Genomic DNA, 144179 nt, shown 5'->3' with positions numbered 1-144179 from the left:
GATATGATGAATGCCCAAAAGGAGATGTTTGCTAAGTTTGCGGGTATGTTGGAAGGAAGAAATCCAGAACATGGGAAAAGCCCTATGCCAGAAGGTGTAACTGAGGACCCACTTCATCATCCAGGGTTAACCCCAGAACAATCTCAGAACATTCAAGTGACCCCTGTTCATTTCGGGAAGGTGCACATTAATCCAGTCGGTGCTTCTGTTAACGTACAGCCTGGATCTAGTTCATATCAGGAAGAACATCAATATCATCAAGTTCCGGACCTTGATGAAGAAGCCAAGAAGGATCAAAACAATCCATGGGAAGAGAAATGGAAGCAGTTAGAAAGAGAGGTCAGAGCCATGAAGGAAGATACCAATGTCTATGGATTTGACGCAAAGGACTTAAGTCTAGTTCCTGATCTGGTCTTGCCTCCAAAGTTTAAAGTTCCTGACTTTGAGAAGTTTGATGGTACCATGTGTCCCTCTGCGCATATCACGATGTTTTGTAGGAAGATGACCGGATACATAGGGAACGATCAATTGTTGATACACTGCTTTCAGGAAAGCTTAACTGGCTCGACAATCCGATGGTATAACCAGCTGAGTAGAGCTAATATTAAATCGTGGAAAGACTTGGCTAAGTCCTTTCTTGAGCAATACAAACATGTGAAAGATGTTAGGCCCAACAGGATGATGTTGCAAGGAATGGAAAAGAATTCTAACGAGAGTTTTAGACAATATGCTCAAAGATGGAGAGATGTAGTAGTGCAAGTCCACCCGCCATTGGAAGAGGAGGAAACAAATATGCTTTTTATCAACACCTTAAAGGTTCCTTTTTTCTCGCATCTTATCGGTAATCCTTATCGAAGTTTTGCTGATGTGGTTACAGCAGGAGAAATGATTGAAATGGCGATTAAGAGTGGAAAGCTTGAAGGAGGAGAGTCTAGTAAGAGGCCACCAACGAGGAAAAAGGAAAGCGAAGTCAGTAATGTGAGGCAGTACGATTCTAATAACATCACTGTTTCCCGTCCTCAAGGAGCAGGGTCGTCAACACAAAATGATAATAGACAAGGGGCAAGGGACCAGATGAGATAGAGGCCTCAATTTGACCCCACCCCGATGACTTATAAGGAATTGTTTCAGATTTTGTATGATCGGCATGTGGTTTCGCCGTATCACGTGACACCAATACAACCTTTTTCCCAAATGGTATGATGCTAGTGCTCAGTGTGAGTACCATGCAGGGAATCCCGGGCATTCCATTGAGAATTGTACTACTTTTAAGAAGGTTGTCCAAGCTTTGAGAATGAGGAATGTCATCAATTTTGGTGACAGTGAGCAGCCAAATATAGCTCAGAATCCGTTGCCAAGCCATGCAGGGGCAGGAGTTAACGCGATTACTGAAGAGAAAGGAAAGCGAATTGTAAGGAATGTTAGTAAGGTGGTATCACCCATGAGTTGGGTGTGGTGCCAGATGGTCAAGGTAGGATTGTTGAAGCCCAGTTTGACGGGTGAACAATTTAACATTGGAGAGTATGTCAGTATCATAACAGTGAAGGACACAGTATTCAGCAATGTCCTGACTTCCTATCTTTGGTACAAGACATGATGGACAGTAAAGAAATTGAGTTCTTTAGAGAGATTGCTGAAGAAGAGGAAGCGGAAGTTTGTGCTTCAGAAGGATCGTATAAAGGGGTGTACAATGCCAGTTGTCCCCTAATTATTACTCCCAAAAATCGAGTTGCTGAGAAGGTAGCCCCGAAAGTGGTTATTACACCTCCATCTCCATTCCCATATCAGGATAATAAACAAGTGCCTTGGAAATATGATTGCCAGATGGGAGGTGTAACAAAAGAGAATGAGGAAGTAGATGAGGTGGGACGCTTTACTAGAAGCGGTAGGTGTTATTCTCTTAATCCACCTAAAGAGTCTGAGAAGAAGGTTGCAGTTGATAAGGGGAAAAAGGTTGATGTGCAGATAGAAGAAGATAAGCATGTTATCAATGAACCAGTAACCGAGAGTGAAGCGGTAGAATTTTTGAAGTTTCTGAAACACAGTGAGTACAATGTTGTGGAACGGTTACACAAGTTGCCTGCCCGTATTTCTGTTTTATCATTACTTTTGAGTTCAGAGGCCCATAGGAATGCTCTGTTAAAGGTTTTGAACCAGATTTTTGTTCCGAAAGAGTTGCCCATTGAAAAGTTGGATCGGTTAGTTTCCAATGTACAAGCTGATAATTTCTTATCTTTTTCTGAGGATGAAATCCCTTATGGGATGATGGGTAGTCAGAAGGCTTTGCACATTACAGTTAAATGTAAAGGGCATGTGTTGTCCCGGGTCTTGGTTGATAATCGTTCAGCTTTAAATGTGATGCCCTTAGTGACTCTAAAGAAGCTTCCATTAGATAGTACACTTATGAGAACCTGTCAAAGTGTGGTTCGAGCTTTCGATGGGACTAAAAGAGAAGTGTTGGGCAAGATTGATGTTCCTCTGAATATTGGTCCAGCAACTTATGAAGTGGAATTTCTCGTAATGGACATTATGCCAACGTACAATTGTTTGTTGGGAAGGCCTTGGATTCATCAGGCCGGTGCAGTTCCGTCCACATTGCACCAGAGACTGAAATTTGTGATTGATGGAAGGTTGGTATGTATTCATGCTGAAGAGGACATTATTGCTTCTGTTTCTACTATTGCTCCGTACATTGAAGTGGATGAGCAAGCGGTCGAGTGTTCTTTCAGATCGTTGGAGTTTGTCAATGCTACCTTTTGGCTGAAGGCAGGAAGATACCAAAGCCTAGACTGTCAAATTGTACCAAAATGGGACTCAAGCTGACCCTTGGAAGAGGAGCAAAAGTTGGAAAGGGGTTAGGAAGTCAGTTACAAGGACCAGTGAATCCAATATGCCATGTTACTAAAAGAGATCGATTTGGTTTGGGGTATTAGCCAACTCCGAGGGATAAGCTGAGGGGAATTAAAAAGGGTCAGGAAATGAGAAAGGCCAGATTGGCTGGTGAAGACCTTAGCTGGGAACCCATGACCTTCCCGCCGTTGAGTAGCATTTTCATATCTGGAGGGTATATGTTTCAAGGGAATTCAAGGAACACTGAGGTGATGGTTGAGGATGCCTTGGGAGATTTAGGCATTAATGTTATAACTGATGGTGAGTTTGAGGAAATGAGAGCTATGGGCATTTATCCTGCACCGCCGGGCTTCGTGTTGAACAATTGGACTGCTGAAGAACTGCATGTAGTTTACAAATCTTTTACAGAGTAATGCACTGGAACTTTCTCCCTGTTGTTCATACCCTGGGGCAATAGGTGATTTTATGTAAAGGGTTAAGCTGTTTGTTTTTTCTTGCTTTCGATAAAAGATGCATTCTGTTAGTTCCAAATAGCAAACATTTTCCCATGCATTTCATTCATTCATTCTTTGTTGTATATATATATGTATTTATTTCTTTATATTTATTTATATGGGAAAAGATCCTCCCATATGTATATATGTATATATATCTTCTTTTTCATTATTTTTTCAGGAGCTCAGATATCAATAATATGAATGCCAATGACTCTGACCCGGAGATTGGTTTCGAGAAGCCTATATGTCAAGGAGAAATCGAGGATTGTGATGATGATGAGGGATGTGAACTACCTTCTGAATTACTGAAAATGGTGGAGAATGAAGATAAGCAGATTTTGCCTCATAAAGAGTCTACTGAGATTTTGAATTTGGAGACAGATGAGGATAAGAGAGAAATAAAGATTGGTACCACTCTGTCAGTTGGAGGTCGACATGATTTGATAGAATTGCTTCAAGAATACAAAGATGTGTTTGCTTGGTCATACGAGATATGTCAGGTTTAGATACAGAGTTGGTTGTTCACAAACTGCCAATAAAGCCTGAATGTAAACCGGTACAGCAAAAACTGAGAAGAATGAGACATGAGATGCTGCTCAAGATTAAAGAGGAAGTGAAGAAACAATTTGATGCTGGGTTTCTTAAAGTGGCCAAATATCCTGAATGGGTGGCTAATATTGTCCCAGTACCGAAGAAGGGTGGGAAAGTTTGAATGTGTGTTGACTACAGAGATCTCAACCGAGCTAGTCCAAAAGATAATTTTCCTTTGCCACATATAGACACGCTAGTGGATAATACTGCTGGAAATTCTTTGTTCTCTTTTATGGATGGTTTCTCTGGCTACAATCAAATTAAGATGAACCCTGAAGATATGGAAAAAATGACGTTCGTTACCATGTGGGGAACGTTTTGTTATAAAGTAATGCCGTTTGGATTGAAGAACGCCGGGGCAACATATCAAAGGGCCATGGTGACGTTATTTCATGACATGATGCATAAAGAAATAGAAGTTTATGTCGATGATATGATTGTCAAAGCTAAGACAGAGGAAGAACATATCGGGAATTTGAGAAAGCTCTTTAAAAGACTAAAAAGATGCCAGCTAAAACTCAACCCAAATAAATGTACTTTTGGGGTGACATCTGGGAAGCTATTGGGATTTGTAGTGAGCCGAAAAGGAATTGAAATAGACCCAGATAAAGTAAAAGCTATTCAAGACTTGCCAACCCCACGAACACAAAAAGAAGTCAGAGGATTTTTGGGGAGATTAAATTATATAGCTCGGTTTATTTCACAACTGACAGAAAAGTGTGATCCCATATTTCGCCTTCTTCGCAAGAATAACTCAAGAGAATGGAGTGAGGACTGTCAAAGAGCTTTTGAAGCAGTGAAGAGATATTTGTCAAGCACTCCAATCTTAGCACCACCCATCTCAGGCAAACCATTGATTTTGTATTTGTCGGTTTATGAAAATTCAATGGGATGTGTGCTCGGGCAACGTGACCAAACTGAGAAGAAAGAAAGGGATGTCTATTATCTCAGTAAGAAATTTACTGATTGTGAAACTAGATACTCACCCATTGAAAAATTGTGCTGCGCTTTGGTATGGGCTACCCGAAGGCTTAGACAATATATGTTGTATCATACTACTTGGCTTATATCCAAGCTTGATCCCTTGAAGTATCTTATAGGTGTGCCTGCATTATCTGGAAGATTAGCTCGTTGGCAGATCTTATTGTCCGAGTTTGACATCCAGTATGTAAACCAGACGACAATTAAAGGAAGTGCTATAGCGGAATTCATTGCAAGCAGGGCTTCGGAAGAATATGAGTCATTGAGCTTTGATTTCCCAGATGAAGATTTAATGGCTATTTCGGTAGAAGAAGCAGTTGCATCCACTAGCAAATATTGGAAGTTGAACTTCGATGGTGCTTCAAATTCCATGGGACATGGAATCGGGGCAATTTTGGTCTCACCAGAAGGAGAGCATTATCCTTTTACCAGTTGGCTTAATTTTGATTGTACAAACAATATGGCCGAGTATGAAGCTTGTGTTCTGGGTCTTAGAGCTGTATTGATCGCAAAATAAAAATGCTCAAAGTGTATGGGGATTCAGCTTTGGTAATTTACCAACTCAGGGGAAAATGGGAGACGAAAGATCCTAAGCTTGTAGAATACCGTAAGTTGGTTATGGAACTTATTGAAGAATTTGAAGAAGTAACTTTCAATTATCTCCCCAGAGAAGAGAATCAAATGGCAGATGCCTTAGCATACTGGCAGCAGCGTTTAAGATGAACGAGCATTCGAATATGATGCCCATTGAAATGAAAGCTTATGAATATCCAGCCCATTGTTTTAATATTGAAGAGGAAGAAGATGGAAACCCCTGGTATTATGATATCTTGCAAAATATAAGGTATCAGAGTTATCCAGAACAGGCTACTGAGAATGATAAGAGGACCATTAGAAGAATGGCATCAGGGTATGTGCTTTATGGTGAGACTCTATACAAGAAAAGTCTGGATCAGGTCTTGTTAAGATGTGTGGACGCGAAAGAAGCCAAATTGATTCTTGAAGAAGTGCATGAGGGAATATGTGGTACCCATGCTAATGGGCATGCTATGGCTAGGCAGATTATGAGATTTGGGTATTATTGGTCAACTATGGAAACAGACTGTATCAATTATGCCCGAAAATGTCACAAATGTCAGATTTATAGAGATAGGATACATACTCCTCCTCATCCGTTGCACGTAATGACAGCGCCATGGCCATTCTCAATATGGGGCATGGATGTTATTGGACAAATTTCACCCAAAGCTTCAAATGGTCATCGCTTCATTCTGGTAGCCATAGATTATTTCACCAAGTGGGTAGAAGCGGCTTCTTACGCAAATGTTACCCAGTCTACAATATGCAAATTTTTGAAGAATGAGATCATTTGTAGATATGGTTTGCCCGAAAGGATTATCTCTGATAATGCGTTGAATTTAAACAATAAGATGATGGACTCGGTCTGTAAACAGTTCAAAATAAAGCATCATAATTCCACCACTTATCTCCCGAAGATGAATGGGGCAGTAGAGGCGGCTAATAAGAACATCAAAAGGCTCATAGAGAAGATGACTGAGACCTATCAAGATTGGCATGAGAAGTTGCCATTTGCTCTGTTTGCCTATCGAACTTCGGTACAAACGTCAACTGGGGCAACTCCATTTTCTCTGGTATATGGGATGAAAGCTGTTTTACCTATTGAGGTGGAAATTCCCTCACTTCGGATTTTGTCAGAGGTAAAGCTCAATGAGGCAGAATGGGTCCAAGCTAGGTATGATCAGTTGAATCTGATTGAAGAAAAGAGATTGAAAGCTATTTGTCATGGTCAGATGTACCAAAAACGTATGATACGGGCACATGGTAAGAAAGTTCACCTTCGAGAATTCCTTGAGGGAGATTTGGTGCTTAAAAGGATTTTGCCTATTCAGAGGATTTCAGAGGAAAATGGATGCCCAATTGGGAAGGACCTTATGTTGTCAAAAAAGCATTTTCTGGGGGAGCTCTAGTCTTACTGAAATGGATGGATCAGAATTACCCTATCCAGTGAATTCTGACGCCGTTAAAAGATATTTCACTTGAAGAAAAAATGGAAAAAAGAATGAAAAATGAAAAAATGAAAAAAATTAGAAAAATGGTGAAAGAAAAAAAGAAAAAAATAAAAAGAGAAAATAAAAATGAAAAAGAAGAAAAAAGAAAAAGAAATAAAAGGAGAGTTCAAGATGAAAACCTGAAAATGGCGTCTTGGAACAAAAGGAGGTCTCAAGTTGAAAACCCGTAAAGGGCAACTTGAGTTTTGTTTAAATTCTGAATCAATTTTGGAAGTGGAAAGAGCTCCTGATATGGATAGTAACAATGACAGTTGGTGATCAGGGATGAGACTAAAGATTAATGAGTCTCGATTGAAATAACCAAGAGAAATTGAATGCACATGAGATTCAATACTGGTTTAGGGCATCCAATGATAGAGATTTGGGAGTTTAGAAGTAGCTTCATACTCTTAATCATCACAATTTTGAAGATCTTTTTGACAGAAGCTACGCTCGAGACATTCTAACGGCGTGCCAGTTCAAAAGCATTTGCATTATTGATATTTGAAGACGCCTACTTTTTTGTTCTTTTGCTTTTTCCAGTTACAAGTTTGCCATTTAGTTGCCAAAAGTTCTCTGTATTTATATAAATAAAGAGATGTATTTTCTTGTTAATTTCCCTTTTGCGAGCATCTTATCTTGAAAGGTTAAAACATATAGCTTAACTTGAAGTACATGAGATCATTTTGTATTATTGTGCAAAAGATTTTGGAAAATACAGGTATTCTGAAGCTGGCGATGGTTTATACATGTAAGCTTGTGTGGCTACGGGAAACTAAAACCTTGGAGTTCATAAAAATCTCAGCCATTAAAAGATGACCTAAGGAGATTGTCATTAATTAAGAAGTTGGTTTGGGTACCGATGGGTTTTCAGGAAAGAAAGAAGTCAAGGCCCTGTTAAGCTGAGAAATATGGAATTGAGATTATTAGCTGGGGTGAACTGGTCAAACGTTCTGTGCCCAAGATGAAGCCGAGTTCCATCAAGATTAAAAGGAGATAGAGTTCCTTCGAAGAGGAAAATGCATTAAATTGCATAATTGCATACATTTTAGGCATGAATAGGATCATGGCATTCATAATTGCATGATGACTTAAATATTTACAGGTTTCACAGGGATAGTTGAAGATTGAAGATATTGAAGCATCGAGATGAACATAACTGGTTTTGAGATTTTGAAAAGAATGATGTTTATACGAAAACTGAGCGCCAAAGCAGATTTACGTATCCAATGGTTGGATCTTTGAAACAAATCAATCTTAAGCCTTCACGGAAGAGTAGTGAAGCAAATCATCTATAAGCCTTCACGGAAGAATAGTAAAGCAAACCCATTTTATGAAGATTGTTCGAGTTCTATACTCTCTAAAGGAATAGAGAGCGGACCCGTTTTATGAAGATTGTTCGAGTTCTATACTCTCTGAAGGAATAGAGAGCGGACCCGTTTGCTGAAGATCGAGTTCTATACTCTCTGAAGGAATAGAGAGCGGACCCGTTTCATGAAGATTGTTCGAGTTCTATACTCTCTGAAGGAATAGAGAGCGGACCCGTTTGCTGAAGATCGAGTCCTATACTCTCTGAAGGAATAGAGAGCGGACCCGTTTTATGAAGATTATTCGAGTTCTATACTCCCTGAACGAATAGGGAGCGGACCCGTTTGTTGAAGATTGTTCGAGTCCTATACTCTCTGAAAGAATAGGGAGCGGAAACGTTTATTGAAGATCGAGTCTTATACTCTCTGAAGGAATAGGGAGCGGACCCGTTTGTTGAAGATTGTTCGAGTCTTATACTCCTTAAAAGAATAGGGAGCAGACCCGTTATTTGAAAATTTTCAAGTCTCGCTTATCCTGAAGTAGCAGAGAAGCGGATTAATCTTTTGAAGTTCTCATGACTAGACAAATTCGATCATCTTTTGATCTTTGCCCTATTCTCGTTACACGACAATGAGCAAAGAGGGGCAGCTGTAGATGCTCGATTTATCCGGGGCTAAGTCGGAAAAACCCAAACCATTTAGAAGCCCAAATCCAGCAGACCAGTTTCTATCACATGAAGATTTCCTGGAAAACTAAAAACCGGTTATGGGGAGTTAATAAGAAGTTATCAGGAGTTACCCAAGGAATCAGGCTCCATGATCAGGTACACAAACAAAAAGGGAGGACCAGATACAGAAAGAAAGAAGGGGGGAGAAAAAAAAAGAACCAGTGAAAAGAAAACCAACGAAAAACAAAAAGAAAGGAGGAAAACGACCAGAAACGAGGGGGAAGCAGAAAATTGGATTAACTATCAGCGATTTTGCAGTATTGAGAGAATAGGAAAGGAAATCACAGTGTAATCATACAATTCAAAAATAGATAAAGCAATAAAGGTACATTTTTCCTAGGGGTTCTTCTCCAATTTTCTTAATTTTTCCAGTTCGTTCTTTTGTTTTATGCATGTGTGATTGTTTTTAAAATTAAAATTTGAAAGGGACTGGGACTTACTTATACTGCTCGGGCATAAAAAAAAGAGGAAATCTCGTCGGCTTCATTTGTTCTCTGTATGGGTTCATTAGTCAATAAAGAAGTGTGAGATTTAGTTTAATAATACCAAAATAAAGAAAATAAAGAAAGGAAGCAAGGCAGTATACCTTAGGGTCGAGCACCAGATATCAGAGTGTAAGGGTCTCGAGGTTGGGAGTTTAGGTTTGTTTGAGGTTTGCCTAACTGTCGAGATTAGTGACTAGGGTAGATTTAATCTTCATCGGAGCATGCGATGGCCTTGTGTGGTCGTGGGTTCGTAGGAAAGGGTGAGAGGCTCGGTGGAGTTCATGGATCGAAGGTAAGTCTAAGGATTTTAGGTCTCGACTGGAGCTGTGTGTTGCCAAACCCTCGTCGGGTTTAGATGGTGTTCTCACCGGAGTCGAGCGAGTTGAGAATGATAGAGATAACGACGAGGAATTTGTTGGGTTTAGATATTAGGGTTTTGTCTTTCGGTTAGATTTTATTTTAGAATTAGCTAAAACGACGTCGTTTCAGCCGATACTTTCCTAGTTTTTATTTCTGACCCAGTATTCTGCGCGCATTCCATTTTGGTCCCCAAAATCAGACATTTTCAAGCTTTATTGTTATTTTAATATTGTCTCTTAATTTTAAGCGTCTTACATTTTGGTCCAGTTACATATTAGGGCCATTTTTGCACTATTTTTATATTGGTTGTGTAATTTATGGAATTTTCATTTTGGTCCTTGAACGAATCTTTTGCACCTTTTTAATTTGGTCTTCATATTTATGAGCACTTTTCATTTTAGTCCTGAAATGTTTTTTTGTTTTATTTCTGAAATGTAATTTGTAATTTTGGTTGTTTGACAATTTAGGCACTTAGCATGTATTTTTTTTTAAAAATGATTAATTCCTACTTTGCATGCTTAGTTTAATTTTATTTTATTATGATCCTTCATGGTAATTTTGAATATGAAATCGAATTTCTAATAGTATGCTTTATTGTATATATTGTTTTATTTTAATGTATGCTAATGTCGTTGTATACATGTATATACCATATCACCATACTTTATTTTAGACTTAGGTGTTCATTTGAATAAAGGATATTATTTAATTAATTTTTACATGACATTATTTTGCATAATTTGCATGATAGCCTCATGCGCATAACTCGACCTATTACATAATCGGACTAAGGGTAATACTCTTTTAATTTAAAATTGTTGAAGTGGGCAGTCATAACTGATTTGAGGTCCGCTTTTAATGATTTTAAAATAAAAGTGTATCCTGAAAGTGAAACAAAAAAATTGATTCGTCACCTAAAATTTGGGAACGAGAGAAAAAGAAATGTTTGTTTATTTAAATATATCGAGAAAAGGTTGTTATATCTTTAAGATCTGGTCTCGATATTTGTAAATAATCGAACATTCTTTATCTTTCTAAAACGACTTGGTAATTTTAATTTAATTATTTTGAGTATTTTTGAATATTATAAAATTCACTTTTTTGTTGTTTTACGGGATCAAAAATTAAATTAAATTTGAATTTATAAAGTTCATTGCAAAGATGTTAATTAATCGATTATGTACCGATTTAGGGCGTTGTGGGGGTGCTAATCCTTCCCCACACGTAATCGACTCCCGAACTCAATTTTTGGTAACGCATACCTTAATTTGTTGTTTTAATTAAAATTAATTTTTATTTAAAATAACAAGCATTTTTTTGTGCCCAATCACACCCTAATCAAAGATTGGTGGCGACTCTTTGAACTGTATTTTTTCGATCATAAAGGAAATCCGAATTTTTTCGAAACGAAAGGTTTTTAAATCGCATTTGTTTTTAAATTAAAAATCAATTGAAAGAGATAAATTAAAAATTAATGTGGTTTTTAAATCTCACCTTTTTTCACCTTTTAGAAAAAATCGTTTCGACAAGGTTCTATTTATAAAAGAAGGGATAATGCGAGTGCATTAGATCTCTATGATCGTTTCCTTCATCTAATGATCTCTTGGTGGTTTCGACCATCCGGAGGCAGATACTCTACTCTTCGAGGTTTGGATATTTGGTGGCTACATTGTGTCTAAAATAATCTTTAAATAAACCTACCTTGGATTATCTTTACCAAAATTGTTGAAACCATAAACCTAGTTCCTAATAAGAAACTCTGTTCATCTCTAGTTTACGGTTGTATTCTGAGTAATCTGTTCTCTAAAGTTGAGCTTAGGGTTGGTCTTGATACCGCTTTTTCACTCAAAAATCAAATCAATCTCTTTTCATTAACAAAATCGGGATGGAAGATAAATGATGAAACTAGTCTATGGGTTCGTACCAGTGAGCAAACTCCGAAAGCTGACGCAGCCGACGATGAGCCAGAGCAGCATGAGGATCAAGAATAACAAGGAGATCCTATGCCTCCATATTTTTCAATCTTTTATAGAGACATTCGATTTCTGATATGCATCCATGGATTCACGACTTACTTCCATAGAATCCAGTTTATCCACTATGGGAGCTCAACAATTGGAAATTCTCTGGGAGATACGCGCGAACAACGCAACAATGTATGAACGTTAATTCGCTCGCACATGATATGGGCGCAATGCGAGCTCATTTTCCTCCTCCCAATCCTCTTACGGATGCTTGATTCTTGCCGTGCTTTAGGTTCTCTTAGATGGGACTTAGAACTTTTTGTTTTAACATTTTGAATGTTTTGGATGTTTGAATTTTATATGAATGTTGGATTTTTATGTTTTGATGATTTGAACTTATCTATATATGTGGATTTGCTTAAATTTTTCTCTTGTGCATCATTTACATCATGTTAGATATATGACCAATTTTACCTTTTCACATTCGTTTATGAATATTGATTATGAAACTAATGCTAATATCTCTTTTGATTGTGATCTTAGTAGCTTAAAGCTTTAATTTTTCTAATTCAATTGGCTAAAGTTTTCAAAACTTGTTTAAAAATGTTTTAGAGTCCTTTTGATTTAACAAAAAGGGGAGAAGTATTAAAGTAAGGGGGAGTAATTTCAAAACTTGATTTCAAAATTTATTATCAATCTTAAAATTACTAAAATGTTTTGTTATATCAAAAATGGGGAGATTGTTGAAAACATTTTGATGTTTCGATATAACAAATTAAGTTAAATGAATTTTAAGATTTTACAAAAGATTTTCTAAGTATATTCGATATAATTATTCGAATATCAAAATATTACTCCAAGTCTTTCAAAGTTCATTTTAATCTTTACTAAAGTGAAAAATATGTTTTAATCTTTTAAACAAATTTACAAAGTATTTTGAGCCTTAATCGAGTTAAAAAGCATTTCTTAATAAATCTCAAACCAAAATGGGCATATTGCCCAGAGGGAACCGATTCCCCCTTGTATAACAGTCAAAATTTTTGAATTTTTACACTGCATGAACCGATTCCCTATGAGGGGGTACCGATTCCCCCAGCTCCAAGCAGTTTTATTAATTGTTTTCACACTTAAACGGCTCTATTGACTCCACTAATCATCCTCAACGTTCAGAATCAATTAAAGGAGTATTTAAACAAGCTTAGAAGCCATTGATCAACAACAAGAAACAAGAATCAAGAGAGAATCAAAGAGAAAGCATCATACCTCAAGTTTGAGCATTTTCAAGCCTATTTCATTCAATATTCATTTTTGCTTTCAATAACACTTATTGTGCTCAATTGTATTATTCTTGAGTGTTCTTTCTTTGTTCTAGAATTGTGCAAACATCTTTCCTTGTGAGGATTTTCTTGTAAGTTTGCAAAATTTGTATTGTTCTCTTTGGGAGAGAGTGTTCTCAAGAATTTGGGGTATAATTCTTGAGGGATTTGTAAGATTACTCTTTGTCCTCAAAAGAAAGACAAGTTAGTGAATTTGTGGAAAATCCTTAGTGTGGATAGCTAAGGTATTGGACGTAGACTTGGTTGAGAAAGTCGAACCACTCTAAATCGATGTGCAAATATTTTCAATTTTCTGTAAAAGTTTCCACCGAAATTTTTATTGCCAATTTACCCCCTCTTGGCCTATTCCGTCGATCGGTTAACCCAACAATGTTTTATATATTCAAATGTGTGTATACAAATGAACCAAAAGGTGCCTATTTATAGTATTTCTAAGCAGCATATGAAAAGACTCAAAAGATGAAAATATTTTCATCAATTTAGTAATAAAATGCACTTGAATGCTTTGTCTTCTTATCTTCAAGGTTGGCTGAATATTTTAGATCATTTTGGGGATGAATCTAGACAATTTGAAGCTGAATTTGGCCTTAATTTCGTCCAAGGGGTGGAATACTTTTTCTATTCCGTTATGAAAATTGTCTTAACAAGTGAATTAAATCACTCTTCATTGCATGCTTCCTTGAAGAATATGAACAACCCTTGAATTTAGATGATAACAATCAGCTTTGAATGACATGAATGGGTGAATTAAGAGTCCTTCAATGACTTATTACTTGGATGAAGTTGAAAAGACTCTCCCTTGGCTCAAACTCATCCAAATCATCCATGCATAAAATTCTCGTAACAAAATTCCAACCTGCACTGTCTTCAATAAATCGATCATATCTCAAGCTCCCGATATCGGATTAAGGTGATTCAAAAGGCGTTGGAAAGATAAGATATAGAGGAATAATTTCTAGAACCAAACACATCTGTATCACATCCAGAATGGAAGATATTCTGACTGACATTCTTACATATGATGAAACCGTTCAACTTCTCTAATGCACCTAGACACAAAGGTGAACTTTATTCAATATTTAATTGAAAACATGCATGAAACAATTAAGAGTTAATTTAATAAACAAAATAGTTTGATGAATCAACTAGTTTAATTAATGAACTACTTCCCTAAATGAACTATATTATTTAAATGCAATGCATGCTTGAATGAACAACACACATATTAAATGCAATGAATATTATGAAAACTTTAAATTCTCAAGAAAATTCATGCATAAGCAATGTAGAGTGTTCCTACCTTATTATTCCTCCTTCATCACGTTCCAAACTTGATGTAAACGTACTCTCCATGGCTTCTTGAAACTCCTTAGCCCTCGCCCGTGTAATGGGGCCACTTGGGTACTTCTCTGGGTCCTTGCTATTGGTGATCATATCAGTCCCTCCCTATTTAAGGTGATTTGTCCCCAAATCATCACCTATATCATAAGGAGACAAGTCAGTAACATTGAAGGTTGCACTAACATTAAATTCAGCTGGAAGATCTAATTGATAGACATTGTCATTGATCTTCTTGACTATTTGGAATGGTCCATCTACCCGAGGTATTAATTTGGAATTTCGTTGAGCCGTAAACCTTTCTTTCCTCATGTATAGCCACCCCAATCCCCTGGCTCAAAAGTAATTTACTTACGACCCTTATTTACTTGTTGCTCATATTGCTTAGTTCGCTTTTCAATGTTATCCCTCACTTGTTGATGGAGCTTCTTAACAAACTCAGCTTTGTTAAGTCCATCTTTATTCATAATTTAATCAGCGGGTAATGGTAACAAGTCTATCAATGTTAATGGATTGAACCATACACTACTTCGAAAGGCATACGCCCCGTAGTAGTATGGATTGAACGGTTGTATACAAACTTAACATGTGGTAAACTCTCCTCCTATGTTCTCAAATTCTTCCAATTGATGGATCGAAGTAACATGGAAAGTACTCGATTCAACACTTCAGTTTGACCATCCGTTTGAGGGTGGAAAGTGGTGGAGAATAGTAACTTAGTACCAATCTTACTCTTTAGGGCTCTCCAAAAGTGGCTTAAGAACTTCACATCCCGATTAGACACAATAGTTCTGGGTATGCCATGTAGCCTTAAAATTTCCCTGAAAAACAAAGTAGCAATATGTGATACATCATTAGTTTTGTCACAGGGAATGAAATGAGCCATTTTGGAAAATCTATCAACAACTACAGGATGGAGTCTTTGTTGTTCTTTGTGCGTAGAAGCCCTATTAAAAAATCCATTGAAATATCTATCCATGGTGCTTCATGTAATGCTCCGATTATTGAATTAAGGACTTTATTGAAAAAAATTAGAAATGGAGGATTTAAGTGATTAAATGGTAAAAGATGGGTAAATAATTGGAATAGTGTTTTAGACTAGATTGCAACTATAGATGAATAGAGAGGACAGTTTAATCCTTTAAAGCGGAAATAAATTTAATAATTATTTTATTAAGGTATTTAATTAAAGAAAAGAAGTAAAATAAGGGGAAAAAGCTATACGTCTATCTTCTTCTTCTTTCACGTAGTTAAGCTCTTCTCCATAGCTCCAAAGGTAAGTTTCAATTAATCAGTTTTTCTTTTTTATTGTGGGTTATTTTTACAACCTTAAGTGATATAGAAGCTTAAAGAAGGATTAATTGAGATTAAAACCATGAAATGGAGAAAATATTAGAGATTTTAAAAAAAGGTTTTGAAATGATATGTTAGTATATTGGTGTTTATTGAGGTTTACTGGTAGATTTGACTTGCCAAAGAGGTAAATGATAGACTAGAAGTATTAGATAGGATTAAGAATACATTAGAAAAGTGGTTTGATTCTTAAAATTGAATGTTCTTGAAAGATTTTAGATGTTCTAAGAGGCTAAATGAAGGAATGCTGGTATGGATAGTTAAGGAAGAGTTTAATAGTATGGTATGGGGTAAATATAACAAAAATTGTCTTAACAAATGAATTAATTCACCCTTCATTGCATGCCCCCTTGAAGAATATGAATAGCCCTTGAATTTAGATGATAACAATCAGTTTTGAATGCCTTGAATGGGTGAATTAAGAGTCATTCAATGGTTTGTCACTTGGCTGAAGTTGAAAAGACTCTCCCTTGGCTCAAACTCATCCAAATCATCCATGCATAAAATTCCCGTAACAAAATTCCAGTCTGCACTGTCTTAAATCAATCGATCATATCTCAAGCTCCCGATATCATATTAAGGTGATTCAAAAGGCGTTGGAAAGCTAAGAGATAGAGGAATAATGTCCAATTGATTTCTAGAAACTAAACACATTTGTATTGCATCCAGAATTAAAAGAAATTCTGACTGACATTCTTGCATATGATGAAACCGTTCAACTTCTCTCATGCACCTAGACACAAAGTGAACTCTATTCAATATTTAATTGAAAAACATGCATGAAATAATTAAGAGTTAATTTAATAAATGAACTAGTTTGATGAATCAACTAATTTAATTAATGAACTACTTCCCTAAATGAACTAGATGATTTAAATGCAATGCATGCTAGAATGAACAATACACTTTTTAAATGCAATGAATATTATGCAAACTTCAAATTCTCATGCAAATTCATGCATAAGGAACGTAAAGTGTTCCCCCTTATTATTTCTCCTTTATCACTTTACAGACTTGATGTAAACATACTCTCCATGGCTGCTTGAAACTCCTTAGCCCTTGCTCGTGTGATGGGGCCACTTGGGTACTTCTCCGTGTCTTTGCTATCGACGATCATATCACTTAGTCAGGCATATAATACATAAATGAAACATTAAAACATACAATCATGTAATTAACATTTATAATTATCATGTAATGCAAGTAAAATCATATATTACACCAATCAAAACATATAACATCTGTCATGGTTTATTTATGTTATTTCTTTAATAGCCCATGGAACATTTTTTAGAACTAAAGATATATGAGTACATTAAGGTTATGCACAAATGTGTCACCGCAGCTCGTATAAATTGTACCAAAGTGCTGCGTAGAAAATGCACAGAAGTGCCACATAGAATGTCCTTCAGGACCACATATATGTCCCGAATGACCGTGTAGAAATGTCTCGAATGACCACGTAGAATTGTCCTGAAGGACCACGTAGAACCCTCGACTCTTGGCATGCCAATAATACCCTCCGTTCTCATATCACATACTATGGGCTTTACCATTTATCACAATTCACATAACTTATATCACATAAGCATGTAATCTCATAGCTTATTATCACATAGCTCATGTAACATTCTCATATGGTCACATAGATCATTTCCATATAACACATATCACATATGTTCATATCACATAACATGTAATACAACAAGGCATGTTCACATAGTACAAAATCATAATCATACTTCTACTCATGCAATTATATATTAAAAATATCAGAAATAGACTTGTCACAAGTCTAATTTCCATATAGAAATACATATATTCTAATAGTATGGACTCACCTTGGCATCACTAGTCCAATCAAGCACCTATGACTCTTGAAAACTCTTATAGCTTTGAATCGTCTTGGACTTTCCTTCGATCGATATCTACACAAACACTACCTGATTTTGAATTACTAATAATCAATCACTCAAACTTAATCTTAAAGAGACATTTGATTCATAAATTTAATATGAATAGTATCGGCACCCATGGTACAGTATCGATACTTCCCAACTGTGGTATCGATACCACTCCTCAGTATCGATACCCTTATTACATACTGGAATCCATCTTCGAGAACACTGATTTGTAGAACAGACGTGGAAAACACTGTTTGATCGAAGTAGTGTGATCTAATACAACGTTCGAACGAAATGTGAACTCTAAATAAATCGAATTTATTTATTTTAATGATAATCAATTTGTTTTTATTCAAATGAGGTAATGTGTGTTTTTTTAAATAGTAATTTATTTCGTTTTATGTAAATATCGATTTTCAATTTATATTCGATTCGCATTTTTATCGAGGGAATATTCTTTTTAGACAAGAAGTATGCAAAATAGCTTTTCCGATGGAGGATTGCTAATATCGAGATTTCTTTTCAAATTAAAGAATTTTTCCTAATAAATAATTCGAAACAAATTAATTAATTTTAATAAATTGATCATATTTTATCTTTATATTCGATTTATATTTTCCATCATTTACGACGATGTGTAAGCAATATAGTACCAATTTTTGGTGTTGTGGGGGTGCTAATTCTTCCCCACACGTAATCGACTCCCGGACCCACTAAATCGATTTTTTGGTAAAACAAACCAATTTTTGCATTAAAAAATGATTTTTCCTTTAAATTGGTTTAAAAGACATTTTTTAGGTATTCGACCTACTTAACCCAAAGGTCGATGACGTCTCCCTTTTAATTTATTTCAAATCAATTCAAAACCGTCAATTTTCCTAATAAAAGTCATAATTGTTTTAAAAAAATATTTAATTATTTTTTTCAAAAAAATGGTTATGACAGCTTGGCGACTCCACTAGGGACTTTTTTTTAGAGACAAATTGTAAGTCACTTACACATTTTCGTTGTGCTGGAAATTATGAGTTTGAATCTTTAGTTAAATTATGATCAATTTATTGAGGTTTTTAATTTCTTCATTTCTTTGAATTATCATACTAAAGTTTTAATGTATTTCAGCTTTGTCAAAATTATATCAAGTTTTTTTCCTTGTTTCATTTTCCTTTTGAGTCAAAGGTTTGAATGTTTCTCCTCACACATATCACATGCATTTACATAACATAAGTTTTAGACCCAAGCTTCGATCCAAATAAGTAGGGGTGAATACTTTACTCTCGTAAGAATTTATTCTTCATATAAGTTTTAGCAAATAACTCATGGGATAGACACCTTATACGTTCGTAGGGATTTATTCCTCGTATGGGTATAAGGCAGTAAATCCCCTCGAATTGAACTTGTTCCATTCGAAACTTGTAATGGGTTAGGATCGAGGGTTTGGCAGCCCATGGGGTCACTGACATCAAGGACAATTTGGGTACCCTTTCCCGTTAGAGCCGAAACCATGCATATAGTGAATATATTTGGTTTCTAAACCCTTACCTTTAGCTTTAAGATTCGTTGAATATATTTATTCTTTTCGAATAAAAACATGCAAATTAGATACCACGAGGTTAGGATTATTTTCTTAAAATAAATCATTTTTGGGTAGAAAGCATGATGGGGTAGGATTACTATCTAATAAAAGCATGCTCGGGTAGGGTAATGTTATATTTATCTTTAAATAACATATTTAACTCTATTGATTATCTTACCGACACTAACTCGTTTGTTCTTTTTGTTTCACTTTCACATTTTTTGCATTGCATTTCATTAACATGACATAATGTGAAAGTGTTGATCCATAAGGGGATATTCAAGAGAAATTTTTCACAAGGTGAGGTAAAAGTTTTCAATCAAGTAGTCGCGTACACAGACATGCACTGAGGGCTAAAAGAAGTTCACAGAATAAAAGAATGAGACTTTCACGAAGATCATGCAACATTCGAATTGAAAAGATGATCCTTTGATCCAATGAGTAATCCAGTAGTAGAGTCTTATCTACGATCGTTCCATCGCTAACATCAAAGAGTGATGTACTGACTTCAGCACCGTAGGGGCATTAACTGAGTTAGGTTACAGAGTATCCGAGGGCATCATTTTCAAGGATGAAGATCCGAGATAGAGTATCTACCCTTTCAGACTCAATATATAAGAAAAAAACTTGTCTGTAAAATGGGCTATAATGTAATGTGAAGGCTTTTATCTATGGTGAAAAATTGTTCTACGATATTCATCATTGGGTTAAGTCTTTTTGTATCTGTATTTGCATCTTTGCATTTGCGTTTGCGTTTCATTTTTAAGCATTTTTACATGCATTATTCATAAAAACATGAAATTAATTCGTGAAAGATTATATGAAGTGATCCTAATCACATCACACCACATTGAGAATAGAAGCAAGATTCAAATAATTAAAGGAAGAAGCTAAAATCAGTACGGTGAGAGCCAATTTAGCTGGTTGTAAGGCTGAACTTTTCGGGATGATCTGAGAAAAGAGTCCCCGTATCCTGAGGTCTATGTTGTTGATCCCGTATGCAATTATCACATAGAAGATCCGGACATTCCATTGAGAATTGTGGGACATTTAAGAAAGGTCCAGAATCTGATTGATTCAAGGCATAGACAGTAGAAGAATGATGGGGCATTCTAATGATAATCAAGAAGAGATCATTGCATCTACCTTTTGCATTAAGATCATTGTTTTGTTTGAACTCGTTTTTGTTCTTTCTTTAATATTTGCTTAAATATTTTTAACTTTTAATGATTGAATTTATGTTACGTTCTAAGGTTAAATAACTGAATGAGTTTTTATCTTGTAGTTATTTGAATATCAAATGAATTACAAATTCTTTTAGTTCTTCAAGAATTATAGATTTTTGACATATGACAAGATTAGACCTTTTTATCCTATCTAAAACCAAAAATAAAACCTTCCGATTCTTTACCCAATAATTCATTGTCACTACCAAAAGACCAAATTTTGACATTATCCCTCTTTGAGATTTTGAAATATTACATTTATCTTTTTTTGAGACACAAAAGTCATACCTTTACCTTTATTTGAACCAATAAAGTCATATCATCATCTTCTTAGACGCAAAATCGACATTTTTTTACCAATAAAACCTGAAGACATTGAGTACAAGATGTTCACTTGAACATGAACCTTCCTACAAGAAGACACAACGTGGGGCATCTCGTATCAATTTTCTAAAGATTAGCCTGAATAATTGAGACATGCTGGGAGCAAGAAAAAAAGGAAATTAATTCAAAACAATTCTATCATGCATTAAATATATTATTTTCATGTGAATAAAATTAATCCTGAAAATCTATCCCTCTGGGGATACCTCTTTTGCAAGGACTTTTGTGTATGAAATGATGAGCGAATTTCTTTCATTATCCTTTTACAAAAGGAGAAAATATATATCTATTGTGTCCCCATTTGAGCCTGAATTATATTTTCTTCTGATTCAACCATAACCAAGGATCACCCTCCACACTGGGGGCATGGTGAAGGAAATCTGCTTGCATGAGTGAAGACTATCAATCTAGATAAGATACCGAAAGGTGAACCAAATGCAAAGTGCAAAGATCAAATCAAAGAGAAAAAGCAATGAAGAAAAAAAACAAAGAAAACAACAACAAAAAAGAACAAAAAAAAAAGAAAATAATATAAGAAGCACATGCAAAGAGTCCCTCGAGTCAAATAACGCATTAAGCTTCAAACCATAAGATTGATCAAGCACAATTATTCCAGAATTAGTTCACCAGAAGATCATAGAACATCAAGAGAAAATAAAAGATACATACAAGCAGATCTAAATTGAGCAAGACAAGATTGAAGGCATCAGAATGAATTGATCATTGATTCAATAACCCTTAAACACTTATTTGGGCCTTTTATCCATTTCTTTCATAACCATGAACTATAACCTACATTACGTGCCTAAAAAGTCCCTTCTAACCATACATGGATTTCTAAACAGAAGAGACTATCTTCATATTTCATCTCGCCCATCAGGATTAATCTTTTATTTATAAAATGTTTTCTAAAATCTTTAATGCATGATAGAAGAAAAAATAAAAATAATAACAAAGGGGTTCAAGATGTAAATTTTGAATAACATCTTAAAACCAAAATGAAGATTCGAGTTGAAAATCTGAAAAGACAGCTCGAATATAAAGACTGTGCAGCTGTTATATAGAAGATGATATCATAAATCTCTTGATAAAGCATCGAACAACCCGAGTGTGATCATGAGAGCTGGGAGTTGGAGAACACTTCCAGAAGATGAGCATAGAAGCTACCCTATCATATCAGTGAACATCAAAGAAACGAGAATACCAAACCTTTGACTAAAGGTAACAACCTGAGACATTTTATCATCTCCCTACTTAACCATACCTCAAAGATAGCATTAATCTTGACACTTATCAAATATGTATAATTTATTTTGAATGATTAAAAGTGTAATTAATTCTTTGATATCCAATGAACTATTCTTTTATGATTTACCTCAATTGTAAAACCTAGAAAGGGGCAATATTTTCAAATTGTGATTAAACATTTTTCAACAGTCTTTTAATTGATATTTTCAGACTTTTGAAAATAAAATAAGAAGAAAAACGTTTTCCAAACAAGACAATCTCTCTAGAGTGGATCTTGGTAGTTGACATTTGACTCTCAAACACAAAGCTCATGCTTAGAATCAGTGATGAAGCAAGAAATGATGAATGTTGGGGCATCTTTGGAGATTCAACATCTTGAAGTGAACGATCAGATATTCTGAAGGCATTTCCTCAACATGCAGGAACAAGCAGACTGTCGCCTTTGAGATTGTTTCTCTCGAAACAAAGTGTTGTCTCGCTAGAGACAATTTTTCTTAAAAAAAACAAATTATGTCTCGCTTGAGACAATTTTTTCTAAAACCAAATCTTGTCTCGCTTGAGACAATTTCTCTTAAAAATAAATTTCGTCTCAGTTGAGACAGTTTCCTTCGGGACACAAATTTCAAAGTTGTTTCATTTAAAACAAAGTTAATCTCACTTGAGATTGTTTCTTTCAAAACAGATTCGTCTCGCTTGAAACAATTTTCCCTCAAAATACAAAATTTGGAAGTTGTTTCACTTGAAACATAATCTTTGATATCGTTTCCCTTGAAATAAATTTTGTCTCTCTTGAAACAGTTTCTCTTGAAACATCATCTTTGAGATCGTTTCTCTTGAAACGAATTTTGTCTCTCTTGAGACAATTTCTCTTGAAAAAAAAAATCTTTGAGTATGTTTCCCTTAAAACAAAGCTTTATCTCTCTTGAGACAGTTTCTTTTGAAATAAAAATCTATAAGCATGTTTCTCTTGAAACAAAGTTTTTTCTCTCTTGAGACAATTTCTTTTGAAATAAAAATCTTTGAGTGTTTCTCTTAAAACAAGTTTTGTCTCTCTTGAGACATTTCTCTTGAAACAAAAGTCTTTGAGTGTGTTTCTCTTGAAACAAAGTTTTGTCTCTCTTGAGACAGTTTTTATTGGGGAAAAAATCTTTGAGATTGTTTCCCTTGAAACAAGTTTTGTCTCCCTTGAGACAATTTCTCTTGAAATACAAATCTTTGAGTCTTTTTTCCTTGAAATAAGTTTTTTCTCTCTTAAGATAGTTTCCCTTGAAACCCAAACATTGAGGTTGTTTCCCTTGAAACAAAATTTTATCTCTCTTGAGACAATTTCTCTTGAAATAAATCCCTAAAGATGGCCAGCCGTCCTCATCGCGTAGGAACCGTGTCATCCACTGACCATATCTCCTCATCATGTAGGAGCTGTGTCACCCTTAGATAGCCAGTCGTCCTCATCACGTAAGAACCGTGTTATCATCCCTAAAGATGGCCCACCGTTCTCATCACGTAGGAACCGTGTCATCCAGGGGCTGGACCTCCTCACCATGTAGAGTAATGTCACCCCTAGATAACCAAATGTCCTCATCGTGTAGGAACCGTGTCATCCACCGACCAGATCTCCTCATCATGTAGGAGCCGTATCACCCTTAGACGACCAGAACTCTTCGTCACATATAAGCAGTGTCATCCTCAACAATAAACATGTAAAATCTTAAAACCAAAAAGAGAACCGGACAAAAACTTGTTGTCTTGTCGTCTTAGCCCTATTATTATTAACACAATAACGTGCAAAGAGGGGCAGCTGTAGACACCCCTTTTTGTTCAGGTCTTAAATTATTTTAATTATTATTATTATATTAATAAATGTTATTTATATTTTAAAAGCCCTCAACCTAGACAATCAAACAACAATTGCCCCAACCCATCCCACTACAAGAGAATTCAACAGCCCAATATGAAATTAGCCGACCCGAACCAGCCCAGCACTAGACCCAGACCCATTAGGGTTCCATTTTTATCTGCCAGCCACCCTTTATCTCCACCGTTGGATCTATACCCATTAAACGGTTCAGATCGCTCAAGGATTAGGGTTTTAACCTAAAGTCTATCTAGCCGCCGCCACCGATTGATCTGGACCATTCGATCATGCGTGTGATCCATGCGCCCGACATTTGATTTCTATATCGCATGGGCTATCACCGACCACTACTGATACTGTCGTTTCACCTACAGTGAAAAGATATCCATGTCAACAGTAAAAATTAGTAGAAAGATCAGAACAAATCAAAACAAATCCCGAAGAAATCGGGACTGTCAATCTAGGGCACTTATACCCTATGTTTCAGGAACCAAAGCCATCATCAATCCATCCTACCAGTAAATTAAAAGGAATAAAGATATCAAGGAAAAACTAGAGTGATTCGGGGAGAAAACCGAGGGAGAAAAACACAAGAGAGAAGGGATAAGAGGGAAAGACATTTGGTGAGAATAACAAAAAACGAAAAGAGAGAAAACAAAAAAAAACCCAACCACATTCAAACCCAGAAAAAAACCCATTTGAAAGAAAGAAGAAAACTGACTTATTGAAAATGCTCGACCGCCGCTTGCTTCATCGCAGTAAAGAGTTTACTCTAGCACCCAAGGTAAACCTTTAACCCTTTAGGTTTCGGGTTTTGTTGTGGGTTTGAGGACATTTGAGTGTTTAGAAAGGGGTTAAAGCTGGAGAAGGTATGTTTTTGGGTTTTGAAGTGTAAAGAGAAGGAAAGGATAAATTTTTTTGTTTATCTATCATCGGAGCCATAGATTGGACGATCGGAGGGAGGTGGGTTATGGCTCTCGATGGAGGAAAAGATTGGAGAGAGGGTAAGAGGATAATGCAGCTAAAATGAGAAATGAGTTAGGGTTTTAAAGTAACCCATAAAATGGATTATATCCCAGCCCTTGTATGACGCCGTTAAAGGGGTCAGGACATGCGTGTTTCAGAGTATGGGATATTTACAAGTTAGGTCCCATGGATTCTATAATTTTTCATGTACCATTAATTTAAATTTGATAATATTTTGTTATGGGTATTTTAAGAATTTTTTATTTTGGCCACTATTTTTTATGGATACATTTTGGTGAATCTTACAATTATCCCTCCATGTTTATGGTATATTTCATTTTAGTCCCAAATGCCATTTATGGGTTTATTGTGTTTCTGATGCTCATAATGTATAAGATTTGCATTCGGCACCATGATTTATGCTAGTGAGATTGTTGTTCTTATGAATTAGTCCTAAAATGGTTCTATTTCGTTATTGTTGGTATTTTCGATTTGAGTAGCTAACTTTTGGATTGTTCATTTAAACCATTGTGTAGGTTATTTTTATCAATCATTCTATATTTTTTTAATACTCTATCCGATCCTCATTTTGATTCTGTTTACTTCGCATATATGTCACCATATTTATTTTGCACTTCATTTAGTCCTTTGTGATTAATACAAAAAAATATGTTTTATTTGTGCTCTTAATCCTTTAATTACCATTTCGTATACATTAGTCATCGTTCTAATTTACATACATACATACATATATATATATATATATATATTATATATTAATGTCTCTAGCAAGTATTTGTAATTTTTGCAATTTTACTTTTCTTTATTATATCTATATGTTGTTGTTTTTATACTTCATGGATGTATATTATTTTGTGTTATATGTATGTATATACATTTATATATGTTCCTTAACCATGACTTGCTTTTGTGTATTGTATTTTTATTTTATTTATTTTAATTTATAAAATGTTCATTTATCATTTTTTCTTAACAATAATGTATTTTGAATATTTTATCCAAATATCTTCGAGAACACTGATTTGTAGAACGGGCGTGAAAAGCACTGCTTGATCGAAATAGTATGATCTAATACGACGTTCGAACGAAATGTGAACTCTAAATAAATCAAATTGCCCTACTGCTTCTATCAGACCTATAAGTACCTATCCTTTCTTTCTCGTCCACTCAGGGGGCCTTTGTATTCATACTTCTTGACCAAATAGAATTTTTCCCTAAAAATAATTCAAAACAAATTAATTAATTTTAAAAAATAGATCATATTCTAACTTTATATTTGATTTATATTTTTCACCATTTACGACGATGTGTAAGTTATAAAGTACCAATTTTGGACGTTGTGAGGGTGCTAATCCTTCCCACATGTAATCGACTTTCGGACCCATTAAATCGAACTTTTGGTAAACACGTACCAATTTTTGTCTTAAGAAACGATTTTTCCTTTAAATTGTTTTAAAACACGTTTTTTTAGGTATTCGACCTACCTAACTCAATAGTCGATGGCGACTCCCTTTTTATTTATTTCAAATTAATTCAAAACCGTCAATTTTCCTAATAAAAATCATAATTATTTTTTAAAATAATATTTAATTATTTTTTCAAAAAAATGGTTATGAATCAAATAATCTCATTACACACAAACATCATTATGATGATAGTGTGCACTAAATTGGAACAAAAATTTGTCAAGCATGTGTGCATTGTCGATAAAAACATTCTATATATATTTAATATTTTCAATTATTAATTTCTATTAAGCAGTTGAATTTATTAATTAATCATTTTTAATCAAATTAATTGATAATAAAAATTTATAAAATCATTTAATAGTCTCTATCTGAATTAATTTATATAGTTGAGCAATTAATCTTATTATTTTTGTTCAGTTAGTTAAATTATTTTATTATTTTTCTAAATTTTTATTGGATTATTTTTTAGCTGGTGATTTAATCCAGTTAACCGAAAATCATTATCTAATTTGTTCCATCGTCGGTTTGATTTCAATAACATTAATTATAAAATTATTTGAGTTTGGTGACAAAGTAAAATTTGATTGAATTATTCTTAAATCGAAATCAATTTATAAAACAAATCAAATTCAAATAGCTTGTGAACCTGATCAAATTTAGTATTTATTTAGAAGAAGAAGAAGAAAAAAAACTTGTGTATGAACTGCACGAGCTCCGTTGCAAGTTGGAGTTCAAGTATATAAATTGTATAAAACAGCGAATGTTCATGAAGAGAAGTCAATATGACATCCAAAGTGTTGTGGGTTCTAATCTTTAAGGCATAGCCAATTTTCTAGGATATAATTCCTAGTAATCTTCCGTTTGTGTTTTAGGGTGTCATACAATGGACTGTGCAGTCCACAATAGAGATTCGAACTCGAAATTTCCGAGATCAACCTCACAGAAATTTCGATACTCCTTATATACAGGGAAACAAACCGAAAAGGAACGCTTACACCATTGCAATTTCTTCTAAAAACTTGCAAAATTGCCATAGGAGGTATGTTTGAATGCAATCAGTTGGACGTGTATGTGTGTGTATACATACATGTATAATAGAAGCTGCAATTAGAGAGAAGATGCAAAATTTATGTTCTTCAGCCTACAACTAAACTTTTTGCTACTAGAAAGAGTGGGTCTAACTACTTCAACTCTATAAGTTTGTCCCAACTACATAATAACTCGTTCTCTAAGCCACTATTTTATTGCACATCTTGAACAAATATGAACCCACCGTTGTTTTTTATGTTCTCCCATGTATTATTATCAGACTCTACCCGTCGAGCATATTTTCTGTTACAAGGTATGCCAGGTTGCTAACCGTGCATGCATTTTCCGAACCCACTTCAGGGGATGGATTTACTTGAAATTACCTTCGAGTTTTGGTTAAATGGCTTGGTCTGCACATTTTCCCTTGCCATTTGTCGTTGTGTTAGCCGAGTGCTGCAATAAAGAAGCAGTGACACAGGTTCAATCTTGGACGGTCCGATGCCCGAGTGGAAGAAGAATTTTGGGCTTGCAATTTGTTTCAAAAATCCGGTATGCCAATTGATCTATAGGAATACTCGGTTAAACATTGATGATGTATCTTCCAAGAGACGTGCCGGAGTATCAAACTCTGCAACTCGAACTGCAAATAAGTTCCCGATTTATTCGAAAAACGTCGAGACTTTCAGTAAAAATAATACCGAAGCATCCTTAACAATGAAAATTTAAAGACATAGTTGTACATACCATCACTCAACACCAAAACAAGATCACTGTCGATTACAGTCGGAATATGTGCAATAGTGCAAATGGTGCAGTTTATGAACTTTGTTATGATGATCTTCTGTATGAGGTTGTTGGTGGCAGTATCAACTGTATTGTTGCTTCATTTTGAAAATTAACCAAAATTCCTTGATCCCACACTTTTAACTCCTTTCAATCCTTAAACTCAACTACACTTATTAAAATAACTTATACCACTTTAAACACCTAAACATCCAAAATCCCACATAATCACTTAGAACCAAAATCATATCAATTTATCAACATATCCCAAATCCATTTCCAACACCTTAGATTTTTTATTCCAGTTTATGACAAGTCAAATATGATTTCAAAATCCATTTAATAACCCTTTCTCATTAATTCACTCAAAACCCCCCTTTACTTAATCACCCATAATTTATCCATCTTTTAGTTTCTACTTCTCTTTAAGCTTTCTCAAGCTTTCCTAACACTCCAGGAATCAAAATCAAAAAAAAATTACAAGAAATAACTAACTAAAAAATTTTTACCTTAGCCCAGAGACTCACGGTGGAGAGGAGGAAGAAGATGAAGATAATTCTAGATTTCTTTTTTCTCCTCCTTTGCTTTTCACGTGTATATAATACACCACTTATAAATTTTAAATTCATTTCCTTGTCTAATGACCATTATGCCCTTTCGCCTTTCCATATTTGCTAATCAACCTTACATAAAGATATTCCAAATAAATCCCTGAGCTTTTTAAAATTTTCAAAATTGACCACAAAGTTTTAAAATCTAACACTTTAGTCACTAGCTCAGTTTTTGGGATGTTACAAATCTCCTCCATAAGAAAATTTGTCCTCGAATTTTCACTGCACAAAGAGATGGGGAAATTGTCTAAACATATCATCTTCAAGTTCCCATGTTGCTTCCTCTACTTTGTGATTCTTCCACAAAACTTTGACTAATTGAATCATCTTATTCCTTAACTGTTTAACTTCATATACAAAATCTGCACCGGTTTTTCCTCATAAGTTAGGTCAGGTTGAACTTCTATCTCTTCCAACGCAATGATATGAGATGGATCGAATCGATATCTTTTAAGCATGGAAACAAGGAAAACATCATGAATCTTCTCCATTTCCGGTGGAAAGCTAACTTATATGCCATTGGTACCATTCTCTTAACAATCTCGTACGGGCCAATAAATCTGGGACTAAGTTTTCCTTTTCGGCCAAAACGTAAACTTTCTTCCAGGAGAAACTTTCAGGAATACTTTATCTCCAACATCAAACTCAATCTCTTTTCTCTTTAAATCAATGTATGATTTCTGTCTATAGGCTTCCACTTTGAGATTATGTAACAACCCGGAAAAAAAATGAGAAGAAAAAATAATAATAATAATATTATATAGGTGTATGGTGTAATTTGGTGACTAAATTAAAAGTTTTGAAAATTGTAAGCCATTTCAGAAGTTGAAGGAATTCGGGACCAAGCCTGAATTCCTCCAAGGAGTGTCGGCAGAACATGTTCTTAAATAATTGCATTCGTTTCTGATTTCAAAACAAGAAACCCATTTACTAAAATATACCTCCTCCCGCACCCCTACTTTCAAGCTCGATTATGACGCCGTTCGATCTAATCGTAAATTGAAACCACCGTCGTGTTCATCTTCGACTCGGGAACAAACCCAGTAAATCAATTATAGTGAAACGCTGCCAAACGACATGAATTTCGAGTCAAAGTCTCGACGTTTTTTTAACACTACCGCCAAGAAAATCTTAAATTCATCTCCGATCGTTGATCGGTGGTTTCGACACCTCACCGCCCGCACCGCTCTCCGCCGTTCAAAAATTTGAACCGATCGTTGTAAGTATCTCGAAATCGCTCAAAATTTTTGGAAATTTTTCCGTAATTTTTAGACCCCCGGAGGAGGTCTCACGCGCCACACGCGCCGCCGTAGGGAGAGTGAGCAGCTGAAACCGGTTTGACCGGTTTCGACCGGTCTGACCCGACCACCAACCCCCGTTGACCCGACCGACCTGACCGTTGACCGTGACTGTTGACCTCTTTTGACCAAAACTTAAAATGGCTTTGACTGACCATTAAACAACCATTAATCTTTTCCGAGTATACCTATTCTGATTTTCGACGTCCCGAATCCGTTTCTGAAGTCCGTTTCGTCAAATTCGAACCCGAAGGCCTCCAAATCGATGGTCAAAGTGGTTGACTTTGACTTTCACCAAGAATTTAAATTTTCGAAAAGTCATACTTTATGTTTTTCGACGTCCTGATTCCGATTCCGCAATCGTTTGACCAAATTCAGACTCGAAATCCTCCAAATTGATAGTCAAACCCTGAAAATACTTATATACTTAAGAATTTTAGCTTTGAACAATTAAGTAAGATTTGGGGCTGATAAATTATTATTGTTTGAAGTACAAGAGATTCTCGGATCGTTCGACAGCTCGACCCAGCTCTTCTAGATTAGTTAAACCACGTGTCAGTATTCACCCGTAAGACCCGTAAATTTTATGATTTTAGAGATTTATTTATGTTACCCATAAGTAATATAGGGTTATTAAAAAAGGTTCGAAAACTGTAGCAGATCGTGGTGAAACCAACAATCAGTAGATCTACTATTTGAACCTATTATCGAGGTGTGTTCCCTAATTATTACTGAACTATTTTATTGGTTTTAATATGAGGTACACTGAGTTCTTTGGTTATTGTTTTATTGATGCACCAATTTAATGTGATGATTTATGGAATTTATGACACGATGCAATTGAACTTTTGGATTGAATTACAATAGTATAGCTCTGATCAAGCTAATAAACAGAATGGGCCTAATGACACTTGAGGCCCCAAGATACATTAAGTTGGCTTCCCTTGCTGTGTGCTTAGGGTAAGCTATATGGACTTGGACTTACGGGCCTAAGGATACAAGCTCTAAAGCTTATCCTTAGGTTGGCTTTCTTTTTCTGTGTGCTTAAAGTAAGCTATGGAAAATAGTTTTGGGAACTACTGATGGGTGTACAAGAAAAGGGTTTAAACTATGATTTTCAAAAGTTAAACTCTTTTATGAATTTATGAGATTTACTGGACTATGATTTTTTTAATGTACCTATTGTGATTTTAAGGTAATACTGGGACACACTGAGCCTAGCTCACCTTTTGAAAATGTTTTCCCCTTTCAGATACTGTTGGTTAGATATCTCGGTTCGAGCACTTGGAGGATCAACATATCTCTTGAAGTATATCTGATTGTAATGTTTTATCTTGCTAGTTGACTTTATTTTGGTGACATGGACCTTATTTTAAAGTACCGTATTTTAGGATGATGACACTTTCACTATTACTGTTCGGTTTATTGTGATTTTGAAGACCTGATTGAGATTTTTTGTAGTATTGTTTTGATAGTATAATATCATGTCATTTATAATGTGATTTTACAATGATTGAATAACGGTTTCAGAAAATCTTTAAGAATCATGTATGTGATCCACTAGACTTAGTCGAAACGCATAGGTCGAGTCTAGGGGTTACATTTATTGGTATCAGAGCTTTTGGTTTTTAAACCGCGAACTGTGTATGAGTCCACATTGAAAATACGGTTTTAGAAATATTTTACAAAACAAGTTACTAAGGCCAAGTCACAAGTTATTAAGATTTTAACTGTGTTCGAGACTCCAAGTGCTTGTCTAACCCTAAGTTTTATCTCCTGTAGTAAACTCGAGATCCACAAAAAAAATGAGTGCTAGACGGTCATCGAACTAGCCGTGGACGAGGTCGAGTGGCTAGATTTACAGACCCGATCGATGAGATACGAGTAGATCCCCCACCTCCGATAGGTATCCTGCTCCTACGACCCCAACGAATCTACCTCCTGCCGCTGGTATTGGCATGACTACACCGATCATAGGAGCACCGATATTGAGTCAGAGTCTACCGGAGTTTTTTTGGATGAGAATTTTGGTAGACAATTTCTGCAGTTGATACAGGGAGCAGTCAGAGCTACTGGTGTTGTATCAAGGTTCCTATTTCACAGACTTTGATTGCCAATGGAGTTAGAACTTTTGGGGGACAGATTGGTGGCTCCTACTGAAGCTGGGGATTGGCTCCAGGATACAGAGAGACCATGGATCAGTTTGGGTTTAGACTCAACTAAGAGATACATGGTGTTGTGACGAAGTTAGATGGCAATGCCTACACTTGGTGGGAGTCAGTGACCAGTAGTGTTCCTACTGATCGTTTGACCTGGAATTTCTTTAAGGATCGCTTTCGGAGTCGTTTGCTGGGAGAGCACTACTTAGCTCAGAGACGTCAGCAGTTTTCAAGACCTGGTTCAGGGAGACATGACTGTTTCTGAGAATGAGATCGAGTTCTTGAAGTTGAAGTATGGATTTAGTATGGTACCTATTGATAGAGATCGATGTCGTAAATTTGTCCTTGGACTCAGATACGAGCTACGTAGGCAAGTTGTAACCCATCAGGATGAGATATTTGATGTGCTGGTGGGCAGAGCCAAAGATGCTGAAGAGGTGGAGGTTTTAGCTTCTGGTAGAGAGCGTGTTGAACAGGAACGATCTAAGAAATTTTCAGGCCCGATGGAGTCATCAGCACAGTCCGGAAAAGGACTCGTACTTCAGTCCCTCAGAGAAGCAATACATGTTTCAGGCCTGCAGCATCCTCACCGTTAGTTGGCAGTCGAGGCGGTTCCTCTCGTATTATCATGGGTCCTCTGTGTTTTTTGTGGTAAACAACACAGTAGAGTGTCGTAAGAAGATGGGTTTTTGCTATCAGTGTGGATCTAGTGGTCATTTTCGGAGGGATTGACCTCAGCTAGCTTCGTTTGAGCAGACCGCTACTCAGACTCCTGTGCGTTCTCAAACTACAGTACAGACCCCAATTAGAGATCGTAGTCAAGGAAAGACTCGAGGATCAGCGCCCAGGACTGACAGTAGAGCCCGACCTCAGCAAAATAGATGCCAACAGTTTCTGAGAGACAGCCAGCTTTGGTTATACCACTAAACGTCGGGATGACAGAGATGAGCCTGAGGTTATTGCAGGTATATTTACTATTTATTCTATCCCATACTTTGCATTACTGGACAATGGCTCCACTCATTCATATCGAGTTCGGTATCTCAAACCTTCAGATACGATCGAGAACACTGAAAATACTGTTACAGTTACAAGTCCAGGACAAGCATATTAGTGAATAAAGTATTTCGGCGTTGTCCTCTCGAGGTTCAGGGAGAAATTTTTCTCGCTGATCTTATGAAACTTCCTTTAGAGGAGTTCGATCTAATTCTTGGGATGGATTGGTTGAATAAACACAATAAAATGGATTCCGAATAAAAGCGGGCTACTCTAAATACTTCAGATGGTCGGACTGTTGTGTTAATTGGTGAACGACGTGGCTATCTCTCCAATATAGTTTCAGCGATGGAAATTGATCATATGATCCGGAAGGGGTATGACTTTCATTGCTTGTATTTTGAACACTAAAGGTTCATTGTCCACGATCGAAGAGATCCGTAGTTAGCGAGTTTCCTGATGTCTTTCTAGAGGAGTTGCCTGGTTTACCTCCTGATAGAGAGGTGAGTTCGAGATAGAGAGACTTATCTGGGATGTGCACCTATTTCTATGGCACCTTATCGCATGGCTCCAAAAGAACTTAAGGAATTGAAGGTCCAATTGCAAGAATTATTCGATCGAGGATTTATTCGGCATAGTACTTCACCATGGGGAGCTCCAGTTCTGTTCGTGAAAAAGAATGATGGGTCGCTAAGATTATGTATTGACTATCGAAAGTTGAATCAGATGACGGTCAAATAAATATCCACTACCCAGGATTGACTTATTTGATCAGTTGCGAGGAGTTACTGTATTCTCTAAGATTGATCTTCGTTCGGGGTATTATCAATTAAAGTTAAAGGATCTGATGTTGCAAAGACGGTCCATTCACACTAGATATGGTCATTATGAATTCTTAGTGATGCCTTTTGGTTTGATAAATGCTCCTGCAGCTTTCATGGATTTGATGAATCGGGTGTTCCGACCATATTTGGATCAATTTGTGGTGGTCTTTATTGATGATATTCTGATCTATTCTCGTACTGAGGCAGAGCATGACGAGCATTTGAAGATCATTTTGCGGACTTTGAGAGGGCATCGTCTATATGCCAAACTAAGAAAGTGTGAATTTTGGCTTTAAGAAGTCCGTTTATGGGGCATATTATTTCTGCGCGAGGTATTCAGGTCGATCCAAGCAAGGTCGAGGCTATTGTGAATTGGAAACGACCCAAGAATATCTCTGAAATTCGCAGTTTCTTGGGCTTGGCTGGTTATTATCGACGTTTTGTTGAGGGCTTCCCGATCATGCTTCTCCTTTGACAAAGTTGTTAAGAAGAATGTGTCGTTTGACTGGGGTGAGGCACACAAGAGAGCTTTGAGAAATTAAAGGCCGTATTGACTCAAGCACCAGTGTTGATTCAACCAGTCCGGGAAGGATTTTACAGTCTATAGTGATGCGTCACACTCAGGACTCGGCTGTGTTCTAATGCAGGAAGGTAAGGTAGTGCTTATGCATCCCGTCAGCTGCGACCGTATGAGTGTAATTATCCTACTCATGATTTAGTAGCAGTGATTTTTTCCTTGAAGATTTGGAGACACTATCTTTATGGAGATAAGTGTTACATTTCGCGGATCATAAGAGTTTAAAGTATCTTCTGACTCAGAAGGAGCTTATTTGAGACAGCGACGCTAGCTAGAGCTTCTAAAGGATTATGATTGCATGATTGATTATCACACTGGTAAAGCTAATATTGTAGCGGATGCTTTGAGTCGAAAGGCGGTAACAGAGTTGATATATCTTTAATGGCCAGGATGAATTTATATGACGATGGCACTCTGTTAGCAGAATTGCAAGTTAAGCCGACCTTGGTTGATGAGATCAAAGCTAAGCAGCCCCTTGATAGCTCCTTGCTTTCCATCTTTGAGCAAGTAGCAAGGGACAAGCTCAGATTACGCCCTTGATCAGGATGAAGTTTTATGCTTCAAAGGTCAGTATTGTGTGCCGGATGATGCTGAGTTGAGGTAGACTATCCTTACGGAGGCTCATGGTAGTCCATATGCTATGCACCACGGTGGAGATAAGATGTATAGGAATTTGAGAGAGAGGTATCATTGGGTCGGCATGAAGAAGGACATCTCGAATTTGTGTGAGGTGTTTGACTTGTCAGCAAGTTAAGGTGGAACATCAACATCCATCAGGTTTGTTACAACCTATCAAGATTCCTGAATGGAAATAGGAGCGTATTACTATGGATTTTGTTACTGGTTTACCTATGACTCCTTCGAAAAAGGACTCAATTTGGGTGATTGTTGACAGACTTACAAAGTCAGCTCACTTCATTCATGTGCGGGTAATTATACTTTGGACAAGCTGGCGAGATTGTATATTTCGGAGATTGTCAGATTGCATGGTGTTCCATTGTCTATTATTTCTGTCGAGATCCAGATTTACTTCGAGATTTGGAAGGCGCTACATATGGCTTTTGGAACAAGATTGGATTAAAGTACATCCTTTCACCCACAAACTGATGGTCAATCTGAGAGAGTGATTCAGATTCTGGAGGATATGTTGTGGGGTTGCGTAATTGATTTTCATGGTAGTGGGAGAACTTTTTGCCGGCTGAATTTGCTTACAATAACAGTTATCAGACTAGCATTCGTATGGCACCCTATAAAGCACTCTATGGGCGAAGATGTCGCACCCCGATTTGTTGGACTGAGTTGCGTGAAAGGAAGACTTTGGGACCTGAGTTAGTACGCGACAGAGAACACAGTCAAATTGATCTGTGACCGTCTGAAAAGGCATTTGATAGACATAAGTCTTATGCAGATCAAAGGAGGAAAGATTCAGTTTGAAGTTGGAGATCAGGTCTTTTTAAAAGTATCACCCTGGAAGAAAGTATTGAGATTTGGGCGTAAGGGTAAATTAAGTCCAAGATTTATTGGACCTTTTCGTATATTGAAGAGGATAGGAACTATCGCATATCAGCTTGAGTTGCCTCCCCAGCTCAGTCGTATTCATGATGTCTTTCATGTATCAATGTTGAGGCGATATCGTCCAGATCCAGGTCACGTCATTCAGGTTGAAGAGGTAAGTTGAGACTTGATTTGTCATATGAGGAGGAGCCCATTCAGATCTTGGAAAGTGATGAGCGAGTTCTTCGGAATAGACATATCCCGATGGTAAAAGTTCAATGGAGTAACCGAAGCCCCTCTGAAGCTACTTGGGAGACATTGGAGTCAATGGAGGCTCAGTTTCCTCAACTATTCTCATAAGGTAATTTCGAGGACGAAATTTCTTGTAGAGGGGAAGAATTGTAACAACCCGGAAAAAATGAGAAAAAAAATAATATATTAAATAGGTGTATTGGTGTAATTTGGTGACTAAATTAAAAGTTTTGAAAACTGTAAGCCATTTCAGAAGTTGAAGGAAATTCAGGACCAAGCCCTGAATTCCTCCAAGAAGTGTCAGCAGAACATGTTCTTAAATAATTGCATTTCGTTTCTGATTTCAAAACAAGAAAACCCATTTGCTAAAATATACCTCCTCTCGCACCCCTACTTTCAAGCTCGATTATGACGCGTTCGATCTCCAATCGTAAAATTGAAACCACCGTCGTGTTCATCTTCGACTCATGAACAAAACCCAGTAAATCAATTATAGCGAAACGCTGCCAACGACGTGAATTTCGAGTCAAAGTCTCGACGTTTTTTTAGCACTACCACCGAAAATCTTAAATTCATCTCCGATCGTTGATCGGTTTTCGACACCTCCCGCACCATCGTGTTCCTTGTGCCGTTTCGAGTCCGTCAGTGTCAACCTTGGTCTTCGTCAACGGCAGCGCGTGAGGAGGTGGAGTAGTCAAAGATTCGACCGAGTTGAATTCGAGCTCTCCGCCGTTCAAAAATTTGAACCGATCGTTGTAAGTATCTCGAAATCATCAAAATAATTTTTGGAAATTTTTCCGTAATTTTTAGACCCCCGGAAGAAGTCTCACGCCACACGCGCCGCCGTAGGGAGAGTGAGCAGCTGGAAAACCGGTTTGACCGGTTTTGACCGATTTCGACCAGTTCAAACCAGTCTGACTGGTCTGAATCAGTTTGACCAGTCTGAATCGGTTTGACCGGTTTGACCGGTCTGACCCGACCCGACCGTTAACTGTTGACCGTGACCGTTGACCTCCTTTGACCAAAACTTAAAATGGCTTTGACTGACCATTAAACGACCGTTAATCTTTTCCGAGTATACCTATTTTGATAGTTTTCGACGTCTTGAATCCGTTTCCGAAGTCCGTTTCATCAAATTCAAACCCAAAGGCCTCCAAATCGACGGTCAAAGTGGTTGACTTTGACTTTGACCAAGAATTTAAATTTTTGAAAAGTCATACTTTATGTTTTTCGACATCCTGATTCCGATTCCGCAATCCGTTTGACCAAATTCAGACTCGAAATCCTCCAAATTGATAGTCAAACCCTAAAAATACTTATATACTTAAGAATTTTAGCTTTAAACAATTAAGTAAGATTTGGGGCTGATAAATTATTATTGTTTGAAGGTACAAGAGATTCTCCGGATCGTTCGACAGCTCGACCCAGCTCTTCTAGATCAGTTAAACCACGTGTGTCAGTATTCACCCGTAAGACCCGTAAATTTTATGATTTTAAAGATTTATTTATGTTACCCATAAGAAATATAGGGTTATTATAACTGTAGCAGAGCGTGGTGAAACCAGCAATCAGTAGATCTACTATTTGAACCTATTATCGAGGTGTGTTCCCTAATTATTAATGAACTGTTTTATTGGTTTTAATATGAGGTACACTGAGTTCTTTGGTTACTGTTTTATTGATGCACCAATTTAATATGATGATTTATGGAATTTGTGACACGGTGCAATTGAACTTTTGGATTGAATTACAATAGTATAGCTCTGATCAAGTTAATAAACAGAATGAGCTAATGTGACTCTTGGGGCCCAAGATACATTAGGTTGGCTTCCCTTGTTGTGTGCTTAGGGTAAGCTATATGGACTTGGACTTACGGGCCTAAGGATACAAGCTCTAAAGCTTATCTTTAGGTTGGCTTTCTTTTTGATGTGTGCTTAAAGTAAGCTATATGGAAAATAGTTTTGGAAACTACTGATGGTGTACAAGAAAAGGGTTTAAACTATGATTTTCAAAAGTTTAACTCTTTTATGAATTTATGAGATTTACTGGACTATGATTTGTTTAATGTACCTATTGTGATTTTAAGGTAATATTGGGACACACTGAGCCTATCTCACCTTTCGAAAATGTTTTTCCCCTTTCAGATATGTTGGTTAGATATCTCGGTTCGAGCACTTGGAGGATCAACATATCTCTTGAAGTATATCTGATTGTAATGTTTTATCTTGCTAGTTGACTTATTTTGGGGACATGGACCTTATTTTAAAGTACCGTATTTTAGGATGATGACACTTTTACTATTACTGTTCGGTTTATTGTGATTTTGATTTTGAAGACCTGTTTTAAATTAATTTATTACTTATTGGTATATATTTACAAGTTGGGTTTTGATAGTATATCATGTCATTTATAATGTGATTTTACAATGATTGAATAACAGTTTCAAAAAATGTCTTTAAGAATCATGTATGTGATCCACTAAACTTAGTCGAAACGCATAGGCCGGGTCTAGGGGGTTACAGATTATGTTGAATTACCTAAGCTTTCTCTTCTACCTCTTTGATCAAATCAGGACCAAGAACATCCCGATCCATAATCTCATATCAATTCAGTGGTGTACGACACTTTCTCCCGTATAAAGCTTTATAGGCAGACATCTTAATACTTGACTGATAACTGTTGTTATAAGCAAATTCAGCAAGAGGTAAATACTTTTCCCAGTATCCTTTGAATTCGATAACACATACTCTTAACATGTCTTATAGAATTTGGATCGTCTGCTCAGACTGTTCATACGTCTAAGGGTGAAAAGTTGTACTAAAGCTCAATCGAATCCTTAAGGCTCCTTACTAAGCTTTCCAAAATCTTGAAGTAAATCATGGATCTCTGTCAGAAACTATCGAAACCGGTACACCATGAAGTCGAACAATCTCTCTAATGTATAATTCAGTATACTTGTCCATAGAGAAATCAGTTCGAACGGGAATGAAATGTGCTGACTTAGTCAATCGATCAACTATCACCCAAATTGGATCTCTTTTATTCGGAGTCAAAGGTAACCCTGCTACAAAATCCATCGTAATATTCTCCCATTTCCACTGAGGAATAGAGATTGGTTACAGCAATCCTGAAGGAACCTGATACTCATCTTTTACTTGTTGACACATCAAACACTTAGACACAAATTCAGTGATACTTTTTTTCATTCCTGACCACTAATATCGACTTTTAAGATCCATATACATCTTGTTTCCACCTGGGTGCATAGTCAACGGACTACAATGAGCTTCTGATAGCAATTCATTCTTCAACTCATCATCGTCTAGAATCAGAAGCCTTCCATGATAATACAGATTACCATCAGACTTAACTTTAAAATCCTTACTCCCTTCGTTTTTCACTTGCTCCATTCTTTTCAAACACTTATCATCTTTACTTTGCAAATCTTTAATTCGATCCAATAATTTCGGATTAAGCTTTAACTCCGCAAATAATGCACCATTTTCATTAGAGCTATAAAATCATATAATCGGACAGGTTTAAGTCGATCTTGGCAGGTCGGGTAAAATCGGGTACAGGTCAATTTAGGTTGATTTGACACTAGATCCAGATCAGGTTCAGGTCAGGTCAAATCAGTTCGGTTATTTTCAGGTTGATTTGACACCAGATCCAGATCGGGTTCAGGTCGAGTCATTTTCAGTTCATCGATGTCAGTTCAGGTAAAAACAATTCAAGTCCGAAGCATATAAAGACCAGGTTAATTCAGGTTCGGGTTGACTTCAGTCGGATCTCGTTTAGATCGGGTCACATCATTGACAGATAAAATTCAGGTCGGATGTTTATCGGATACGGATTGAGTTCAGGTCGTTTTTATTTTTTTGGATTAATTATTTTGTCATATTTCGTGACTATTGAATTAGAAGTTGTAATTATATATGATTTCGAGTAAAATAAGAAAAATAAATATTCATGGATCAATTTTGCAAAAAAAAAAAATTTAATGACAAAATTGAAGAAATGTAAAATTACAAATAAAATCTTAAAATGTAAATTAAACAACACACATAGGTAAGGGACTAAATCGAAATAAATTTAAAATGTGAGGTTTAAATTAAAATAAAAAAGGACTAAATTAAACACATTTAAAAAATTATGGGCCAGTTACAAATATAAATAAATAACAACTAACAATGGAATATGCAAATAAATTTAATGACTAAATTGAATACATATAAAAGTTAAAGACTTAAAATTATAATAAATTAAAAAACACAAAAGGATTAAATCAAATAAATGCAAAATGTGAAGAAATAATGAAAAATATACTAACTTGCATTCATTAAAAATTGAAAAAATAATATATATATATATATATATATAAAATTATATATAAACTATTTATATTAAAACTATATAATTATTATAAACTATATATAACTATAAAAAGTAATAAATTATATAGTTTATAAAAATCCTAAATCCTATACCCTAAAACATAAACCCTAAATCCTAACTTTATAAACTATATGTATAGATACATTTGATAATTCATATATAGTTTATATAAACAATAGATTATATAAATTATATATGTAACATTAATTTATAGTCTATAAACAATTAATATATGTAACTTATAGTATGTGTATACATGTAATGTAAACTATATATGTAACTTATAATATATGTACATGTATGTAACTATATATAACTTATATACATGTATGTATATATATATATTATATATATATATATATATATATATAATCATATAAAGTAAATTACTTATATAGTTTATAGAAACAATATGCATAAACTATATAAATTAATAAAATATATATTATATAAAAACCCTAAACCTAAACTCTAAACTTTAAATCCTAAACCTTAACCCTTACATCATAAACCCTAAACCCTAAACATAAACAATAGTTAATATATATAATGTAACCTATAATATATGTATACATGTAAATTATATATGTAACTTATAGTACATGCATCATGTATGTATAAACATGTATCATGTATCTATATACCAGAGAGCACCAGCATTACATACCCCAAACCATAACAAAACTCACACAAACATCCATACATACCAAACAACCAAAAGAAATAAGATAAGAGGAATTAAGATTAGATTTTAGCACATTGAATCTCTTCAACGCTCGAATACTAACCAAAGAAGACTTGGGATGCCGAAGATCTTCAACTCTATTTGGAACCGTGCGCCCAATACTAACCTCCATGGACTTGTTCAACAGCCCAACAATAGGATCAAACGACACTTCTAACACCTTGCCATACCAGTTAGAATATGACTTCAAGCATATTTAAAACATGTTGATCAACTTTTAAATACGTGACTAGCTATTACACGGGTATATGTGTTTGAAATTTTATCCAAGTGTTTTATATATACTATTGTTGGATCGAGTTAATTTGACAGAATGATTTAATTTATATGATATTGATATTTTAAGAATTTAGTTATAGTATTTTGAAAATTTAATAATCAATTTAAAATTTAAATCATAATTTTAGGATGTATGATAAAATTAACTTTTTCTTTGTTTTTTTCAATATTAAAAAAATAAGTTATTATTATTACTACATAAATTAAAATACGTTAATGATAACGTCCAGGTTCTGCAAATTACAAACGACAAATCCATTTGCGTAATCCCTGAATTTCATTTTTAAAAAGGAAGAAATCTTGAACGCTATATCTCCATATTTGGCACAAGCTGGTCAATTGTCCAAGTACTCCTTGCAGGCCAAGTATCAGCCAATCCATTAAGCAAGACCTGAAATGTCAATCAGTAAGAACTACTTTAAGTGACTGTAACGGTTATAGACTTTTACTGCATATTTGAATTTCACTTATTAGAAAAATTCAGTTGCACCATATCTGTATATTTTCCGCTCTTCATCAACTACTGAAATGGCTTGCTTTTTTGCACAAACGACAAATCCATTTGCGCCGCAACTCATTCTTCCACCACGATAATGCTTGCTGGTTTATTAATTAACATAATTACTATAATAATTAATATAATTATTAATGTGTATGTCCTCGTCAATGCTATTAATTTATATGATTCTCTGTGTTAATCTACATGTTTTTAAGGTGACAAACAAAAACAACAGGCCAACAATGCCATCAAAAGAAACACACAATTCAAACTTAGAAACCACGTGCGCCCTATTATACTTCTCCAAAGCATTAAAAAAACCGCACCATAGACAAAGAAGAACGTGTGTCGCTGTCCCATACGACCTTGTCTGGGAATTAAAAAGCCCCATGCTGTCGATAATGCTCCTTTTCGAGAGCCCATCATTAGATACAAGCGACACTACATGCACATTATCTTCTTGAGCTGCACACAAATCCACCTCTGAGACACTATTCTGACAACATAAACCAGGCGCAACAACCCCATAACGCACTGGCTTAGAAATTAAATCATGATTCCATAACTTCCGATTCATTTCTCTCATTTTGCTCTCTCTCTCTCTAGCTCTTCATTTCTCTCAAATTCTCTGTTTTTGGTTGATATTCGAATTCTTTTTTTTTCAAGGGTTTCATGGACAGCTTATCTTACGAGTTGAATGGTCCATGTATGTTTACTGTTTAGTAATGTATTTTTGGTTTTGATTTTAATATTGTTTATTAATTTATTATTCATTTCTTTTGTAGGAGAAAACCCAACAAATCAGAATGAAGGGCATTCTAAAAGGTAACTAAATTGTTTAATTTGTAGCTACTGTGATTTGTTTGTGTTGTTGGTTGTTCATTCAGATTGCTTTTATAAGGTTGTTAGCTACTTTATTTACAGTTTAAATAAAATGTTTAATTTATAGCTACTGTTGATTTGTTTGTGTTGGTTTTTCATTCGGATTACTTCTATAAGGTTGTTAGCTGCCTTTATTTACAATTTAAATAAACTGTTCAATTTATTGCTACTATTGATTTGTTTTGTTTGTTGTTCATTCGGATTGCTTTTATAAGGTTGTTAGCTGCCTTTATTTACAGTTTTAAATAAACTGTTTAATTTGTTGCTACTGTTGGTTGTTCATTCAAATTGCTTTTATAAGTTGGTTGTTAATCCTAATTTTTTTTGCAAGGGAATATAAATGATGTGCTTTCCGAAGCAGTTGATTTAAATAAATCCTCTAAGAGGAGGGCCACTGGTTCATTCAAATTTGAGAGAGAAACCTCTGTTGTTTGGGACCACTACACATTCACCAAAGTTGATGATGGTTCTGTTTATGCCGAGTGTAAGTATTGCAAATTGAAAATGTATAAAGCTAATTCTCATATTGGTACATCTAACCCTAAAAGGCATACTGAGAAATGCCAAGCATATAAGAATTTTCTTTCTGAAAATCCAGATAGTGTAGCTTCTTTTGATCAAACAAATACTGTGAATTGTTTACTGAGGTTATTTTGTGTCATGGTTATGCATATATAGTTGAGCATGACAAACTTAGGGATTTACATCATTACCTTAATTCTTCTGTTAAGGAAATATCTAGATATATGTTACTAAGTATTGCATGTTGCAACATGAAAAGCAAAAAAAATTACTACTTGATTCAATGCATTCTGTCTCAAGTCGTGTTTGTTTTACATGTGATGCTTGGTCTGCCTGCACTTCACGTTCTTATTTTGCCCTTACTGCTCATTATGTTGATAATAATTGGAAACTTCAGCTAAAATACTTAATTTTCGTCGTTTTCCTCCTCCTCATGATGTAGTCTATCTTTAAGTTTGTGAAAAGATGATATGTGAATGGGATCTTGAAAAAAAAAGCATTTACCATTACACTTGATAATGCTTCTGCAAATGATAAAATGGTTAAGAGACTGAAAGATGATTTGAATGTCATTTCTCATATCCTTGCAATGGTAAGTATTATATAAGGTGAGTTGCCCACATTTTGAACTTGATAGTTAAAAAAGGTTTGAAGGTAATTGATTCTTCTATTAATAAATTACGTCATATTGTTAAGTTTATTGATTCTTCTGACTCTCGACTTTGTGCCTTTGAATTAGCTGTTAAAGATTGTGATTCTTTTTTCTCGGTAAGTTAGTATTGGATGTTCCTACGTTGGAATTCGACTTACTTGATGATTCATAGGGCACTTGAGGCTAGATTAGGAATTAACTTATTTGTTAATAGGGAAATGAGTTGGATATCATTACTGATTATGAATGGGAAACAATTCAAACAATTTGTGATTTTCTAGAACCTTTTTATGAAATTACTTCTCTGTTCTCTGGTTCTAAGTATCCACTTCTAACTTGTATTTGGCTAATGTTGTTGCAATTGAGAAATTGTTGTGTGCTCTTAATGATCCTTGTGAAGGTCTGCAATGGACCCATGCTTGAACTTTATGAGAAATATTGGTCTGATCACTCTATGATTCTGTCTTTAGTTGTTTTACTTGATCCTCGATATAAATTACAACTGCTTAAGGAGTTGTATAATGTTCTTTATGTTGAGGATGAGGTTCAATGGAGGGTAAGTCTCATTTATGATGAGTTTCTTGAGTTATATGTATTTTATTCAAAAAATGTACCTTGTGTTTCTTCTTCTTCTTTTGTCTAAAGTAACACAACCTTGGACATAAGTGGCTCAAGTTCCAATCGACCTCGAACATTTAGAAAATCAAATTTATTTCAGGTTAGTTAATATAATTTCTAGTTGAATTTAACTTATTTATTTCCTGTTTTTATTTACTAATTTCTTGTCTTTGTTTTTCAGAATTTTGATGCCAATTTAGTTGCTTCAAGGAGTGGAATTGATGTTGACTCGTACATCAATTTTCCCCTTATCCCTCGTACTGGAGAATCAGACTTTGATATTTTGGAGTATTGGAAAAATCAACGTGTTTCATATCATGTACTTTCGTATGGCGAGAGATATATATTGGTTATTCCAATTACTTCAGTTGCATCTGAATCATCCTTTAGTATGGGGGTAGAATTTTGACCAAATTAAGAGTTCACTCTTACCAAAAATATTGAGATTTTTTTTACAACCCGTAATTGGTTGTATGGTTTTGAGCTGGAGGATAAGGATGAGATTACCTTAATGTGGTTAATGACTCTGCTATGTAATTTGATGATAATGATTTATATTATTTTAATCTCAATATTTCAAATTGTTTATTAATTATTTTAATTTAATTTTTTAGGGTGTTAACATTAAGTGAAGTCATTGGAATTTACGATTCAGTCTTGTTTCTTCTGTTACATGTAACTTTTACTATTAATTCCTTATTGTGTTTATTATGTTTATCTGAAACAAAATTTAATTGATGCTTTTGTTTTTTTGTAGGTTGCTTCTGTCCAAAGTAGCACATTCTGATTTTGCTTGATATTAATTTATTTTCATAAACAATGTTGAATGTTTTATTATGTAAGGGTTTGATAAAGTCGGAAATGTTTGGCACTGTTGGTCATCGTATTCCCTTTGGCTTTACCACTGATTAAATGTTTGTTAATACATAAAATCTGCCTTTGTGTTGTTGCATGTTGTTTCCTGCTGCTGTTGTTTCCAGCTGTCTGCTGCTTGCTTCCTGTTGTTGCCTTGTATTTTATTTTGTTGGTCTAACTTAAATAGATTGTTCAAACTGTCATTTTTTTCGAAATAGTACTCATGTTAAATTATGTGGTAGCTTTAAAAGTTGCCCGTAATTAACAATGTTGACAGCTATTTCGATATAAAAGCTCGATGAAGAAATTTCTGGTAGCAAAGTTAGGCTTTAGCCTTATAACATTTTGTTATAAGATCTGAGAGCTTAAAATTTTTAATTTTTTTTTCATTTATTGTATGAACTTGAATTGACTCAAATGTAATTCAAATTTTATATTAAATGTATTTAAATTATCATTATCAATTAAATTTATATTTATATTATTTTTCATTTATGTTATAATTGTTAGATAATTTTTGTACAAAATTAAACGGTATAGTTTATATATTTTAGAGAATTAATCACGTTTAATATTAACATTCAGTTACTATAATTTAATCAATATTTATTGCCAAAATTATTCTATTATTAATGTAAACCATTAATATATGTTACATAATAAATACGTTTATTATTAATATTATTTTTCTTTATATAAATTAAACTATAATTTATATAATTAAACTATATTAATTTTCCTTTTGTATTATAATGTTTATCTAATTTACATTTAAATAATTTTATTAATTTTATTAATTTTATATAATAGGTCTATTTATAATATAAGTATCATAATAAATATTTTATTATAGCATTTAAAAAGCAATCATATTAATATTTTAATTACATCATAAGTTAAAAAAATGATAATTTATAAGATTTCCATGGTAATATATAAGTCAGGTAAATATCAGTTCAGGTCATTAACAAGTCGAATCATTTACAGATCAGGTTAAAAACATGTCAGGTTAAAAACAAGTCAGGTTGAAAACAGGTCGGGTAATACCAGTTATTTACCGGGTCAATCTCGGGTTCGGGTTCATATCAATCGGATGCAGTTCGGGTTCGGGTATCATATTTTCGGGTCAATTCGGGTTCAGGTCATTCTCAGGTCGGATGCAAGTCGGGTTCGGATCCACAATTTCCAGGTCTAAATCGGGTTCAGGTCAACACCAGTTCCAACTCGAGTTGGTTTCGGATCGCCACAGTGCAAGTTAAAAATCGTTTTGACTCGAGTCGGTTTCAGTCAGTTTTGTAGGTAGTCGAGTCAACTTTTTACAGCCCTAATTTCATTTAATGAAAATCTCACATATAAGGCTCGCAAAGCTACAAACGTCTTCCAACTCAAAGCATCAGCCACCACATTGCTTTCCTTGAATGAAAATCAATTATCATATCATAATCTTTAAGAAGCTCAATCCATCTTTGTTGTCTCAAGTTTAACTCTTTCTGAGTCATCAGATAATTTAAACTCTTGTGATCGGTGCAGAGATAGCAACGTTCACCATATAAGTAGTGACGACGTATCTTCAAAGGAACACTACTGCAGCCAATTCCAAATCATGTGTCGGATAGTTCTTCTGTGCGGTTTCAATTGTCTCGATGCATAAGCCACCACTTTACCTTCTTGCATCAATACATATCCCAAGCCATTATGGGATGTATCACTATAAACCATAATCCTTTCTATATTCTGGTTGAACCAATACCGGAGCTTCCGTCAAAATTTGCTCAACGATTCAAAACTCTTTGACATTCAGGGGTCCAAACAAAAGAAGCATATTTCCTTAACAACTTGGTCAAAGGCAAAGATATCATCGAAAAGTTCTTAACGAATCTTCGATAATAACCTACAAGACCTAGGTAACTCCGAACTTCTGACACATTCTTGGAATTTCCAATCTAATACAAATTTTATCTTCTGAGGATCTACCCGAATCCCCTCTGTAGATATCACATATCCAAGGAATGCCACTTCAGTTAGGCAAAAATCATACTTAGATAATTTGGCATAAACTTCTCATCTCTTAGAGTTTGTAGAACTACTCTAAGATGTGCATCATGCTCTTCATTAAATTTGAATACACCAGAATATGTCAATGAAGATAACCATGAACTGATCGAGATAGGGTTGAACACACTCTATTCATTAGATCCATAAACGCAGCAGGTGCATTAGTCAACCCAAACAGCATAATGATGAAATCATAACGACCATATCTCATCCTAAAAGTCATATTTGAAATGTCTCTTTCTTGAATCTTCAATTGATGATACCGGAACGCAAATCAATTTTAGAGAATACCAATGCTCCTTTTAACTGATCAAACAAATCATCGATTCTAGGGAGAGGATATTTGTTCTTTATGGTCACCTTATTGAGTTGTCGATAATCAATGCAGAGACGCATCAAACCATCTTTTCTTTACAAATAACACTAGAGCTCCCCAAGGTGACACACTAGGTCTTATGAATCCTTTATCTAAAAACTCTTGCAACTGAGTTTTTAAGTCACTCAGTTCTTTCAGGGCCATTCGGTAAGGAGCCATTGCAATCGGTGTTGTTCCAGACATTACCTCAGTATGAAACTCAACCTCCCTATCTGGAGGTAATCCCAGAACTCAGCTGGAAAAACGTCAGAAAATTCTCAAACTGTTGGAATATCCTCTAATCCTCTCTCATTGACTCGAGTGTCAATCACATTGGTTATAAAGCTTAATATCCTTGTAACAATAACTTTTTAACCGATATCAAAAATATTACATTATCTAATGGGTACATCTTTCACTGATCACAATCACTTCCGATCCCTCAGGACTTATCAAAATTACTTTCTTCAATCTACAATCTGCATTGGCATGATAATGATACAACCATTCTATCCCCAAAATAACCTCAAACTCGTAAAAGGGTAATTCCATCAGATTAACAAGGAATTTAATTCTTTGAATCCTTATAGGACACCCCAACATAATTGATTCACCCGAGCACTATGCTCTAATAGGTTGATCACTATCACGTCGTTATTGTTTCTAGTTGGATTTTCAATTCTCTCACCAATTGCTACTAATATATGAATAGGTTTATCCTGGATATATCAAAACAAAAAAAAAACTTATCAAATAACTGAAAAGTACCTGCAATAATCTTTGGATCATCGCGATCTTTCCTAGTCTCTATGTTGTAAACCTGAGTAGTTAAACGCATCTCATGTGAGTGGATGACTCAGACTGATTCCTTCATCTTCCTTATCCTCTGCCTCTACCTCTCTGAGATACCGTAGTAGATTGCGCAGTTTGTACAGTCTCTCCAGTCATCAATGGACAATCTTAGATAAAATGTACGATCCCCACATCTAAAGTAGGCTCCAGAGACCATTCGACATACTCCAGAATGATTCTTTCCACAATGCTGACACTACCTCAATTGACTTTTATTAATCTTCCAGACACATACCATACTGATTGAGTTGTCTAGCTCATCAGTTTTGATCCTCTAGCAGAGGATGCAGCTGATTCGGATCTAGTTTGAGTTTGAAAACGCAACCTCTGCCTCTCTTTAATGGTGTTGAACTGGATAAAGCACCATTCTCTTAGTCATATGAGCTTTTGATCTCCAAACCTCTCATTTGAGCTCTCTTGAGAGATTTAGCATGATTAACCACTTTTGAAACGAAGATAGATTCGAAGCTAGCAACAACTCTTTTAATCAAGGGTGTAAGCCCTCACAAACCAATCGCATGCATCCTTCTCAGTAGGAACTAGCTCTACAACAAATCTACTCAGTTTATTAAACTCGCACTTTTACTCATACACTGTGCAATTTCCTTGCTTCAAGCTCATGAATTCTTACTTAATTTGCCTAATAAACTGATCACCAATGTACTTGTTTTTGAATTCTTCTAAAAAACGACCACATCACTTGATCACTTGATATTCTCATGGGACATTAGTCCACCATACCCAAGCTTGTTTTCGTAGCAACGATGCTCCATCTAACTTCTCCATTTCAGATCAGTGGAGACCCTCTAATATTATCTTTACATCATTTAACCAAAGGTCTGCAGTGACAGGACCTTCCTCAGCTTCGCTCTTGAACTCGATTGCCTAACTCTTTCAATTCTTTCGTTATTCATTCTAAGAGTTGAGGGAGCAGGCGGTTGGAAACGCTTCAGAGTAACGTCCAACGTCCTGAAAAACACTCCCTGATCTTGTACAAGCACTCCCTGAGGTGTGTGCTCTTCACCTTGTCTGACCAGGGTAGGTGAATTATTACTAGCCTCGTGTCCTTCATCTCCCGCTTCACTTCGGGAGCCCTCGTGGTCAGACATATAATAAGATATAATCATTTAACTCTATTAGCAAAGACAACATATTCATTACTTATCAGATCATAATTTTTTCACTTTTTGTTGGTATGTATGCTTTTTAAAACCCACTTGGCTCAGTTTAAGCCTAAAATCAGCTAAACCATAGCTCCGATACCATTAAATGTAACCCCAACCTGTATCTAACCCGGATACGAATCCAAGGTGTCACATGACTTTTCAAATCATTGACCTTTTAAACATAGTTGAAAATTTAAACATTTATTTTATTAAAATTGGAACCTGTAATAAAAAGGAATATGGAAAAATTCAAACTCAAATCGAAAATAAAACTTACTAATTTACATAAATACAAAATTGTTTTACAAAATCTAATCAAATCATACGATTTAAACATCTAATTACATGCCAACTAAATTAATACAATAAAATGACATACTATTAAATCATTTCTGATTTGATCTTCAATAGAGATATATGTTGTCTTGACTGGTTTGTCCTAGCTTTGATCTTCTTGCTTCTTTGAACCAAACGTGTGAAACACTCGCATGCTAAGTCTTTGACTTAGTGAAACATATAATGCATAAATAAAACAATAAAACATTTAAACTTACTAGTAGCTTGTATAAAATAAAATCATAGAATAAGAAAACTATAACACATTTCATTTACATAAACATATATTATCATGCACTTCATACATATATTTTTAATAGCCATGGTTCATCATTGAGAAATTAAGGTATGTTAGTACATTGAGGTTGTGCACTAATACAGTCACCATGCTCATATAAATTGAACCGAAATGCCACGTAGAATACGCACCGAAGTGCCACGTAGAAATTGTCCCAAAGAACCACATAAAATTATCCTGAAGGACCGCATAAAAATATCCCGAAGGACCACGTAGAATTATCTTGAAGGACTGCGTAGAACCCTCGACTCTTGGCATGCCAATTATACCTTTAGCTCTCATATCACATACTTTGGGCTTTACCATTTATACAATTCACATAGCTTATATTATATTCATATAATCACGTAGTTCAATATCACATAGTATGAAATGTAAATAGTGCATTAATGTAGTAATGGATTCAAAATCATATTATATCTCATGTATGCATGTATTCAAAACATTTAGTAACTTTTAAAACATGGTTTTAATCAAAATTTGGAAATAGACTCATCGCAAGTCTTCTTTCCATAAACAATATATATAGTAGTATGCACAATGGCCTCACTTAGTCAAAACAAAACACTTATAACTCTTGAATGCTCTTATCACTTCGAATCGTCTGATATTTGCCTTCATTCGATATCTACACAATATACGATCAAAATGAATATCGAAGTTGTATTACTATTAACCAATCCTTAATAACTTAAGTTAAACGAAAAACTTAGATCACAATTTCAGACTGAATAGTATCGGTACCCTAGGCACAATATCGATACTTCCTCACTATGGTATCGATAATATACTCAGTATCGATACCCAATCTATATTCTGAAATTCTACTTCTAAAATGGTACTGATACTTGTTTATTAGTATCGATACCCTTGGTATCGATGCTACTCATTTGGTATCGATACTCTTTTAAGGATTCATAATTTACCTAATGATATCGATATTGTTCTTCCAGTATTCGATACCCAAACCCAGATTTCACCCTTTTTTTTCTTTTAAGTATCGGTACTGTTCATCCAGTATTGATACCCTTGCCCATAAATTACCTATTTCATTTAGAAAATTAACCAAAACTTCCTTAATCCCACACTTTTAACTTCTTTCAAGCCTTTAAACTCAACTACACTTATTAAAACTAACTTATACCACTTTAACACACCTAAACATCCAAAATCCCACATAATCACTTAGAACAAAAAATAATACCAATTTATCAACATATCCCAAATCCATTTCCAACACCTTAGATTTCTTATTCCAGTTATGACAACTCAAATATGATTTCAAAATCCATTGATAACCCTTTCTCATCAATTCACTCAAAAAACCCCTTTACTCAATCACACATAACTTATTCATCTTTTAGTTTCTACTTCTCTTTAAGCTTTCTCAAGCTTTGCTAACACTCCAAAAATCAAAACCAAATAAAAAATTACAAGAAATAACTAACTGAAAGATTTCTTACCTTAGCCCATAGACTCGTTGTGGAGAGAAGGAAGAAAAATGAAGATAATTCTAGATTTCCTTTTTCTCATCCTTTCCTTTACCACGTGTATATAATACACTACTTATGAATTTTAAATTCATTTTCTTATCTAATAACCATTATGCCCTTTCATCTTTCCATCTTTGCTAATCAATCCTACACAAAGATATTCCAAATAAATCCCTGCACTTTAGATACTAGCCCAATTTTTGGGATGTTACACCACTTTGTACTTTCATTTGTATTATAAAGTCGGCCTTGAAGAAGAAGGGTCCCAACAAAACTCATCATCCTTAACCTCTATGGCCACCTTTAACATACCTCGGGGCAGAACAATGGTGACATATTCCTGCAAGAATCAGAAATTATATCTTTGTCTGCACCATCATAGACACCAGGTCAGGAAAATTCCTGAGTGGTTCTTGTAATTTCAAAATCCTCATGTTCCTTAGACACTCAAAAGTCTTCCTTATTCTTTCTTTGGAAGCCATTAACTTGTCTGCTTTCCAGAAATTATATGGCCACCTTAGACATGCCTCGAGGTAGAACAATGGTGACATCTTCCTGCAGGAATCCAGAAATTATATCTTTGGTGACATCATTACAGGTTGCTTTCTTCCAGAATGACTTCCCGAGTGCCTAAGCCAAAGAAGGTTGCTCTGACTGGTTTTCAGCCTTCAATTTTTCCCAATTAAATTCAAACCTTATAATTATTCTTCGCTCGATCTTTTTGTGCAAGAAGAGGAATGTCCTTAAACTCAAGTGGTCATTTCACATGGAGTGAAAGAAGTGGATTTAGCCAAGAAAGTGTGACCAAGCTAAAGAGCCCAACATCACCATAAGGAGTGACTTTAAGACACCCTGCCTCTTCTTCAAGAAGTAATCCTAAAGGTCATAGTTTCTACAAACTTCTATACCAGTCTCACCTCTAGTTGCAACAAAACAAAGAAATGCAAGTGCTGGGGTTACGGCAAAATTGGCCACTACATGAGAACAAAAGTAGTTTGAACCATCTACTAAGAGCGATTTACCATCAACATACAAGGGCACAGAAATAAAAAAAAAGAAACAAACCACCATACCCTTAGCAACAATGGGAATCTCTCATACACCTTAAATTTACAATGGAGCTGAGAACTTAGTACAAACCAAGCTAAACATTGAGCGCAGCAAGGCAAGTGCAAACCAATCCACAACTTTCCCATCAACAGCTTTTCTTATCAAACCGAGTCCATCAAATCCTAGCTCCACAACTTGCACGAGAAGCACATAGAAACAACAAAACACAGACAATTTAAGCCCAGCGCCTACTATAACCTGCTGATTCTCCATCAACAGTAATGCTTCCCCTAATTGGGCTAGAATTTAGAACAGAATCGTCCTTATGGAAACAAATTCTACCAGCACAAGCAGATATTTACCATGCTGATATTATTAAAGAAAACACCAGGACAAGTACTAATTGATGCAAATGGAGGATAGTTCCAAAATGGGCAAACATTGAGTTTCCTTCATGGAACATAAGGAGAATGAAAGAAATAGTGACGTTTGGAACAAAAAACAAGCGAAATTCTTAGTTGTTGGTTAGAAATGAACGGACAAGAGAGATTATATAAGGAGGACAATTCCGTGGAAAATGGGGACAAATGTGGGATCCTTTTTCTTTTTTTTTGTGGACGTTGTATCGATCATGTTATGTGATAAAATCCTCCAGCCTTGAAGCAAAAGATAAAAGAGTGTCTGGAAATGGCCTGCATTTCGTTTCAGGATATTCCATTGATAAACATTAGTTTGTAACTAGTAAGACAATGCTGCAGAACCCATCACCCAAATTATTCCAGAAATCCATTGGTTTTTCCATTCTTTGTATCAAACACAATGACAAAAGAAAGATAATTTTCCTTCCTACAAAACAGTGAAAATTTGAGAGAGCAGAATTACAGTATAAAAAAGACGAGTATTACAGCTTAAATTTCCGAACCAAATTATATGGTATATCAGTACAGCCGGGTTGAATTATAAAAATATGGCAGCATCAACATCATGCCTTCAGTTCAAGTATGGCAGCATCAACATCATGCCTTCAGTTCAAGTATGGCAGCATCAACATCATGCCTTCAGTTCAAGGACACATCAACTTAACGGCGGAGTCAGTTAAGATGACGTCTTGAGTTTTCAGCTTTTGGGTGATTATGAGAATTGAACTTATTCTCACGTGCAATGGTTTTGTGAAAATGAGATCTCTCAAATCTCTGTTAGATTTAACAAGAACTTGGTGCAGAATCGTCATTGAACCTTTCATTTCCCTTGGGGTTCAAATATTTGCTATCCTTGCTGCAAATTTCTCCTGATAGTTGTCATCTTCTACAACATGATTTCTTCTAAGTTTTAGATACAGAGCTGCATAAATTATAACCTGTATGGTGAAAGTTAAAAACTGAAATCAGTCACTTTGTACCTAGGCTGAAGAACATAAAAGTTGGTACATGTGGCACCAATCACTGAGGGGAGAGAGCGAGAGAGATGGAGAGAAAAATATACCTCACTTGTTCCAGGGCTTGTATTAACTATACAATCAAAGTGAATTCTCTCATCTTGAAAATTTGTATCCATAGTAGCATTGTCATCTTCGATTACCAGTTCTGATTCAAAGGCAAGATTGTCCAGTTCATCATACCATTGTTGTGCAACACCTACTTTTATAAACCCAATAATGAATTAAGCTCACAACCAACCAAAGGGAATCACAGGAATGAAAGGTGAAAACCTTCTCCGAGGATCCTGCCACACTCTCCACCACCGATAATCAGTAGCAGCCCCCTTGCTGTGGCACCATATGCAACTTTCATGCAGAGGTTCCACAAGTTCAGTTACGTTGGGGATGTCTATGCTTAACCGAATGTCAACCTTGCTTGTTAGAGAACATTTTTGGGCAAAGAAAAAGAATCAAACAATGGCATGTGATGTAGGTATACATCTAAGCACCTTTGAAAGAATGGAGGTCATAGCAGCTAAACATATTTGGCAACGGAATGCAAAGAACAAAACACTAACTGTAGCCAGTAATCTACCTGGCAACAAACTGAATGTTGAATATGATCAGTTTGTCAACAGAAAGTCCCGCAGCACTGTAAATCAGTGAAGAAAAAAAATCAGTGGAATTAGAAAGAAAACTCTTACTTAATTGCCACAAAGAAGAACAATATTGTTATTATGCAGGGTTTGCAAGACATTAATGACTTGGCATGAATCCATCTATGTAGAGGAAAAAAGCACTGAAAGAATTGAAAAAGGGAAGGGGGTTGAGAGAAAAACAAAGGAATTCAGGGAGAAATATTTAGGAAGACAAAAATACTCAGAGAATAAAACCTTCCTAGAGGGAAGGACAGCCAGTAAGGTAGACCAAGCATCCCGAGATTAGAAAACTGGAAATTTGAACTGATTCCAGATTCTCTATTTAGTTCGGAACTCCCTGACCCACTTGAAATACACATTAAGAAATGAGTAATCCTTGAAAGTTTCACTATGCATCCGGTTAAAGAGGCAGAACGTAAAACAAACACAAAAATCGAGTACCAGTGTCACATGATTATGTGATTTTCAAAAGTTGTAACGCATGATATAAGACCAGCATATGGGATCTCCTTTCGTGATAAGTTGGCATCACTTTGTTGTTGAAACAGATAATCTAGCATCGTTTTCAGGAGGGATACTCTCTTTGAGATAAAGTGTCAGCAAAACTCCAAAGTATTTGGAAGTCCTTCATAGAAATGAGATAAGAAATATTAGACGGACTCAGCAAATTAAATACAAACAATGAACATATAGAAAAATAACTTTGAACCTTTGACACCTTCTTTAATCGCTCCTGATGCAAAATCCATAACCCATAAATTCTCAAAGCTGCAAACACCATTAAGTAGAATAAGCAACACTTATGTGGTCTGATGATTGAAGACATTGGCTACAACAATAAAAACATGAATTTCTGTAGCACTGTTAGCATTGCTATTTGACAGAAGAAACCTTGACGTTAAAAACATGAATTAAGCAACCAACAAAATTTAAAAAATGAATAAACAATAAAAAGAAAAGGTTGTAAAGAATAGGTTTAACAACCATGGAGCTTTAAGGAGTGTAGTAAGAATTCTACGGAAAAGTGTCTTAAGTGTTGATGAGAGAAGTATAATAAGAAGATTTACCTTCGACTGATAATTAAAATTATTATCCCTGACTTTATCAGATGCCAAGGACACATTAGGGCCCGGGAACATGCTCTTCAATTTCACATCAGCATCACTGGCAAAACCTAGCTTGGTCCTGATCCAGGTCCACAAACTAGTGCTTCTCTTGTTGCTAGATGTTAGATAACGGTTTCCAAAACCCTCCTTTACAAATCAGCTCTCCTGATGACATGATTCTAACAGATGGGATCAAACCAATAATATTAATTAAAACCTAGTTAAAATTCCACTGGCGTATCATAATATATATACATCAGACCAAAAAAAAGGCAAGTAAAAATATTCTGAGTGACTTATAGGATATAATTGCAAAGAATTCATCTCAATTTTTCATTCTATAAAGGAAGCCTAATATAGAGATCCTAAGATGTACATTATATATATCAAGAGAATTCACCATCATGATTTTTAAACCTCGAAAGTTGAGACCTTACTTAGTGCCTTAAGACCTTACTTAGTGCCTTATATATATCAAGAGAATTCACCATCATGATTTTTAAACCTCGAGAGTTGAGACCTTACTTAGTGCCTTAAATATAAGCTGCAATATGAAATGTAAAGGCCCTAAGACCCATACCTCAGAATCTACAATATAAAGGCAATCTTCACTATCATGATAAAAGGAAGCAGCAGGCAAAACAACTTTGCATACTCGAATTCACCATCCTCAAAACCTAGGCAAGAACCAATCTAACATATAAAAATTTAAGTTGGAATCTAAATTGTTTTGTCCCTTATTTCAGCTTATATATAAAGGGAAATACCAAACAAACATTAACAAGGATATAAAAGAAATCTTTGAACCCAAAATTTTACATCCCTAGGCAGAAATTATTACTAGCACAAAGAGCACAAAACTTATGTGGCATACATTGAAGACTATTCAAGCTTTATAATTGATCTAGCAATATGTCAAAATGATGTTGTTCTGACCTATTTCAGATCATCTAAGTAGCCAAAAAGGAGGAGAGAGTCAGTTTGATTTGTTTCTTTTAAAAGAAAACTTTTTCGTTTTTGCATTTTGCTAAATTAATTAGTTTGGGAAGTACCCAATTTTCCTTCTTTCTATTTCTACTCGTTGCAGTATATACTAAATTTATCAAAAAACACTGCATAGTTAAGGATAATCACCAGCCAAAGATAGCTCTTAAAACAACCTCTGCAATGTATGAGTTTATTTGCTTACACAGTCTAAAATCTTCCCATTGCCATCAATATAATTATCTGATGATGATTGCTATCAGAAAGGAACATGCGCTTCCCACTTTCATCTGCTGAGATACATGTTTTTAAGAAAAAACGAGTGCTTTGAGAATATTGCATTTTTCATTTGTCTGTCTTACATATATTGCTTAAGCTTATGTACTATTAGACGAAATAGTGTCATAAGAGACATATACTAGGAAAGTAAAGAAGTAAATTCCGCAAAGCAGTGTAAAACTGGGGTTCCTTAATGATCTCAGTTTCTTTTGACCACGAACTTTGCAAATTATGAACTGCGGTATTCTAAACTTGGCATTGCAGACTTAACTCCTCAAAAGCTGCAAAAGTATAACCAAAAGACAAGAAAGTTAGACGTAAGTGTACAAGCATGCATGGAGAATTGTGTACCCATATGTGTACATGTGAATGTCGGGAAAGTGCATAACCACAGGTAGAAACATAATCCACAAACCATTTTCATAACAAGATAATTGCTTTGAGAAGAAATCCATCTCAAAGAGATTGGGAATGTTGTAAAAGCCATATAGAAGAAATGATTGATTAATACAAACAGCTATAGGGAAGGAAAAAGGGGGATAGAGAAATTAGAACAATGCTTTTATAGGTGTGAACACTAATTTTTCATTTTACTTAAATTATTATTATTAAAATTAAAATTATTGTTATTATAATATTATTATTATTATTTATATTATATATTATTATTAATATATTACAAACCCAAATAATCAGGCCCATTTTACAAGCCCAAACCCTAAACCCAATTAGGGTTTTCATTCATCTCTAGCCGCCTCATCATCACAGCCGTGGATCTGAGAGATCCAACGGTCCACAGGAGTCCAACAATGCAGCTAGGGTTTCTAAACCTAGTTTCTACATAGCCACGTCCCAGCCGCCGCTCCAAAGTTCCAGTGAGTTCCAGCCGCCTTGCCGACGCTTCAGTGCCACGATGACCTCGCCAGAAGTCTCCAGAAGGCCAGCTGCTCCCCACATGTCACGGCTATGGGGTGAGTCACCACACAGCTATGGTGACTCACCAGAAGTCCCCACTGGAACCGGTCCGACGAGAGCCTCATGGTGGCTATAAAAGCCACCACACCTGCAAGAAAGAAGGGAGACGGCAGAGAACGACAAGAAAAAACAGAAAAAAAAAACAAAGCAAGAGCTACCAACGATCCCAATCAACGACAAACCAGAAAAAGAGAAAAAAAAGAAGAAGAGAACAGAGGAACTTACTCTGTCATCGGAGAACCCCAAACATCGCCGGAGAACAGAAATACCGAAGGTATTTTCGTAGATTTACTCCGATTAGGAGTCTTTTAGGGAAAACAAAGACCGAAATCGTCTTAGGCCGTTTAGATCTACGCTTTGGGGGTTTTTTGGTGAATTCCGACCACCGTTACGGTGGCCGGCGGCGTGGCCGGCGGCGGAGTACGGTGGCCTATGGCTGCCGGTTTCCCTCCGGCGAGGGAAACTAGAGAGAAACCAGAGAGAACTCTGGTTCTCTCGTTTTGAGAGAGAAAGGAATGAAGCAAATGAGGAAGCCTGGCCCTTCGGGCCAGGCGTTTAGGTTTTTAAAACCCTCCCCGAACGACGTCGTTCTGGGGAGGGTATCTGTGTAATTTAAGAAAGGGTAAACCCTTTCCGCAACCCTTATAGTTCTGTAACTTTGCAATTTAGTCACTGAAATTAACTTTTAATCATTTTAATTTAGTGTTTAAATTTTATTTTATTATATTTTAACCATTAACTGTATTTATATATATTTAGGAAATATCAAATTTAGTCCCTCATAGTTTATTATTATTATTTTAATCACGTATTAATTAATTAGGTTAAATTACACTATTAATCATTATCTTTCATAATATTTCGAATTATTACCTTTATTTTTAATACTTTATATTTAGTTTTAGAATTTTTGAATTTCTTTTATTTTGATCATTATTTAATTACAATATTATGTTGTTATTACTTTTATATTTTAATTATTGCTTTAATTATTATTATTATCTTAGTCATATAAATATATATATATTTTTTTATAATAATGCTTATTTATTTTCGATATCAAAGAAAAGGGCAGTCTTAATACAACTGGATGTCCTATTCTGATATTTTAAAATTAAAAAATATTATTTAAATTAATATTTATCAATATCAAAGAAAAGAACTGTCTTAAGGCACCTAGAAGTTCTTTTCGGATATTTTTAAATAAATATAATTTTAAAAAAAATAATAGGATTATAAATTAAATATATTTTTGAATTTTTAAATTTTAATAAAAGAGACAATTATAATTAAAAAGTACCAATTTTGGGCGTTGTAGGGGTGCTAATCCTTCCCTAAACGTAACCGACCACGAATCCCTTTTTATTATTAAAAGAACGAATTTTTGGTTATAAAACGCAGATCAGTGCATCTTTAAATAATGTTTTCTTAAAAAAAAAATTTTAAAAGATAATTTTTAGGTATTCGACCTACCTGACCCAAAAGGCCGATGGCGACTCTCAAATTATTTTCAAAATTATTTATTAACATTAATTTCCCCGCCAAAAACAAATATTTCGTGCCCGGACGAAAACCGGTTACGACAGCTTGGCGACTCTGCTGGGGATCTGTCAAACTTTAAAATCAATTGTCTCTATTAATTAGAAATTAAAAATTCATTTATTTAATTTTTAATTCTTTTATTTCAAATTTTTTTATTATTATTTTATATTATATTGTTTTTTTTATTATTATTCAGGTATTATTATTTTATTTATCTGTTAGAGGTTTGAATATTTCTCCTCACACACAACACTTGCATTGCATAACATAAAGCTCTATAATGAGTTTGTCCTTTTTAAGTGGGAGTGAAAGCGACGTCTTCGTGAGAATTATTCTCCGTGTCAGACCTAGCAAGTAACTTTCGGGGTTCATATGCTCTATGTCTTCGTGGGAATTTATTCTCCGTGTCAGGTATAGAGAAATGTGTCCCCTCGAATTGAACTCGGTCCGTTTAAGTCTGTAATGGACTAGGATTGAGGGTTGACAGCCCAAGGGACATCAACAAGGACAATTCGAGTACCTTTACTCCTAGAACTGAAAACCTGCATATAATAAACCCTAGAAATTCACCTAATCTAAGACAGTACTGAACCTTGTTCATAGGTGTACACAAAGGAGAAATAAGCTCTAGCTTTTAATTTATTCTTTCTCCCTGAATAAATGCATGCGAACTAGAAATCATGCGATTAGGTTAAATTTTCCAAACAAAGCATGGAACTAGAAAGCATGAGGTTAGGATTTATTATATACCATGATAAATAAAATTTTCTTTCAATTAGTTGGTATTAACCATTTTATTTATTTTTCTTCTTATTTTCCCATGTATGTTATTTTTGCTCTAATTGTTTAAATTATTTTCTTTTGTTTGCATTGCATGATCATGACCAAAAGGTGTTAACTGAAAAGACTGTTCATCAAATTAGAAAAAATCATAAATGGACAAAAAGTTTTATGATCGAACAAAATATGACACGGCCAAGAAAAGACATCCTGAGGGAACTCTGAAGATAGAGAAGAGCTATGCACCCAAAGATTGTATGACCATTAAGGAGCAGAGGAGATACGAGAAATAAGAGAACAGATGTCCAAGATGATGGATAGAATATCTATGTTGGCCAAAGGAAAAGAGATTCCAGCACAGAAAGAGAGAGAGCTCAATGAACCTAACTCTGCAGTTTCAGATACGCAAGGGATTTCGATTCCTAACCAATTAGAGAAATTACAGACAGTCATCATTCGTATTCACAAATCGTATGGAGATACCAAAGAAATGGTGACAACCATACAAGCTCCCAGAGAAGAGAAGAAATCATATAATCAGAAATCATCAAAGTTTGGTCTGCTCCCGATGTCTAAAACTCAGGTTCAATCCAAGACAAAAGGTGGATCTCATCTTGATATTATCCCCATATCATATAAAGAGTTGTATGAGAAGCTATTTGAATCACAAGAAGTGGATCCATATTATATAAAACCGTTCCAACCTCCATATCCAAATTGGTATGACATCAACGTTCATTGTGAATATCATGCCGGAGCTCAAGGACATACCATCGAGAATTGTCTTGCCTTCAAACGGCGAGTCCAAAATCTTTTGGATTATGGAACCTTACAATTTATGGTAGATGATCGACCTAGTTTGGTAACCAAAGGTCCTGATAGATTAATACCAAAAGTCTTCAAAGGTAAGAATATCAGTAGGGGCACCCAGAGAGAATAAGATTTGTTGAGGTTTGAAGCTCAAATACGTCATTTGAAGATTGAAAACAATAAATTGTGCACCAAAATGGAAACCATATATGAAGACTTCCAGAAGGTCAGTCAAGCTTTTCAAAATGCTGGTACAGGGGTTACCAAATTGAAAAAGAGTTGCAACATACATGAAGATCTTCTCCAAAAACTTTTTTGTTCTCTCACAAGGGAAAATGAGCAACTCCGAGAATTGACATAGGAGATGAAATAACACCAGAATGTCATGGAAGAAGCTGCAGTCCAGACAAGTAATATGGCCCATAAGCTGATAAACTAACTTGGTTTTAGAAAAGAAAATGGGAAAGTTATTCCCTATATGTAAAGTTTTGTTGAAATTAGGATTAAAAGTTGTCCCCTACATGTAAAAGTTTTGTTTGATGTACTGAAGCTTTTGTGTTCAATGAAATCTGTTCTAAGATGATCACTCTTAAGTAACACCTTTTCATACATGCATTTACATTTTGTATCTGTGCATTTTCATTTTGTATTTTTACTTTTTATATCTTTGAATTGCACATTTTGCATTCTTATTTTTCCATTTATGCATTTTTTCACATTTTTATTTAAGTACTTTCATGTACTTTAATTATAAAAACATGTTAATAATTAATGAAAGGTTTTGTAACAGTAAAACCAAGGTCATTCATTCATATTACTTTACTGTCATCATGAAAACAATGGAGCAATCTTATAAGGGACTACAAGACCAGTGGCCAGAACAATTGAAAGGGTTACCTCCGGATATAAGGAAAGAAACATCAGATTCAGTACCAGATGGATCAAATCAAATTATTCAGTATGTGACATCTGATAAAGAAGATACAACTGCTATAGAGAAATCGTGCTATCAGATTGAAGAGTCGAGAAAGATAACATACCCTGGGGCATCCCACTCAAACTCAAAGAATAGCCTCATTAATTATTCACAATATGAGGAGAAAGTCAAGAGAACAGAGAAAGCAATCAGAAACATGAAAGATGTTAGTGCCTACCACAAAGAATTAGAAGCAAGAGAGCTCAGCTTGATTCCAGATTTGATTATTCCCCATGAATTCAAAATGCCTGATTTTGAGAAATATGATGGCACCAGTTGTCCCTTAATCCATTTGAGAATGTTTTGCAGAAAAATGGAAGGATATTTAAGTTCTAATGATTTATTAATTCACTCTTTCCATGATAGTCTTGTTGGCCCAACAGTAGTATGGTACAATCAATTGACCCAAGAACAGATCAAGAGATGGGTAGATCTAGCTGATGCATTTTTGAGACAATATCGATATGTTAAAGGCTTAGCTCCAACACGTATGGATCTTCGAAGAGTAAAGAAGAAAACCAATGAAAGATTTCAAGAATATGCCCTAAGATGGAGAGGAGTGGCAGCACAAGTTCAACCTCCCATGTTAGAAGAAGAGATATCACGTATGTTTCGTGATTCTCTTCCCGCTCCTTTCCGCGAGTTGATGCATGCAAATCCGACAAATGAATTCATGAATCTTGTGACAAGTGGAGATTTAATTGAGAATGTAATCAATGAAGAAAATTCAAAAGTCACATCCAGGAGCCCGATAGATCAAAAAGCAAAAGCTGATCATGTGAATGAATGTCGCATCCAGAATCCCCGCAACTGCAAAAGAAAAAGAGCAAGTAACTGTTTGGATCGACCAAAGAAAGTCATGCGATCAAGAAAAACTTTGGAAGTGTTACAAACTTCCATTTCAGATTTGTATCCTCATTTGGTTAAAGGTCAATACATTACACCAAGACCAACTAAAGTGATATCAAACCCTTCTGCTCATAGCTATGATCAAGATAGTGTTTGTAATTTCCACTTGGGGGTAAAAGGGCATTCTACAGGCAATTGTAGGCCATTGTTAAAAGAAATTGAGATGCTTGTTGACAAAGGGGTTTTGACACAAGAAATGATCAAGAAATGGGGGGCAAATGAAGAAAAGAACCCTGATCCTATTACATACCATTATAGGAATAATGAGGCATGATGCATAAACAAGTGGAAGTGTTATCTACCACTGTAGTACTTTCTATTTTTAGCATCTTGTTTGAACTTGTTTTTTGTTCCTTTCTCTACCTGTTGTGCAATAAATAAATATGTGTTACTTATTATGGTTATGAGCAAGGAATCAAGTTTTAACCTTGAGATTATTGAGTATCAAGTAGATTAAATGTTCTTTTAGTTTTTCAAGAGTTATAGATCTATTGGCAAGTGGTAAAATTATATCTTCAATATCCCATCCAATGCCAATTACTCAAACCAAATCCTGACACTACAAAGATTCTGAAGAAATGTCTCCACCTGTTTTTACACCTACTCCAGATGTTTACCTTTTCGGATATAGTTGATTGATGATACTACATTCCACCATATACATGACTTCAAAAGTCACACATTTGTCTTTTCGAACACAAAACCATCATAAACCAAAAGACCTCAAAAGAACCAAACTTTCAAATATCCGTGAATCTTACTGCAAGAAGAGACGAGATGAGGCATCATGGATCAACTCATTGATGATAATTTCGAGTGTTTAGGGCATACTCAAAGAAGAAGGGGAAAGTGATTGATTGAAATAAATATATCATGCATTAATTACATTTTTCATGTAAATAAAGTTAATCTTGAATATTCATCCCCCTGTGGATACCTCTTTTTACAAAGGTTCCTGTGTATGAGATGATGAACGGCATTGTTTCATTTATCCTTTAATATATATATATATATATCCTTTGTTGTCCCCATTTGAGCCTGAATAATGTTTCTTCTAATTCAACCCTAACCAAGGATCACTCTCTACATTAGGGGGCAAGGTAAAGGATATTGGCTCACAAGAATAAAGATTGTCAATACAGTTTTATTACGAAGACAAGTTTCCATGAAGTCATGAAAGTTTTGAACTATAAAGTATGTCAAATACAGAGTACATGAAGATCAATCCAATCAAGAATAATGAAAAATCTCCAAAATGCAAAAGGAAAAGGAGGTGCTCAAAGCAGTTGAAGTATTATACTCATCTAACAAAGAAAAAAAATAATAAGAGAAAAAAGAAAAAGGAAAATTGAATCAAGATGGGTGACTTATTGAGCCTCAAGTTACAAGGTTGATCAAGTACGAACAAGAAGAGCAAGAAATGCTGGAGATATGAGAAAATGGAAATGAATCCAAAAATTTGGCAGTCTAGAGGGATCCAAATGATGAAAAAATCCCCAACAAAGCAGATCCAAGTTAAGCAAGGCAAGATTGATGGCATCAGAATGAATTGATCCTTGGTTTGATTACCCTTAAACACTTATTTGGGCCTTTTTATCCCTTTCTTTCGTAACCATAAGCCATGGCCTACGTTACGTACCTGAAAAGTCCATTCTAATCATACATGGATTTCTAAGTAAAAGATGATATCTTTAGAATTCATTCCGCCTTCCAAGATTGATTTTTATTTGCAAAAATTGTTTTTAAAAAATCTTTAATGCATGATATGAAAAATGATAAAGGGGGGGTTCAAGATGTAAATTTTTAAATAACATCTTGAAACCAAAGGAGGATTCGAGTTGAAAACCTAAAAAAAGGCGGCTCGAATAATGAATGGTGCAACAATGACATAAGAGACGATTTTAAGCTCTTAATAAAGCACCGCACATCCCAAAGACGTTCCTGAGAGTAGGGAAACAAGCAGAATCTCTACAAGATGGGCATAACAACCATTTCTTCAAGTTAGTGTAAGCCAAAACGACATACTGAACCAACTTGAAAGAACCTACTTTACCAAAATCCACCCACACCTCAAATCAGTCAATAATTTTGACACTTGCCATAGGACTATGATTTTTGAATGATTTAAAAGTGTAGTTTGATTTATTTGATATTTATTAAACTCATTGTTTATGATCTGATTCTATTGTGAACCTAAAAAGGGCAATACTTTGTAAAAGTCTTTCATTCTTCAATAAACAAAGGAGGAAAAAACATTTTCAAACAGGACAGTCTCAAATGAGGAAGGCCCTTGAAGCAATTGTTGCTTATTCTACCTCTGTTGTAGAAAAAGAATGAACGAGGCCAGAATAATGAAGCACTTCACATTTTTGAAAGCAAGTGGTCTGAGAAGTCAGAAAGACTGGAGAATTGAACTTGTGATAATCCCCTATGACATTATTAGCAGCTCATCAAGAAAGATTATCGTTTATCTCATGCTGAGGGCAATAAGCATCACCGGACAGATTATTTTCCCCAACCATCAATTCATGTTCTCTAGAAGATTACATTATAGAACCATGAGCAAGTCACTACCTGCCCTCTGGTTATACCGTGATGCTGGCTCAAGTCTTGATACATCATTGCTATTTCTTCTATGCCGATCACTTTCTTTGTCAAGATGATACCCATTATGTCTTTCAGAAGATTGCTGAATTTGAATTTGAGGATTTATTGTACAGAATAAGACATTGGAACAAATTCGACATTTGTATACCGTACAGGATTCCAAAAGTTGAGATAACCAGTTTTACCATCAACTAAACCTTTCCATGGTTAGGGAAGAGTGGGATACGACAATGTGTATTTTGGAGCAGCAGAAGAGACAGTCACTGTGGTAGTCATTGCAAGAAAATGCACCAGCAAAAATCTTCTATTTCATCCTGATGATGTTTATTTCTTCCAGTAAGGTTGTTACACTGGATGTCATTGACAACAAGGTCGAAATCGACAAATCTACTCATCAATTGCTCCAACCGATCATCATTCAGTTCTTGTACATCTGTTTTCAAATGTATGCCAAGACAATAGAAGGCAATTTCTGCATCATTGATTCCAGAGAAAATAGACAGGACATTGATACCACCATAGAACATGTCTCTATACAGATCCTCATGTATGGTTTTTAGGGAAACCTAGAAGCATTTCCACCTCATCAGGTTCAAGTAGAACCATTTTATTCCTTCCAACCCATACTAGATTCCATTTTCAGCACTCATCAAGAACATACTTCTGGACACTCGAATGTTGCTCTTTGTCATAAGCTTCAAGAACCTTACAGATCCTTTCTGTCAATTTGGCACATCCTGTACATGTTTATAAACATTTCAACTTTATTCTTGGATCCCATGAAAACCATCATTTCTTTATCAATGGAAGTGTTCTTTGAGTTATCTGATCTGGTTGGACAGAACAATCATTGAATTTAGAAGATGAATTTGTCAATAGCATCTTCTGGAAGTGTTCTTTGAGTTATCTGATCTGGTTGGACAGAACAATCATTGAGTTTAGAAGATGAATTTGCCAATAGCATCTTCTGGAAGTGTTCTTTGAGTTATCTGATCTGGTTGGACAGGACAATCATTGAATTCGGAAGATGAATGTGTTCATAGCATCTTCTGGTAGTGTTCTTTGAGTTATATGATCTGGTTTGGCAGAACCAATCATTGAGTTTAGAAGATGAATTTGCCAATAGCATCTTCTGGAAGTGTTCTTTGAGTTATCTGATCTGGTTTGGCAGAACCAATCATTGAATTCGGAAGATGAATGTGTTCATAGCATCTTCTGGAAGTGTTCTTTGAGTTATCTGATCTGATTCAGTAGGAACCCCAGAACCGATCGTTGGAATTGAAAAATGAACTGCATGATCATCTTCATTAAGAAGCTTCTTTTCAAGCTTCTTCTGCTTCTTCCTTTTCAAAAAATCATAGCCCAAGTTTTGCCTTTGCTTGTAATTGGGATCATTGCATAATGACTTCCTATCTTCTACTGAAAGAAGTGCGTCAGCAGCCTTAACCAGTTGATCAGCACATATAAAATCTGTCAATTCTGCAATTGATGAATCTGAACCACATCTCTTCATAACTATTGAAGCCTCAGCCTTTGAATATCCTGTTTTTGTCAAGTATAACAGTTTACTCTCCTCATCAGAATTAGAATTCAGGATTTCCTCGATATCAGAAGAACTATCAATATCTGTGAAATCATCCTGAAAGATCGCTTCATAATCAGATGAGTTGTTATCAGAATCAACATGTTGCATGGGTGTGGATTTTTGAAGAGCCTGTATCACTGTATATGTAGTCTTGTATTGCATCATATTACTGTTTACATAAATTGGTTTCTCTCCCACAGAAAAGTATATTTCAGAGATGGCCTTCACTGAAAGATGATAAGCCACTGTGTCAGCCTGGAACGGATTACCCAGCTATTTTTACCACTCTATCTGATTAAATCCCTCTAGATTCAGAAAATGGTCACCTCATTCAGAAGACACATATCTCAGACATTTCCGTCAGAATGATTGAGTACTTCTAAAGTTGGTGACAACATAAAGAGAATTCCTCCAGTTACTTGACAACACTGCTGTTCAGTGACACCATAATAAGAACATTCAAGATAAACAGATTTGGGGCACGAATAAATCTACAAGTACCTACAACAGTGCATTTCCAAAATTAGACCTCATGAGGATCATGATATTCCAGTCAAACAGACATTAAGAGTAAATCATAAGCAGAATATTGGGGCATCTCGAAAGCCCATTTCAGACAGAAATGTTTCATGTGGGACATCTTGAGGGCTCATTTCCACCAGAAATAGGATATTGGGGCATTTTGAAGGCTCACAACAATATGAATATTTAGGCATTCTTGGAGGTTCATCTCAACAAGAAGTAATGTTGAGCACACTTTTAGCATCTGTATCAGCCAATGTTGAGGCATTTTAAAGGTTCCTTCAGACAGATCCATGTGGGGCATTTTGAAGGCTCAAATTAATAAGAAACAAATGTCGAGGCATGCTGAAAGCCCCTTTCAATCAGAATGAAGAATGTTGATGTAGTTTGAACGCTCATATTAGTAAATATTGGGGCATGCTGAAGGCCCACATCATCCTATGTCAAGATTTGACTTGAACAAATATTTACAATAAGACAGAAAGGTATGAAGAATGAAAATGATGAAACAGTGACAGTTGAGTTGACTATACATAATTTCTTCATTCATCAAACACTTACATCAGGGTCCTGTTGTTGAACAAATATCTACCCAACAGAGATAAAAAGGGTCCCCAGATAGACTACTCGATCCAGGGTTCAGTTCCTCAAGATCTCAGCGTTGAATTTTGCATTCTCTGTATCAGTGATAATTGAAAATATTTCTTTGAGGTTCCTGTCAGTTAGTTTCAACCATACTGTTGGGATTATGAAGCTGTTTTTCACATCAGTTTTTTCTTACTTGATGACATTGGAAATGAATACTCGACTCACTTACATTACTGTTATTCACGTTGTTATTGGGGTCATCATTGCCAGCCAAGATGAACTGATTTTCCATCTATTGGGTTTTATCATGCGCGTTTCATCCCTAGCAGCAAGAATTCCCTGGACCTTTTTCTGTACATAAATCCTATAGCGGATGTGTTTCTACTTCCTACAATTTTCATTATGAAAGAAAACGTGATCAGTATCACATTTGTCTTTGCCCGAGATGATATCAAGATCAGTTAGTGTCTCCTATTCAATTCAACACTAGCATATCTTGTGAATTTGACCAACTTTTTGGTCATATCAATATTACACTTGAATCCCCATTGAGTTTTGTTCTCAAGTGGTCTTATGACATCATACAAAAACTTTGAACACCATGAAAAGAGCCTCAATGATTGAGAAATCTTAGCAGAAACCACAAGAAAGAATGAATGTGTTGTCAAATGTTTTACATCCAAGCAGAAGCCACATGAGATGATAATGTGTTATCAAATGTTTTACGACCCAGTGATTATGATGTTAAACCAATGTTGTGATCATATGGTTTCCATTTTTGATCCAAGATGAAGTTTGTCTTTTTCAACTTCAAGATTATAAGATGAGATATGATGAAGATTTCTTTCCGCAGATGGAGAGCTGAAATTTTAACCACAAGAAACTAGTTAAACGACAAGTTGTTGTTAAGCATCTCGACATGATATGGTCCAAATTGCCTTATTCAAAATCTGATTATATGTGGAGACATGAAAGGAATTGGAATAAATCTTCCTTGTGATATGTTTCAAGAGTCAAATCAGAACAGACTCTACTCTCTTAATTAATCCTTGCTGAGTCAGGCATATCTACATCTACACTCTTCAAAGATGATAGATTCCCTTTTTAAAGATGACAGATTCTCTTTTCAAAGATGAAAGCTTTATCGGATTTCTGCACAACTCCAAGCAAAGAAAGTTGGTTTTATCCAAGACAAAATGGGGCATCAAGGTCATAGTTCTGACTACGACAAGAGTTCCACAAGTGAAATATTTCTTCTAAGACTTTCATGAAGCAAAGAAGACAGCAAAGATATAAGTCGATCAGATGATTCTGCAGAAATACAAGCTTGATAGCATAAGTTGTTACATTGATAACCCTGGCAATAAATGATGAACTAAAGGAAGACCAAATTCACCACTTTGAAGTCAAATGAAGATTGCATCAACATCCATACATTCATAAGAACATCATTTGCACAATAGACAATGCATTACATTGATACATCTGAGTGCATTTAAACATGGAGTTTTACAGATCTTCGGAAGAACGAAGAAAGAAAATACCTTACAAGAAAAAGGTATTCAAAACCAAAAATACAGGAATCACGCAAACATCTGAAGAAGATATGGACGCAATCCACAAGAATGAGTATTATCTTGAGATTGGGGCATGTTACCCAATCAACATGTTATTTTGAAAAATAATGAGAAAACGATTTCCATAGTTTCTCATTCAATCTTTTCTGAAAATGAAATTGTTGAATAGTAAGAAAACAATTTCCATAGTTTCTTACTTAGTAAACTATTTCTCACATCTGTAAGTCCTTCAGTGCATGATGTTTCCAAAAAGCCTTCGGGAGCTTTTTGATGTTTTCAAAGCCTTCGGGTCATCTGTAAGCCCTTCAGTGCATGATGTTTCCAAAAAGCCTTCGGGAGCTTTTTGATGTTTTCAAATCCTTCGGGTCATCTGTAAGCCCTTCAGTGCATGATGTTTCCAAAAAGCCTTCGGGAGCTTTTTGATGTTTTCAAAGCCTTCGGGTCATCTGTAAGCCCTTCAGTGCATGATGTTTCCAAAAAGCCTTCGGGAGCTTTTTGATGTTTTCAAAGCCTTCGGGTCATCTGTAAGCCCTTCAGTGCATGATGTTTCCAAAAAGCCTTCGGGAGCTTTTGATGTTTTCAAATCCTTCGGGTCATCTGTAAGCCCTTCAGTGCATGATGTTTCCAAAAAGCCTTCGGGAGCTTTTTGATGTTTTCAAAGCCTTCGGGTCATCTGTAAGCCCTTCAGTGCATGATGTTTCCAAAAAGCCTTCGGGAGCTTTTTGATGTTTTCAAAGCCTTCGGGTCATCTGTAAGCCCTTCAGTGCATGATGTTTCCAAAAAGCCTTCGGTAGCTTTTTGATGTTTTCAAAGCCTTCGGGTCATCTGTAAGCCCTTCCGTGCATGATGTTTCCAAAAAGCCTTCGGGAGCTTTTTGATGTTTTCAAATCCTTCGGGTCATCTGTAAGTCCTGCAATGCATGATGTTTTTAAGACCTCTGGAATGATGTTTTCAACATTTCAGTCTTACTTAAAAGAAGTCAAATGAAAAATTATTGTTTTTCCGTCTTTGCTCTATTCTTGTTAACACAAGAATGAGCAAAGAGGGGCAGCTGTGAACACTAATTTTTCATTTTACTTAAATTATTATTATTAAAATTAAAATTATTGTTATTATAAATATTATTATTATATTATTATTATATTATTATTAAATAATTATTACAAACCCAAATAATCAGGCCCATTTTACAAGCCCAAACCTAAACCCAATTAGGGTTTTCATTCATCTCTAGCGCCTCATCATCACAGCCGTGGATCTGAGAGATCCAACGGTCCACAGGAGGTCCAACAATGCAGCTAGGGTTTCTAAACCCTAGTTTCTACATAGCCACGTCCCAGCCGCCGCTCCAAAGTTCCAGTGAGTTCCAGCCGCCTTGCCGACGCTTCAGTGCCACGATGACCTCGCCAGAAGTCTCCAGAAGGCCAGCTGCTCCCCACATGTCACGGCTATGGGGTGAGTCACCACACAGCTATGGTGACTCACCAGAAGTCTCCACTGGAACCGGTCCGACGAGAGCCTCAGTGGTGGCTATAAAAGCCACCACACCTGCAAGAAAGAAGGGAGACGGCAGAGAACGACAAGAAAAAAACAGAAAAAAAAAAAACAAAGCAAGAGCTACCAACGATCCCAATCAACGACAAACCAGAAAAAGAGAAAAAAAAGAAGAAGAAGAGAACAGAGGAACTTACTCTGTCATCGGAGAACCCCAAACATCGCCGGAGAACAGAAAATACCGAAGGTATTTTCGTAGATTTACTCCGATTAGGAGTCTTTTAGGGAAAACAAAGACCGAAATCGGTCTTAGGCCGTTTAGATCTACGCTTTGGGGGTGTTTTTGGTGAATTCCGACCACCGTTACGGTGGCCGGCGGCGGTGGCCGGCGGCGGAGTACGGTGGCCTATGGCTGCCGGTTTCCCTCCGGCGAGGGAAACTAGAGAGAAACCAGAGAGAACTCTGGTTCTCTCGTTTTGAGAGAGAAAGGAATGAAGCAAATGAGGAAGCCTGGCCCTTCGGGCCAGGCGTTTAGGGTTTTTAAAACCCTCCCCGAACGACGTCGTTCTGGGGAGGGTATCTGTAATTTAAGAAAGGGTAAACCCTTCCGCAACCCTTATAGTTCTGTAACTTTGCAATTTAGTCACTGAAATTAACTTTTAATCATTTTAATTTAGTGTTTAAATTTTATTTTATTATATTTTAACCATTAACTGTATTTATATATTTAGGAAAATATCAAATTTAGTCCCTCATAGTTTTTATTATTATTTTAATCACGTATTAATTAATTAGGTTAAATTACACTATTAATCATTATCTTTCATAATATTTCGAATTATTACCTTTATTTTTAATACTTTATATTTAGTTTTAGAATTTTTGAATTTCTTTTATATTTTGATCATTATTTAATTACAATATTATGTTGTTATTACTTTTATATTTTAATTATTGCTTTAATTATTATTATTATCTTAGTCATATAAATATATATATATTTTTTTATAATAATGCTTATTTATTTTCGATATCAAAGAAAAGGGCAGTCTTAATACAACTGGATGTCCTATTCTGATATTTTAAAATTAAAAAATATTATTTAAATTAATATTTATCAATATCAAAGAAAAGAACTGTCTTAAGGCACCTAGAAGTTCTTTTCGGATATTTTTAAATAAATATAATTTTAAAAAAAAATAATAGGATTATAAATTAAATATATTTTTGAATTTTTAAATTTTAATAAAAGAGACAATTTATAATTAAAAAGTACCAATTTTGGGCGTTGTAGGGGTGCTAATCCTTCCCTAAACGTAACCGACCACGAATCCCTTTTTATTATTAAAAAGAACGAATTTTTGGTTATAAAACGCAGATCAGTGCATCTTTTAAATAATGTTTTCTTAAAAAAAAAATTTTAAAAGATAATTTTTAGGTATTCGACCTACCTGACCCAAAAGGCCGATGGCGACTCTCAAATTATTTTCAAAATTATTTATTAACATTAATTTCCCCGCCAAAAACAAATATTTCGTGCCCGGACGAAAACCGGTTACGACAATAGGTCCACCATCTCATTTTCGGGCTTTATAAATTATTCCTCAAATGATTGTTTTAGCATGCAAATGAAGAAGCCTACATTCATAAGTTAACCCTTAAATGATTGTTTTTGAATGTGCAAATTAAGAAGCTCAAAGTTCACCAATCATACTAAGAATTTTGGAGTCTAAAGGCCATAAATTTTGTATGAAAAAATAAATATTTTAGTTGTTCAAAAATGTAATAGAAAGAGAGCGCAAAATCAATTCATTCCTTATGAAAGATTCTTAATGTAAAAACAACTACATCAAAGTGAATAAATTAGTTGTTACACATAAGTAAGAAATATACCTTTGTTAAGCATTGCTATATCCAGGTCTTTCTCAGGGAAAACTAGAGGATTTTTAAAATCTTTAGACAAAATGAAGCAAGCCTCGTCTTTCAACTAAGTACATAAAGAGAAAAAAATGAAAAAATAATCAATATACTTGAAAAATGTATAATGGAAAGAAATATAACAGAACAGATCCTTGAGAAGAAATTAGTCAACCATGGTAAACAAATTCTAATTTGTAAACCATGTTAAAAATCATAGAGGCAATACATGGCCATGTGATACAGCTTTAAAAATTTATGTCATAGCTTTGGAGAAATTCATCGCAAAAAATCCATGCTTAAACTTTGTCCTAGTTCCAAGTTGTTTTGAGTTGTTAATGCTTTGACACCTTTCCTTTTTTCCCTCAATTTCAATTGCTTTTTAATAAAATAATTATTTTTATACTAAGGTATAAATAGATAAAAAATGTTGGCAGAAAATTGTATTCTATAGGATAAGATTGGTCTATGTTGAATGCCGAAGAACATCTCACTGGTTTCTTCTAATTAGGGTAAACTACATAAATCACCACTTAACTTTCTACTCTCTCATATTTTACTCACTGAACTTTAATTTTTTTCAATTTACTCATTAAACTTTCATATTGCTACTATTTTGGTCACTCCTTAATATTATAATTATTATGTTTTAGGGTTTAATTGTGCGAAATTTAAAAAATTCACGATTGCAACACCTGTAATGACCACGATGACATTCGTTATGTCCGCAACCGCGATAAACGCGACTGCAAACGCTATTTAAATCCCTGTGCATAACTTAATTGTGAGAGTATGTTTTGAAGTAAATGCAACTCTCACTAGTTTATGACAAAGGTTTCATTCGTGGGTATGTATGGCTTTGCAACCATGTAGCCTTACATAGCTCCATTTTAAAATTGTACCTTAGAAAAGTTTTTGTTTGTCAACAAAACAGGAAAAGTAATTTATTCTTCCATTATCAATTGAATAAGTTGACTTTGATCATTGACGGAGCAAACGGAAATGCAATCCTGGAAACTAATAATCTCTACTGAAGGGAACCTATAAAAACAAAACATTAACCTTTTTCCTCAAAAGGAAAAAACACAGTATTCAAGAAGCTAAGAGAAACAAATATCCACTATCTCTCTACCTCTGCTGAAACAACTTCACTTTTTCAAGTATAACATTCGGATGGCGTCCAACTTTCTCTGAATTCTCAAAGAACCTTCCAATAACAACTAAAATCGTACCACCCTTCTTTAAAAATTCTTCGTTTCCATAATCTTTATTCAACCAGAAATGATTAGGACCTAAATAGAATACGTTATATTAGTTAATTATCATCTATTCAAAGTACCAGAAAAAAAGCTAGTAGATTCGAATACCTTGGAGCTGATCAAAAGCAGATTTGTTGAAAGCCAATAAATGGGTTTTAGAATGAGAGAAACGAGATTGTTGTGAGATTGTTGAGTGCCTGAAAGAGATTGTATTTGGTAAATTAGGAGTGAAAGTCACCCAAATGTTGTAACTTACGTTACAACAAGAACATAAATTATGAGCTTTTCAATTCTAATATTTTTCTATAGAGGTTACTCAAAAACCTCTCGGAAAATCTAGTGCTAATTTCATTGTAATGTTGAAACAAATGACTCGACGAGGAAGCTACTAAGTTGAGTGATCGTCTATAAGGTCGATAATGATAACTTGAATTTGAAAGAGAGAAAAAAAGTTAACCAACACATAATTGATTAGGGGAAAAATGATTATAGGAAAGGGAAAACTATAAAAGACCTGAGGAAAAATTGGACAAAAAACTTGAAAATTTTCTGATATGGCGATGTCTTGAAGACGTTCTAAGAAAATTTTGCAGAAAAATAAAATCGGATTTTGGAATTAAACGAGTTGAAGACGCCTGTCTCCCTTTTTTTGCCTGCAATTATAGACTTGAAAAGCCAATTGGGTGTTGATACTCTTCTCTTTATATTTCTTCTTATCCTCAACCCTACCATAAACCCATCAGTCAACACCAGGCGGCCCCTCTTAGATGCTTCCTCAAAATAAACTTCTTCTACCATCAGCATCAACCAATCACCAAAACTCACACTTCTTCTTCACGTAGATAGTTTGGAGCTGAAGCGCACGAAGTTCCAAGCGGTCCAACCCTATTTCCAATAGGTAAAACCAGTGTCCTTTGTAGAAGACACCAAACCATGTATACTTGTTGAAGATGATAGCGACGTACTTGGCGTATGGGAAGGGTAGATGTTAATTTGGTTTATATATCTTTGTGACAACTGTTCAATTCCGCCATTCATATACTTCAAGTCTTCTCCGACAAGGGTTTGTTACCTTGTTGTCATAGTCGTGATTAAATTACGTATTTAATCACTCAACTAACACTTTGTTTCCATTTTGATCACTCGATTATTTTTTTTTCAAAATCGTAACTAATTTTACGTTTTGGTCACCATTCGTTTAAAAAATCAACAGTAATTCTGACATGTTACCATAAGGTAATTCTATTTCATAATTTAAAAAAATTATCACGTCAGTAGTTTTATTTATTTTTTTAATGGCGAGTGACCAAAATGGAACCAAAACATAAAGTTAGACATGATTTTAAAAAAAATAATTGAATCACCAAAACGAAACTAAAGTGAAAGTTGAGTGACTAAATACATAATTTATTATTACTTTTATTTTATTTGCTTTTTTAGGAATGTATTTTGAGAGAGATACTATTTGTTTACTTATTTACTTTGCATTTCTTGTATGTTTTTTTTCAATGATAAATTCTTTACTTTTATTTTTGTTGGTACATTACAGTTTAGATTAGATGTGGTTCTCTCAATCCAGGGTTATGGCATATTTAAGACCCAATTGGATTTACAAAAGAATTTACATATTGCCTACAAAAAGTGACAGTAATATAATTCGAACTTGACCTAATTTCAAAAATTAATGTTATGCTTCTCATATCAAGTTAGAACATAACTTTTACTCACAAATTCGAAAGTTTGTCAAGTGTTCATGCGAAACACACACAGATAATAATAATACTACTACTACTAATAATAATAATAATAATAAAATATCACACTAAAAAGAAAGAAAAACATGCAAAAGATATAATCTAAACTATTTCCCACTTGAACTAGAAAGTATATCCAATAGTGACAGTAGGATTTTATCCTAAAGAACAAATTTATAATATTTAGGGAATAAATTTATAAAATGTTAGGAATAAAAATAAATTATCAATAAAAAATATAAAAATAATTAAATTATATATAAATTTAATTTTTTTAAAAGAATCCTATTGTTAAAAAAAGAGTCTAGGAAAAGAATATTCAACAATTTAAAATCATTTTTATATTAATTTAATATCAAATTACAACTTAGTTAACTAAACAAAAAATTAAAAATCTGAACGATTTAACTTCCGTTCAAAATTTAAAACATGGATGAAGGGTATCAACAGTAACTGCTTTTCAAATTTTGCAATATTCATAATTTATTTAGCTTTGAACAATATCATTATTTATTCTTAAAACTACAAATATTATATTATGTGTTGTTAAGAACACATAACAAATAAAAGCTATAAAGCTATAGTTCAATGGGATTCAGGCAGAATATAAATTGACCCGACCCTTATAGACGATCACTCTAGCTTCCTCATCGAGTCATTTGTTTTAGCATTGTAATGAAATTAACGCTAGATTTTCTGTTTAAGGAAAAAGGTTAATGTTTTGCTGTTATAGGTTCCCTTCAATAGAAGTTATTGGTTTTTAGGATCGCATTTCAGTTTGCTCTGTCGATGATCAAAGTCAGCTTATTCAATTGATAATGGAAGAATACATTACTTTTCTTATTTTGTTAACAAACAAAAACTTTTCTAAGGTACAACTTTGAAATGGAGCTATGTAAGGTTACATGGATGCAAAGCCATACATACCCAAGAATGAAATCTTTGCCATAAACTAGTGAGAGTTGCATTTTACTTCAAAACATACTCTCACAATTAAGTTATGCCATCAAGTATGATTCCCTCAGCTTCTTAGAAGGAACCAGTGAGTTGTTCTTCCGTATTCTGTTGGCATTCAACATATACTAATCTTATCTTAAAGAATACCATTTTCTGTCAACTCCTTTTATGTATTTATACCTTAGTATAAAAATGATTATTTTATTAAAAAACAATTGAAATAGAGGGAAAAAGGGAAATGTGTCAAAGCATAGACAACTCAGAGCATCTTGGAACTAGAACAGAGTTTAAGCATGGATTTTTTGCGATGAATTTCTCCAAAGCTATGTCATGAATTTTTAAAGTTGTATCACATGGCCATGTATTGCCTCTATGATTTTTAACATGGTTTATAAATTAGAATCTGTTTACCATGGTTGACTAATTTCTTCTAAAGAATCTGTTCTGTTATATTTCTTGATATTATACATTTTTCAAGTAGATTGATTTTTTTTTTCTCTTTATGTACTTAGTTGACAGACGAGGCTTGCTTCATTTTGTCTAAAGTATAGTTTGGAGTAAAATCAAAAGTATACAACTGAAAAAGTCAAAACGTTTGTGAGAGAAGCTCCAGCTTCTCTCTTGATTTTAGGCGACCTAACTTTGGCGTTTAGTCTCTTCCTACACCGACTCCCTCTCCCTTTTCACTAAGCTGGGAGGTTCGGTGGCCGTTCAAAACTTCATCAACGTCGTCAGACGCCACGCCGGCTGCCATCACTGGTGGCCGTCGACCATCGAAACTTCATAGTCTGCTCGCCTCGACGTTAGCAACAAGGATTTAGTCTTCGTTTCATGCGACAACCTACTTCAAAGCATATCTCAATCAAGGCCCACCGCAGTAGCCACCATCAAAGGTGATTCTGAGACACAATTTACCTTGATAAATTCGCTCTTACACCGGGAATCCATAACTGAGTTTGGATTCTGAAGAAAATCCCCCATCTTCACAAAAACGACGGAAATCGCATCAACTTGGAATGTTCTGATCTCCTCCTGTAGCCATTGGATCGTCCCGATTCCGAAGTAGGTTGCTCCCGGGGATATTATATGCCTTCTCACCTTTGGGATTAACCAATGGAGAGCCCAGATTATGGTTAATGGCTATGTTCGAGTTTTCTGGTTCAAAGAGGGTAGCTACGAGGTGACTAAGGGTTCTACAAACACAGTCGGGAAATAAAACTTGCGCTGATTGTATCCAAAAGAATGCTTAGGATGCGTCGGTTACCTATGGTGAATGTAAGGATCCACATGTTGCGAAGAAAAGGGTCAATGATGGTTCTTGTATTAATCGGTAGCAGCCATTGAACGAATCTTTGAGCAACAGTAGGAGGAAAAAAGCAACAATTGATTGTAGAGCAGGGAATTATCACGGTGATGGTTTAAGAGGTGTTCGGGTGAAGTCGAGATTGATTAAGGACAAGTTAAAGAGATCCCATTTACAGGCATCGTCAGCAAATAAGGATACATCATCAGCTTAAAATGCGGCAGTGGTTGTCCATGATGGAATCAAGGAGTTACCCAAAAAGGGGAGTTGTGATGAAAAGTCTGGTGAAGTTTCAAGAAGTGGGAAAATTGGGCTTAATAATTGGTGGAAGGAAGGCCATCCAAAAATAAGTAACGGGTATAGAAGCGGTTGCTTCATGTTATTTATCGAAAATCTACTAGAGAAGATCCATTGGAAGAGGTTTGGATCATTATTTTGCACCCACGGTCGGGTTATTGACACTTTCATTCCAAACAAAAGAAATTAGAAAGGGCTTCGCTTTGGTTTCATTCGTTTTGCAACAATCGAAGAAGCAGGGAAAGCAATATCAGAAATGGATGGATCTCATATTGACGAGAGCAAAGTTAGTGTATCTTTGGCTAAATTCAAACCTCGCCAGTCTTTTTGGAGAAAGACCACTACATATGTTCACCGTAATTCTGGGATGGAAGGTGATTCAAGAAAGAATCATTGTGAAGTTGAAGGTGTTTTGGACGAAGAAAAACTTCAACTGTTGAGTAAATGTCTAGTAGGGTGGTGCAATGACTTTATCAAAGTCGATCATCTCGCTAGACAAATGCAAGCGAAGGGCCTCACTGGTTTCTCCTTAATGAGAGCTGCTGGAAATGCGGTATTAATGATTTTCGAAGATTCTGCTTCATTGAGAAGTGTGAAGAACGATAAATTAGAGACTCACAAAGTGGTTCTCCAGAGTCGAAGCTTGGTCAGAGAGTTTGGTAGTGGAGTTTCGTCGAGTATGGTTAGTTTGCGAGGATGTTCCTTTTCATGCATGGAGTTGGGATACTTTCAAAAACATTGCAGATGAGTGGGGTTATTTATTAGCAATCGACGAAAGATGTCAGTTACCATCATCTTTTGATCGGGTAAAAATTCAAGTCTTCACAAAGGCTGATGTGAGAATTGATGCAACGTTGGAATTGAAGGTCGGTGACAACTCTTTCAAAATCATGGTGCATAATATTGAGCCTTCATTCAATCCAAACTCTTGGGCCCCTGACGAAGACGAATCTCATTAGATCTCGTCACTTCAAGTGTGGCTTTGATTTAGTTTAAATGGTTGCATGTGTTTCTTTTCTTTTGTATTATGTTCTTTTGCGTTGTTTTTTATCCTATTGCTGGAGGTGTAACTTAGAAATAAGGTGATTGTCGATTGTTGCTTTTGGATGAGGATGTGTGAGTTTAAGGTGTTTGTTGTAATGGTGTATATCACCATAGGAGGATATTTCGTGTTGTCTTATGTATTGGGTATTATTATTAATAAACTATGAGGTACTCTTTTCTTCCTTCCAATATTCGTTAACATACTTCTTAGTATGTGAACGAATACGTAGGGAGTTTTTAATGAGACCTCCAACTTCTATCAAAAAGAATCCTCTAGTTTTCCCTGAGAAAGACTTGGATATAGCAATGCTTAGCAAATGTATATTTCTTACTTATGTTTAATAACTAATTTATTCACTTTGATGTAATTTTTTTTACATTAAGAATCTTTTATAAGGAATGAATTGATTGATGCACTTTCTTTCTATTACATTTTTGAACCAAAACATTTATTTTCTCATATAAATTTTATGACATTTAGACTCCAAAATTCTTAGTATGATTGGTGAACTTTGTGCTTTTTAATTTGCACATTCAAAAACAAATATTTAAGGGTTAACTTAAGAATGTAGGCTTCTTCATTTGATCTTTGACCTTCATTTGCATGCTAAAACAATCATTTGGGGAATAATTTATAAAGCCCAAAATGAGATGGCGGACCTATAAAAGCATTATCCTAAATTCTTCTCTACCCTCCTTTTTCCTTCCTCCTATATAACTGTTTGTATTCCCTAAGCTCCTACACTTTGACATGCTCTTCCTTTCAACATGATTATTACCATATCGATACATTTCTTCTTTATGGCTTTTACAACCTTCCCCATCTCTTTGAGTTGGATCTCTTCTTAAAGGAATTATCTTGTTATGAATATGGTTTGTGGATTACGTTTCTACCTGTGGTTATGCATTTTCCCGACATTCACATGTACACATATGGGTAAACAATTCTCCATGCATGCTTGTACACTTACATCTAACTTTCTTGTCTTCTGGTTTTGCTTCCTTTTGTAACTTTTGAGCAATGTCAAGTTAAGAATACCACAGTTCATAATTTGCAAAGTTCGTGGTCAAAAGAAACTGAGATCATTAAGGAACCCCAGTTTTGCACTATTTTGCGAAATTTACTTCTTTACTTTCCTGGTATAGGTCTCTTATGGCATTATTTCGTCTTATAGTACATAAGCTTCAGCAAATATGTAAGATGGACAAATGAAAAATGCAATATTCTCAAAGCACTCTTTTTTCTTGAATAACATGTATCTCAATAGAAGAAAGTGGGAAGCGTTTGTTCTTTTCTGATAGCAATCATCATCGGATAATTATATTTTATGGCAATGGGAAGATTTTAGACTGTATAAGCACATAAACTCATACATTGCAGAGGTTGTTTTAAGATCTATCTTTGGATGGTGATTATCCTCGACTATGCAGTATTTTGATTGATAAATTTAGTATATACTAGAACGAGTAAATAGAAAGAAGAAAAATTAGGTACTTCTCAAACTAATTAATTTAGCAAAATACAAAAATGAAAAGGTTTTCTTTTGAAAGAAAAAAAAATCAAACTAAATCTTTCCTCCTTTTAGGCTACTTAGATGATCCGAAATAAGTTAGGAAGACATCATTTTAGCATATTGCTAGATCTATTATAACGGTTGAATAGTCTTCAATGAATGCCGCATAAGTTTTGTGCTCTTTGTGCTAGTAATAATTTCTGCCTAGGGATGTAAAATTTTGGGTTCAAAGATTGCTTTTATATCCTTGTTATTGTTTGTTTGGTATTTCCCTTTATATATAAGCTGAAATAAGGGATAAAACAGTTTAGATTCCAACTTAACTTTTTTATATGTCAGATTGGTTCTTGCCCAGGTTTTGAGGATGGTGAATTCGAGTCTGCAAAGTTGCTTCGCCCTGCTGCTTCCTTTTATCATGATAGCGAAGATTGTCTTTATATTGTAGATTCTGAGGTATGGTCTTAGAGTCTTTACATGATTTCATATTGCAACTTATATTTAAGGCACTAAGTAAGGTCTCAGGGTTTAAAAATCTTTGTGCTACAAGATTGGTTATGATTTTGGAAAGAAACAAAATGAAAATTTAATGCTTATGACAATTCTTTTTATGTATATAATGTGCATCTTAGGATCTCAACATTAGGCTTCCTTTATAAAATGAAAAATTGAGATGAATTCTATGCAATTATATCCTATAAGTCACTCAGAATATTTTTACTTGCCTTTTTTCTGGTCTAATGTATATAATGTACTGTGATACGCCAGTGGAATTTTAATTAGGTTTTAATTAATATTATTGATTTGGTCACATCTGTTAAAGAATCATGCCATCAAGAGAACTGATTTGGAAAGCAGGGTTTTGGAAACAATCTATCCAACATCTAGCAACAAGAGAAGCATTAGTTTCTGGAACTGGATCAGGACCAAGCTAGGTTTTGCCAGTGATGCTGATGTGAAATTTGAAGAGCATGATTTTCGAGCCCTAATGTGTCCTTGGCATCTGATAAAGTCAGGGGATAATAATTTTTTAATTGTCAGTCGAAGGTAAATCTTCTTACTGTACTTCTCTCACCAACACTTAGACACTTTTTCCGTAGAATTCTTATTACACTCCTTAAAGCTCCATGGTTGTTAAACCTATTCTTCACATTATTTTCTTTTTATTTGTTTATTCATTTTTTGAATTTTGTTGGTTGCTTATTTGTTGTTTTTAACTTCAAAGTTGTCTTTTTGTGCCATAGATAGCAATGCTAACAGTGCTCTAGAAATCCATGTTTTTATTGTTGTTGCCAATGTCTTCAATCATTAGACCACATAAGTGATGCTTATGATTCTACTTAATGGGGTATGCAGCTTTGAGAATTTATGGGTTATGGATTTTGCATCAGGAGCGATTAAAGAAGCTGTTAAAGGTTCAAAGTTATTTTTCTATATGTTCATTGTTTGTATTTTAATCTGCTGAGTCCGTCTAATATTTCTTATCTCATTTCTACGAAGGACTTCCAAATACTTTGGAGTTCTGCAGACACTTTATCTCAGAGAAAGTATAACTCCTGAAAACGATGCCAGATTATATGTTGCAACAACAAAGTGATGCCAACTTATCACGAAAGGAGATCCCATATGCTGATCTTATATCATGTGTTACAACTTTTGAAAATCACATAATCATGTGTAATACTGGTACTCGATTTTTGTGCATGTTTTATGTTTTGCCTCTTTAACCGGATGCATAGTGAAACTTTCAAGGATTACTCATTTCTCAATGTATATTTCAAGTAGGTCAGGGAGTTCTGAAACTAAAAAAAAGAATCTATAATTAGTTCAAATTTCAAGTTTTCTAACCTCGGGATGCTCGGTCTACCTTATTGGTTGTCCTTCCCTCTGGAAAGATTTTATGCTCCGAGTATTTTTGTTTCCTAGATATGTTCTTCCTGAGTTTCTTTGTTTTTCTCTCAACCCCCTTCCATTTTTAAATTCTTTCAGTGTTTTTTCTCTCTACATAGATGGATTCATGTCAAGTCATTAATGTCTTGCAAACCTTGCATAATGACAGTATTGTTTTTCTTTGTGGCAATTTAAGTGAATTCCAGTGATTTTTTTATCTTTTCTTCATTGATTTACACTGCTGCGGGAATTTCTGTTGGACAAACTGATCATATTCAGCAATTCAATTTGTTGCCAGGTAGATTGTTGAGTGCCTGAAAGAGATAGTATTTGATAAATTAGGAGAGTGAAGGTCACCCAAATGTTGCAACTTACGTTACAACAAGAACATAAATTATGAGCTTTTAAATTCTAATATTTTACTATAGGGGTTACCCGAAAACCTCTCGAAAAATATAGCGTTAATTTCATTATAATGCTGAAATAAATGACTCGATGAGGAAGCTACTGAGTTGAGTGATAGTCTATAAGGTCGATAATGATAACTTGAATTTGAGAAAGAGAAATAAAGTTAAACAACACATAATTGATTAGGAAAAAAATGATTCCAGGAAAGGGCAAACTATAAAAGACCAGAGGCAAATTGGGACAAAAAACTTGAAAATTTTCTGATATGACGATGTCTCGAATACATATTCTAAGAAAATTTTGCAGGAAAATAAAATTGGATTTTGGAATTAAACGAGTTGAAGACGCCTGTCTCCCCTTTTTTGCCTGCAATTCTAGATTAGAAACTTGAAGTTGGATGAGGGTTTACAGAGGTCGGGTAGGGTTTAAGGCATCTGTTTTCCATCCGGGTTCAGTGTAAGGGTCGGGTCAATTTATATTCCGCCTGAATCCCATTAAACTATAATTTTATAGTTTTTTTTTGTTATGGGCTCTTAACAACACATAATATAATATTTGTAGTTTTAAGAATAAATAATGATATTGTTCAAAGCTAAATAAATTATGAATATTGCAAAATTTGAAAAGCCAATTGGGTATTGATATCCTTCATCCATGTTATAAATTTGGAACAGAAGTCAAATCGTTCAGATTTTTTATTTTTTGTTTAGTTAACTAAGTTGTAATTTGATATTAAATTAATATAAAATTGATTTTAAATTATGGAATATTCTTTTCCTGTACTCATTTTTTAACATTAGGATTCTTTTACAAAAAATTAAATTTATATATAATTTAAATATTTTTATATTTTTTATTGATAATTTATTTTAATTTTTCACATTTTATAAATTTATCCCCTAAATATTATAAATTCGTTCTTTAAGATAAAATTCTACTGTCTCTAATTAGATATACTTTCTAGTTCAAGTAAAAATAGTTTAGATTATATCTTTTCCATGTTTTTCTTCCTTTTTAGTGTAATATTTTATTATTATTATTATTATTATTATTATTATTATTATTATTATTATTATTATTATTATATTTTTTATGTGTGTGTGTTTCGCATGAACACTTGGCAGGCTTTCGAATTTGTGAGTAAAAGTTATGTTCTAACTTGATATGGGAATCATAGCTTTAATTTTTGAAATTATGTTATATATTTGTGCTTGAAAGGTCAAGTTCGAATTCTATTACTGATACTTTTTGTAGGCAATTTGTAAATTTCTTTGTAAATTTAATTGGGTCTTAAATATGCCATGATCCTGGATTGCCTCTAATCTAAATTGTAATGTGCCAACAAAAATAAAAATAAAAGTAAAGAACGTATCATTGAAAAAAAACATAAAAAATAAAAAGTAAATAAGTAAAACAAATAGTATTTCTCTTAAAATACATTCCTAAAAACACAAATAAAATAAAAGTAATAATAAATTATGTATTTGAATTCCTTATTGTCGTCCGCTCAAAACCCAAGCTTCATTGACGGCAAAGGACGGCGATCGGTGTGGGTTTAGGGGTTAAAATTAAAGTTTTCAAAGTTTTACGAATTTATGTGCTTCCTTTTTAAAATATATATATAATTTTATTTTTTTAATCTTATATAAAAATTTTAAAATTATCAAATTGTGACATGTCACTTAACGGAGAAAACTAACGGTCCGTCACGGCGTGACCCATTCTGAGTTACGGAATGAAACGTTAGGCACCAAACTGAAACGAAAAAAACGTTAGAAACTAAACTGGAAAAACGGACATACGTTGGGCACCTTTTGTATATTTAAGCCTATCCGTGAACTAAAGAAACATTAACGCTTAATATTCTCGTTTTGTGAATCAACATAGCAATTACCTAAAAGATGTTTGAATTTTTTTTATACAAAATTAGGCCTCATTAAAAACCTCCTTCATACCCTCCATGTTGCAACAGTAACATGGATGACATTGGAATGAGGAAAAGAGTGCCTATGAATTTTATTCATCAGAACAATAATACACAACCAAAACCAAAACCTACTGATACAACATAACCCTGATTACATAAGATTGAAAACAAACACCCTACGAAAAACAAACATTTTCGTACACGATAACACACCAAATACATAACCTACTAATCAACCAATACCGTCTTTAGCTAACTTATCCGCTTCCCAATTAGCAACTCTCAGGACATGCCTTGAAATAATGTCTTGACCTTCCATAAGAGAAGCTATATCCTTCACCAAAGACTAAAACATAGGGGTGAATAAATCCGGATTTTTAATCCACTTCAGTGTTGTACTAGAATCCGATTCTAGAATAACCCTCTGACTTAGGGCAGATCCTTATTCTTCGATAAGAATTAGTCCTCTTAATCGCCAATAGTTCTGCCAATACAGGAGGACTACTCCCAACCCTTTCTGAAAACCACTCAATCAACATACCTTTGTTGTCCCTAATCAGTCCACCTATTCCTCCTTTATCCCAACACCTCACCATCGCACCATCTACATTAAGCTTAACGAAACCATCAGGAGGATGAACCCACCATGATGAAGTAGAGCAACCCTTATTTTGTCTTCCTACTAAATCAGCTAATTTTAAATCTCCCACTAAGGAGGCAAACGGGATATGCACATCCTTAAATCTAGCAAGTAGTTATTCTAAATCAAACAAGAAATAAAAGCAGTGTTGCATCCACCTTTCCTTTCTGAAAAATTACCTCATTCCTGCATTTCCAAACAGTCCACATCACCGCCCTTGGGATGAATTTCCAAATAAAGGATTTCAAAAGTAAATTGTCCCACAAAATGATGAAATCAATCATATTCTTTGGAACCACAAAAGAAACATTCCATAAATTCAAAATTCTAGACCACAGACCCCATACTACCTCACAATGCAAAAAAAGATGTGAAATCGTTTCTCCATATCTACGACACATCAGACATAGGGGTCCTCAATCCCAGCCACTCCTCTCTTCAACAATTCCTCCTTAACCGTCACTCTCTGGTGTACAAGTTTCCAAACAAAAGTTTCCACACAGGGGGTGCTATACCTATCCAAAAATGCCTTTCCCAAGTACCCTCAAACCGCTCATTACCAGCCTAGTCAAAGAAATTCTTGATGCAAGATTTAGCTGAAAAACAACCCTCTCTGTTCCCTAACCATATCCAGCAGTCGTCTTCAAAAGGAGACAAATTGATATTATTCAACAGCGAGATAAGATGCAACCATTGTTCAACCTCCCAGTCCACCAAGTTCCTTCTTATTTAAACATCCCATACCCATCTCAAAGCATTATTAACCCTGAACTCTACAACTTTACCCCCCTTTATTATTTGAGAGAGCAAAAAGCCTCGGAAACTGATCTTTAAGGGGAACTTCTCCCAACCAAACATCGTGCCAAAACTCCACCGATTCTCCATTCCCCGTTCTCAAACGCAAATTTTTCCTTAGACAATCCCCAAATCCATCATTTGAAAATTTTCAAATTTTTAACAATTCATTTCCAAATCCAAGAGGCACGTGCTGTCCAAGAATTCCCAATCATACTGGAGTTTGGATCCAAGTTGTACACACAACACACCGCTCTTTTCCACCAAGAAACCTTATCTGTAGCAAATTTCCATACCCATTTCCCGAGGAGGGCACTGTTTAAAAGTAACAAATTCGGAATCCCTAGACCCCCAACCTCTTAGGCTTACACACCATATTCCAATTCACCTAGTGAATGTTCCTTTTTCCCGTTGATTCCCCAAAGAAAGGATGCCATAATAGAATTTAATTTATTTAACACATAACAAGGCATTCGAAATATAGAAAGAAAATAAATGGAGAGGGAGCACAACACTGATTTAACTAACACCACCTTGCCCGCCATCGATAAAGAATTAGCCTTCCATCCAATCAACTTATTATGAAATCTCTGTACGACTGGCTCCCACAATGCAATCGAATTCCTCTTGGTCCCCAAGGGTAAGCCTAAAGATGTCTGAATTAAAGAGTCATTAAATTCATCTTAATTTTATTCTTTTAATTCCAATAGAATTTTAAGAGATATACTCTTAATTCATAAACAAAATACACATTGAACTACAAATATTCACAACCCCAACAAGTTTGAATTTATACACCAACGTGCGAAGGAGAGTCCTAACTTAATCATTCAATAATTTGTACAGAATTTCACAAACTACTTTGTATTCACTTTTGGTGAAGCTTCTTCTCTTTCCCTTTTGCTTTGCTTTGTCTGATTTCCATAGATTTGGGTTCCTTTTCCTTTTCCCTTGTTAGTTGGTTGATGGATATTGTGTGTTCTTGTAGGGGTGCTTGCTTCTTTTGCTTGATGTGTACCTACATAGCAGCATTAATTAAACCTCCATCATCACTCTCAAAAACCCAGTTTCTCCTCATCTTTCTCACTCTTCTCTTTATATTTCTTCGTCCTCAACCCTACCATAAACCCATCAGCCGACAACAGGAGGCTCGGCTCCTCTTAGATGCTTCCTCAAAATCAACTTCTTCTACCATCTTCATCAACCAATCACCAAAACCTCATACTTCTTCTTCACGCAGACAGTTTGGAGCTGAAGCACACGAAGTTCCAAGCGATCCAAACCCTATTTCCAATAGGTAAAGCAAGTTTCCTTTGTGGAAGACACCAAACCATGTATACTTGTTGAAGATGATAGCGACGTACGTGACGTATGGGAAGGGTAGATGTTAATTTGGTTTATATATCTTTGTGACAACTGTTCAGTTCCGCCATTCATATACTTCAAGTCTTCTCCGGCAAGGGTTTGTTACCTTGTTGTCATCGTCGTGATCATAGGCATTTCTTTGTGTAGTTATTTTTGGGTAAATTACGTATTTAATCACCCAACTATCACTTTGTTTCCATTTTGGTCACTCATTATTATTTTTTTTCAAAATCATACCTAATTTTACATTTTGGTCACTCGTTGTTTAAAATGTCAAAGGTAATTCTGACATGTTACCATAAGGTAATTTCATTTCATCATTGAAAAAAAATTACCACATCAGTAGTTTTATTTATTGTTTAACGACGATTGACCAAAATGGAACTAAAACATAAAGTTAGGCATGATTTTGAAGGAAAAAATAATTGGATCATCAAAATAGAACTAAAGTGAAAGTTGAGTGACTAAATACATAATTTATTATTACTTTTATTTTATTTGTATTTTTAGGAATGTATTTTGAGAGAGATTATCTGTTTACTTATTTACTTTGCATTTCTTGTATTTTTTTTTTCAATGATACGTTCTTTACTTTTATTTTTATTTTTGTTGGTACATTATAGTTTAGATTAGAGGTGGTTCTCCTAATCAAGGGTCATTATATATTTAAGACCCAATTGGATTTACAAAAGATTTACAGATTGCTTACAAAAAGTTAAAGTAATAGAATTCGAACTTGACCTTAGAAACTCAAATATGTAACCTAATTTCAAAAATTAATGCAATGCTTCCCATATTAAGTTAGAACATAATTTTTACTCACAAATTCGAAAGCCTATCAAGTGTTCATGTGAAGCACGCACACATAAAAATATAATAATAATAATAAAATATCACACGAAAAAGGAAAAAAAATGCAAAAGATATAATATAAACTATTTCTCACTTGAACTAGAAAGTATATCTAATTAGGGACAATAGGATTTTATCTTAAAGAACGAATTTATAATATTTTGGGATAATTTATAAAATGTTAAGAATAAAAATAATTTATCAATAAAAAATATAAAATACCTAAATTATATATAAATTTAAATTTTTTAAAAGAATTTTAATGTTAAAAAAATAGTCTAGGAAATAAATATTCCACAATTTATCATTTTTTATATTAATTTAATATCAAATTACAACTTAGTTAACTAAACAAAAAATTAAAAAGCTGACCAATCGACTTCCGTTCCAAATTTATAACGTGGATGAAGGGTATGAACACCCAACTGACATTTCAAATTTTGCAATATTCATAATTTATTTAGCTTTGAACAATATCATTATTTATTCTTACAAATATTATATTATGTGTCGTTAAGAGCACATAACAGAAAAATGCTATAAAGCTATAGTTTAATGGGATTCAGGAGGAATATAAATTGACCCGAACCTTACACTAAACTCGGATGGAAAACAGATACCTTAAACCCTACCCGACCTCTGTAAACTCTCATCCAACTTTAAGTTTCTAGCTTAGAATTGCAAGGAAAAAATAAGAGACAAGCGTCTTCAACTCGTTTAATTCCAGAAATCTCATTTTACTTTCCTGAAAACTTTTCTTAGAATATGTCTTCGAGACATCACCATATCAAAAAAAAATCAAGTTTTTTGTCCCATTTTTCCTCAGGTCTTTTAAAGTTAGCTCTTTCCATGAATCATTTTTTCCTTAATCCATTATGTGTTGATTAACTTTATTTTTCTCTGTCAAATTTACGTTATCATTATCGACCTTATAGACGATCACTCAACTCAGTAGCTTCCTCATCGAGCCATTTGTTTCTGCATTGCAATGAAATTAACACTAGATTATCCGAGAGGTTTTCGGGTAACCCCTTTAGAAAAATATTAGAATTTAAAAGCTCATAATTTATGTTCTTGTTGTAACGTAAGTTACAGCATTTGGGTGGCTTTCACTCTCCTAATTTACCGAATAATGTCTCTTTCAGGCACTCAACAATCTCGTTTCGCTCCTTCTGAAACTCATTTATTGGCTTTCATCAAATTTGCTTTTAATCAGCTCCAACGTATTCAAATCTACTACCTTTTTTCTTATACTTTGAATTGATGTTAATTAACTAATATAACGTCTTCTATTTAGGTCCTAATCATTTTTGGTTGAATAAAGATGATGGAAACAAAGAATTTTTAAAGAAGGGTGGTAGGTTTTAGTTGTTGCTAGAAGGTTCTTTGAGAATTCTGTAACACCCCAATTTAGGGGTTAAATTTAAGAAATTATAAAGTTGTAGATTTAATTGGTATTTTGAAAGAAACGGTGGATTAAATTGTAAAATTTTAAAGTAGGCAGCCTGTTTTAAAAAGTGCAAGAAGTTTAGTGACTAAATTAATGGTTTACCCATTTTTCTTTTGGGATGAATTATAACACCCAATTCCCGTATATTTCTGCAGAATTTTATCATTTCCTCTCCTCTGATCAACCAACTTCCAACTCCGATCTACTCGTCATCCGACCTCTGATCGACGAGCCGAAACCACCATCGTGTTCGTTGTCGACCGAGGAACAAAACCCCTCAAACCTTTCGTCGTAAATCGTCGTCGTTCGTCGTTAATTTCAGTCGGAACTGTCGTCGAAAATAACTCGTTTTCAGTTGGTTTTTCGTTGATTCAAGACGATCCGGTCATCCGTTTACGACACCTCCCGCACAATCATGTTCTTTGTGCCGTTTCGAGTCTGCCGGTGTCATTCTTGGTCTCTGTCGACGCCGGCGCGTGAGGAGGTAAAGCGGTCAAAGTTTCCGATTTGTTGAAATCGAGCTCTCCGCCGTTCAAAAATTTGAACCGAGCTTTGTAAGTACCTCGAAATCACTCAAAATAATTTTTAGAAATTTTTCGTGATTTATAGGCTGCCGGAAGACGTCCCACGCGCCCCCACGAGCCGCCATTGCGTTGGGAAAGGTCAAAATGATCGGTTTGACCGGTTTTGAACCGGTTTGACATGTTTCAACCCGACCCGACCCGTTTACCCGACCCGTTGACCAAAACTTTGACTGGCTTTGACCGGGCATTAAACGACCTTTGACTTTGACCAAGTATACCTATCCTGACATTTTTTGACGTTCCAAATCCGATTCCGCAGTCCGTTTTTCGAAATTCAGACCCGAAGGCCACGAAATTACCAGTCAAATCTGTTGACTTTGATTTTGACCGAAAATTCTAAATTTTTGAAAAGTCGTATTTTATGCTTTCGACATCCTGAATCCGAAGTTCGTTTCGCCAAATTCGAACCCGGTAAGCTGTTTTTCACTGATTTATCATCCGATTTGATCCGTTTATCTCAATTAAACTTCATTTTTTTATGTACTTTATGTTGATATGCATCTGAGGAATTATTGGAAGTTGATTTCAAGATCGAGGGCGTTCAAATGGAATTTATTGGTCGATCAGTATGGCACGAAAATCAAGGTAAAACATTACTACCTCTTTATGCTTTATAGAACATGTTGGTATTAGTAAATGCATGAATGGAAATGTTTGGTCTCATTTGTGTAAGTAATAAAGTTCTACATTCAATACGAATGCGGTAGGAAGTAGGTAATTGAATATGGTTCAGATGACTATTATAAGAAATTAGAGGACACTTAGAATTAAATTACAAGTTCTGGAATTAAGTGATAAAGGAATCAACCATGGATATGTAGATTATAATTTATCTCATTAAAGGTACTTAGATGATAAATTATGAGAATATTTCGATTGGGTAAAATTACGAAATTGCCCTTATGTTGGAAAATGACAATAATTGTCCGTGGAAGTGGATTAATAAATCTGAAAAGACATATTGATCTGATGAAATTATTGATGTGCATAGGAAATATTAGTTTTACTTGGAAATTCTGGATAACCGGTTTTTAACCCTAAGAGGGTTAATGAAAGATACTAGAAGTCTGTTAAGGAATCATTTCAAGATAAGAGCATGTTCGGGAAAGCAATTGACCATAGGATCTTTAAATTATAATTATTGTTGTTAAGAGCTAATATTGAAATTATCTGGTTAAGAAATTACGAAAATACCCTTGAGAGGTAAAATAGTTCGAGTTGGCCCTGAATGAGAAAGTACTTTGAGGATTGTACTTAACTCGATTAAGTACGAATTTAATTGTTAAGATCCTGTCTTTGTACAGAAAAATTCATAATATTTCGTTTGTAAAATCTGAGAAGGCACTTGACCCGAAAATATTCGAGTAATGAGTAAATACCTGAAGAATAATTTATCGAGGGTATTCTGCTGTCAGAATTGTTCGAAATGACTGAAATAAATGATAAGATTGAATTTAATAGTAAGATTGAATGGAAGAAAAGGATTAAACTGAATCTGTAAAATGACCAAAATACCCCTATAATGGAAATGACCCAAGGATACCACCAAGCTCAGTAATGATGGGATGTCTTCGAGCTCTGTAATGATTGGAATAAAACTGAACACCAAAATGACCAAAATACCCTTATGGCTTATACTAAGTAAATGTCTTGGATTAATTAAGGAATCCAAATAAGCATAGGTATTGGACTACCTTTAAAAGTAATGGAACACAATTTAAGTGAGTAGATCAACCCTAAAGCTATGTCCATACCTGAATGGCATAGATATTACTTGATTGCATGTTCGTCTTCTCAAGTTTGGCTCGATGATAAATTTTGGAAGTATTCAGCTCAACTCAGTTCAACTCTAAATCACATTCAGTACTAAGAATTAGACGTTTGTTCGACAAATCAACCACGAAGACCAAATTGAATTGAACGAAAGTGCAAAATGTATCTGAAATTCAGAAGTCTGAATTACTATAGAAAACCCTGAAGTCATTATAAAGGACTTGACTGCTAAATGAACTAAGTAACCTCAAAGACTAAGGATTAAGTAAGAGATTGGAATAAGCTTGAAAACTCATATGAACATATATGATGTATCATCCTTGTGGATTATGAACCACAAATCAAGTACGTCAGCATTTCATGGTATAGTTGAAACATGGAAATGAAATAAAGACCATTAGAATATTTGTTTGGCTCCTTAAGATCTATTCAATGATGACTCAGAAGATGATTTGTGGATAAGAATATTTGGTATTAAAGAGTAAGTACCCTGGAAGGTTAATGAATTGACAAGTTGATAAGTATTAGTTTGGGGAGCTATTCATCTGGAGTTGTTCGATAATCAGATTAATCGTCATAGATTGTAAAGATTCTGAATACCTTCAGATTTCGTAGAGCTTTAGAAAAGTGTTTGAATAAGATGATTCCGATAAATCATATCCTGAATAACTGATGATTCTGTCAGTTAATGAACTTTTCAAATAGTTATTCTAAATTTCGATATCCTATCGATATATTGAATATTCATATTTCTCTACCTGCTAAGATTATCCAATACCTCTGAATAACTTCTATAAACTCTGGTGTGTTCCCTAATCACCTGGATATTTTACCTGATTTCCTATTTGATTTCTATTATAATACTTGACCTGGATTTTGATCGGATACTTGACCTGGATTTTGATCGGATACTTGACCTGGATTCTGATCGAATACTTGACCTGGATTCTGATCTGATACTTGACCTGGATTATGTTTTGATTTTTAATATATTCGTTTACGGACGGAACATATTTTATTTGGGGGTAATGTTGGAGGAAGTATACCTGGAGGCTCCTCGGCTATTTGCTCAAGACCTTACTTACCGGCTTCTCGGCTGTGTGCTCAGGGCCATACTGGATTTGTCGGTGGGTGTATAGTTTTGGGGAACCAACACATTTTGGACTTGACGGATGGGGGTATATACATATATGTTTTAAAAAAATCTGAAAAGTTACATGATTTTTGGGAACATACTAGATAACCTATTCTGATTTCCTGAACTCAGTCATCCGAAATATTTCTCTGAACTAAAAGCTCATTGTCCGTTACCATCTGAAATATCAGTAGGATCTCTGCTCAGCATAAAAATCTGTAAATGTTCGGAAACAATAAGGAAATATATATTTATCTGTATCTGCACGTTCATGTAACATCATCTAGTAGTTTTGTATTACTGAGTTTTCCGAAACTCACTCTATTACTCAACATTGCAGGTTAAAAGAATTGTACCAGTGCAACTATCGTCATCAGTAAGGGTGTTCTTCTGGTGTTGTTTGCAGAGTACGGTACATGTGATTAGGGGACATGTAATTGTATTTTGTTTTATATACGAGTCTGAAAATCTGATTTATTTCGAATACTGATAAATGATTTTATAAGTTTACATGTTCTGCTAAAAAGTTTTAAATTTTTCGTTATTTTTACGGTGGGTCGCTCCGGTGGCCCTAATGTGACACTCCAGATCGGATCGGGTTACCCATATCGGTCTGAGGGGGTTACAAATTCAGAGAAAGTAGGACGTCATCCGGGTGTTATACTTGAAAAAGTGAAGTTGCTTCAGCAGAGGTAGAGAGATAGAGGATATTTGTTTCTCTTAGTTTCTTGAATACTATGTTTTTTTCGTTTGAGGAAAAAGGTTAATGTTTTACTGTTATAGTTTCGCTTCAATAGAAGTTATTGGTTTCTAGGACCGCATTTCAGTTTTCTCTGCCGATGATCAAAGTTAACTGATTCAATTGTTAATGGAAGAATAAATTACTTTTCCTATTTTGTTGACGAACAAAAACTTTTCTAATGTACAATTTTGAAATGGAGCTATATAGGCTTCATGGATGCAAAACCATACATACCCACGAATGAAATCTTTGCCATAAACTAGTGAGATTTGAATTTTACTTCAAAACATACTCTCACAATTAAGTTATGCCATCAAGTATGATTCCCTCAGCTTCTTAGAAGGAACCATGAGATGTTCTTCTGTATTCTGTTGCCATTTAACATAGACCAACCTTATCTTATAGAATACCATTTTCTGTCAAATCCTTTTATGTATTTATACCTTAGTATAAAAATGATTATTTTATTAAAAAGCAATTGAAATAGAGGGAAAAAGGGAAAGGTGTCAATGACAACTCAGAACAACTTTGGAACTACCTGAGCACGAGAAATAGAAAGTGAACATAAATTTCAATAGATAGAAAGGCAATTTCATACGGTACCTGTCCCAATCTCCCATCAGTTTGAGATGACGAGGGTTATCCTCAGAACCTCGGAATGGAACCAACACCTGAGATCCCATTTTAGCTAAAAATAAAAATAAACAAAAATCAGTATACACACTGCAAATAAATATTCAAGTGGGATTCAGAAGTAAAAACAAAACAAGCACTCAGAAACGCACATTTTAAGTCGAAACATGAAATATTTGAGCAGCAAATAATGTACAATAATAACTAAAACATTAAGATTATATTACCAAGCTGTTGCACAAGATAACGTCCAAGGAATCCAGTAGCACCAAAAACAATAGCTATAATGCCACTGCAAGAGAAGGCGAAATCATTTCCGGCACTCCAACATAGAACATTCAACGAAAAAAAGTTAAAATCCCGAGAATGACCTGACGGAGGATCGGCCACCGGTGCCCTTGCGAATGAGGTGGCCCGTGCCCTTGTGGGAGGCCAGCGTAGATCCGTAACGCGGATGATCACCTCCAATCCTCCATAATCTATAAAAAAAACCGATAATAAAATGATTTAAAAAACATAAAAAAAAACCCATCAATTCGATGGAAATGCTGAACAACAACCATTAAAATGGAAGAGGAAAAAAGATAAACCGTGAAATTAAAAAAGAGGGAATGGAAATGATACAGTGATAGGAAAGAGGATAAATGGACTTGATAGAAGAGATGGAAGCTGTTGGCCTCAGATATTGCTGCCTAAATGTCTCGTAATCGCTTGCATCTTTACTGGGTTAGCTTCTCAGGGAGAGAGAAGGTAAGTGGTTAGTGTTGTCAAGAGTTCAAGGATGGAGATTCAGATTTTGGGTCTAATTTAAGTTCCATGTTGAATTTAATTTGAGCTTCGACTTCATCGTTTCCGGAAGACTGGATATATTGGGCCATGTTTTAGGCCTTTACCCTCAAACATATTTTGGTTAATTAAATTTAATTCATTTTTTATAAAAAAAATAATCGAAATGATTGTTTAATCATTTATAAAAATATTTAATCGAATAGAATAATTTCGAATAATCCAGCTGATTTATTTATTAATTTTCTATCCAAAGAATTTCATTACATACAAACATCATTATGATGATAGTGTGCACTAAATTGGAACAAAAATTTGTCAAGCATATGTGTATTGTCGAGAAAAACATTCTATATATATTTAATATTTTCAATTATTAATTTCCATTAAGAAGTTGAATTTATTAATTAATCATTTTTAATCAAATTAATTGATGATAAAAATTTATAAAATCATTTAATAGTCTCTATCTGAATTAATTTATATAATCAATCAATTAATCTTATTAATTTTGTTCAGTTGGTTAAATTATTTTATTATTTTTTTAAAATTTTATTTGATTATTGTTTAGCTGGTGATTTAATCCAGTTAACCGAAAATCATTGATCTAATTTGGTCCGTCCTCGGTTTGATTTCAACGACATTAATTATAAAATTATTTGAGTTTGGTTCGAGACAAAGTCAAATTTGATTGAATTATTCTTAAATAGAAATCAAGTTATAAAACAAATCAAATTCAAATAGCTTGTGAACCTGATCAAATTTAATATTTATTTAGAAAAAAAACTTGTGTATGAACTGCACAAGCTCCCGTGCAAGTTGGAGTTCGAGTACATAAATGGTGTAAAACAGCGAATGTTCATGAAGAGAAGCCAATATGACAAATCCAAAGTGCGTGGGTTCTAATCTTTAAGACAGCCAATTTTCTGGCATCTCATTCCCAGTAATATTCCGTTTATGTTTTAGGGTGTGATATTGAGCTATATACAATGGACTGTGCAATCCACAATCGAGATTCGAACTCGAAATTTCCTAGATCAACCTCATAGAAGTTTCGATACTCCTTATATACAGAGCAACAAACCGAAAAGGAACGCTTACAACTTTGCAGTTTCTTCTAAAAACTTGCAAAATTGCCATAGGAGGCATGTTTGAATGCAGTCAATTGGACGTGTATGTGTGTGTATATACATACATGTATAACAGAAGCTGCAATTAAAGAGAAGAAGATGCAAAATTTATATTCTTCAGTCTACAACTCAACTTTTTCCCAGTAGAAAGGGTGGGTTCTAACTACTTCAACTCTACAAGATTGTCCCAACTACATCACAACTTATTCTCTAAGCTACTATTTTATTGCACATCTTGAACAAATATGAACCAACCATTGTTTTTTATTTTCTCCCATGTATTATTATCAGACTCTACCCATCGAGCTTATTTTCGGTTACAAGGTATGTCAGGTTGCTAACCCTGCATGAATGTTCCGAACCCACTTGAGGGGATGAATTTACTTGAAAATTACGTTGAAATTACTTGAGATTTTGGTTTAAATGGCTTGGTCTGCACATTTTCCCTTGCCATTTGTTGTTGTGTTAGCCGAGTGCTGCAATAAAGAAGCAGTGGCACGGGTTCACTCTTGGACGGTCCGATGCCCGACTGGAAGAAGAATTTTGGGCTTGCAATCTGTTTCAAAAATCCGGTATGCCACTTGATCTAGAGGAATACTCGGTTACAAACTTCAGAAACATTGATGATGTATCTTCCAAGAGACGTGCCGGAGTATCAAACTCTGCAACTCGAACTGCAAATAAGTTCCCGATTTATTCGGAAAACGTCGAGACTTTCAGTGAAAATAATACTGAAGCATCATGAACTTAAAAATGAAAATTTAAAGACATAGCTGTACATGCCATCACTAAACATCAAAACAAGATCACTGTCGGTTACAGTCGGAATACGATGTGCAATAGTGCAAACGGTGCAGTTCATGAACTCTGTTCTGATGATCTTCTGTATGAGGTTGTTGGTGGCAGTATCAACTGATGCTGTTGCTTCATCGAGCATGAGTATTCTTGCCTGTTTTTGCAAAACCCTGCCAAGGGAAACAAGTTTCCGTCCAAATGCAGGAATCTAAAAGTAAAGGCTTAAATACAGACACCTGCGAGTTTACAAATCATGGTCATAGTATAATCTGAATAAAAGGAAGTGGATTTCACAGAGCCAAAGGAAAACAACTTTAAGATATATAGTCAGGTGGAAATATATATAAAAAAGGTACTTACACGATTCAGGATTCGCCCAGCTGGAGTTGAATCGAAAAAAGACATCGGGGCTCGAAACACGCTTCTAAGCATATTGATAAACAATTTTTGCGCAGCAGCATATTGAAGGAACTGGAATAATGTTTGTGCAAGAACAATAAGTGGTAACAAAAGGCCTTTATATGCAGCAGTCATATATGACAAGTACACCTTCATGCTGACTCTTCCTTTTACCCTGTCCTCTTCTTGAACAAGCTGATTTTTCCTCCTCTTTGCTTTCCTTTTCTCTTTAATTGCTTTTGTGTCTGAAGCTGAGGCACCATCTTGCACTTCCTTTGCCAAATTGTCAATATTATTTCCAGCTAAATCACATTTTTTAGTTGATATAATTTTCCCATCAAGCTGTAAATTTTCATCCGAGTCTTCTGATGAGTGAGTTGGAATATGGCTTCAATTTCTTCATGGTGAGCTGAGACCAGAGTTTCGAAATCAGTGCCTGCTTGTAGAAGTTCATCATATTTTCCTGCCTGTATGATTCGACCTTCCTTAAGAACCTGCACATATGATTGATGCTATTGGAGAATAGATATTCAACAAAATGTATGAAAAACCAATCTCATCATATCACCCACCTATACCAAAAATATGTATATTATATATATTACAACTCTTAAACTGGAACCCGGAAAATATGACACTGAGCACTTGTACTGCACAATTAATCCAAGAAAATTCATTTTTAGACCCTGCTACCATCTTTCACGTTCAGATGCCAAAAGTAAAACGGATAAGTCACTATTTATCTGGTCCATAGTCATGCAGTAAGAGGCACCTTGACTAATATTCCATGTCAGTATTGAATTTGTTATAGTATTGAGGGCAGTGTATTGTTATCTCCTATGGTGTTTCTTGTTGCATGTCAGTCTGTAATTCACTAATTAGATCATTTTAATCCATCCCACCTACTTTAGATTAGTCGATCACATTCAAAAACCACCAATCCTGGACAAGATATTGGATAAAGAGAGGGAATATTGCATTGGGATGGAGGGGGACCATAGCCTTGAACAAGGATTAGTTTGGAAAAATAATATATCTTTTTCCTCGAAATAAAAGAAAAGGCAATGCAGGTTCAAAGCCATGGATTCAACCACCTCATTAGAAAGAGTGTACTTGAAGCATGCATCATTGCATGTAGTACTGCTAGCAGAATATATATATGTATATTTATATACCAGTATCAAATCTGCAGTAGGTAGAAATTCAACTTGATGAGTCACAAAAATAACAGTCTTACTTGCCAGTGCTGTCATTATGTATTCCTGCAGTTTCAAAAAATGAATTGCTCAACCAAATTCTATTGATATGAACATCAATACCTGCAGTATATTTGACCGAGTTAAACCTTGAACAGTTCCGAGCTAGTGTCTGCATCAACGGCAATGAAAGGGTCATCAAGTAAATAAATATCTGCATCTTGATAAAGAGCCCTGCAAGCTGCACACGTTGTTTCTGTCCACGTCTCAGATTTATACCCCTCTCCAATTATGGTCTGATCTCCATGTTGAAGACACTAATTTTTTGTTCCTCAATATTATGTTATATAATATATATTTATATTATAAATTTTATATAATATATATTCATCCATATAACATATATATATTATTTACATTTTTTTACAGGGCCCAAATCAATTCAACACGTGGCCCAGTGAAGGCACCCCAACCCTAGCTCGTCTCACTCTCGCTTCAGCAACCATCATCAGCGCCGCATGGAGTCTCGGCCGAGAGTCCTACGCCTCACGACTTCCTCTTCGAGTTTCACAGCCACACGCCGCCCTCTCCGAGCCGTTCGGTGCAAGGTTATCACGAAGCCATCAACACCAAGCAGCCAAGTTAGATTAGAACTCAAATGTTTAGCAAATATTAGGATATAAATACGTGTAAATCAAACCTATTGTAACACATTAGGATTTTGATAGGAAATAAAAGCAGAAGCTTTTGAGCAAAACCACAAGTATCATCAAGGCAAAATCGAAACATTTTTTGAGTTTTTGAGAAGAATCAAAAGGTTTAGATGTGGATCACTGCCGATGAGCGGCGGCGAGGCGGTGGTCACCGGCCGGAATCTGGAAACCAGGCAATGGTGTGTTCATCTTGGATGAATAAATCAGAGAAAACAAAGGCAAAAGGGGGAGGGCTCTCGTTTTGGTGAGAAGAGAAGAATGAAAGTTTTCATTTGTTTTCATTTTTTTTAACATATATACTAGACCCGCGGATGCTTTCAGACCCGACCCATACATAAAAATGACTCGCGTGTTCTTTAAAACGGTTAAACTGTGCATTTGATGCCTCTATTTTTATAAAGTTCTAATTTGCCCCTTAGGTTCCAAGTGTAATTCGAATTCCTATTAAATTTGGCCTTAAATTTCATTCTATTTTCAATTTAGACACCATATATATACATAATTATTACGTTTAAATCCTTATATTATTATTGTATATTATTTGTATTATTTATGCTGATATGCGTGTATTCTTTTATTTTATTGGTACAACATTATTAATATACATAATTACTAATTATGCTTATGATCATTTCTTATTTCTAGTATAATATCCTATAATCGTATATGTATATATTTCAATTCAATTTGATACTTATACTATTATTTTTATTTATTTCATATTACTTAATTTGTTATACATATACGTATCTTTTATATATTTTACCTATATACCCATTATTAATAAATATATATTATTATTTTTAAATTATTCCTATGTTATTTTCTAATATATATATATAGTATTTTATTTGTTTTGTACACATATTTTTATTTTATTATTATTGTTATATATATATTTGTTATTATTTTCTTTTATTTGATTATTTTTCCTATATGATATTACCTATATATGTACATATATATATATATACTTTTATTATATTTTAATTAAATATTATTTTATATATACCTAATTTGGACTATATGTCCTAGAAGGGACCGCTTTTGTCTTTAATCAAATTTTCCCCCAACTTTCGGTAGAGTAATTGTGGGGTAGGTTTTTTTTTTAAATATTTATTATTTATTATATATATATATATGTTTTATTTGTTTGGTTTTGATGTATATATATATTACTTATTATTATATATATATTTTTCTTTTCAAATTGTACTATATGTACATATTATTTTTTTCCTTATCTTATTTATTTAGTTATCTATTTATTTTTTTTCTTTTTTTTTTCTTTATCTTTGATTTATTTACTCATATTTGTTTATTTATTTATCCATTTATTTATGTATATTGTCTTTGCTTTTTTATCTCGTTTTATTCTTTTTCCCCTTTATTTTATTTTCTTTATGTTATTTGTTTTCTTTAATCTAACACGTTCACTTTTAAAGGGTACAACTTTCAAATCAATCTACGGTAAGTAATTAGGATCAAAGTTTTACCTTGTAATTTAAACTTATATTTTTCTTAATTAAAGACAACTGGAAATTACATAATACCGAAATGGTGGTTCAAGGGTGCTAATTCTTCCTTGACCGTAACCAACTCTCGGATCCGACACATCTTTGGTACGACACAGATCATGTAAGAAATAAGGTATCCAATCAACCCATTTTTCATAAAATAAATGATCGGTGGTGACTCCAACCCATTTTCCTAAGTCGAAACCCGGTTCCGGGGTCCAACCGAAAGACGGTTACGACAGCTTGGCGACTCCGCTGTGGATTCTCAAGTGAGTCAGGCTAAGGTAATTTTCAGTTGTCTTTTTAACGAAAAGGGTAAGTTTAAATTTTAAGGTAATATTTCGATCCTTTTTAATTACTTTTGATTATATTTTCGAGTAAATAGTTGTACTAATCGTTTTCTAATGATTTCAGCTTCCTGAACTTTTTTCATCTAAAGGCTCTATACCCGAGCTCCGAACCCGTTTTAAGTGGGGGTGAAAGCGACGCATTCGTGTGAATTTATTCACCGCATATGCCTAGCAAGTAGCCTTCGGGATTCATATACCTTATGTCTTCGTGTGAATTTATTCTCCGCATAGACATAAGGGAATGTGTCCTCTCGAGTTTAACTTAGTCCACACAAGCCTGTGATGGGTTTAGGACTAAGGGTCTGGTAAGCCCAAGGGGGCATCAGCAAGGAGAACTCGAGTACGTTTAGAACCTAAACTGGGAGAATTTGAAGAAATAGAGCCTACCCCAAAACCATATTCCAAAACCTATGACATTTCTTTTCTAACCATGTTTTTTTTCTCTTATTTTTTTTTCTTGCCATTTATTTTTATTATTATTATTTTTATTTATTTTTATTTAACTGTTTACCTTTGTGTTTGTTTTTAAAGTATTTTCATCATAACAAGAGGTCATTGATCCCTAAAAAGGTGTTTGTTACACAAAATAATCTGAATTAATGGATAAAGGCGTTGTAATACAAGAGATTAAAAACCTCGAGGTACGACTATGGTCCGAGAAGACTCAGAAGGAAAAGGGAGACAGTCTTCAAGGAAGCTATGTGTCAGAGCTAGTCAGCTATGCCTCTATCAGCCTAAAACAAAATGACGTGCAAGAGCTTCGAGACATCTGGGACAGTTGGAAGAATGATCAGAAACAGAAATTCAACCAACGGTACGGTGACATTGCACTTTTGCTTCATATCAAGATCGATGAGCCTTTAATCAGAGCCTTGGTTCAATTCTGGAACCCGGGATACAGTTGCTTTACTTTTAATCAGGAGGACATGGTGCCCACCATTGAAGAGTACACTACACTGTTGCATTGTGAAAATATCAAACTGGAGCGAGCCTACCTTAAGCACCTTAAAAGCCAACCTTTCAAAAATGCACTAGCCAAGGTTGCCGGAGTTGATGAAAAATGGGTAACTGACCGGGCTCGATGTAAGGGTAGTGGAGAAGGAATCGCTTGGCTTCATATCAAGCAACTAATGAAACACCATCCCGATGAGTGGAAGACAATAGACCTGTTTGCATTAGGTCTGTATGGTCTAATTATATTCCCAAAGACCTTGGGATACATCGAACAACTCCCGAGGAGGGTCAATCCAGCACCGACCATCTTAGCCGAGACTTTCCGATCTCTCAACCATTGTAGAAGAACTGGAGGAGGAAGGTTCACTGGGTGTGTTCAACTTCTTCAAGTCTGGATTTACAGCCACTTCTGGAAGATCAACGGGGTTGCTTACCGCTGTTTCAGCACCACATATTCACCTCTAGGTGAATTCATCACCATGAAATGGCATGAAGGCGCCTCAAAGGAAAAATGGATGAAGGTCTTTACGCATCTTCAGGATCGGGATATTGTCTGGAGAGCCCCCTAGTTGTTCCTCAGTGACGTTCTTTTCCGATGTGGGGACTCTGACACTATGACCTTACTTGGACTTTGGGGTGCGGTCGGGTATGCTCCATTGTTAACACTTAGACAGTATGGGGCACGTCAGTTTGTCCCAGCAACATGCGGACTGGCTAGATCAGAGTTTGAGTATTACGGTGACAGCTATAAGAAGATGATCAAAGAAGCATCCGATTAATGGAGGAAAGTATTTCGGATGGATATTGTAGCTGCCAGAAGCATGCTCACTCCGGATTATGTGGAATGGCGAAGATTAAGGAAAAATGACAACATCCCTGTGCCAGACTGTGAAGACACTCGGACTATGGAAGAACATCTCAGGCCTGTCCCTTCCGAACTAGAAATAACCAAGGCAGAGTTCGAAGCTATGAATAACGAGCTGAAGTAGAGGATTAAGGAACTTGAAATTGAACGTTATCAATGGAAACTCGAGGCTGACTCACAGAAAGATAAAGCATACAAACTAGAAAGAGAACATAAAAAATCCGTTTTGAGCTTGAAGACTTGAGAAAGGGGTATCAAGATACGGTCAAGGATAATTCCAAGTTGAAAGTGTCTTATGAGTACTGGAAAGATGAAGCTCACAGCTTGAAAAGAAAGTTTGAGGGGCCTGATGAGAGAACCTGGAAAGAACAGATAAAAATTGCCCAGAGACGCTTAGTAGACAGCCAGCATCAAAACCAACGCTTGAAAATCCAGATGGCTGATCTGGAGAAACAACATGAGAGAAATGGCAAAACAATAGCTGAGTTAGAAACTATTGTAGATGGGTTCAAAAAGCAAGCGAGCAAGCTTCAGATAGTACCCTTCGACGGAGGTTTGCAGTGGCGTTTCCGTTGGGAGCAAGCACAACAAAGGGTAAAGGCCAGAGACGCAGTTATCCGAGACTTCCTAGATCAAGTACAAAAGGCAGCTCACCATCTACATGGCCTAGCAAGGGAAGCTGGAGTGGTTCGACAAGGTATACAACCAGTGACAAAGAAGGAAGAAGACTGTCAACCTACTAGAGCTGTTCGGGGTTTAGAGGATTTAGTCGAATGTACCTTGATTGTTTTTATGTCTCTTATAAGATAAAACATTTTTGTCTAAATAAAGATTATTTATAATAATTAATACTTTTCTAGATCAGTGCCTCTAAATCGCATACATTATGCATTGCATACTTTGCATTTTATATTTCATGTTTATTTTATATTTTCCATGTTTTTACATTCATATTAACTAACAGAACATGTCTCATAAAGAAAAGAGCAAACACAAGCTTACCACCGCAAATATAAATACGCATCACCCACAATACCGAGCAAAGAAAAAACAATGGAGGCCAGAATGGAAAACTCGAGGAGAACATGGCAGACTACAAAAAGAACTGGAAGATAAGATGGTACAAAATAGTCAGAGCACTCTGGAGTCCATCAAGAAAAATCAGGAATCCTTGGTCGACCAAATAGTGGCCAAGTTATCATGTTTGTAGCAAGCTAGTGCAGTAGGGGGAAGTCTCTCTGAAGGGGTAACCATATCACCAACCTCACAGGTGATTGTGTCACCCGAGATCTTACCCAGACCACAAGAAAATTCTTCTGCTGTCAAAGGAAAAGCATCATCTGCTGTAAAGGTGCAAACTTCCAAAACTAATCCTGATAATCATCCGGGTGATTACAATATCTCGGATGTCAATGAAGATGACAAAGCGAAAAAATTGGAAGAGAAGATCAAGATGATAGAAGATCGAATGAAGATGGTCCAATGGGACCATGATTATTATGGAGTGGACGCAAGGGAGCTGAGCCTGGTTCCAGATTTGGTGTTTCCACCAAAGTTTAAAGTTCCTGAGTTTGATAAGTTCGATGGGAACAGCTGCCCATCAGCCCATATCACTATGTTCTATCGGAAGATGACAGGATATGGAGGGAATGATCAACTCCTGATCCACTGCTTTCAGGAGAGCCTATCTGGTTCATCTATCCGTTGGTACAATCATCTCAGCCAAACTCACATCAAGACATGGAAAGATTTAGCCAAGTCTTTCCTAGAACAATATAAACATATCAATGATATGAGACCAGGCCGGGTTATGCTGCAAGCCTGGAAAAGAAGTACAACGAGAGTTCCGACAATATGCACAACGATGGAGGGATTTGTCTGTGCAGTTCATCCCCCTTGGATGAAAAAGAGACTAGAAAGTTGTTTATACAAACCCTGAAGACACCTTACTTCGGACACCTGGTGGCAATTACATATGGAGGTTTCTCAGATTTAGTAATGGCCGGTGAAATGATTGAGTTGGCCATTAAACAAGGAAAATCGAGGGAGGAGACTCCAGTAAGAAGCCTTCCATGAAAACAAAGACCGAGAGATCAACAATGTCAACACTTATAACGTCAAAAAGGGTGTTACAGTCTCAAGCTCGAAAACCACTGTAACTGTACCATCTGGTACTTCTACCCAAACTCAAAGAGAACCAAGGAGGGAAAGGGAAAAGGAGCAGTTCGATCCCATTCCCATGACATATAAAGAGTTATATCAACAACTCCTCGACACACATGCAGTTTCACCTTACCCAATGGATCCGGTGAAGCCCCCATATGAGATGACGAAACGCAAACTGTGAATACCATGGTGGTGTGCAAGGGCATTCGATCGAAGGTTGTCTCATATTCAAGAGGCTTGTACAACGAATGCGGAACAAAATTGGATCACCTTCAACTCTGAAACAACCATCGCCCAAAATCCCTTGCCTAATCATCCCCGGAATTAATGCAATCATCACCAAAAATGGCAGAGAAATCAAACCAATTTCAGAAGTCAAAGCTCCTTTGGCTTGGGTATGGAGCCAAATGGTAAAGGCAATGCTTCTTACACCGCAATCGTATCTAAAGAATGAAGGTGGTAATTATTGTTGTTACCATAATAAAGAGGGGCATAAAGTGCAAGAATGCTCCGAATTCAAGACATTAGTCCAGCTCATGATGGACCAGGAGGTGGAGTTTTACGAGGAAGTTCAGGATTCCCCGGAAGCAGACATTTGTGCTACTGAATGATCATCAGACGAGATTCGGCAGGGGTAGTCCGTTGATCATTACCCCTAAGGCAAAAATGACAACGACAACTCCACAAGCAAAGGTGGTGATTACAGCACCTTGACCTTTTCAGTATAAAGACAATCGGCAAGTGCTATGGAAGTACAGATGCCAGGTGAGTACTTCCAAAGGACGTGACAACAATGTGGGGCAAAGACAACTAGAGCCTTTCAAGGAAGATGTATTGGCTATCAATGAGCCTATAAAGGAGGAAGAAGCTAAAGAATTCCTCAAATTTCTGAAGCATAGTGAGTACAATATTATAGAACAGCTCCACAACTTGCCAACGCGTTCTTCAATGTTGGCACTCTTATTAAACTCAGAAACACATCGGGAGGCACTGTTGAAGGTCCTGAATCAGACATTCGTGCCACAAGACATACCAGTCAGCAAGATGAGTCGACTGGTAAATAATTCAAGCTGATAATCTCTCATTTCAGATGATGAGATTCCATCCGGAGGAAGAGGCCGAACGAAGGCATTGCACATCACTACCTACTGCAAGGGGCATGCTCTGCCAAGTGTATTGATCGACAATGGATCAGCCTTAAACGTGATGCCTCTAGTAACATTAAAAAAGATGCCAATAGATACCTCATATATGAAAGCCTGCCAAAATGTGGTCCGAGTATTTGATGGGACCAAAAGAGAGGTTATTGGTAAGATAGAGGTGCCACTGACTATCGGACCTGTCACCTATGATGTTGAGTTTCTGGTAATGGATATCATGCCTTCCTACAACTGTCTTCTGGGAAGGCCATGGATTCATCAAGCTGGTGCAGTACCATCCACACTGCACCAGAAGATTAAATTTGTTATTGACGGGGCCTTAGTAATCGTCGATGCTGAGGAAGATATTTTGGCAAGTGTGACCATGAAGGCCCCATACATCGATGTGGACGAGGAAGCGGTGGAGTGTTCGTTTCGCTCCTTAGAATTTGTAAATGCCACCTTTGTGGCAGAGGGAAGAATGATTCCCAAACCCCGGCTTTCCAAGTGTACCAGGATGGAAATCATGCAAACATTAGGATGAGGTGCCAAGATTGGAAGAGGGCTTGGAAAGTTTCTGCAAGGAAAGATTAATCCAGTCCTTCATATATCAAAGGCCAGACCGGTTGGGCTCGGTTTTCAGCCCAGTACCATGAGAAGAGAAAGAAGTTCAGAAGAACCAAGAGAAATACTAGCCAGGTTGACTCGAAGTGAACTTCAATGGAGCCCATGACATTCCCCCCTCTTTGCCATACATTCAAGCCAAGTTATATGTTTGAGACCACATTGTCAGACTTAAAGCAGATTGAAGATTTGAGCATCAATGTTTTTATCCACTGGAATGCTGATGACACAGTTAGATAGCCGTTGGTCGGTCGAAGAACTACCTGTGGTTTACAAGAATCTTTCAGAGTAATATTCGAACTATCCCTATTCGCCTATACCCGGGGTAATAGGTGATCTTTTGTAAGGGTTAATGAACATTATGTTTGAGTTCAATAAAAGATGCATTTTTTCTTTTCTCATGGCAAACAAATTTTCCTTTGTTCCTTTTTGAATTAATTGTCTATCTTCTTCATTTCGATACTTCGTTTCCACTTTCCCTCAAATTTAATTCTTGATTATTTCGTGTGGGATATTCTCCCCTCACACATGCACATTTTCCCTTCTTTCAGATTCCCAGATAACAATAATGTAGGCACTAATGATCCTGATCCGGAGTTGGATTTTGAATCGGCCATTTGCCTCGGATAATTTGATGAGTGCGACACTGAAGAGGAATGCAATTTGCCTACTGAATTGTTGAGAATGGTAGAAAGAGAAGATAAACAAATACTACCCCATAGAGAGACAATCGAAATCATGAATCTGGGTACTGAGGAAGATCGAAAGGAGGTTAAAATTGGCACGACTCTTTCGACGGAAGCAAGATACAACCTAAAAGTCTTACTTCAAGAATACAGAGAGGTGTTCGCTTGGTCGTATCAAGACATGTCTGGATTAGACACGGATATGGTAGTCCACAAACTGCCAATTAAGCCAGAATGCAAACCAATACAGCAGAAACTGAGAATGATGCGACCAGAAATGCTCCTTAAGATCAAGGAAGAAGTTAGGAAGCAATTTAATGCTGGTTTTCTTCAAGTGGCCAAATATCCGGAGTGGGTGGCCAACATAGTGCCCGTGCCGAAAAAAGACGGGAAAGTACGCATGTGTGTCGATTACCGGGACCTTAACAAGGCAAGTCCTAAGGACAACTTTCCCCTGCCACACATAGACACTCTGGTGGACAATACAGCCGGGAACAACTACTTTTCATTCATGGATGGATTTTTGGGGTACAATCAGATCAAAATGCATCCCGAAGATATGGAGAAGACCACTTTTGTCATGATGTAGGGAACTTTCTGTTACAAAGTGATGCCTTTTGGATTAAAGAATGCTGGGGCAACATATCAGAGAGATATGGTGACCCTGTTCCATAACATGATGTACAAAGAAATCGAGGTTTATGTCGACGACATGATTATCAAGGCACGGACCGAAAATGAGCATGTCGAGCATTTGAGAAAGGTCTTCCAAAGATTGAGGAAGTTCCAGCTTTGTCTGAACCCTAACAAGTGTACTTTTGGAGTAACATCCGGGAAACTGTTAGGCTTCGTGGTCAGCAGAAAAGGCATTGAGGTTGATCCTGACAAAGTTAAGGCCATCCAGAATCTACCTTCACCTCGAACACAAAAGGAGGTCCGAGGTTTCCTGGGCAGATTAAATTACATAGCTAAGTTCATATCTCAGTTAACCGATAAGTGTGATCCAATCTTTCGACTTCTCCGAAAAAACAGCCCTGGGGCATAGGATGAAAACTGTCATATTGCATTCGAAAATGTGAAAGAGTATATGTCTCATGCTCCTATCTTGATATCCCCCATCCCAGGCAAACCTCTGTTCTTGCACCTATCCATATTCGAGAACTCAATGGGGTGTGTCCTGGGTCAACATGACGAGTCTGGAAGAAAAGAAAGAGCCATCTATTATCTGAGTAAGAAGTTCACCGATTGCGAGGTCAGATATCCTCCCATCGAGAAAGTTTGTTGTGCTTTAGTCTGGGCTACAAAAAGACTCAGACAATACATGTTGTATCACACCACTTGGTTGATTTCCAAGTTATATCCTTTAAAATACATGATGGGGGTACCTGCTCTATCCGGAGGTTAGCCCGATGGCAGATGCTATTGTCCGAATTCGACATTGAATACGTGAGCCAAAAAGCAATCAAAGGAAGTGTCATATCGGATTTCTTAGCAAGCAGAGTGATTTCCAAGTTATATCCTTTAAAATACATGATGGGGGTACCTGCTTACCGGAGGTTAGCCCGATGGCAGATGCTATTGTCCGAATTCGACATTGAATACGTGAGCCAAAAGCAATCAAAGGAAGTGTCATATCGGATTTCTTAGCAAGCAGAGCCAATGAGAATTATGATCCATTAGACTATGATTTCCCATACGAAGACTTTATGGCTTTATCCTTAGAAGAAACAGGTACTTCAACAGACAGTATCTGGAAAATGTACTTCAATGGGGCATCCAATGCATTAGGACATGGCATTGGGGCAATACTGATCTCTCCAGAAGAAATTCATTATCCATTTACCAGCAGACTGAACTTCGATTGTACCAATAACCTGGCAGAGTATGAGCCTGTGTCTTGGGAATTCGAGCTGCCCTGGGGCAAAACGTAAAGACCTTGCGGATATACGGAGATTCAGCATTAGTAATCTATCAGCTCCTCGGAGAATGGGAAACGAAAGATACAAAACTGATAGAATATCGGAGGCTAATACTGGATCTGCTCGAAGATTTCGATGAAGTCACTTTCCACTATGTGCCAAGAGAAGAGAGAATCAAATGGCTGATGCTTTGGCTACCTTAGCAGCCGCATTCAAAGTTGGCAAGGAATCTGAGATGATGCCAATTGACATGCAGTCGTATGAGTACCCGGCTCATTGTTACCAGATTGAAGAAGTAAAAGACACAAAGCCTTGGTACGACGATATTTTGCAATATATCAAACATCGAAGCTATCCAGAGGAGGCAACTGAAACCGATAAAAGAACCATTAGAAGGATGGCAGTTGGATACATCCTTGACGGAGAAGTCTTGTACAAGAAAAGCCATAATCAAGTTCTATTAAGGTGCGTCGATGCTGAAGAGGCAAAAATGATAGTGGAAGAAGTACATAACGGAGTTTGTGGAGCACATGCAAATGGACATATGATGTCGAGACAGATAATAATGAGATGTGGATATTTCTGGTCCACACTGGAAAATGATTGCATCAACTATGCTAGAAAGTGTCATAAATGTCAGATTTACAGAGATAAAATAAATGTTCCACCACATCTGCTTCATGTCATGATGTCACCATGGCCTTTCTCTATGTGGGGCATGGATGTTATTGGACAAATCCATCCAAAGGCTTCGAATGGTCATCGTTTCATCCTTGTAGCTATTGATTATTTCACTAAGTGGGTAGAGGTTGCTTCCTATGTCAGTGTCACTCAATCTGTTATCTGTAAGTTTTTGAAGAAAGAAATCATATGTCGGTATGGTTTACCTGAAAGGATCATTACCGATAATGCTACAAACTTGAACAATAAAATGATGAAAGTTGCTTGTGAGCAATTCAACATAAAACATCACAATTCTACTACCTACAGACCAAAGATGAATGGTGCAGTAGAAGCAGCAAACAAAAACATTAAAAAGATAGTGGAGAAAACAACCGAGACCTACAAGGACTGGCATGAGAAGTTGCCTTTCGCTTTGTTCGCTTATCGAACCTCAGTACGAACCTCGACTGGGGAAACTCCATTTTCACTAGCTTATGGAATGGAAGCAGTACTGCCTATTGAAGTAGAAATTTTGTCACTACGGGTCTTGACAGAAGTTAAACTAGATGACGCAGAATGGATGCAATCCAGATACGATCAGCTTAATCTGATAGATGAAAAGAGACTGAAAGCCATTCACCATGGTCAAATCTATCAAAAACGAATGATTCGAGCACATGACAAGAAGGTACGCCCAAGAATATTCCGTGAAGGAGATATGGTGCTAAAGAGAATTTTGCCAGTTCAAAAAGATTTTCGAGGAAAATGGACGCCAAATTGGGAAGGACCCTATGTCATGAAGAAGGCCTTTTCCGGAGGGGCCCTTGTCCTGGCTGAAATGGACGGACCTGACATGCCACATCCCATCAACTCAGATGCAGTCAAGAAATACTATGCTTAGGAAGAAAACCCGAAAGGGTGTCCTAAGTCGAAAAAAAAATGTTTAGGGTGAAAACCCGAAAGGGCAACCTATATATAAAAAAGCAAAAATGTGGGTTCAAGGTGAAAACCCGTGAATGGCGTCTTGCAACCAAAGAAGGATCCAAGTTGAAAACCCCAAAAGGGAGATTTGGATAAATCAAGAAACCCAGACATTTGAAACTCCCCGGTATCTGAATTTCCGCAGACTCAGCGAGTCAGAGAAAGGTTGCACTCTCCTGAAGATTGTCGCATTTTTCAAAGATCCTTTGGCAAAGGATGTATTCAAGGTCACCTAACGGCTTTTCAGTTCAGAAGTGCCCACGTTATTGAAATCTAAGACATTCATTTATACCTTATCATGTCTTCATCTTCCAAAATTTTTGTCATGTATTATTTGTTCTTTTTCCCTCATGAATAAAAGACACTCCTTTTCTCTACACCAATTCCTTTTGAGCATCTTGGATTTAGCTTAAACTTAATGATTTATTCACTCACGCAAAAGATATTCATATATTACTGCACAAAGATTTATTGAAAAGTACAGGTACTCAGAAGCTGATCAGGGCTCATGCATATACTTGAGATGGTCGAGTGGCAGTTCTCGGATCAAGGATAAAAAAACAAACATCATATTTGAAGATTTGAAGAATTCAAGACCAGGGGTCGAAATCTTCAAAATTCCATACATGCAATCAAAGATTGAGATTTCTCTCCAGATCCCCATAACTTTTTCAAGTTTTAGCCAGAGCCAATTTCAACTTCACAACGAAGGATATTGGACTCTAGACAACGCAAGTTCAACTTCACGACGGAGGGACCGCTGGTTGTCAACAACAACTTCCCAATTTCAGAGCCAATTTCAACTTCACAGCGAAGGATATTGGACTCAAGACAATGCAAGTTCAACTTCACAACGAAGGGACCACTGGTTGTCAACAACAACTTCCCAATTTCAGAACCAATTTCAACTTCACAACGAAGGATATTGGACTCCAGACAATGCAAGTTCAACTTCACGACGAAGGGACCGCTGGTTGTCAATAAACAATTTCCCAATTTCAGAGCCAATTTCAACTTCACAGCGAAGTATATTGGTCTCTAGACAACGCAAGTTCAACTTCACGACGAAGGGACCGCTGGTTGTCAACAACAACTTCCCAATCTCAGAGCCAATCTCACAGCGAGGGATATTGGACTCCAGACAACGCAAGTTCAACTTCACGACGAAGGGACCGCTAGTTGTCAACAACAACTTCCCAATTTCAGAGCCAATTTCAACTTCACAGTGAAAGATATTGGACTCCAGACAACGCAAGTTCAACTTCACGAAGAAGGGACCGCTGGTTGTCAACAACAATTTCCCAGTTTCAGAGCCAATTTCAACTTCACATCGAAGGATATTGGACTCCAGACAACGTAAGTTCAACTTCACGACGAAGGGACCGCTGGTTGTCAATATATAATTTCCCAGTTCCAAAACCAATTTCAACTTCACGGCGGAGGATATTGGACTCGGAACAATACACTTACTTGGATTTTGACTTAACAACAAAGGATATCCAACTCAAAGAAGGAGTCATCTGTAACATCACAACATCGAAGTCCTCAGTTCTAGTTTCATCCTCACGACGAAGTATCTTGAGCCAGAAGACGATCCAAGAGTTACTTCCAGTGCTCCGAGTTTGATTTCAGTTTCACGATGAAGGATTCAAGCTCAGAATTTCCTAGTTTTGACTCAATCTCACGACAAGGGGGTCATTTTGTGATTAACAAACCAGTTTCAGCATCATAGGTCATTCGATATGGATGAAATTTGTGTCTCTTAATCTTTGCTCCATTTTCGTTACACGATAATGAGCAAAGAGGGGCAGCTGAAGACACTAATTTTTTGTTCCTCAATATTATGTTATATAATATATATTTATATTATAAATTTTATATAATATATATTCATCCATATAACATATATATATTATTTACATTTTTTTACAGGGCCCAAATCAATTCAACACGTGGCCCAGTGAAGGCACCCCAACCCTAGCTCGTCTCACTCTCGCTTCAGCAACCATCATCAGCGCCGCATGGAGTCTCGGCCGAGATTCCTACGCCTCACGACTTCCTCTTCGAGTTTCGCAGCCACACGCCGCCCACTCCGAGCCGTTCGGTGCAAGGTTATCACGAAGCCATCAACACCAAGCAGCCAAGTTAGATTAGAACTCAAATGTTTAGCAAATATTAGGATATATATGTGTAAATCAAACCTATTGTAACACATTAGGATTTTGATAGGAAATAAAAGCAGAAGCTTCTGAGCAAAACCACGAGTATCATCAAGGCAAAACCGAAACGTTTTTGAGTTTTTGAGAAGAATAAAATGGTTTCGATGTGGACCAGCGCCGATGAGCGGCGGCGAGGCGGTGGTCACCGGCCGGAATCTGGAAACCAGGCGGTGGTGTGTTCATCTTGGATGAACAAATCAGAGAAAACAAAGGCAAAAGGGGGAGGGCTCTCGTTTTGGTGAGAAGAGAAGAATGAAAGTTTTCATTTGTTTTAAATTTTTTTTAACATATATACTAGACCCGCGGATGCTTTCAGACCCGACCCATACATAAAAATGACTCGCGTGTTCTTTAAAACAGTTAAACTGTGCATTTGATGCCTCTGTTTTTATAAAGTTCTAATTTGCCCCTTAGGTTCCAAGTGTAATTCGAATTCCTATTAAATTTGGCCTTAAATTTCATTCTATTTTCAATTTAGACACCATATATATATATAATTATTATGTTTAAATCCTTATATTATTATTGTATATTATTTTGTATTATTTATGCTGATATGCGTGTATTCTTTTATATTTTATTGGTACAACATTATTAATATACATAAATTACTAATTATGCTTATAATCATTTCTTATTTCTAGTATAATATCCTATAATCGTATATGTATATATTTCAATTCAATTTGATACTTATACTATTATTTTTATTTATTTCATATTAGTTAATTTGTTATACATATATGTATCTTTTATATATTTACCTATATACCCATTATTAATAAATATATTATTTTTTTTAAATTATTCCTATGTTATTTTCTAATATATATATATATATATATATATATATATATATATGTATATATATATCGTATTTTATTTGTTTTGTACACATATTTTTATTTTATTATTATTGTTATATATATTTGTTATTATTTTCTTTTATTTGATTTTTTCCTATATGATATTACCTGTATATGTACATATATATATATATATATATATATACTTTTATTGTATTTTAATTAAATATTATTTTATATATACCTAATTTGGACTATATGTCCTAGAAGGGGCCGCTTTTGTCTTTAATTAAATTTTCCCTCAACTTTCGGTAGAGTAATTGTGGGTAGGATTTTTTTAAATATTTATTATTTATTATATATATATATATGTTTTATTTGTTTGGTTTTGATGTATATATATATTTCTTATTACTATATATATATTTTTCTTTTCAAATTGTACTATATGTACATATTATTTTTTCCTTATCTTATTTATTTAGTTATCTATTTATTTATTTTTCTTTTTTTTCTTTATCTTTGATTTATTTACTCATATTTGTTTATTTATTTATTCATTTATTTATGTATATTGTCTTTGCTTTTTTATCTCGTTTTATTTTTTTCCCTTTATTTTATTTTCTTTATGTTATTTGTTTTCTTCAATCTAACACATTCATTTTTAAATGGTACAACTTTCAAATCAATCTACGGTAAGTAATTAGGATCAGAGTTTTACCTTGTAATTTAAACTTATATTTTTCTTAATTAAAGACAACTGGAAATTACATAGTACCGAAAGGGTGGTTCAAGGGTGCTAATCCTTCCTTGACCGTAACCGACTCCCGGATCCGACACATCTTTGGTACGACGCAGATCAGGTAAGAAATAAGGTATCCGATCAACCCATTTTTCATAAAATAAATGATCGGTGGCGACTCCAACCCATTTTCCTAAGTCGAAACCTGATTCCGGGCCCCAACCGAAAGACGGTTACGACACATTTGAAAAGAGTTCAAAATCCTTCTTCAAGGAACAAGCATTGATAACACTCTTGTATCTTGCTTTATCCATTGGACTACCAAAAAGAACGTTCTCTTCAATATTTTCAGACTGTATCCAAGCCAACTGAGAGGCATAGGCAGCTGTACCACACACTTGAACCTGTTCAAACATCCAAGTAAAATGATAATATCAATTCAAAAAGCTTTTTCATTAATGGGAAAAAGATAATAGAACTAACAAAGAACCAAATTTGGGGTAGAAATTGTTTAAATGTTCTATGAGTTAGTCGTACTTCCCCAGAGATCTTAGGAATCTCCCCTAGAATGCAAGACAGAAAGCTTGATTTCCCGGAGCCAACCGTGCCACAAACTGCCACGCGCATCCCACTTTCTACTTTCATTTGTATTCCAGATAAGGTCGGCCTTGAAGAAGAAGGGTTCCAACAAAACTCACCATCCTTGACCTCTATGGCCATCTTTGACATGCCTCGGGGCAGAACAATGGTGACATCTTCCTGCAGGAATCCAGAAATTCGATCTTTGTCTGCACCATCATAGACACCAGGTCAGGAAAATTCCTGAGTGGTTCTTGTAATTTCAAAATCCTCATGTTCCTTAGACACTCAGAAGTCTTTCTCATTCTTTCATCTTTGGCAGCCATTAACTTGTCTTGATAATCTTCTTGGACCTTTGCTAAAGGAACAGTAGCAACAATGGATATAATGGTTGCAATCAATGTGGCAATGGAAGCAATTCCAACATTATTATATAGGATCACAAGAGCAAGAATTATTTGCAGTGTAAGCATCCAAATATCATGGAGATACCAAGAATAATCTCCCACTCTTTGAACATCAACTGCCATGTAATTAACAATTTCTCCACTGGTATGACTTTGTTTAGCTAAGCTCGAGAGCTTCATCCCTTTGCGATACACCATTGCTGTTAGAGCTGATCTCACATGCATACCCAAAATGTCTACCCCGAGATACCACTGCCGGGTTGTCAAAGTCTCCACGAGCTTCGATACAAAAAAGATCCCGGCAAGAACATAACCTTCATGAAGGAAAGTCTCCTGTCCTCCCAAGTAATCAACAAAGTAGCTAATCATGTATGGGCCCACATAGGACACTAGAGTGTTCAACAGAGCAAATACAGCATTACAGACTGCTTCCTTCCAGAATGACTTCCCAAGTGCCCAAGCCAAAGAAGGTTGCTCCGACAGGTTTTCAGCCTTCAATTTTTCCCAATTAAAATTCAAAACCTCATAGTTACTCTTGGCTCGATATTTTTGTGCAAGAAGAGGAATGTCCTTAAGCTCAAGTGGTCGTTTCACACCGAGTGAAAGAAGTGGATTTAGCCAAGAAAGTGTGACCAAGCTAAAGAGCCCAGCATCACTATAAGGAGTGACTTTAAGACACCTTGCCTCTTCTTCAAGAAGCAATGGCTCCTGAAGCTCAGAGTTTCTACAAACTTCTATACCAGTCTCACCTCTAATTGCAACAAAACAAAGAAATGCAAGTGCTGGGGTTACGGCAAAATTGGCCACTACATGAGAAGAATAGTAGTTTGAACCATCTACTAAGAGCGATTTACCATCAACATACAAGGTGCACAAGAAAATCAAAGAAGAAATACCCTTAGCAACAATGGGAATCTCTCATACACCTTAAATTTACAATGGAGAGCTGAGAAACTTAATACAAACCAAGCAAAACATTGAGCAGCAGGCAAGGCAAGTGCAAACCAATCCACAACTTTACCATCAACAGCTTTTCTTATCAAACCGAATCCATCAAATCCTAGCACCACAACTTGCACGAGGAGCACATAGAAACAACAAAACACAGACAATTTAAACCCAACACGTACTATAACCTGCTGACGTTCTCCGCAAACAGTAATGCTTCCCCTAATTGGGCTAGAATTTGGAACAGAATCGTCCTTATGGAAACAAATTCTACCAGCACAAGCAGATATTTACCTTGCTGATATTATGAAAAGAAACACCAGGAAAAGTGCTAAATTGATGCAAATGGAGGATAGTTCCAAAATGGGCAAACCTTGAGTTTCCCTCACAAGGGAGAAATGTGGAGGTTCTTTAACTAAAATGCTATTGAGTAATAGAGTGAAGAAGCCTATCTAGTAATTTAAGCCCATTGTTAAAAATCTGAATTGTAGTAAAAAATTAACTATACAAAGTTCCAGTAGGAAATCCCAGAATAAGATCAACGAAAAAGAAAAAACCTTCATGGTAAATCAATACAGCAGGGTTGAATTATAAAAATATGGCAGCATCAACATCATGCCTTCGGTTCAAGGACACATCAACTTTAATGGAGGAGTCAGTTAAGATGATGTCTTTTGAGTTTTCAGCTTTTGGGTGATTATGAGAATTGAACTTTATTCTCACGTGCAATGGGTTTATGAAAATGAGATCTCTCAAATCTCTGTTAGATTTTAACAAGAACTTGGTGCAAAAATCTTCATTGAACCTTTCATTTCCCTTGGGGTTCAAAATAATTGCTATCCTTGCTGCAAATTTCTCCTGATTGTTGTCATCTTCTACAACATGATTTAAGCCCATCGAGTAATTTAAGCCCATTGTTAAAAATCTGAATTGTAGTAAAAAATTAACTATACAAAGTTCCAGTAGGAAATCACAGAATAAGATCAACGAAAAAGAAAAAACCTTCATGGTACATCAATACAGCAGGGTTGAATTATAAAAATATGGCAGCATCAACATCATGCCTTCGGTTCAAGGACACATCAACTTTAATGGAGGAGTCAGTTAAGATGATGTCTTTTGAGTTTTCAGCTTTTGGGTGATTATGAGAATTGAACTTTATGCTCACGTGCAATGGTTTTATGAAAATGAGATCTCTCAAATCTCAGTTAGATTTTAACAAGAACTTGGTGCAAAAATCTTCATTGAACCTTTCATTTCCCTTGGGGTTCAAAATAATTGCTATCCTTGCTGCAAATTTCTCCTGATTGTTGTCATCTTCTACAACATGATTTCTTCTAAGTTTTAGATACAGTGCTGCATAAATTATAACCTGTATGGTGAAAGTTAAAAACTGAAATCAGTCACTTTGTACCTAGGCTGAAGAACATAAAAGTTGGTACATGTGGCATCAATCACTGAGGGGAGAGATCCAGAGAGATGGAGAGAAAGTATACCTCACTTGTTCCAGGGCTTGTATTAACTATGCAATCAATGTGAATTCTCTTATCTTGAGAATTTGTATCCATAGTAGCATTGTCATCTTCGATTACCAGTTCTGATTCAAAGGCAAGATTGTCCAGTTCATCATACCATTGTTGTGCAACACCTACCTGTTTAAACCCAATAACTGAATTAAGCTCCTTATCACACAACTAACCAAAGGGAATCATGGGAATGAAAGGTGAAAACCTTCTCCGAGGATCCTGCCACACTCTCCACCACCGATAACTCAGTAGCATTCCCCCTTGCTTGGCACCATATGCAACTTTCATGCAAAGGTTCCACAAGTTCAGTGTCGTTGGGGATGTCTATGCTTAACCGAATGTCAACCTTACCTGTTAGAGAACATTTTTTGGTCAATGAAAAAAGAATCAAACAATGGCATGTGATGTAGGTATACATCTAAGCACCTTTGAAAGAATGGAGGTCATAGCAGCTAAACATTATTTGTACAACGGAATGCAAAAAACAAAACACTAAGTGTAGCTAGTAATCTACCTGGCAACAAACTGAATTTCTGAATATGATCAGTTTGTCCAACAGAAAGTCCCGCAGCACTGTAAATCATTGAAGAAAAGATTAAAAAAAATCAGTGGAATTAGAAAGAAAAGCTATCACTTAAATTGCCACAAAGAAGAACAATACTTTCATTATGCAGGGTTTGCAAGACATTAATGACTTGGCATGAATCCATCTATGTAGAGGAAAAAAACACTGAAATAATTGAAAAAGGGAAGGGGTTGAGAGAAAAACAAAGGAATTTAGGGAGAACATATCTAGGAAGACAAAAATACTCACAGAGCATAAAATCTTTCCAGAGGGAAGGACAGCCAGTAAGGTAGATCGAGCATCCCGAGATTAGAAAACTGGAAATTTGAACTGATTTCAGATTCTCTATTTAGTTTCAGAACTCCCTGACCCACTTGAAATACACATTAAGAAATTATTAATCCTTGAAAGTTTCACTATGCATCTGGTTAAAGAGGCAAAACATAAAACAGACACAAAATCGAGTACCAGTGTCACACATGATTATGTGATTTTCAAACGTTGTAACACATGATATAAGACCAGCATATGGGATCTCCTTTCGTGATAAGTTGGCATCACTTTATTGTTGCAACAGATAATCTAGCATCGTTTTCAGAAGGGATACTTTCTCTGAGATAAAGTGTCTGCAGAACTCCAAAGTATTTGGAAGTCCTTCATTGAGATAAGAAATATTAGATGGACTCAGCAGATTAAAATACAAACAATGAACATATAGAAAAATAACTTTTAACCTTTGACAGCTTCTTTAATCACTCCAGATGCAAAATCCATAACCCATAAATTCTCAAAGCTGCAAACACCATTAAGTAGAATCATAAGCATCACTTATGTGGTCTAATGATTGAAGACATTGGCAACAACAATAAAAACATGGATTTCTGGAGCACTGTTAGCATTGCTATCTTGGCACAAGAAGATAGATAATTTTCATTACCTTGAAGTTAAAAACAGCAAATAAGCAACCAAAAAAATTTAAAAAATGAAAAAACAAATAAAAAGAAAAGACTGTGAAGAATGGGTTTAGCAACCATGGAGCTTTAAGGAGTGTAGTAAGAATTCTACGGAAAAAAGTGTCTAAAGTGTTGATGAGAGAAGTACAATAAGAAGATTTACCTCTTTCCAAAAAAATAAATAAATAAGAAGATTTACCTTCGACTGGCAATTAAAAAATTATTATCCCCCGACTTTATCAGATGCCAAGGACACATTAGGGCTCGGGAATCATGCTCTTTAAATTTCACAACAGCATCATTGGCAAAACCTAGCTTGGTCCTAATCCAGGTCCACAAACTAGTGCTTCTCTTGTTGCTAGATGTTGGATAAATTGTTTCCAAAACCCTCTTTTCCAAATCAGCTCTCCTGATGGCATGATTCTTAACATATGGGACCAAACCAATAATATTAATTAAAACCTAATTAAAATTCCACTGGCGTATCACAATACATCATATCATCAGACCAGAAAAAAGAAGGCAATTAAAAATATTCTGAGTGACTTATATGATATAATTGCGAAGAATTCATCTCAATTTTTCATTCTATAAAGGAAGCCTAGTGTTGAGATCCTAAGATGTACATTATATACATCAAGAGAATTGTCAGAAGCATTAAATTTACATTTTGTCTTTTGCCAAAATCATAACCAATCTTGTAGCACAAAGATTTTTAAACCCTGAGACTTTACTTAGTGCCTTAAATATAAGCTGCAATATGAAATCACGTAAAGAACCTAAGGCCATACCTCAGAATCTACAATATAAAGGCAATCTTCACTATCATGATAAAAGGAAGCAGCAGGGCGAAGCAGCTTTGCAGACTCGAATTCACCATCCTCAAAACCTGGGCAAGAACCAATCTGACATATAAAATTTTTAAGTTGGAATGTAAATTGTTTTGTCCCTTATTTCAGCTTATATATAAAGGGAAATGCCAAACAAACAATAACTAGGATATAAGAGCAACCTTTGAACCCAAAATTTTACATCCCTAGGCAGAAATTATTACTAGCACAAAGAGCACAAAACTTATGTGGCATCCGTTGAAGACTATTCAACCGTTATAATAGATCTAGCAATATGCCAAAACGATGTCGTCCTAACCTATTTCAGATCATCTAAGTAGCCAAAAAGGAGGAAAGAGTCAGTTTGATTTGTTTTTTTCCCCAAAAGAAAACCTTTTCATTTTTGCATTTTCCTAATTAATTAGTTTGGGAAGTACCCAATTTTCCTTCTTTCTATTTCTACTTGTTGCAGTATATACTAAATTTATCAATCAAAATATTGCATAGTTGAGGATAATCACCAGCCAAAGATAGCTCTTAAAACAGCCTCTACAATGTATGAGTTTTTGTGCTTACACAGTCTAAAATCTTCCCGTTGCCATCAAATATAATTATCCGATGATGATTGCTATCAGAAAGGAACAGGCGCTTCCCACTTTCATCTACTAAGAGACATGTTGTTTAAGAAAAAATGAGTGCTTTGAGAATATTGCATTTTTCATTTGACCATCTTACATATTTGCTGAAGCTTATGTACTATTAGACGAAATAGTGCCATAAGAGACCTATACCAGGAAAGTAAAGAAGTAAATTCCGCAAAGCAGTGAAAATTGGGGTTCCTTAATGATCTCAGTTTCTTTTGATCACGAACTTTGCAAATTATGAACTGAGGTATTCTTAACTTTGCATTGCATACTTAACTCCTCAAAATCTGCAAAAGGAAGCAGAACTAGAAGATAAGAAAGTTAGATGTAACTGTACAAGCATGCATGGAGAATTGTGTACCCATATGTGTACATGTGAATGTCGGGAAAGTGCATAACCACAGGTAGAAACATAATCCACAAACCATATTCATAACAAGATAACTCCTTTGAGAAGAGATCTAACTCAAAGAGATGGGGAAAGATGTAAAAGCCATAAAGAATAAATGTATTGATATAGTAATAACCATGTTGAAAGGAATAGCATGTCAAAATGTAGGAGCTTAGGGAATACAAACAGCTATATAGGAGGAAGAAAAAAGGGGATAGAGAAGAATTTAGGACAATGCTTTTATAGGTTCACCACCTCATTTTCAGGCTTTATAAATTATTCCTCAAATGATTGTTTTAGCATGCAAATGAATAAGCTCAAAACTCAAATGAAGAAGCCTACATTCATAAGTTAACCCTTAAATGATTGTTTTTGAATGTGCAAATTAAGAAGCAAAGTTCACCAATCATACTAAGAATTTTGGAGTCTAAAGGCCATAAAATTTGTATGAGAAAATAAATGTTTTGGTTGTTCAAAAATGTAACAGAAAGAGAGCGCAGCAATCAATTCATTCCTTATGAAAGTTTCTTAATGTAAAAACAACTACATCAAAGTGAATAAATTAGTTGTTACACATAAGTAAGAAATATACCTTTGTTAAGCATTGCTATATCCAGGTCTTTCTCAGGGAAAACTAGAGGATTCTTAAAATCTTTAGACAAAATGAAGCAAGCCTCATCCGTCAACTAAGTACATAAAGAGAAAAAAAATCAATCTACTTGAAAAATGTATAATGTCAAGAAATATAACAGAACAGATCCTTGAGAAGAAATTAGTCGACCATGGTAAACATATTATAATTTGTAAACCATGTTAAAAATCATAGAGGCAATACATGGCCATATGATACAACTTTAAAAATTCATGACATAGCTTTGGAGAAATTCATCGCAAAAAATCCATGCTTAAACTATGTCCTAGTTCCAAGTTGCTCTGAGTTGTCAATGCTTTGACACATTTTCCTTTTTCCCTCTATTTCAATTGCTTTTTAATAAAATAATCATTTTTATACTAAGGTATAAATACATAAAAGGAGTTGGAAGAGAATGGTATTATATAAGATAAGATTGGTCTATGTTGAATGCCAACAGAATACAGAGAAACATTTCACTGGTTCCTTCTAAGAAGCTAAGTGAATCATACTTGATGGCATAACTTAATTGTGAGAGTATGTTTTGAAGTAAAATGCAACTCTCGCTAGTTTATGGCAAAGATTTCATTCGTGGTTATGTATGGCTTTGCAGCCATGTAGCCTTACATATCTCCATTTCAAAATTGTACCTTAGAAAAGTTTTTGTTTGTCAATAAAATAAGAAAAGTAGTGTATTCTTCCATTATCAATTGAATAAGTTGACTTTAATCATCGGCAGAGCAAACTGAAATACGGTCCTGGAAACCAATAACCACTATTGAAGGGAACCTATAACAACAAAATATTAACTTTTTTCCTCAAACGGAAAAAACACAGTATTCAAGAAGTTAAGAGAAATAAATATCCACTACCTCTGCTTAAGCAACTTCACTTTTTCAAGTATAACACCCGGATGACGTCCTTCTTTCTCTGAATTCTCAAAAAACCTTCCAGCAACAACTAAAACCGTACCACCCTTCTTTAAAATTTCTTTGTTTCCATCATCTTCATTCAACCAGAAATGATGAGGACCTAAATAGAAGACGTTATATTAGTTAATTAACATCTATTCAAAGTACTAGAAAAAAAGTAGTAGATTTGAATACCTTGGAGCTGATCAAAAGCAGATTTGATGAAAGCCAATAAATGGGTTTCAGAAGGAGAGAAACGAGATTGTTGTGAGATTGTTGAGTGCCTGAAAGAGACTATATTTGGTAAATTAGGAGAGTGAAAGTTACTCAAATGCTGTAACTTACGTTAAAACAAGAATATAAATTATGAGCTTTTAAATTCTAATATTTTTCTATAAGGGTTGCCCGAAAACCTCTCGAAAAATCTAGCGTTAACTTCATTGCAATGCTGAAACAAATGACTCGATGAGGAAGCTAATGAGTTGAGTGATTGTCTATAAGGTCGATAATGATAACCTGAATTTAAGAGAGAAAAATAAAGTTAATCAACACATAATTGATTAGGGAAAAAATGATTCCAGGAAAGGGCAAACTATAAAAGACCTGAGGAAAAATGGGATAAAAAACTTGATATGGCGATGTCTCGAAGACATATTCTAAGAAAATTTTGCAGGAAAATAAAATGGGATTTTGGAATTAAACGAGTTGAAGACGGCTGTCTCCCTTTTTTAGCCTGCAATTCTAAACTAGAAACTTGAAGTTGGATGAGGGTTTACAGAGGTCGGGTAGGGTTTAAGGAATTTGTTTTCCATCCGGGTTCAATGTAAGGGTTGGGTCAATTTATATTCCGCCTGAATCCCATTAAACTATAGCTTTATAGCCTTCCTCTGTTATGGGCTCTTAACAACACATAATATAATATTTGTAATTTAAGAATAAATAATGATATTATTCAAAGCTAAATAAATTATGAATATTGCAAAATTTGAAAAGCCAGTTGGGTGTTGATGCCCTTCATCCATGTTATAAATTTGGAACAGAAGTCGAATCGTTTAGATTTTTAATTTTTTGTTTAGTTAACTAAGTTGTAATTTGTTATTAAATTAATATAAAAAATTATTTTAAATTGTGGAATATTATTTTCCTAGACTCTTTTTTTTAACTTTAGGATTCTTTTAAAATAATTAAATTTATATAGAATTTAAGTATTTTTATATTTTTTATTGATAATTATATTTATTCTTAACATTTTATAAATTTATCCCCTAAATATTATAAATTCGTTCTTTAAGATAAAATCCTACTGTCCCTAGTTAGATATACTTTCTAGTTCAAGTAGGAAATGGTTTAGATTATATCTTTGGCATATTTTTCTTCCTTTTTTAGTGTGATATTATTATTATTATTATTATTATGCATGGATCAGAACATGCTCATTCAGGTTTGTACTCACACCCATCATCATTATGAGCTGCTTGTGTCATGTTTAAACCAGGAATCAAAACCATATTACTCACTTCAGGTTGCTGTAAATTACAATTATTCTACTCAATGTTTATGTCCTCCAACTATTGTATGAAAGCTTTAACAAGTGCAATAATCTAATAGCTACTCTTTCCCGGAGTATACTATTTCTAAGGATGTTCTACTGTGACTGACTTTATTAAATATCTTAATATATTTCCGGTAACGTCATATATTAGTCTACCTTTTCTGAGACAATCCTCTATTTTCATTATGTCTAAAAAGTAGTAGATAGCAACTCGTATTTGATTTGACAACTTTGTAGAAATAGGGTAGAAAAATGTAGCTTCTAGTTGGGCTCATCAATCACACAATTCAAACTTATTGACATATATGAATTAGAAGTTATATCATTTTTGGATATCTGAATTAGAAGTTATATCATTTTTGGATTAGATCGATATAACACCATCAATTCGGTTTAGTCTTAAAGTATATCAGTGATATTACATTAACTGCTCGAAATTGTAATGATAACTTATTAACCTTAATTTTTCTTATCGAAAGATTAATTTGTCCAATTATGATTTTAAGGACTAATATGCAAGTAAAATATTATTTGAAGTCATCGCCATTAATCTCTTACAATTTCAGTTACATTGATGATTAAATCATAAATAATATAAAATTTCATGACTACTTACATAATTTAAGCATCTTAAGTGATCGGTATCGATACCATTATAAGGATATCAATATTTATTCATTCAACACTGATATTATAAGATTAATATCGATACTTTCAATTAAAAAGACTTTGAATCTCAATATGATATTGATATTATGTTTTGATATCGATACCCTTTATTTAAATAAAAACGTTGACTCTCTTTTTAATATCAATACCTTGATTTTTTTTTGTTGGCTTTATGGTCTCCAAGGCATAAGGTCAATACATTTTAACCACAACTTTCATGGTAACCTTTGTTATGACATAGCTTTGCATTGGCTGGGCAAAGAGACAAGATAAGAGGTCAAAGGAATAAAGAAATCAAATATTTACATATAAACTTGAAATACAGCACAAATCATAAACCCATCCTCTTGGCCTTGGCTAAATGCGAAATAAAATCATTTCCCTCATCCATATATGATGCCAGGCAGAAACACAAAACCACTGCTTAACAATGCTTGAGATTTTAACCCACAATCTCACGCTATTATAAACACACCTACTTCCATAATTTCCCACTGACCAAGGCAAGCATCTAGCTAAAAAAGGGGGGGGGGGACAACACGAGCTTTATGGGTCCTTTGATTGTGCTTTAGTAGCCACCACCCCTTGATCGACCACCACCACCCATCCTTCCACGGCCACGGCTATAGCCTCTACCACCACCTCTACCTCTTTCATAATCAGCACCTGTCGGAATAAAACAGCCAAACAAATATGGATAAGTAATAGTCAGCAATTTGAGATTCATTTTTAATGGATTCTATTCTCCACATTGAGCTACTTTGATAGATATAACTGTCATGGCTCATAACAAGCAAAAGTTGTTGGCCCAAACTAAACATATCATTCGTATGATCATTGAGTATTTCCTTTGAACTCTACTTCATCACAATTGGCATTATAAACTAGACAATTTTTTGTATGATCTACTCTGAAATCTATGTTCTACATCATTTGTATTGTGAAAAATAGCAATGGGTTGGTTGATGAGCAAGGAAAGTCAAGACAGATGTTTGCAATTTCAAGACAAAGGGCATTCATCTATGAACTATTCTTGTTTAGCATGTATGAAGATTTTAACAATGGTTACTCGCATAAATGCACAAACATGAAACTTCTCGAAGTGAAAAAAAAAAATACCATTCCTTCAATAAGGCTGTGAATAAACTATACTTACCACGATAACCCCAACCTCTTCCTCGCCCACCACCTCTGCCCCAGTTTGAGTATCCATCATTATCTATTAAGAAATAAGTGAAGTATGAAGTATGGTCCAACTAAAATACAAATTTATACTTGATAAATGTAGAAGTGCAAAGAAAAATGTCAATAATTACCATAACGTTATCCAAATCCATATTCAATACCTTGATAATTTCCATAGTTTGAGTATCCACCCCTGCCCCAACTCCGCCCTCTCCCTCTGCCTCTACCACGACCCCTTCCTTGGCCATATGAATCTAAATATGGAACACAGGAAATGAGTTTGAGATTAAAATAACAGAGTTCTTAGGACACAGTTGCAGAACTACTAGTTCCTGAAAGCACCTTCATTAACAGCATTATATGGCAGACGAGCTTGTTTGGGTGGTTGCTGCTGCTGATAATGATATTGTGGCTTGGGTTGTTCAGCATAATGTGGAGCTTGATACCTGGAGTAACACGATTCAAGTCATATCAGCAAAGAATTATGTCATTCAAATGAGCAACATAATAATAATTTCCGTATCATCAGAAGTTAAAACATTTAAGAACTGGCATCTAGTGTATATAACTCCAGCTAAGCATAATATGAAGAATCTAAGCTTCCATAGTTTCATTTCCCTGAAAAAAGTAATAACTGGCTACCGCCCAATATCGCATCAATTTACTTCCACGTTGTTGAAAAAAAACACCAAATAAAATACAAGACAAATTAGCGTACCCAACAGAGTTTTTGTTAAGCTCTTTGGTTGACAAGGTGATAGATATCATTGAGACCTGACGAGTCATCTCCACACTGCACAAAACAGGGTATTAAATACTCATACATATAAGTATAAACTCAACATGTTATACATGCGGGTAGGAAAGACGGATATTTACGGAACAAGGCCCTCTTCAATAGGTTCCCAAATATCAGTTATGCTCACAGAGTTAATTGCAGTATCTTGATGCAAGCGAGGAACCCTTTTCTGCTTCACGGCACAAGATTCATTAATCATGAAAAGTGGAAAACAAAATGCAAGGATGATCAATAAAGGCACAAACCTTTAAAATCTCCGCAATTGCTACTGTCTTACTGATTGCCTGCCCCATTGCTTTCAAGACAATTTCCTTCACATGTTTGTCCTTAAAAAACATCATAAGAACACTTCAATACAAAAAGATTAATGGTTTCAGATATCATTACGAAAACATAAACAAAAGTGAAACACCATTACCAGGAGAGGCTGAAGTAAACTATATAATTCATGTCAATCAACGTAAGAATAGTATAGCCAAAAGGATGAGAAACCAGCTTCCAGGAAAAGAATAGCATAAAAGAAAATCCCATGTTCGAATTTGATTTCTTCCATATTTAGCTAAGCATATGGAAACCAATACCAACTCATCAAATAGCATATGAACTAATAGAATATAGAAACAATATATGGATTAACACAAATAAAATACGGTTTAATTTTTTAAAACCCCCAAATTTCATAAGACTAAAAGCAGTACAATAATAGAGCAGATATTACCATAATAACAAAAAAGGACCCATAAACCCCAATGCAAGCATTTACAGACGTCAAATCTCTAAACCAAAAGCTCAGTAAAGAAATAGGAAGCCCAAAAAAAACTATCAAGTAGCTAACGCTAAAACCCCGTAAACCCTGGAACAAATTTACAGACGTCAAATCTCTAAGCCAAAAACTCAGTAAAGAAAAAGGAAGCCCAAAAACAGCTACCGAGGCAAATAAACCCATAGAAGAAAGTTACCCCAAACAAGGAGAGAAACCCACGCGGACGAAATGCCCAAGAAGCAAAATGGCAACATGAATGAGTGTAAATGATAAAAGGGGATGAAGGAGAAGAGGGATGGGACCTGAAGAAGAGCAATAGCATAGTTGATGTAGTTTCGAATAGCGCCTTGAGAAGTGATTCGGATCTCATTCTCGTTAATGGGTGATTCAGGCTTTGGCTTCTCTACTTTCTGGTATCTATCCATTGGCTGTTGATGGTGGAAGAGTGACAAGAAAAAGAAACCCTGATTTAAACCCTAGCCAGTAGCAGGACGAAATAAAACGTTGGCTGTTTAGCGAACCCCTTTTCCTCTCTTGCCTTTGCTTATGCTTTCACCCATTTTTTTCACCTTCTCGGGTTTTTATTGGGGTTTCTGATTTGCTCTAGTTTTCGGGAGAGAATAACTTTCTTTCCCATACTCGCTACAGAAAAGCGACTTACGTACACGAACGGTTTAGATTGGATTACATTATGTGGCCCCTAACCTCTGGGCCCATGTTTTTTCCTTCTTTTTTTGCTTTTTTCTTAATCTGAATATTTTTTTTTCTTGTAAATCAAGAAAGGAAGAGTAAAGTACACAATAGAAAAAGGAAGGGTAAAGTATTCAATAGTACCTAAACTATGACAATTTGGTTATTTTGGCTAATAAACTTTTATGAGTTACAAAATTATCATTAAATTTATTAAAATGTTACAAGACAATCACTCGACATTATCTATCACTAATTATAAATTTTTAAAATTGTATATGAAAAATCATTTTTTTAATTATGAAATATTTCTTAAATTATAATCATGTAAAAAATATCATACAATTATTTAAAATTTAAAAATGTATAAAATCTATGTAGATCTAAATGATAATAAAATCAATTATGACACTTCAATCAAATAATAAAACTACAAGCCCAAGTGATATTATAAAAAAAATATCAGAAGTGATCTCGGTGGTAAAGGAATTGATGTTATTCTTTGAGGTCTCGAATTTGAACACCATAAATGTCAAGGGTGTGAGTGTTTAACATCAAATGGTTGTGAGTGTGTGGATGAAATTGGAAGATTCAATCCAATCTTCCGTGTATAAGGCGGAAGCACTCAAAAAAATGTTTTTCCCTAAATGGGTGATCAAACCCTTTTTTAGGTCGTGTAATAAGGAGGTGTAAATGCCTCGAAAGCCTTTTGTACTTCATAAAGTTTGGAGATCAATTTAAAAATAGGGTCATAGTTTAGGAATGAATTAGGACATTTAAAAGTTTAAGGACTAATTTAAAATGAGAGTCATAATTTGAGAATTAAATTAGGATATTCAAAAAATTAAGGATTAATTTAAAATGAGAGTTATAGGTTATGGACATATGATGTAGTTAACTCTATGTTTAAAATATATATTATTATAAATTTAAGAAATATTTTTTTGAATTAATAATTGATATTCGATCTATTGATCAATTAATACATATCGGGTACTGCAGAGGCAATAGCGACCCTCCTAACTCTGTTTGCTCCATTTGGCAAATGTCGAGGTCTGAACCCTCGACCTTACTTAAGAAATCTAATACCTCATCTCACTATATCAACTAGTTATTGGTTAAGAAATATTTTTATAATTTTCAAAAGAAATATAATTGTGTATATTTTTATTTATTTTCAATATTTTTTATTTATTTTGAATTTATTGTTTGGAAATATTACGAAGTGCTAAAATAATTTTTTAGTAATGATTAAGGGTCGAATAAGATATTAATCATTAAATTAATATCTCGTGCCATCCCCATAATGGTAGGTAAGGGTGGAGAAGCTATTTTTGTAATAGTGATAATTTTAATGGTATAACTTTTAAAAGTTTATTATATAAAAAAATTAAATAATACTCGTAATTTAGGGACTATTGGTGTATTTTATTTAAAAGGGAAATAGTTTAAATGTTATAAACTACCTTTTTTCTATTTATTTTTGTTAATTAGTAAAAAACACCTTTTTAAAATTTAGTAAAATATTATATTAATTATTATTATAAACGAAAAAGATAATTGAACCACACATATCAAATTGTGGCCCTCATCTAAAATAGTCCCTAAATATTTTAACATTTCAATTTCATTCCCAAATTATGATTATCATTTTAATTGGTCCTTAAACTTTGGAATCTTTCAATTTCATTCCAAACTATGACATTCGTTCTAAATTAGTCATCGATCATTTGAATATTCTGATTTTACCTCTAAATTATCAGAATATGCTAATCATGTCACATGTAATTAGCATATATTGATAGTTTGTGGAAAAAATTGAACCATTCAAAAGTTTAGGGTCTAATTTAGAATGAGGGACATAATTTTTTAGAGGTGAAATTAAAATGTTCAAAAGTTTCAGAAGTATTTTAGAATGTGAGACATAGTTCAGGGATGAAATTAAAACATTTAAAATTTTGAAGACTAATTTAAAATAAAGAACATAATTTAGGATGTTTGGTGAATTAACTCTGAAATAAATTGTACTTATTAGGATTGTTGTTCATTAATGTTTACAAAAGTAACTTTGTCTGCTACGTATAAATGCTGGTAACAATTCAGCCATTACTCCATAAAAAATCATTTCTTCATGCAATTCACATTTGAAATTCTGAAATAGAAAAGAAAAACAAACGCACGAATCAAACAATTTTAGTGGTTAAAAGATTGTTGTTATCTCTTGGAGTTTCAATATGAATATAAGCATTCATTGTTAAATAGTTGAGAATCTTTGAATATATATTATCTTATATTAACTCTAAATTTATTAAAAAAAAAGAAAGAAAAAGAACTGTATTGAAGAATAACTTCAATAGACACCATTGTAATAAGCATGGGAGGATTAATCTGGAGGAGAACTTGAGACCTTGTGAGACTGCTGCAAATAAAAGCTCACATTTCGGCCCAAAACAACATGAGCAGTGGTGGGTCGGAGGTTTGAAGTATGTTGGGGCAACTGAGCCTGTTTGATCTGTAGTCTTTTCAGTGGTAACTATATTTTAGTCCTCAAAAGGATTATTGTAGGCTTGTAGCCCTTTGAAGTTGAATTCGAAACTGGAGCTTTTCATTTCGGTGTAAACTTCCGTCAAAGCAATGACAAACAATCCCTCGCAGCTTCTTCCGTCAGGTGACATTTCCCCCTCCACCCGATTTTTTTCCTTCGCTTTCTCGAGAAAATCAGATAAAGTGCCAATTTGTTTTGTTTTTTGCTTGCAGAGTTGATAGATAGGTGCATAGGGTCCAAAATATGGGTGATAATGAAAGGCGACAAGGAACTCGTGGGTACTCTAAGAGGCTTCGATGTCTACGTCAATATGGTTCTCGAAGATGTCACTGAATAGTATAGTTCTTCCCCTTTTTCTTTTATTGTTTAGCTTTACATATATCAGCTCAAACTTTCCCTGCAATGTTCTGTTCTGTGTTTTAGGGTTTTATTCTTTGGTCACTAGTAAATAGGGCTACGAAATTGATGAGAAACATATCATGTTTTCTGGGTACTTGACTGAAAGAGTACTCATATTATGGGAAGCTTCCCCTTCTAACATCTGACTTATATACAGGTCAACATTGACTTAAGAAGCACTAATACATATAGTAGCTACCTATGGGGAGGGATGAGAGTAGTGTTATTTAGTTTTATGAGGGTAGCTGCCTATTGCAGGGGTTCCTGACCTGAAGGGACACCAGCAAGCTGCTACTGAATGTAAAAAAAGTCAAGGGGATGGAATCAACTCAATAGAATTAGGTATTTTATATGACTTCTGAAGTGACTAAACGAAGTTAAGGATTGATTCAATACCATATATAGAAAATGTTTTGGGCTGGAAATCCAATCACTTTGCCAGCCGCACTGGTATCGGCTTTTACATTCTGTCTCAGTTGAATATGTTTGCCTGATTTCACGATATTTGCATTTCGTTTACTAGGTGGTGATGGTTATTTCTTTTGAGAGCACAAGTCGTTTGATTTGTTTTTCTCACATTGACTAAAAAATAATGGTGTTTTAGAAGAGCATGTATATATACCTGTCTTCCCCGTGCTCGACCGCATGCTCAAGTGATTTCTGAATGGTTGGCCCCTTAAATAGAACATTCCTTATAGCTTGTGCTGATCTTGGTTGCTTCTCCGCTTCTTTTTCGCATATTACAGTGAGATCACTGCTGAAGGAAGACGGATCACAAAGCTTGATCAAATTTTACTTAATGGAAACAACATTGCCATTGTAAGATTAAATGTTTCCTTTTTTTCTGATTTAGTGAATGCATTTCTTGTCGGAAGTTAAAACCGTAATTTACTTAGGATTGGTATATTTATGAGTTATTTCGTCGTGGATTGAAACAAATTTCTGCTAGATATAACTGAACGGTAGCAATTTGGAAAATGTGAAATCGAAGGCCTCTCGTTGCAACTGATGCTGGTATAAAATTTCTTATACTATTTTTTTTTCATGTGATGCAGTTGGTCCCGGGAGGCTCACCTGATACAGAATAAGAGTGTATGTTCCACGTTTCTTTAATGATATTAGTTCTAGGCTATATTCTCTGTTTTAATGAGAAATCTGGTTCCGATAGAAAGCTCTTATGTTGGAAGTTCGCATGTTACTGTTAACATATATGTGATCTTATGTTTTAATGATCGATTATGTTGATCATAAAATTTCAAATGCTTTTAATTCTGAAGTCACTTTTATGCATCATCATTGTTAACATATATGATGGATCCGAATGCATCTCTTCTCAAAGATCGATGCAGTTCAAGCAAGTGATTATGAAAACTTCCATCTATTATGCCAATCGCTTTCACCCTGAGAAGGTATGCAACAGTTTGCATGTACCTGTTTCACAGGTTGCAGGCTGCTGAGCAGTCTTCATGATGAGCTAGAAACAGACGGATGCAGGCCGGCAAAGAGTTAAGAATTGACTGGGTTTGCATTGTTTGCGGTTTATATCTACCGTGGTTCTGAAGGCTTGAAGGGGTAAAAGTTCGAAACAACCCTGTTTACCTTAAGCATGGATCTCAAATTCATCATTCTTATGGATAAATTTTGGCTTAAAAAAGGAAGAAGATACAATTCCAATAACCACTCTTGAGGTGTTGCAAATAATATTAGTTAGATTTTTTACGCAAACAGCTTTGGCAATTCATAATTATTCATGAAAAGTCGTATACCTAATACAAATTGTACAAGAATATACACAGACACATATACGGAGCATTATCCTTTGATAGAAGCTCGTTAGCTTTAGACAGCTCGAGCATTGCAGAGTTCATCAACATAGTCTCCCCTTTCAAAGACAGCTGCTGCTCCCATTCCACTGCCTATGCACATTGAGACCACTCCGAAGCAACAGTACTTCCCACGACGCTTCATCTCGTACAACAGGGTACTAACACAGCGAGCCCCTGATAGACAAACGATAGACATCTTAAATTAATACCAGACTACCCTCAAGATCAAAGCTTATCCTCTGGACAAGTTAGAACATGTAATATAGTATTAAAAGTATAATGGTACACATGCACAAACTAGTGCATGTTTGTGTCGTGAATTGTTTGCACTTTAATTATTTATAATGAGCTCAGTTTTTAACTTGCTATAAATTGTCAAATTTAAGTACGATAAGTACCTGTACAACCCAAAGGATGCCCGAGGGCTATTGCACCTCCATTAACGTTAACCTTTTCAGAATCAAGCTCCAGTTTCTTACAAGCGTATACGAACTGAGATGCAAATGCCTGAGGAAAAAAGCATATACATATTGTATACTTAGAAAAGAAAGTAAAATTCATCAACATATTGTATACTTAGAAAAGAAAGTAAAATTCATCAACATATTGTATACTTAGAAAAGAAAGTAAAATTCATCAACATAAAATTAACTAAAGAAACCCACAACCTCATTGATCTCAAACAAGTCAATATCATCAATCTTAAGACCTGCAGACTTAACTGCGGCTGGTATAGCGACAGCAGGACCAGTGCCCATCACAGCAGGATCCACACCAACAGCAGCAAAACTTCTGCAAAATGGAGCATCAGAAAGCAATGTGAGGAACTCAACCTTTAAAGCCACCATATGAGTAGAAAACGAACCGATTATCTAGTGCAGCAAATATTCCTTCTCCTTTGCTTAAAAGGCTTTTAACCTCTAAATTTGTATATCCATATAAGTTTGGTAAACTTTGTACACATTGCTGTACATATTTACTTAATGTCTATTATTTTTTCTCAAAGCCCTAGCTTCTTCAGCTGTTCTTTTGTGACAGAAGTCCTACATCATACTGTCAGTGATCCTACTAAAATTTCAGTAAACTACGAAAATGAATGCAAAATGGAACCGCCATTTACCTGGTCACCAAAAGATAATGTAGCATAGCTAAGATAAATGAGCCAAACTCAACTTGTTGCAGTTTTCATTACCTGAAAACACCAAGGATTGGAAGTCCTTTCTGCATAGCCAAACCTCGCTTCATGAGGAGGACTGCTCCTGCGCCATCGCTCATTTGGCTAGCATTTCCTAAGAAAATTGAAATACAATTTTCATTCAAATTAGATGAGAAAAAAACTTTTCACAAATTTGATTCGTATGTATATACCAGCGGTTGTGGTTCCATCATTCTTAAATGCAGGCTTCAACTTGGCTAGACCTGCCATGTTTGTGTCTGGACGGATCCCATCGTCCACAGAAATTACGACTGGCTTCTCTTCTCCAGTTTTAGGATTCACAATCTTTGCATATTCATAATGTAAGTTAATAAAATATCATAAAAGTTCTAAACCAGAATAATTTACCACCCGGAATCACCTTTGTTACTACAGGGATAATTTCTTCTTTGAATTTACCAGATGCTGTTGCAGCAGCAGCACGCCTATGTGATTCAACCTATGTTTACAACGGGTTTCAGACTAACAAAAATATAGTTTACATCAGTAGGTAAAGGTAAATTGAAGAGGAAAGAACTTACAGCGGCCTGGTCTTGCTCCTGCCGTGTGATACCATAGCGCTGTGCAACATTTTCTGAAGTAATGCCCATAGGAAGAAGACAATCCCGGGCTTGGGCAAAGCTATCAGTCTATAAAAATAAATGCAGTTGCGTATTAAGCTGCTAACATGAAACATATCCTAAATAGTGAAAACAGTGTGTTTGACATACTTTTGGGTTAACTTTCTCTAACCCAGCAACTAAACCATCAGTTGTCATGCTCTCCAATCCAGCACCAATGCCTACATTGGAAACCAAGAAGGTTGGTACCGGATCCAAGGTGAAGGTTGCTCGAATATCCGAAATATCTTTCTCAGCATTCAAAATATATAGCTAATATAAAATATCCTCACCGATATCATAAAATCCTGCTTTTATGCAAGCAGCAACATCGGCAACTGCTTGTAGTCCCGATGAACATTTCCTGTTGACAGTTCTGATAGGCACCGTATCTGGTTGAAACAGGTTACTATTTTAACATTTATATACAAAAACACATTGCTAACGAATAAAATTCAATAGAAATTTAAAAACAAATCAGTTAAAAAACTCTGAAAAGACTATGAAATCACAAAGGGTGAAAGAAAAAAAAAGGCTTAATTTAAAAATAAGTGTCTAAACTATATTTAAAGTTAATTTTAGGTGCCTAAATAATTGGCCATTGTAACTAGAGTTAACTTTAGGTATAGCTTGGGTACTTATTTTTATATTAAGCCCGGAAAAAACCATACCGGGGAAACCGGCATAGAATGCCGCCATCCTACACTCAGTTGCTCTGACTGAACCAGGTGCCAACACTGTACCGACAACTATATCTCTGACTTCACTTGGGTTCACCTTTGTTCTATCAATCAAAGCCTGCATGGAGAATTAACTTAAGAAAGCAAGCAAGAGGAAACTAATCTCAAAGACAATTGAACTTAAAAACCAAAAGCAAAGCATTTAACCTTCAACACAGAGGCAAGCAAGTCATCCGCTGGTGTATCCTTAAAGCCACCACGCTTTGATTTGCAAATTGGAGTGCGGCATGCCCTGTGAGACAATAATGTCCCTATTAATAAATCAAAGAAACACATAAAACATGAAATAAAAAAAAAACTGTTTTTTTTACTATGAATTCCTTTGGGTTCAAACAAAAAATATATAATTTGGAAGAATTAAGTTGAAGAAACCCCAAATGGCTTACGCTACAATCACAATATCATCCCCAAAAGCAGCAGTCCGGGGATAAGCAGCGCTATCCCCCGCCGCACAAATTGAAGGCTGGTCATATGAAAAGAAACCCACTTTTAGAAAACAGAAAGAACAAAAATGAAATGAACAAAATCCAAAAAAGAAAAGAGATTAAACTAACAAAGAGAGTAGCAGTAGCAGCAGATGATTGATGGGATTGTGAAGAGGGACGCAAGTGATCAAGCAAAACTTTTTGCCTGTAGATTGCCTTCCCCATTTTCTATAATATTTTCCCCTTTTCCTCTTAAAAGTCGAATGCTTTAACTTGGTTGCTACTTGTTTCCTCTCTGATGGAAAGGCAGAAGTGGATAATGTTAAAAGATCATAGTCAATTGTAACTGAATTTGTTAAATAGTTGGGCCATTGTTGGGCTGTTAATGAAATTGTTAGTCAGATCGTTAGACTTAACCTTTTTGGCCACTGTTCTCAGACATTCATAGTTGATCGACTATTCATTTTTGTTAATCTAAAATGTTTGAACGTGATATCAGAGCTTTTTGTTTCCATCGGTGATGTCTTGTGATCATCGTCCTATTTTAATCCCATATTCGTTTGTTCTATTCAAATAATGAATCGCTCTACCACTCCACTTGATTCCGTCAGTGGAGGTTTCGATCTTGTTTCAGTCATCGATGATCATGCTGGAGAATGAGTTCTTAATCCAGGTGTATATGTGGTTTGTCAAACAAGATAGTTCTTTCACATTGTGGTTACTCTCTACTATAAACCTTAGCATACTTCCTCAACTTGTAGGAGCTGAGACATGGACTATGATTTGGAGTCCTATCTCTAAGCTTTACTCATAGTTGTCAATAACAAACGTCATGCATCTTCATTGCAGACTTCGATCGATGAAGAAAGATGCCTTAACGATGCGAGTATATGTAATAGAAATAGAAGAGATATGCATCTTCTAACCATGTAACAAGTGTTTCCCTTTGTTGTTGTTGCTGTGTAAATTGATCGAGGAGGAGAGTTCAAAGCCCTTCAGCATAAGTTAGCTTCACTTGGTGTTCAACACAGAGTGAACTGTCTCCATATTAGTTGCTCACTGGAGGAGCACTTGATTACAACTTCCTCATAGTTTGGGAGCAAATGATATCCTTATCTGAGGCCATACAACAAGCACAAGTTGGACTTTAGGTCTAAACCATGTGTGTTTATGGGGTACTCACCCAGACATCATGGTTATCCCCTATCGGTGTATCAGTGTCTTGACTCAACTAGAAGGGTGTTGTGTCCAGGCATGTTGTGTTTGCTGAGAAAGTACTTCCTTTTGCTGCTTGAAATTCATCTTTCTCTGCAGATTCAACTTCATGAGAACATAGTCTTCATAATGCGCTAGTCATATTTGCTTCGACGGATTCAGGGCCAAAGAACTAAGAATTTCCGGGGTTTGCATTGTTTGCTGAGCACAATTTGACGGATTCAGGGCTAAAGAGCTCAGAATAGTCAGGGTTTGCATTGTTTGCAGTTTAGATCAATCTTGGAACTACTCTGTTTCTGAAGGCTTGAAGGGGTTAAAGTTCGGAACAACCTGGTTTTCCCTAAGCATAGGTCTCAAAGCTTCAGCATTCTTATGGATAAACTTTCGCTAGAAAAAAGAATGATATAATTCCAATCACCACTCTTGAGGTGTTGCAAATAATTTTATTTTGATTTTTTCACTCATACAACTTTGAAAACTCATAATTATTCAATCATGAGAATATGACTAGTTATATACCTAATACAAATAATACAAATTGTGTAATAAGATACCAACAAGCACATGTATGGAGCATCATCCTTTGATAGAAAAGCTCGTTAGTTTTAGACTGTTCGAGCATTGCAGAGTTCATCAACAGTCTCCCCTTTCAAAGACAGCTGCTGCACCCATTCCGGTGCCTATGCACATTGAGATAACTCCGAAGCGACAGTCCTTCCCACGACGCTTCATCTCATACAACAAGGTACTAACACAACGAGCCCCTGATACAAAAAAAAATGATAGATATCATATATCAGACCATCCTAAAGATCAAGCTTATCCTCAAAGTTAGAATATGTGATATAGAATTTTTTTTATACAGTAAAGTGTATTGGCAGAATATCATACATGCACAAAGTGAAGCATGTTTGTGTCCTGAATTGTTTGCACTTCTCATCATTTATCATGGACTCAGTTTTTCACTTACTACTAATTATCAAAATTCTGTAACATAAGTACCTGTACAGCCCAAAGGATGCCCGAGGGCCATCGCACCTCCATTGACGTTCACCTTCTCACGATCAAGCCCCAGTTTCTTACAAGAGTATACGAACTGAGACGCAAATGCCTGAGGAAAAAATAATATACAAATTTCGTACTTAGAAAAGAAAGTTCAAATGAAATTGATCTTCAACATAAGATCAAGGAAACCCACTACCTCATTGATCTCAAACAAATCAATATCATCAATCTTAAGACCTGCAGACTTGACTGCAACTGGGATAGCTTCGGCAGGACCGATGCCCATCACTGCAGGATCCACACCAACAGCGGCAAAACTTCTGCAAATGGAGCATAAGAAAGCCATGTGAGGAACTCAGCCTTTTAAGCTAACATATAAGTATGAAAATAAAAGCACTGATTATCTAGTGCAGCAAATATCCCGTCTCCTTTGCTTAAAAGGCTTTTAACCTCTAAATTTGTATATCCATATAAGCTTGGTAAACTTTGTACACATTGATGTACATATTTACTTAATATTTCAGTCAAAGGCCTAGCTTCTTCAACTGTTCTTTTGAAATCAAGTGACAGAATTCAAGCAGCATATTGATAGTGATCCCTACTAATAATTTATAAACTAAGCAAATGGATGCAAAATGGTTAGGGAATCATCATTTATCTGGTCAACAAATACTAATGTAGAATAGCTAAAATAAATGAGTCAAAAACTTGTAGCAGTTTTAGTTACCTGAAAACACCTAGGATTGGAAGACCTTTCTGCATAGCCAAACTTCGCTTCATGAGGAGGACTGCTCCTGCACCATCACTCACTTGGCTAGCATTTCCTAAGAAAATTGACATACAATTTTCATTCTATTAGATTTTATTCTTTCCAGAGGAAAAACTTTACAGAAATTTGATTTGTATGTATATACCAGCAGTTGTGGTTCCATCCTTCTTAAATGCAGGCTTCAACTTGGCTAGACCTGCCACGTTTGTGTCTGGACGGATACCATCGTCCACTGAAATTACGACTGGCTTCTCTTCTCCAGTTTTAGGATTCACAATCTTTGCATATTAACAATGTAAGTTAATAAAATATCATAAAAATTCTAAACCAGAATAAATTACCACCCGAAATTACCTTTGTTACTACAGGGATAATTTCTTCTTTGAATTTGCCAGATGCTGTTGCAGCAGCAGCACGCCTATGTGATTCAACCTACGTACACAACGGCGTTTCAGACTAACAAAAATATAGTTTACTTCAGTAGGTAAAGGTCGATTGAAAAGGAAAGAACTTACAGCGGCCTGGTCTTGCTCTTGCCGTGTGATACCATAGCGTTGTGCAACATTTTCAGAAGTAATGCCCATAGGAAGAAGACAATCCCGGGCTTGAGCGAAGCTATCTGTCTGTAAAAATAAATGCAGTTGCATATTAAGCTGCTAATGTGAAGCATATCCTAAATAGTGAAAACAAACAGTGTGTCTGACATACCTTTGGGTTAACTTTCTCTAACCCTGCAGCTAAACCATCAGTTGTCATGCTCTCCAATCCAGCACCAATGCCTACATTGGAAACCAAGAAGGTTAATACCGGATCCATGGTGAAGGTTGCTCGAATATTGGAAAAATCTTTCTCGGCATTCAAATATATAGATAAGATACAACATCCTCACCGATATCATAAAATCCTGCTTTTATGCAAGCAGCAACATCAGCAACTGCTTGTAGGCCCGATGAACATTGCCTATTGACAGTTCTAATAGGCACCGTATCTGGTTGAAACAGGTTACTATATTAACAACAATTATATGCAAATGCATCGCTAACGAATAAAATTCAATAGAAAATTAAAAACAAATCAGTTAAACTCTCTGAAAAGACTATGAAATCACAAAGGGTGAAAGAAAAAAACCATACCAGGGAAACCGGCATAGAATCCCGCCATCCTACACTCCGTTGCTCTAAGTGAACCGGGTGCCAACACGGTACCGACAACTATATCTCCGACTTCACTTGGGTTCACCTTTGTTCTATCAATCAAAGCCTGCGTGCATTGAGAATTAACTTAAGTAGGAAGCACAAGGAAACTAGACTCGAAGACAACTGAACTTAAAAACCAAAAGCAAAGCATTTAACCTTCAACACAGGGGCAAGCAAATCATCTGCTGGTGTATCCTTAAAGCCTCCACGCTTTGACTTGCATATTGGAGTGCGGCATGCTCTGTGAAACAACAATTTCCCTTATAAATACACCAAATAAACACATAAAACATGAAATGGAAAAAACTGTTTTTGTTTTTTTCCTATGAATTCCTTTGGATTCAAAGAATATATAGATCAAATGACTTACGCCACAATCACAATATCATCCCCAAAAGCAGCAGTCCGGGGATAAGCAGCGCTATCCCCCGCCGCACAGATTGAAGGCTGATCAAACGAAAACAAATCCACTTTCAAAGAAAGAAAAAAAAGAGAGGAAAGAAACAAACAAATAAAGAAGATTAAACGAACCAAGAGGGCAGCAGCAGAAGATTGATGGGATTGTGAGGAGGGTCTTAAGTGATCAAGCAAAATTTGTTGCCTGTTGATTGCCTTCTTCATTTTCTATTAAAAAAAACTTGTTTTTTCTCTCCAAAGTCGAATCCTTTCACTTGGTTGTTCTCCGATGGAAATGCAGAAATGGGTTGAACATATATATATAGTGCTAATAACTTAACCACCGTCTGTAGGTAGTTGGACTAGGGTCAACTTTTCAGGCAGCCATTGCAAAATCGCTCTCCATCCAACAACCAATAATAATTTAGATGGAATCTTGAGCGTATATATATTATATTAAGAAACAACTCCACGTTTTTCTTTTCCTTCATTTTAACAACTCAAACCCATTAATTTATAAAAGAACAG

The 144179-nt window shown here is 35.4% G+C and overlaps 5 protein-coding genes, 1 long non-coding RNA gene and 4 pseudogenes across 6 annotated transcripts; 3 read left to right on the top strand and 7 right to left on the bottom strand.

Annotated features, from left to right (window-relative positions):
* Positions 1-54644: 54644 nt before the first annotated feature.
* Positions 54645-76502, bottom strand: LOC120143602 (annotated as a pseudogene).
* A 2222-nt stretch (positions 76503-78724) lies between these two features.
* LOC120143556 lies at positions 78725-81227 on the top strand. Its single transcript, XR_005517953.1, has 4 exons — positions 78725-78823; positions 80574-80576; positions 81000-81005; positions 81190-81227. It is a non-coding gene; the product is annotated as an uncharacterized LOC120143556 (long non-coding RNA).
* A 628-nt stretch (positions 81228-81855) lies between these two features.
* On the top strand, positions 81856-84641 carry LOC120143601 (annotated as a pseudogene).
* An 11887-nt stretch (positions 84642-96528) lies between these two features.
* LOC120143600 (NADH dehydrogenase [ubiquinone] 1 alpha subcomplex subunit 9, mitochondrial-like) lies at positions 96529-98562 on the bottom strand. The gene is made up of 5 exons (XM_039157896.1): positions 98498-98562; positions 96999-97106; positions 96855-96919; positions 96598-96682; positions 96529-96532 (listed from the first exon to the last, which is right to left on the bottom strand). The coding sequence occupies exons 1-5, from the start codon at positions 98560-98562 to the stop codon at positions 96529-96531; spliced, it is 327 nt and encodes a 108-aa protein (XP_039013827.1).
* A 480-nt stretch (positions 98563-99042) lies between these two features.
* Positions 99043-120108, bottom strand: LOC120143599 (annotated as a pseudogene).
* Positions 120109-120223: 115 nt separating this feature from the next.
* LOC120143598 lies at positions 120224-127170 on the bottom strand (annotated as a pseudogene).
* A 999-nt stretch (positions 127171-128169) lies between these two features.
* Positions 128170-131374, bottom strand: LOC120143555 (ribonuclease P protein subunit p25-like protein). The gene is made up of 8 exons (XM_039157858.1): positions 130933-131374; positions 130113-130193; positions 129948-130036; positions 129787-129861; positions 129411-129514; positions 129230-129322; positions 129040-129102; positions 128170-128549 (listed from the first exon to the last, which is right to left on the bottom strand). Exons 1-8 carry the CDS (start codon positions 131053-131055, stop codon positions 128452-128454), a joined length of 726 nt encoding a protein of 241 aa, XP_039013789.1. The 5' UTR covers positions 131056-131374; the 3' UTR covers positions 128170-128451.
* A 2521-nt stretch (positions 131375-133895) lies between these two features.
* LOC120143526 (sm-like protein LSM5) lies at positions 133896-135475 on the top strand. The gene is made up of 4 exons (XM_039157830.1): positions 133896-133988; positions 134078-134201; positions 135011-135083; positions 135320-135475. Exons 1-4 carry the CDS (start codon positions 133955-133957, stop codon positions 135350-135352), a joined length of 264 nt encoding a protein of 87 aa, XP_039013761.1. The 5' UTR covers positions 133896-133954; the 3' UTR covers positions 135353-135475.
* Positions 135476-136063: 588 nt separating this feature from the next.
* Positions 136064-139323, bottom strand: LOC120143565 (3-ketoacyl CoA thiolase 1, peroxisomal-like). The gene is made up of 13 exons (XM_039157873.1): positions 139200-139323; positions 139032-139108; positions 138793-138877; positions 138577-138703; positions 138199-138297; positions 138017-138087; positions 137828-137935; positions 137668-137745; positions 137459-137591; positions 137283-137379; positions 136759-136882; positions 136489-136597; positions 136064-136264 (listed from the first exon to the last, which is right to left on the bottom strand). The coding sequence occupies exons 1-13, from the start codon at positions 139293-139295 to the stop codon at positions 136104-136106; spliced, it is 1365 nt and encodes a 454-aa protein (XP_039013804.1). The 5' UTR covers positions 139296-139323; the 3' UTR covers positions 136064-136103.
* A 1587-nt stretch (positions 139324-140910) lies between these two features.
* Positions 140911-143960, bottom strand: LOC120143566 (3-ketoacyl CoA thiolase 1, peroxisomal-like). The gene is made up of 13 exons (XM_039157874.1): positions 143787-143960; positions 143626-143702; positions 143412-143496; positions 143193-143319; positions 142949-143047; positions 142768-142838; positions 142575-142682; positions 142414-142491; positions 142205-142337; positions 142018-142114; positions 141487-141610; positions 141288-141396; positions 140911-141049 (listed from the first exon to the last, which is right to left on the bottom strand). The coding sequence occupies exons 1-13, from the start codon at positions 143874-143876 to the stop codon at positions 140919-140921; spliced, it is 1329 nt and encodes a 442-aa protein (XP_039013805.1). The 5' UTR covers positions 143877-143960; the 3' UTR covers positions 140911-140918.
* Between the last annotated feature and the right edge of the window lie 219 nt (positions 143961-144179).

Source organism: Hibiscus syriacus, unplaced genomic scaffold, assembly GCF_006381635.1.
Source record: "Hibiscus syriacus cultivar Baekdansim isolate YM2019G1 unplaced genomic scaffold, ASM638163v2 tig00110858_pilon, whole genome shotgun sequence".
NCBI lineage: Eukaryota > Viridiplantae > Streptophyta > Magnoliopsida > Malvales > Malvaceae > Hibiscus > Hibiscus syriacus.
Note: the sequence above shows the minus strand (reverse complement) of the source record. Positions and strands in the feature narration are given on the sequence as shown.

Coding starts and splice junctions, on each gene's coding strand:
- LOC120143526 (XM_039157830.1), top strand. CDS start 133,955: ATGACAAACAATCCCTCGCAGCTTCTTCCGTCAG. Junction 134,202..135,010: donor CTCGAAGATGTCACTGAATA/GTATAGTTCTTC, acceptor CGCATATTACAG/TGAGATCACTGCTGAAGGAA. Junction 135,084..135,319: donor ATGGAAACAACATTGCCATT/GTAAGATTAAAT, acceptor CATGTGATGCAG/TTGGTCCCGGGAGGCTCACC.
- LOC120143566 (XM_039157874.1), bottom strand. CDS start 143,876: ATGAAGAAGGCAATCAACAGGCAACAAATTTTGCTTGATCACTTAAGA. Junction 143,048..143,192: donor ATTCTATGCCGGTTTCCCTG/GTATGGTTTTTT, acceptor TGTTTCAACCAG/ATACGGTGCCTATTAGAACT. Junction 142,492..142,574: donor AAGAGCAAGACCAGGCCGCT/GTAAGTTCTTTC, acceptor TTGTGTACGTAG/GTTGAATCACATAGGCGTGC.
- LOC120143600 (XM_039157896.1), bottom strand. CDS start 98,562: ATGCCTCCTATGGCAATTTTGCAAGTTTTTAGAAGAAACTGCAAAGTT. Junction 96,920..96,998: donor GGTGGCCGATCCTCCGTCAG/GTCATTCTCGGG, acceptor CTTCTCTTGCAG/TGGCATTATAGCTATTGTTT. Junction 96,683..96,854: donor TTATCTTGTGCAACAGCTTG/GTAATATAATCT, acceptor TTTTATTTTTAG/CTAAAATGGGATCTCAGGTG.
- LOC120143565 (XM_039157873.1), bottom strand. CDS start 139,295: ATGGGGAAGGCAATCTACAGGCAAAAAGTTTTGCTTGATCACTTGCGT. Junction 138,088..138,198: donor AGCAGGATTTTATGATATCG/GTGAGGATATTT, acceptor TTTCCAATGTAG/GCATTGGTGCTGGATTGGAG. Junction 137,746..137,827: donor AGGAGCAAGACCAGGCCGCT/GTAAGTTCTTTC, acceptor TTGTAAACATAG/GTTGAATCACATAGGCGTGC.
- LOC120143555 (XM_039157858.1), bottom strand. CDS start 131,055: ATGGATAGATACCAGAAAGTAGAGAAGCCAAAGCCTGAATCACCCATT. Junction 129,323..129,410: donor ATATAATGCTGTTAATGAAG/GTGCTTTCAGGA, acceptor TTCCATATTTAG/ATTCATATGGCCAAGGAAGG. Junction 129,103..129,229: donor AAACTATGGAAATTATCAAG/GTATTGAATATG, acceptor ATTTCTTAATAG/ATAATGATGGATACTCAAAC.